The sequence below is a fragment of the Salvelinus alpinus genome, chromosome 31, assembly GCF_045679555.1.
Source record: "Salvelinus alpinus chromosome 31, SLU_Salpinus.1, whole genome shotgun sequence".
Taxonomy (NCBI): Eukaryota; Metazoa; Chordata; class Actinopteri; order Salmoniformes; family Salmonidae; genus Salvelinus; species Salvelinus alpinus.
Window position 1 is genome coordinate 21,076,348 of NC_092116.1, and position 144,179 is coordinate 21,220,526.

The 144,179-nt window shown below is 42.7% G+C and overlaps 5 protein-coding genes across 9 annotated transcripts in view; 3 read left to right on the forward strand and 2 right to left on the reverse strand.

Annotated features, from left to right (window-relative positions):
• Positions 1–5,081: 5,081 nt before the first annotated feature.
• On the reverse strand, positions 5,082–69,193 carry LOC139561406 (protein mono-ADP-ribosyltransferase PARP14-like). Of its 4 annotated transcripts, none has more exons than XM_071378469.1 (7): positions 68,879–69,193; positions 65,876–65,997; positions 63,521–65,407; positions 62,997–63,233; positions 10,297–10,521; positions 10,057–10,123; positions 5,082–8,586 (listed from the first exon to the last, which is right to left on the reverse strand). In XM_071378469.1, the coding sequence occupies exons 1-7, from the start codon at positions 69,048–69,050 to the stop codon at positions 7,826–7,828; spliced, it is 3,471 nt and encodes a 1,156-aa protein (XP_071234570.1). In that variant the 5' UTR covers positions 69,051–69,193; the 3' UTR covers positions 5,082–7,825. The 4 variants fall into 4 exon arrangements, with proteins under 4 accessions (XP_071234570.1, XP_071234569.1, XP_071234571.1 ...); XM_071378468.1 differs by lacking the exons at positions 62,997–63,233; positions 63,521–65,407; positions 65,876–65,997; positions 68,879–69,193 and adding exons at positions 10,598–10,834; positions 11,031–12,920; positions 13,399–13,520; positions 14,529–14,893; XM_071378471.1 differs by lacking the exons at positions 5,082–8,586; positions 10,057–10,123; positions 10,297–10,521 and adding exons at positions 60,005–61,326; positions 61,416–61,481; positions 62,674–62,898 and having other exon boundaries at positions 68,879–69,186.
• On the forward strand, positions 19,818–32,158 carry LOC139561408 (uncharacterized). The gene is made up of 7 exons (XM_071378472.1): positions 19,818–20,542; positions 21,139–21,263; positions 21,605–23,083; positions 23,238–23,474; positions 23,564–23,788; positions 23,966–24,032; positions 24,378–32,158. The coding sequence occupies exons 1-7, from the start codon at positions 20,371–20,373 to the stop codon at positions 25,529–25,531; spliced, it is 3,459 nt and encodes a 1,152-aa protein (XP_071234573.1). The 5' UTR covers positions 19,818–20,370; the 3' UTR covers positions 25,532–32,158.
• A 32,273-nt stretch (positions 69,194–101,466) lies between the features above and the next one.
• Positions 101,467–112,360, forward strand: LOC139561409 (uncharacterized). The gene is made up of 7 exons (XM_071378473.1): positions 101,467–102,143; positions 102,701–102,822; positions 106,469–107,947; positions 108,067–108,303; positions 108,422–108,646; positions 108,817–108,883; positions 108,979–112,360. The coding sequence occupies exons 1-7, from the start codon at positions 101,972–101,974 to the stop codon at positions 110,121–110,123; spliced, it is 3,447 nt and encodes a 1,148-aa protein (XP_071234574.1). The 5' UTR covers positions 101,467–101,971; the 3' UTR covers positions 110,124–112,360.
• An 11,051-nt stretch (positions 112,361–123,411) lies between these two features.
• On the reverse strand, positions 123,412–134,675 carry LOC139561410 (uncharacterized). Its single transcript, XM_071378474.1, has 5 exons — positions 134,321–134,675; positions 129,740–129,864; positions 127,864–129,336; positions 125,143–125,209; positions 123,412–125,053 (listed from the first exon to the last, which is right to left on the reverse strand). Exons 1-5 carry the CDS (start codon positions 134,481–134,483, stop codon positions 123,840–123,842), a joined length of 3,042 nt encoding a protein of 1,013 aa, XP_071234575.1. The 5' UTR covers positions 134,484–134,675; the 3' UTR covers positions 123,412–123,839.
• A 6,121-nt stretch (positions 134,676–140,796) lies between these two features.
• LOC139561411 (protein mono-ADP-ribosyltransferase PARP14-like) overlaps positions 140,797–144,179 on the forward strand; it is an 18,092-nt gene continuing 14,709 nt past the window's right edge. The window contains exon 1 of one of the 2 annotated variants that reach the window (XR_011672125.1): positions 140,797–141,186. Coding sequence is in view for 1 of the 2 variants with exons in the window: in XM_071378476.1 (XP_071234577.1) it covers positions 141,015–141,186 (172 nt within the window). In the remaining variant the exon portion in view is untranslated. The remainder of the gene's footprint in view (positions 141,187–144,179) is intronic. The other variant, XM_071378476.1, reaches the window with a different exon arrangement.

Consider the following 144,179-nt stretch of genomic DNA (forward strand, 5'->3'; position numbering starts at 1 on the left):
CTATCTCTGTCAGTCTTGTTTCAGTAAAGTGTCTTCCTCTCTACAAAGGTCTGTCAGTATGTGATTCTTCAGTCTCTTCATCACTGTACTTTAAGGATGAAGCCAACTTGTCACTTAAGCTTATGTTGCCTTAGCAACATGTAAATCATAGGAGAGCTCTGGTCAAAAGTAGCACACTACATAGGGAATAGGGTGCCATTTTGGAGGCACTTCCTAGTCTGCCATTATATTGCATTATGCCACGTCAGCCTCTATTGTCAATTAAACACAACAGAGACATTTCACTATTCAAAGTACAATATAATGACTTAGTTATCCACTAACTTATCTGGTGCCATACTCATGGTCTACGCCCCAAATGGCTCCCTATTCCCTATTTAGTGACTACTTTTGACCAGGGCCCATAGGGCTATGGTCAAAAGTAGTGCACTATATAGGGAATACGGTGCAATTTCAGAAGGAGCCATAGTGATCGCATTGCTAAAGGAAAAGAGTCCTTCTGAAATAAGGCACTTTTATTCATTCTGATAGAAAATCTTCATATAATGTGTTCAATCTTACATTTTATTAGTGTAAATACATTATCATGATTGTGAAAAGACGTGCAAAATGTACAATGTATTTTAACATAAAATGTAAGAAATAAATACATTGGCATAGACATTTTATTTTACACACTCACAAACTAATTTTCTATGTGAAAATATAAATCGTTCAATAAGGATTGTTTGAAAGGTTTGATTGTTGATTGTCCAGTAAATAAAATACATTCACCCTATTTAAAAATGCATGTATTATCATATCAAGTGCTTTTTCCAAATGAAAAGGTTCAATGGTTTAGAGGTAACACAATAAATGATTCTGATACGGTCCTGATTGAAGGCAGTGATATCTTGGATCAACATAACAGCCATGACTATTCAAATAGCCATGTCCATTATGATACTAACTCTGTGAAGCACCACATTGTCTGCAAAACTCTGAATAAAGTGTATATGGCTGGGATTCAATCAAAGGTGTATGAGCTACAACCACACTGCACTGTCGTCAATGCAGCTTTAAACACAATTTCCCTGACATTCATGGAGATCACATCCATGCTAAACCCTGTGATGTCAGCCTAAGCATCAATTACCTTGAAGGTCAAGTTCAGTGCGCTTCTCAACAATGAGACATTCACTGTCGTCTTGGTAAGCAACTCCAGTGTAGATTTGGCCTTGTGTTTTAGGTTATTGTCCTGCTGAAAGGTTCATTCATCGCCCAGCGTCTGGTGGAAAGCAGACTGAACCAGGTTTTCCTCTAGGATTTTGCCTGTGCTTAGCTCCATTCTTTTATTTCTTTGTTATCCTGAAAAACTCCCCAGTCCCTATCAATTACAAGCATACCCACAACATGATACAGACACCATTATACTTGAAAATATGGAGTGCTACTCATTAATATGTTGTATTGGATTTGCCCCAAACATAACACGTTGTATTCAGGACAAACAGTTAATTGCTTTGCCACATTTTTTGCGGTATTACTTTAGTGCCTTATAGCAAACAGGATGCATATTTCTATTCTGTACAGGCTTCCTTCTTTTCCCTCCGTCAATTAGGTTAGTATTGTGGAGTAACTACAATGTTGTTGATCCATTCTACTATCACAGCCATTAAATTCTGTAACTCTTTTAAAGTCACCATTGGCCTCATGGTGAAATCCCTGAATGGTTTCCTTCCTCTCAGGAAACTAATTTAGGAAAGATGCCTGTATCTTTGTAGTGACTGGGTGAGTTGATACACCATCCAAAGTGTAGTTAATAACTTCACCATGATCAAAGGGATATTCAATGTCTGCTTTTTACATTTTTACCCATCTACCAATAGGTGCCCTTCTTTGCGAGGCATTGGAAAACTTCCCTGGTCTTTGTGGTAGAATCTGTGTTTGAAATGCACTGCTAGACTGAGGTACCTTACAGATAATTGTGTGTGTGGGGTACAGAGATGAGGGAGCCATTGAAAAATCATGTTAAACACGATTAATACACACAGAGTGAGTCCATGCAACTTATGTGACTTGTTAAGCAAATATGTACTCCTGAACTTATTTAGGCTTGCCATAAGAAATGGGTTGAATACTTTTTGACTCAAGACATTTCATCTTTGCATTTTTAATGAATAAAAAAATATAAAAAATGAACAACATACCTCCACTTTGACATTATGAGTATTGTGTGTAGGCCAGTGAGAATAAATACAAATATTATCAATTTTCTATTCATGCTGTAACACAACAAGATCTGTAATAAGTCAAGGGGTGTGAATACTTTCTGAAAGCACTGTACATGTGTATCTAAATGTGTGCTTGTCAACAATGTGCCATTGATTAAATCCCGACCTATGTTATAAGATGTCATATACAGTGCATTCGGAAAGTATTCAGACCCCTTGACTATTTCCACATTTTGTTAGGTTGCAGCCTTATTCTAAAATTGATTAAATCGTTTTTCCCCCTCATCAATCCACACTCAATACCCCATGTGTGTTTAGGGTTGTTGACTTGTTGGAAGGTGAACCTTCGCCCCAGTCTGAGGTCCTAAGCGCTCTGGTGCAGATTTTCATCAAGGATCTCTCTGTACTTTGCTCCATTCATCTTTGCCTCGATCCAGGTGCCAGGTTTCCTCCAGACGTAATGCTTGGAATTCTGGCCAAAAGTTGAATCTTGGTTTCATCAGAACAGAGAATCTTCTTTCTTATGGTTTGATAGTCCTTTAGCTGCTTTTTTGAAAACTCCAAGTGGGCACTCATGTTCCTTTTACTGAGGAATGGCTTCCGTCTGGCCACTCTACCATAAAGGCCTGATTGGTGGAGTGCTGCAGAGATGGCTGTCCTTCTGGAAGGTTCTCTCATCTCCACAATGGAACTCTAGAGTACTAACAGAATGACAATGGTCACCTCCCTGACCAAGGCCCTTCTTCCCCGATTGCTCAGTTTGGCCAGGCGAACAGCCCTAGGAAGAGTCTTGGTGTTTCAAAACTTCTTCCATTTAAGAATGATTGAGGGCACTTTGTTCTTGGGGACCTTCAATGCTGCAGACATTTTTTGGTACCCTTCCCCAGATCTGTGCCTCGACACGATCCTGTCTCGGAGCTCTACGGTCAATTCATTCAACCTCATTGCTTGTCAACTGTCAACTGTGGGACCTTATGTGCCTTTCAAAATCCTGTCCAATCAATTGAATCTACCACAGGTGGACTCCAATCAAGTTGTAGAAACATCTCAAGGATGGTCAATGGAAACAAGATGCACCTGAGCTCAATTTCGAGTCGCATAGCAGTGTCTGAATACTTATGAACTAAATGTGATAATTTTCCTGAAAAGCTAATTCTCCTGAAAAGCTAAGGCTCTCTGGAGCATGGATGTTACAATAGTTGAAATGTCATAACCCTTTATTTAACTAGGCGAGTCAGTTAAGAACAAATTCTTATTTACAATGACGGCCTAGGAACAGTGGGTTAACTGCCTTGTTCAGGGGCAGAACAACAGATGTTCACCTTGTCAGCTCGGGGATTCGATATAGCAACCTTTCGGTTACTGGCCCAAAGCTCTAACCACTAGGCTACTTGCCACCCCAGGACAGCCTTCTAAGGATAGCCTTTCCACTCCCTATTTAATCTTGCTCTTTTGAGCGACTGGGTTGGAATGTCACAAGACAGTGTTAGCCCACTTAGCTAAAGCCTATAGGGATATGTTCAGGTAAAGGAAAACACACTGCTTGCTAAATGAGTACCGCTTACCCCTGATACTGAGACTTGAACTCAGGCCTCGAAAACACACGACTGCCCTCCTGAAGCATTCCAACCCATCATGCTATTAAAAAAGGCCTTCTTCAATTGCGCAATGGGCGACACTTATTTATTTATTTTATTTATTTCACCTTTATTTAACCAGGTAGGCAAATTGAGAACACTTTCTCATTTACAATTGCGACCTGACCTTATTAAGGCTGAGGATTGGGATTCACAGATAACCATCTGCTACACTAAGTCTTCAAGATCCAGCAAGGTGACTTGCGTGGTTTGTTGATCCATGCTTATGTGATGACAGCCTTGCCTGAGACCTTAAGACATGTTAGTTTGCAAATGCCAAATGGGCTTGTCCATTTTAAGCCCAGTGGGCCTGTCTAACTACTTATTTTTTTTCTCACAAAATTATAATTATCTGGCTAATAATGGTTGCCTCAAGGAAAATAATGGTCTGGTGTGTTAGAACAGCCAGGGTTATTTTTGGTCCCAGTCCGCCCCTGGTTTCATGTGACTGACTGGGTTAAGACTGTCCGCCTGTTGAGCTAAAGCTAGGAGTTGGTCTTGTGACTTGGATGGGTCTCTTCAAGGAGGAAGTCAAAGTGTGGGGGGGGGGGCAAAGTGTAACACATGTGGTTCCATGACCACACTCGTGTGATGAGTAAATTGTCTGAGACCTGAAAAGTTGCATTGTCTGGTGCACAGGAGACCTGGGTTAGAACCCCAACAGTTAAACTAGGATGTCTTCATGTCTCAGCCAAGGTTGCTCATCATATAGCCTTCAATTCAATTTCAAATCATGAAGCACAAGTTAAATTGATTAATTCAGTTATTAAATTTGTGCATTAAACATTCAAAAATATTACGTTCAAATTGAATATCCTATAGAGATTTCAAAAAATAAATAATTCAAACACAATTTCTGTTAGCACTTAAATCGCTCCATGTGTATGTGGTTAAGATTTGATGAGTTTGTGGCTGTGCCAGCAAGTGGCTACCCTGCAGAGCTGCCAGAGCTGCCAGTATATCAGTCATCCCAATCAAGTTTAACTATAACTCTGTCATCTGATTTTTACAAAACAGAATAAAAAAACATTTGGGGACAAGAAGCTTTTCCAACGTGGAATATAACTGACTGTGTCTACACAGTTATGAGTCAGATGTTGACACACACGTTGCCATCACTTAATAGTTTCAGGTATATCTCATCTACTTAGAGTTACTGACCATATAACTGACTGTACCTTAGCAAAAGGTTTTCTGCTTTGTAATAAAGACCCTTAGCTTCAAGGTCAAATCAAATCAAATCCAATTTTATTGGTCACATACACATGGTTAGCAGATGTTAATGCGAGTGTAGCGAAATGCTTGTGCTTCTAGTTCCGACCATGCAGTAATATCTAACAAGTAATCTAACAATTTCACAACAACTACCGTAGACACACAAGTGTAAAGGAATGAATAAGAACATGTACAGTGAGGGAAAAAAGTATTTGATCCCCTGCTGATTTTGTACGTTTGCCCACTGACAAAGAAATTATCGGTCTATAATTTTAATGGTAGGTTTATTTGAACAGTGAGAGACAGAATAACAACAAAAATATCCAGAAAAATGCATGTCAAAAATGTTATAAATTGATTTGCATTTTAATGAGGGAAATAAGTATTTGACCCCTTCTCAATCAAAAAGATTTCTGGCTCCCAGGTGTCTTTCATACAGGTAACGAACGGAGATTAGGAGCACACTCTTAAAGGGAGTGCTCCTAATCTCAGTTTCTTACCTGTATAAAAGATACCTGTCCACAGAAGCAATCAATCAATCAGATTCCAAACTCTCCACCATGGCCAAGACCAAAGAGCTCTCCAAGGATGTCAGGGACAAGATTGTAGACCTACACAAGGCTGGAATGGGCTACAAGACCATCGCCAAGCAGCTTGGTGAGAAGGTGACAACAGTTTCTGTGATTATTCGCAAATGGAAGAAACACAAAAGAACTGTCAATCTCCCTCAGCCTGGGGCTCCATGCAAGATCTCACCTCGTGGAGTTGCAATGATCATGAGAACGGTGAGGAATCAGCCCAGAACTACACAGGAGGATCTTGTCAATGATCTCAAGGCAGCTGGGACCATAGTCATCAAGAAAACAATTGGTAACACACTATGCCGTGAAGGACTGAAATCCTGCAGCGCCCGCAAGGTCCCCCTGCTCAAGAAAGCACATATACATGCCCGTCTGAAGTTTGCCAATGAACATCTGAATGATTCAGAGGACAACTGGGTGAACGTGTTGTGGTCAGATGAGACCAACATGGAGTTCTTTGGCATCAACCCAACTTGCCGTGTTTGGAGGAGGAGGAATGCTGCCTATGACCCCAAGAAACCATCCCCACCGTCAAACATGGAGGTGGAAACATTATGCTTTGGGGGTGTTTTTCTGCTAAAGGGACAGGACAACTTCACCGCATCAAAGGGACGATGGACGGGGCCATGTACCGTCAAATCTTGGGTGAAAACCTCCTTCCCTCAGCCAGGGTATTGAAAATGGGTCGTGGATGGGTATTCCAGCATGACAATGACCCAAAACACACGGCCAAGGCAACAAAGGAGTGGCTCAAGAAGAAGCACATTAAGGTCCTGGAGTGGCCTAGCCAGTCTCCAGACCTTAATCCCATAGAAAATCTGTGGAGGGAGCTGAAGGTTCGAGTTGCCAAACGTCAGCCTCGAAACCTTAATGACTTGAAGAAGATCTGCAAAGAGGAGTGGGACAAAATCCCTCCTGAGATGTGTGCAAACCTGGTGGCCAACTACAAGAAACGTCTGACCTCTGTGATTGCCAACAAGGATTTTGCCACCAAGTACTAAGTCATGTTTTGCAGAGGGGTCAAATACTTATTTCCCTCATTAAAATGCAAATCAATTCATAACATTTTTGACATGCGTTTTTCTGGATTTTTTTGTTGATATTCTGTCTCTCACTGTTCAAATAAACCTACCATTAAAATTATAGACTGATCATTTCTTTGTCAGTGGGCAAACGTACAAAATCAGCAGGGGATCAAATACTTTTTTCCCCCACTGTACATATAAATATATGGATGAGCGATGGCCAAACGGCATAGGCAAGATGCAGTACATGGTATAGAGTACAGTATATACATATTTGATGAGTAATGTGGGGTATGTAAACATTATATAAAGTGGCATTGTTTAAAGTGACATTTATTACATCCAATTTTTTATTATTAAAGTGGCTAGAACTCTTCCAAGTCAAGGTAAGCTTTTGGTTTTATAAATGTATTGCCACCGGGCTGGTGTAAATTCTTACTGACTATACACTGTAAAGTTACTGCATGATTGTAGCAGGTCTACTAACGCGTTAGTTATATTAGCTATGCTGACTGACGTTACTTTAGCTAATATGGTGACAACGATGTAGGCTGTGTGAAGCGGTTTGGCTGGAAAAGTTTTTTTCGCCTGGCCACATACAGTTCATGTGTTGTGCACTGAAGTCCACAAGCGAAGGGAAAAGGTGAGAGGAGGAGAGCACATGGATGTTAGGAGGAATACAACGTTGCTGTGTGTTTACGAGTGATCAGGGGTGTATTCATTCCGCCAGTTCTGTTAAATTGTTTCTTAAACGAAAGCAAATGGAACAAAATGGGGATAAACATACGTTAATTTGTCCAACAGAAACTCTCGTTTGCAACTGATGGACTAACGATTACAACCTAGATCAGCTAGATGCAGGCAAGAGTGTGCAAGGTGGTATTCAATGTCACTGTCTGTCACCTCAAATTTGTCTCTCGACCTATGTGCACCTACGTTGTAAACATTCATTCTTAGGCTAGGTTGTAGCAACCTCATGATGGGTATAGGGAAAATGTGAGTATCATGTAGTAGCCTAAACCTATCGCTGTTACATTGAACAGGGTGAATGGAATATGAATGACAGTCATCCAATATGCTCTAATAGAAATAAGGAAATGCTCATGAAAAATAATCGTCCTCCCTCATCTTAAACGGCACTGACCGCCACTGCACTACACCTGTTGGTACAGTATACCTGAGAATTTGATCAGGAGTTTCTTCCACACACTTTCTTTAACATGTTTTCCCATCTCTTCCTCTGACATCTGGCTGTTTAACTCTCTAAGACTCTCTATCTCTGCTTGTATTAATCTCTCTGCCTCTTGGAGCATCTCACTGGTGTAGAACCCTCCTCCGTTCTCTCTCACCATCTTCTCTATGGTGTTGAGTAACTCTGCTACTTGGTACTGGTTGCTGTACTGACCCTGCTGATTGGTGTTCCAGTATTTGTTGTCGATGACGTGACATCGGCCTCCACATTTCTCCACAAGCTTGTTCAGTTCAGCATTCTGTTGGACAAACTTCTCAATGGTCAAACCATTGAGCTGGTCACCATGAGTGAAGAGGACTGTGGCATATTTGAAGGCCTCTGGTGAAAAATAAGTCTCGATTTTCACCACGGCTTCGTTCTCGTAGACTGTGTACCGTTCCACTTTCAGTACGATGAGAAAGGCATGCGGCCCTGGAGCACACTCTGTTATACATTTAACTATTTTAGGTTTCAGCTCCTCTTCAGGGATGTCAGTGTCAAAGAATCCAGGTGTGTCAATCACGGTGATGTTTCTCCCTTTGATGTTCTTGGTATGAGCTTCACATATCTGTGTTGCGGAGATGGAGGAACTGTCTGAGAGGAACACATAATCTGTGCCGAAGATGGTGTTTCCAGCACTGCTTTTACCTCCTCCGGTTTTCCCCAGCAACACAATCCTGATGTCTATAGGGAGGGTTCAGAATTATAACTTAAAATTCAAAAGGCACTCGCACATCTGAGCTATCTTTTTTGCAGGTGCATGGTAACAGTTGAATAAAATAAGAAATCCGCACCCTGCTCCTGATAGTATCACTGCTCTTGAATAAGCTTTACGTATCGGTCTCACGGTCTTCGTCAGAGCTTTTGTGTGTTTTTAAAATTTTTACCCTTATGTAGACATAGCCCCATTGTCACGAACGTCGTCAGGGAAATGACCGGACCAAGGTGCAGCGTGGTGAGCGTACATTTCTTTTTATTTTGAATGTCACCAACAAAAACAAGAAACAACGAAAACGAACATGAAGCTTACTAGGGCTATACAGGCCACTAACAAAGTCAACTACCTACACCTAAGGTGGAAAAACAGGCTGCCTAAGTATGATTCCCAATCAGAGACAACGATAGACAGCTGTCCCTGATTGAGAACCATACCCGGCCAAAACATAGAAACAGAAAACATAGAAATAAAGAAACTAGAATGCCCACCCTAGTCACACCCTGGCCTAACCAAAATAGAGAATAAAAGCCTCTCTATGGCCAGTGCGTGACACCCATCCACATCCGTTCCAAGCATCGAATGGGGTTGGAGTCGAGGGAAAACAAATGAGTGCTACCAAATATAACAATATGCATTTCATAAATATTCAAATAAAGTGTGTACATAAAGCATATTAAACACGTCTGTAAAACCACAATGAGGACATCGACCTACCAAGCAAGTTTTCATAAATCATAGGGTACAGCGCAATAAATTCGTCAAGAGTAATCTGAAATAGGGGCATAATTCATGTTCACATTCACAACATAACATACATAGGCATTTCATCATTAAGACCTTTAGGAAATAATGTCTAGATGGTGAAAATCCCAAAACATTCTCCCAAAACATACCTCATTTTATACCCTAGTGAAAAAGGAAGTGCTGTAATGGCTTAGTATAGTTCCTTAACACTTAGATAAACTTAAATAAGTGGAATTTAATTACTGGATTAATTTTGGTAGATTTTATTTACAATAATATTTAAGGGCGCCTTTAATTGTGAAGCCTTGATTTGTAGGACATTGATTTTTAATTAAATCAAGAAATTATTTTGTTGGGTTCCATTGAAACATGAATAAAGTACAGTATTTTTCACATGTTGGTATTTTGAGTTCTCTATAATTATATTGTTTATATTTTTTAAAGTAATGTTTGTATTGCCAGTCAGGGTTGCCAGTATTTTTGGAGCCCACTGTATATCACCTCCCCTGTCTGATATCTTAACTTTGTCTACGTCACAAAATCTAAAGGTAGAAAGGAAATGTCAAGAGCAGTGATACTATTGAGCAGTGTGCGGGTTTCTACTTTTTTCTCATAATTCTAACTTGAAATGTATCAATCATATAGTAATAATGTATTTGATTTAAAGATGGAGGTTTAGTGTTATAACTCACCTTGCGCTGGTTGAGCGCCGAATACGAACCCTGTGAGCTGCAAAGCATTCTGGGCAGTCTGAAAAGCCTGTAGATTAGAACAAACAATACAACTGCAATGAAGGACTGTAACTGTTACTATTTTTAAAAAATCTGTAATTATGGATGTATGACAGTATTATAAAATGGCTTGGCTGAAATATATTTAAGTTATTGGACATTTTGTTTAATTCTTTGAAACCTTTAAAAGTCTCTCCTCACCTTGGTAGAATCTCTGTCATTGGGATGGACGACAATGCGGACAAGGAAGGGGGTTCTGCTAACTCGGTTCTGTTCATACCTATGGATCTCTTCTAGCAGAACCTGCGTTGCCACGTTGTGAGGGAACTGCAGAACCACACCAGTTCCAACTACAGGGAACGCAATGGAACAGAAGCCCCGGATCTCACAAGAGGTCAGGATTTTCCTCACACCCTGCCTCAGAGCCTGAGAGAGGACCAGAGGTCAAGGGTTAATGGAGGTGCAAAGGTCACAACACACACACACACACAAGCAGACACACCTGTACTGCTGGTCCTTGGGGGTTGTTGTCCCAGTGTGCACATCTGAGGAAGAAGACACGGCCAGAAATGAGACCAGAGAGTCCCTCCACCAGAATGTTGTCACCAGGTGCAGTCCGTCCTCCTGATTTCCTCACAAACGCTGTCATCAGCCCTGGTCCAGCTGCCTCCAACAAGGCATTACCAACACGGGAGGAGAGAGGGTCACTACCAACCATGGGGGACACCAGGGCATCAACCTTCAGAGAGATAGAAACAGAAAAACGGACGGACAGAGAGAGCGGGAAAAAGAGATATAGAAATTAAGTAAAAGGGTAAGAGAAAAAGGAAGAGAAAGTGTAAAAGAGAAATGGAACATTGAGTCAGTAAGTCAACCTAATTCACAGAATGTTGTTGAATCAAGGCTGTTGCCATGTCAGTGTGTCTCTCTCTCACCTGCTGTTTCTCTATGGTTCCCTGGATGATCTCCACCTGGACACAGACCTCTGGAGCGGCTGTTCCCCTGGCGGAGGCAGCAGTGGTGTCTCTCTGAGGAGCATGTGTAGTGGTAGTGGTGGTGCTGGACTCTACCTCCCACCCAGGAAACTCCCTCTTCCCCTGTAACAGCCTATCACAGGCCTCCTGCATGGCTCTCACTGCCTCTCCACTCACATCAATCAGAGTGACCTTGGTAAGGATGTGCTGTTTCCTCCCAAAGTCCCTCACTGCAGAGACTATGGCCTCAGAACACACCTTAAGAGGAACGCCGAATATCCCTGAGCTGATGCAGGGCATGGCCAGGGTCTGGAGCTCCATGGTCTCTGCCAGATCCAGGGCTGCCTTTACTGTCTTCTCCAGCAAAGGGCGCTCATTTCCACTGACGCTGCCACCTACTGGTCCCACTGCATGCAGCAGCATCTTACAAGGCAACTTACCTCCTGTAGTCTCTACCACTGTACCTGTGGGTACTCTCCCTATCTGCCTAACCAGATCCCTGCTGGCCTGCTGTACCTCAGGCCCCCCCGCCTGGCTCAGAGCTGCAGCCACGCCCCCAGCATGATCAAGGTCCTCATTGGCTGCGTTCACCAGTGCGTCTGCCCGTTCCTTGGTGATGTCACCCTGACTAACCACTACCTGCAGCCCCCCCTGGAGGCGATAGCTGGTGGCTGTGACCGTCTCCTCACGTCTTGGTCCGGCGCCTGATTCGACTGCGCCATCATGGTTCTGTTGAGGGTGTCCCAAGACTCTTACACTGGACTGGTTTCTCAGAAAGGCCCCAATCTCCTCCCTCAGCTCCTGAACCTGCTTCAGGTGGCCCAGCAGCTGCACTCTACACCCAGGACCAAACCTGGCTACCACCCTGCGTCTGCTCTGGTTCATCTCCTTCACCTTATTCTCAAGTTTGGACTTCAGTTCAGCCGAGAGGGCACCTTTGAGCACGTCAATCTTCTCCTCCCCAAACTCCCCCAGTAGATCTTTCTCAGCCTGGTCCAGTTCCCCAGAGGAGAGGGAGAACAGACGGAGCTCTGTATCCCCCAGCTCTACCTCCACATGGAGTCCCAACCCCAGCAGACTGCTCAGGGTCCCAGGCCTCCCATACTCCTCCCTCAGGAAGGACAGGAGGTGGAGGGACACCTCAGGCACCACCCGCTCCAGCACCAGAGAGATTTTATCTGTAACCAACTGTCTGGCTGTCCAGACTTCCCTTGCTGAACCCTCCAGCACCAGCTGAGATGAATCACTGTGCGTCACCTTCACCCCTGGAACAGCCTCACCTAGATCCTTTTCTATCACTTTCCCTAGAAGACTGAGCTTGGACTGTCCAAGTTGACAGGTGGTGCTGATCTTCTCCTGCTTCATGGAGCTCAGACCCTGAGACTGGAAGACCTCCAGCTCCTTCAGCTTGGCCTGGACCTTGGCCCCCTCCCCAACCACCACTGCAAACCCTTCCCCTGCCTCGCAGTAAACCCTCACATCCTCCGAACCCAGGGTACTTCTCTGCAGCAGAGTCTGGAGCTTACGTGGGTCTAACTCATAGTGGCATTTGTACCGATCCTGGAGATGTTTGAACAGTTTCTCTACCTGTGCCTTCCATGGATCCACCCCAACCCCGACTCCACATAACCCAGGATGGTCTGAATCTTTGACCACTGCCCTCCTGTCCTCTGGGTAGAGGTGGACAGAGCAGCCCAGAGAGGACAGCTGCTGCTGCAGGTCTCTTCCAGCCCCAGGGCTCTCCTTCAGGTATCTCAGGAGGTAGGAGTCTAGATGGAGTTCATGCTCTAGGCCACCAGGTGGCGATGTCTGGACAGGGAGGGAGGGATGGAATGGGAGGGACTGGTGACTCTAGAGTCAGAGAAAAAAGGTGTAAGTCCTGGGGAATACCACTCTTAATGATTATTATGTCTGTCTTTATCTACATTTATTATTCATTTATTATTGTAGGTTGACTGTACAGCTGCGTCTGGATTATCTGATAAATCTAGCAACTGGTTTGGCATTTGTCCATTTAGTTTAGTAGAGATTTGTTTTGCTAAAATGTATGTTCTTGTCATTCCTCATATTGTAAATTATTGTTACTTATTATAATATCACATAAATCAAACATGCAATAAAATCAGATTATTTTGACGTCATTTGAAGGGATAATAAAGTTCTTACCTGACAGATCCATGATATATGACTAAGCTTTATGTTTACTGGGATGTAAATACAACAACAGTGCATTGACGTCATATTATGGAAAATAAATGTCGTATCTAACAGGTTATGTGACTCAGCCTGTAATCTATACTGTAGTTGTGTCTGTATAGTCTGGCCTCACCTGACTGCTGACTGGGGAGGTTGTTGTGGGTGGAGTCTCCAGGCTGTCTCTCAGAGTGAGGGAGAGAGATCCTCCAGGCATCTCCAACACATGATTAGGTTTCTGAAGTACCCTCTCCTGGACTGGAAGAGTTACAGCATCATAATGAGTTGTTGTTGTCATGTAGTAGTAAGAACAATAACAGCAACAACAATAATAATAATGTATGTTAACTGTATTCATTAAGCCTTTTGAATTCACTCCAGGACTTGAAGAGTTTAATGATAAATAGGCTAGAGGAGTAAATTAATATACTGTATGTACAGTACATCTATAGTTATTAATTCATATTAAAAGTTATTAAAACAACGTCTGTTTTCCTGTTAAGATTGATAAATGACTCTACAGTTGAGGAAATATAAAGTAATGCATGTGTCCATGGCTGTAGCCTGGCTATGTGAAAGTGAAAGTTAAACCCATAACAAATTTATTGCATATGTCAGTCATCACTAGTTACCACAGCCACAAAGTGTTTTTGTGTTTACCTTTATTTAAGAAGGCAAGTCATGTAAGAACAAGTTCTTCTTTTCAATGACAGTTTAGGACCAGTGGATTAACTACCTTGTTCAGGGGCAGAACGACATATTTTTACCTTGTCAGCTCGGGTATTCGGTCTTGCAACCTTTCGGTTAATAGACCTGCCGCCCCTTGGTTAATTCTACAATTTATTTTCTTCATTAAAATCTGATTTTTAAACCTAACCCCAACCTTAACCATAATATTAACATTATGCCCAACCCTAACCTTAAATCAAGCAATGTTTTCATGAATTTTGATGATAGCCAACTTTGACATTTGTGGCTGTGGTAACTAGTGAAAACCGCATATCTAACAAACTTTCTGATTCAACAAATCCTCCTAGAAAGTTTACATATTGTTTAACCAAAATGTAGGTCTATATAAATAATAATCAAATGGGCCATAGAATGAAACATATATTGAAAAAACAAACTTTGATTTATGAACCGACATTGGCACAGTAGGCTATATTGTATATATATATATATATATATATATATATATATATATATATATATATATATATATAAAGGCTCTCAATATCCTGTCAGTTCGTCTTAACATTTTCATACCTGCCCGGTAAATAAAGGCAACCCTGTAAACTTTGTCACCAACTGATTCTACTGGTCCACAATCTCCGCCATCGGATTTACGTCGAATTTCAAAGTACTTTTTTATCTTCGCTTTCTGTGATGGGTCCAGAGTCTGGCACTCGAAGAAAACAGGGTATTTGTAAACGTCCATATTATAAAGTAGCTTAGCTATTAGTCAGTCGATCGAGGAGAATAACTACACTACTGCCACAACATACACCCACGCTTGGGCACGAATTCCTATTCTTTGATCAGATTTACAGAACATGATGAACTATAGAGATCGCCTAGTTGTCTGTGATTGGTTAAAATTTAGTCCGTTCGGCCATTCCTGAAAATCAACTTCTGTGTACACGCGCTGCTCGTTGAGGGGATTCGGTTGATCTGGCGCGATCGCCCAGTTATGCCTCTTTTGCACCGGGTGAAAGCTGATTGCATTCGTTTTGGATCAGGGCTGCCTCCTGGCCCGGTTCAAAGCCTACAGTTATGTCGGCTCAAATCAAAAGTGATGTAATTAAGCATGCGGGAGTAATGAGTAGGATTTTTTGTTTTCACATGAAAAAGTGATTGCTTTTGATACACATAAACACTTTATCTGCCTTTCCGATGGAAACTAGTTTGAAAATTCAAATATATATTGTATGGAAAATAGATTTTCTATGTTTCCGGATGATGCTTTTTGTAGCAATGTTGACAACATGACCAAGTGACAGATTGCTATTCGATTTGAACAACTCCGGTTCATATTGGCTCAGCATAATCGAATCCGCCCAATGGTAAAGGGAAGGGATACATACAGTGAGGTGCTCCACTCCCTCTGTTGGGATGACGTGAGAACCATAAATACATTTTTTTTGTTTCCGTATACAGCAGGGTGTATGTTCAGGCTAAGTGATTAGCTCTTGAGTCCAATGTTTACCATAGCATATACTGTGGGTGTGTATGTAAGCTACAAACACATCATTATTGCTGAATTCAGGGGATTTTCAGAAATCAGACATTTCTGACTTGCGAGTTGATTGAATGCAGCTATTTGAATGAAATAATACACAAAATATTGCTATATTTAAAACGAGCCAGAGAAAGTTGGTTGCAATTTCAGTTTATTCCACCAGAAAACACAGAACAAATAATACAACCAATATTATGTTTAATTCAAATATACTAAACAATATTTTGCGAGTAAAAAATGAGAATGTATAATCTTTGTAAATTATATCAGAAATAGGACTGTTGGAGTTGTCACACATGCAGTTTACAAAAATATATGGAAATGTCTGCTCTACCCAAAGTGGAAGGGGGGAAAAGTAAGGAACTTCTCTGTGGCCCTGCAATAAAGAAAAACAATTGGTTAAAGAAAATAGTGATAAATAAAAAGTATACTAGTTTAATTTAAGGATCAAAAAAGTTACAACTGTGCCATATAGATTGCAAAATAGTTGGGAATAGATTTTCTACGTACTGATTCCGTGGCACATGATTTATGAACTGATACACAAAACAACTCCATAGTCAATCAATCAATAATATAATAATACTTTTAGCAAAAATGTTTATCTTTGATTTACAATCTGTAGAAACTATGAGAAATGAAAGGTTCAGAACTTTTGTGAAGCATCACAGCACTGTAAAAAATACATGGCAAATAGAAACGAGATGGTCTTCAGAGATGGATGAGAGGGGTTGAGTGTAGCTGAAGGATGGGATTAAAACAAACAAAATATATATATATATATATATATTACACACACACACACACACACACACACACACACACACACACACACACACACACACACACACACACACACACACACACACACACACACACACACACACACACACACACACACAACCCTCAGGTAGCCTAGCAGTGTTGGGTCAGTAACTTAAAGGTAGCTGGTTTGAATCCACGACCTAGCAAGGTGGAGAAAAAAAAAATCGACAACTTCCCCTATGACATCGATTAAGGCAGTACCTCTCTGATTCAGATGGGTTGGGTTAAATGCGGGGGGAAAAATGTTGGTTGAATGCATTCAATTGTGCAACAGACTAGGTATCCCCTTTGCCTTCTCTCTCTCAGAGAATGGATATAAATGGCCAATTGATTGTACGTATTCACAAGGGTTATCAATTTTTTATTTTTTTAAATTACAACTGGAAATAAATCCTGGAATGTGTTGTCAAAACAACCACATAGACTACAGTCGGGAAGCCCGCAATTTGATAACCAGGAGAAAAATATAAAATGGAGTGGCTGCAGTTCCGAATTATCTCGAAGCCTCTTCCAGAAATGTGTGAAATTCTCAAGTTAATGCACAGGCCGTGTCCGAAATCTGACTGCCTACTACTTACTTAAACTGCATACTGTGTACTAATCAAGCATACTGTTTAGAATGTACAGTTTAGTCAAAACTAATGCTGTAGGCTAAACGTCTCAGCATGGTAGGCTCAACCTACTGAGAATGAGAATGACCTACTGAGAATGAAGATATAATAGTTGTGATGACTTGTTGAGTAGTTATAGATATCACTGAAAACCCCTTTAGTAATAGGGGCTTTTGTTTGCATGGTGGTATTGTGAAAGTGGGGTGTAATTTGACTTGATCACCCAATGAGGCACTACTCTCAATATTTATTCTTCCTTTTTCTTCAAGGAAGCAGATGTTCTTCTAAGGGACACCCTAGAGGCAGCAAGGTGGTGCAAACGCCAAGCAGATGTTCTTCTAAGGGACACCCTAGAGGCAGCAAGTTGGTGCGAACGCCAAGCAGATGTTCTTCTAAGGGACACCCTAGAGGCAGCAAGGTGGTGCGAACGCCAAGCAGATGTTCTTCTAAGGGACACCTTAGAGGCAGCAAGGTGGTGTGAACGCCAAGCAGATGTTCTTCTATGGGACACCCTAGAGGCAGCAAGGTGGTGTGAACGCCAAGCAGATGTTCTTCTAAGGGACACCCTAGAGGCAGCAAGGTGGTGTGAACGCCAAGCAGATGTTCTTCTATGGGACACCCTAGAGGCAGCAAGGTGGTGTGAACGCCAAGCAGATGTTCTTCTATGGGACACCCTAGAGGCAGCAAGGTGGTGTGAACGCCAAGCAGATGTTCTTCTATGGGACACCCTAGAGGCAGCAAGGTGGTGTGAACGCCAAGCAGATGTTCTTCTATGGGACACCCTAGAGGCAGCAAGGTGGTGTGAACGCCAAGCAGATGTTCTTCTATGGGACACCCTAGAGGCAGCAAGGTGGTGTGAACGCCAAGCAGATGTTCTTCTATGGGACACCCTAGAGGCAGCAAGGTGGTGTGAACGCCAAGCAGATGTTCTTCTATGGGACACCCTAGAGGCAGCAAGGTGGTGTGAACGCCAAGCAGATGTTCTTCTATGGGACACCCTAGAGGCAGCAAGGTGGTGTGAACGCCAAGCAGATGTTCTTCTATGGGACACCCTAGAGGCAGCAAGGTGGTGTGAACGCCAAGCAGATGTTCTTCTAAGGGACACCCTAGAGGCAGCAAGGTTGTGTGAACGCCAAGCAGATGTTCTTCTAAGGGACACCCTAGAGGCAGCAAGGTGGTGTGAACGCCAAGCAGATGTTCTTCTAAGGGACACCCTAGAGGCAGCAAGGTGGTGTGAACGCCAAGCAGATGTTCTTCTAAGGGACACCCTAGAGGCAGCAAGGTGGTGTGAACGCCAAGCAGATGTTCTTCTATGGGACACCCTAGAGGCAGCAAGGTGGTGTGAACGCCAAGCAGATGTTCTTCTAAGGGACACCCTAGAGGCAGCAAGGTGGTGTGAACGCCAAGCAGATGTTCTTCTAAGGGACACCCTAGAGGCAGCAAGGTGGTGCGAACGCCAAGCAGATGTTCTTCTAAGGGACACCCTAGAGGCAGCAAGGTGGTGCGAACGCCAAGCAGATGTTCTTCTAAGGGACACCCTAGAGGCAGCAAGGTGGTGTGAACGCCAAGCAGATGTTCTTCTAAGGGACACCCTAGAGGCAGCAAGGTGGTGTGAACGCCAAGCAGATGTTCTTCTAAGGGACACCCTAGAGGCAGCAAGGTGGTGTGAACGCCAAGCAGATGTTCTTCTATGGGACACCCTAGAGGCAGCAAGGTGGTGTGAACGCCAAGCAGATGTTCTTCTAAGGGACACCCTAGAGGCAGCAAGGTGGTGTGAACTCCAAGCAGATGTTCTTCTAAGGGACACCCTAGAGGCAGCAAGTTGGTGTGAACTCCAAGCAGATGTTCTTCTAAGGGACACCCTAGAGGCAGCAAGGTGGTGCGAACGCCAAACATTTAAAGGTAACCTTTTCCTCCCTAGTGTAATTGGGATGGACGGGGAAGACCACATTACAACCCTTAAAGAACTACGGTTGTATGGTTGTACTACGATGGCCTGGATCAAGAGGAACATATTCTCCTCAAGGAACCATTCATGTTCTCGTTCCAGTTACAGAGAGATTATGATATGTTCTATGTGGAGGCAGTTGACAACAAGAAAATGACTGTCTTTGCCTCTTATGAGGAGCAGGAGTGAAGCCATTTTTGAGGAGTGATCAAACCTTGTTTTTGTCTGCTGTGTTAATTGTTTCAATTGTTAATTGTGTTGTTTAGTAAAGATGACGTAGAAGTCACCCAAGTCTCTGATCTCTTTACTGGAGCTGGTATAACTTAATGTACAAAGCACATTCAGCTTGTCACTATGTCTATATGGTATAGTTTGTCTCCATTCTCATGAGGAAAGTAAATAGCATTATAAATCAGGATAGGTAGTAACTGTGTATATATATATATATGCTCAATTAAATAATATAATTACAAAGTTGTAACATTTATCAACACAATTTTAACAGTACATGACATACATAACAAGTCTGTTGTTCACTGCAACAATATCAGTAGCTTGTCTCAAATATAGCATGAAGCAAAAAGTGTGACAACACATGTGCTGGTACCACTTTACATCATATTTCTTAAGGTCTTCAAAAATGAAATATGTTTGTATTCAACGTGTGCCTTGCACAAACGTGTGTGTTTGTATTCAGTGTGTGACTGTCAAACCTCAGATGGACAAAAAAAAAAAACGGCGGGTGGGGTCAAACGTCTGATTCCGCCCACATTGAGCCCGGCCCGATGTTTGACTACGCCCACATTGAGCCAGCCGAACTGCACACTGCAGTCATGGGTACTTGGACTTTTTTGCGCAGCCCTTGACATTTTTGGGGGGAGAACTGAAACCGGAAGTTGCAATGCAACACTCACGTCTGGGCTCGAGTTACTATCTAACTTCGACCAGCTACTTTTGGTTCATGTCCTTTGCAGATGCCACATTACTGACAAAAGTTTGTACATATAAAAAAGATCTGTAAACGAGTAAAGGTAGACCTAAAGTAAGAATTTAACGTGTAAATGTTCATTCATAGTCGTAACATAGGGTTTGTACGTTTACAGATGTAATTTAACGGTTACGTTTCATGTTTCACGCATCGCTTTTCTTACAATCCTAACAATTTCCGTATGGACAATCTACTTGCACCCGCTGCAAAACACTCCGACCTGGGCGCCCGGGACATATTAATCGAATCCCCTCAAGAGTGCCGTAAATCCACGGATTTGGGGATGATCTGGACGTACAAAATCTGGACCAATAATATACGTCTATTTTTGGGCCACCTCAAGGCCAGGGCGGACCATATCTAAAGTTCAAGCAAATATGATCAAAAGATAGGCGTCAATGCGTGCATGCAGTGTAGTCTACTTATTCTCCTCGATCGACTGATTTGCTCTTTCTATTAGGGTCAACGACAAAATATTAGCCAGGCTACTTTATAATATGGAAGTTTTCAAATACCCTGTTTTCTTCGAGTGCCAGACTCTGGACACGTCACAGAAAAATAAGATAAAAAAGTACTTTGAAGTTCGTCGCAAATCTGGTGGCGGAATTTGTGGACCAGTAGAATCAGTTGGTGACAAAGTCTACAAGATCGCATTTATTGACCAGACAGGTATGAAAATGTTTAGGCCAAGTGATTGAATATGGAGTGTATTTCCACCATGTAACCTAGTCTTGCCAAAGCCGGTTCATAAGTTTGTTTTTCAATATGTTATTCTACTTGTTTAATATGTATTATTTGAATAGGGCTACACTTGGGTAAAACAACAATATTTAAACTTTGTAGTAGGATTTGTTGAATCTGAATGTTTTTCAGACATATACAACAAATAAATATGGTATAGTCTTAAGTTTCACTTTCCCATAGCCAGGCTACGCTTATGCAGACAGGCGCAAATGCATTACTTTGGCTTTTCATTATATTGATTCATTCTACAGTACTTTATCAATCTAAAAAGTAAGAAACTTGTTGTTTTAATAACGTTTAAGATGATTTAATAACTTTATAGATAGATATACATACACATACAGTATATTACTTAATAGATTATAGCACAACTCCTCCAGCCTATGTAGCCTTAAACTCTTCAAGTCCTGGAGTGAATGCAAAAGGCTTAACAAATAGTACAACTTATTATTATTGTTTGTATTGTTATTACTAGTACTACATGACAACAACAACTCATTATGAGTCTGTATCTCTTCCAGTCCAGGAGAGGGTACTTCAGAAACCTAATCATGTGTTGGTGTTGCCTGGGGGACCTCTCTCCCTCACTCTGAGAGACAGCCTGGAGACTCCACCCACAACAAGCTCCCCAGTCAGCAGTCAGGAGGTGAGGCCAGACTAAACAGACACAACAATACAGAGTCACATATCACCATGACCACAATGCACTGTTGTTGTATTTGCACTGTTAGCCCACACTTGGATGTTTGCCAGTTTGTGACGTATAAATGTATGGTTTTGTTATATTGAGGGAATAGTCATTTTAACTAAATAGAACCACGTTAAAGTAAACTGAAAAATACCACTCCGCTAGAATGGAGAATCATCAGATATCCCAGAAGTAGTTGTACGGTTTAACTGCAATAATAAATAGAAAGATAATAAAATATTGTTGTCTTTACCACAGTGAAATTACCCTGCAATGACTCACTTGTTTTCCAAATCTAGAGTCACCACTCCCTCCCGGTCGAAACATCTCCACCTGGTGGTCGAGAACATGTACTCCATCGTCTGAGCACAGGGAAGCAGGGGAAGATCAGCACCACCTGTCATCTGGGACAGGTCCAGCTCCGTCTTCTAGGCGAAGTGATAGAGAAGGATCTAGGTGAGGTTGTTCCAGGGGTGAGGGTGACATGCCTTGACTCAGCTCAGCTGGTGCTGCACGGCTATGCAAATGAAGTCCAGACAGCCAGACAGTTGGTTACAGATAAAATCTCTCTGGTGCTGGAGCGTGTGGTGCCTGAGGTGTCCCTCCACCTCCTGTCCTTCCTGAGGGAGAAGTATGGGAGGCCTGGGAACCTGAGCAGTCTGCTGGGGTTGGGACTCCATGTGGAGGTAGAGCTGGGGGACACAGAGCTCCATCTGTTCTCCCTCTCCTCTGGGGAATTGGACCAGGCTGAGAAAGATCTACTGGGGGAGTTTGGGGAGGAGAAGATTGACGTGCTCAAAGGTGCCCTCTCGGCTGAACTGAAGTCTAAGCTTGAGACGAAGGTGAAGGAGCTGAACCAGAGCAGATGCAGGGTGGTAGCCAGGTACGGTCCTGGGTGTAGAGTGCAGCTGCTGGGCCACGTGAAGGAGGTTCAGGAGCTGAGGGAGGAGATTGGGGCCTTTCTGATGGACAGGTCCAGTGTGAGAGTCGTGAGACACCATCAACAGATTCAGGATGGCGTAGTCAGCGAAGCAGGCACCGGATCAATACAGGAGGAGACGGTCGCAGCCACCAGCTATCGCCTCCGGCTGGGAGTGCAGGTAGTGGTGCGTCAAGGTGACATCACCAAGGAACGGGCGGACGCCCTGGTAAATGCAGCCAATGAGGACCTGGATCATGCTGTGGGCGTGGCTGCAGCTCTGAGCCGAGCGGGGGGGCCTGAGGTACAGCAGGCCAGCAGAGATCTGGTTAGGCAGATAGGGAGAGTACCCACAGGTACAGTGGTAGAGACTACAGGAGGGAATCTGCCTTGTAAGATGCTGCTGCACGCAGTGGGACCAGTAGGGGGCAGCGTAGGTGGGAATGAGCGTCCTCTGCTGGAGAAGACAGTAAAGGCAGCTCTGGATCTGGCAGAGACCATGGAACTCCAGACCTTGGCCATGCCCTGCATCAGCTCGGGGATATTCGGTGTTCCTCTGAAGGTGTGCTCTGAGGCCATAGTCTCTGCAGTGAGGGACTTTGGGAGGGAACAGCGCATCCTTACCAAGGTCACTCTGATTGATATGAGTGGAGAGGCAGTGAGAGCCATGCAGGAGGCCTGTGATAGGCTGTTACAGGGGAAGAGGGAGTTTTCTGGGTGGGAGGTAGAGTCCAGCACCACCACTACCACTACACATGCTCCTCAGAGAGACACCACTGCTGCCTCCGCCAGGGGACCAGCCGCTCCAGAGGTCTGTGTCCAGGTGGAGATCATCCAGGGAACCATAGAGAAACAGCAGGTGAGAGAGACACACTGACATGGCCACAGCCTTGATTCAACATTCTGTGAATTATGTTGACTTCATACTGACCCAATGTTCCCTTTCTCTTTCTTTTCTTTTTTCTTTGTCTCGCTCTCTGTCCGTCCGTCTTTCTGTCTCTATCTCTCTGAAGGTGGATGCCCTGGTGTCCCCCATGGTTGGTAGTGACCCTCTCTCCTCCCGTGTTGGTAATGTCTTGTCTGAGGCAGCTGGACCGGCGCTGATGACAGCATTTCTGAGGAAATCAGGGGGACGGACTGCACCTGGTGACAACGTCCTGGTGGAGAGACTGTCTGGTCTCAGCTCTGGCCGTGTCTTCTTCCTCAGATGTGCACACTGGGACAACAACCCCCAAGGACCAGCAGTACAGGTGTGTGAGTGTGAGTGTGCGTGTGTGTGTGTGTGTGTGTGTGTGTGTTGTGACCTTTGAACCTCCATTAACCCTTGGTCCTCTCTCAGGCTCTGAGGCAGGGTGTGAGGAAAATTCTGACGTCTTGTGAGAACCGGGGCTTCCGTTCTGTTGCCTTCCCTGTAGTTGGAACTGGTGTGGTTCTCCAGTTCCCTGACAACGTGGTAACACAGGTTCTGCTAGAAGAGATCCGTAGGTATGAGCAGAACCGAGCGAGCAGAACCCCTTTCCTTGTCCGCATTGTCGTCCATCCCAATGACAGAGATTCTACCAAGGTGAGCAGAGACTTTTGAAGAAGGTCTCACTCAGTGCGTTGGGAAAAAATCCTTTAACTTCAATATGTTTCAGCCAGCTATTTTATAATACTTCCATACATCCATAATTACAGATTTTTTTCAATATTAACAGTTATAGTCCTTCATTGCAGTTGTATTGTTTGTTCTAATCTACAGGCTTTTCAGACTGCCCAGAATGCTTTGCTTCTCAGAGGGTTCGTATTAGGCACTCGACCAGAGCAAGGTGAATTACAACACTTCACCCCCACCTTTAAATCAAATACATTATTAGTATATGATTGATCCATTTCAAGTTATAATTATGAAGGAAAAAGGAAACCGCACACTGCTCTTGATAGTATCACTGATATTTAATAAGCTTACGTATCGGCCTCACGGTCTTCGTCAGTGCAAAAAGCGTGAGGCCGATACATAAGCTTATTAAATATCAGTGATACTATCAAGAGCAGTGTACGGTTTCCTTTTTCCTTCATCTTGTTCAACTGTTGCTTTGCACCTGCAACAAAGATTGCTCAGATGTGCGAGTGCCTTTTGAATTTTAAGTTATAATTCTGAACCCTCCCTATAGACATCAGGATTGTGCTGCTGGGGAAAACCGGAGGAGGTAAAAGCAGTGCTGGAAACACCATCTTCGGACAAGATGATGTGTTCCTCTCAGACAGTTCCTCCACCTCCGCAACACAGATATGTGAAGCTCATACCAAGAACATCAAAGGCAGAAACATCACCGTGATTGACACACCTGGATTCTTTGACACTGACATCCCTGAAGAGGAGCTGAAACATAAAATAGGTAAATGCATAACAGAGTGTGCTCCAGGACCACATGCCTTTCTCATTGTACTGAAAGTTGAACGGTACACAGTCCACGAGAACGAAGCCGTGGCGAAAATCGAGACTTATTTTTCACCAGAGGCCTTCAAATATGCCACAGTCCTCTTCACTCATGGTGACCAGCTCAATGGTTTGACCATTGAGAAGTTTGTCCAACAGAATGCTGAACTGAACAAGCTTGTGGAGAAATGTGGAGGCCGCTGTCACGTGATCGACAACAAATACTGGAACACCAATCAGCAGGGTCGGTACAGCAACCAGTACCAAGTAGCAGAGTTACTCAACACCATAGAGAAGATGGTGAGAGATAACGGAGGAGGGTTCTACACCAACGAGATGCTCCAAGAGGCAGAGAGATTAATACAAGCAGAGATAGAGAGTCTTAGGAAGGAGTTAAAAGGCCAGATGTCAGAGGAAGAGATGAGAAAACAAGCCAAGGAAAGAGCGAGGAGGAAACTCCTGATCAAATTGTCGGGGATAGCAACAGGTGCAGTGGTAGGAGCTCTACTTGGGGTTGCAATGGGGATAGGGATCCCACTTCCATTCGCTACAAAACCACTGGTTAATTTAGTCAAACGTCAGATGGAAGCTTCAATGACATTAGGGCCAGCAGTCGTGACAAAGGCAGTACTTGCAGCAAAGAATGGGGCGACCATGGGAGTGAATTCAAAAATAGGTGCAGGGGTAGGCATAGCTGCAGGAGTTGTCGTTGGGATGGCCGCAACAGCAGGAGCAGTAGGAGGAGGGATAGTAGGAGCTACTGCAGCAGAGGAGGCAGAGACAGTACAGGAGGCAGCAGAGAAAGCAGCCAGTGCTGTCTACCATGAAGCAACACGTCTTCATGACCAAGCAGGACACCTTCTGCTAAGGTACAGTAACTCTAAGTAGATGAGATATTATTATTATATATATTTTTTACCTTTATTTAACTAGGCAAGTCAGTTAAGAACAAATTCTTATTTTCAAAGACGGCCTAGGAACAGTGGGTTAACGACAGATTTTTACCTTGTCAGTTCGGGGATTCGATCTTGCAACCTTTCGGTTACTTGCCCAACACTCTAACCACTGGGCTACCTGCCGCCCCACTCAGTGAGCTGTACTCAGCCATAAGCGGAGGAAAATGCTCACCCAGAGGCGGCACTCCTAGTGTACAATAGCTGCTTGTCCAATATATGTAGCTGCTTGTCCAAATATATATATATATATATTTCATAGTTTTGTAAAAATCTAGGGATACGGTAGCACATAGGGCTGTGGCAGTCATGAAATGTTGTCAGTCGGTTATTGTCATGCAAAAGACTGCTGGTCTCACTGAAATGTACCATTAATTAACATAAACATGTTTAGCATTTGGATGCCTCCACTCATACCAGCTGCATACAAGCCACTGATGTGCACTTTTGGAACATCTACATTTAAAAAGTTTAAGTCCTATTATCTATTTTAGGAAGGTCTATATAAACATTATGATATGAAGAAAATGTATTGCAGAAAAACAGAATGTTATCTGGCTATATGCTCCATCTGGCTATGCGCCATACCATAGGCTGTAGGCTTGTTCATTTAGCCGACAAGATATGCTTGAATCCCGTTTCAATATTTTAGAACATATGATTTTATATTAAGATTAATATAATTGAACTTAGCCGAATAAAATAGATATGATATTTGTCATATTCTGGAGCGAGTGCGCATATGAAGTGGCTATGTTGAGAAAAAAAGTGATCATTTGAAACAGGTCCTAAAGAGTTATATTGTACAAACCTTAAAAATCAAAGCATATGGGTTGCATGATGCGACTATTGGCCATTGATGATTTGAGAAAGTCGCAAAAAAACTTGCGGCTCCGGTCCTTGCCTGTGGCTGCACAAGCTGTTCTCTCATCAAGTGATCATATTTTTATTTTGTATTCTTTTTTTCACCCTCAGTTTAATCTTGCCCATAATAATATGTCAAAATTAACTTTGATTTAGAATGGGCCATTATCAAATGGGCAGGAACAGAGGCGGGGGGGAAATAGTACGTCATCAGTATGCACTCGAATAGCGAATAGAAGCCGCTTTCCCAAAGGTTTTTATTTTATTTTTTTAACTCATGAGACAGGCTACTCGGTTATTTCACCCCACACATCAACCACTAAACAGTCGAGCTGCGCGACAGGTGATATTCCGCCCAAACTCTGTATGCTATGGGCTCTCCAACCCTGTTCCTGTAGCTAACAAGTGCTTAATTTGGCCAACCAAGTTCATTCTGTTCGGAAAATTGATAGTACCATGTTTTAACAATGAAAGATAATTCATTAAACTGTTGACAGCCTCTCTCAGCGCGCTCCAATAAGGAATGAAGGAGAGATGGAAATGCACGGTGGTGAGATAGTCTGTAGCTAAAGGTAATGTGCCAGCCTATTAGTTATAAAACAAAAGCCCTATTACTAGGCTATTCAAAATCAAGTACAAATGATCTATAATTGTTGGCTCACTGAATTTGTATAGGATAGACCAATTATGTACCAAAGACATCTTAAATCAGTTTTTTATTGTTTTTATTGTTTTTCTGACATGTATACTATGTGGTAGGCTATGTGTTGTATAATGGCACAATCATTATTTAAATGCAGGGTTTTTTTCGGGCTTGGCCTCATATATATGAATGTTGTGTATGCATAAGCACTAATATGTGTGTTTTTGAATGAATCATCACCTTAGGGCTGTCCATTTCATTGTGTTAGGCTTTGAAACGACATCCATGTTCATGTTTTCCACTCAGTTTCAACCTGTCGTTGAACCTCTTTCTTCAAACTGATAAATCAAATCACATTTTATTTGTTACATACACATGGTTAGCAGATGTTAATGCGAGTGTAGCGAAATGCTTGTGCTTCTAGTTCCGACCATGCAGTAATATCTAACAAGTAATCTAACCTAACAATCACAGTGAGATGAGTTTTAAAAGCACATACTGTTTTGATGATTTTTAAAATGTGATTTTCGATTGCATTTGCATTGATGTCAGAGTGGTTAGAGGGACAATAGAGCGATCTGATGGCCGTTAGCGAGTTGTGTACTACCAGACTGCACAAAAAAGGGAGATTACCATGACTCAAAGGTCACATGGAATTTTACTGCGTTCATGACTCATGACAGCCAGTGGCGGTAATATAGTCACCGCAACAGCACTAGAAAATGATTATATCTTTTTTCTGGGCCATGACCATCCATAGGTTTATGGATCACACACCTGGATTATTTTTTTAATTTTTTAAATTTTATTTCACCTTTATTTAACCAGGTAGGCCAGTTGAGAACAAGTTCTCATTTACAACTGCGACCTGGCCAAGATAAAGCAAAGCAGTGCGACACAAACAACAACACAGAGTTACACATGGAATAAACAAACGTACAGTCAATAACGCAATAGGGAAAAAATCTATATACAGTGTGTGCAAACGAGGTAAGATTAGGGCAGTGGCGAAGTAATTACAATTTAGCAATGAAACACTGGAGTGATAGATGTGCAGAAGATGAATGTGCAAGTAGAGATACTGGGGTGCAAAGGAGCAAAAATAAATAAGTAAATAACAATATGGGGTTGAGGTAGTTGGGTGGGCTATTTACAGATGGGCTATGTACAGGTGCAGTGATCTCTGAGCTGCTCTGACAGCTGATGCTTAAAGCTAGTGAGGGAGATATGAGTCTCCAGCTTCAGTAATTTTTGTAATTCATTCCAGTCATTGGCAGCAGAGAACTGAAAGGAAAGGTGGCCAAAGTAGGAATAGGCATTGGGGGTGACCAGTGAAATATACCTGCTGGGGCACGTGCTATGGGTGGGTGCTGCTATGGTGACCAGTGAGCTGAGATAAGGCGGGGCTTTACCTAGCAAAGATTTATAGATGATTAGGGATTAGGATTATGGACACATGTGTTCTTTACTTTTTGACTTCATTGACATTATTATTACATCAAAGCAATAAAATATGACCCAATCATTGGACACAGAGAGTAAATGTTCTTAACATTTATTTTAATTTGCAGTAATGTATTTTCTGTAAAGCATGCATATTTCAATTTGATATATCAGAGAGAATACAGCTGAACACAAACCGTCTAAAGTGATTGATGACCTATTTTATGTGTCACGTGGTTATGCCCGTATGTGTACATCCAGTCCTGACGTTCTCACGCTATCGAGTGAGTGCTTATGTTTAGGGTAAAGCATGTTGTAAATACAGTATATTTGATAATATGTTTAATAATTTTCATGTTGTAAATTACAGTAATTATGTTTGATTAAATATTATTGTTCACTAACATTAAATTATGGTCATGACATGTTTGAGAAGTATTATTGAGAACTTACATTAAATTAGAGTTATATTTTTAGTTATTTACTCTGTCAATTTTTAAGTGTGGTATTTCTATAATTACAATTATGTTTTTGTTGTATTATAATATTTGTATTGTTTTTTTTCTTAAGTAATAATTCATGTGTGTTAAACATTATGGTTGTTGACTGTTTGTTGCATATTTGGTCAATCCAAAAACTAACACATGCATTACATAATTATTTTCTAGAAATGATAGGAGTAATTAAACAGTTGAAGTATATTTAAAATTGTAAAAGTGTATGTCATACCAATGAAATCTCATTCAACATGTTTTTGGTGATTACTACAAATAGTCATGTTTAGAACATGTCAAGAAAAGTTTAAGAAAATCAAAGTTTGTGCAATATTTTTTATTTCTAAATACTTTTTTGTAATATTTCACTTTTTAAAATATAAAATCAATGACTAAACAACCCTAAGTTCTGTCCCTTGTGACTTACATGTACATTAAGCATAGGTGATACTACAATGTAGCTACAACTGTTAACTGTTACTATTTTGACATATTGTAATGCGACCATGATATATACAGTTGAAGTCGGAAGTTTACATATACCTTAGCCAAATACATTTAAACTCAGTTTTTCACAATTCCTGACATTTAATCCAAGTAAAAATGCCCTGTCTTAGGTCAGTTAGGATCACCACTTTATTTTAAGAATGTAAAATGTCAGAATAATAGTAGAGAGAATGATTTATTTCAGTTTTTATTTCTTTCATCACATTCCCAGTGGGTCAGAAGTTTACATACACTCAATTAGTATTTGGTAGCATTGCCTTTAAATAGTTTAACTTGGGTCAAACGTTTCGGGTAGCCTTCCACAAGCTTCCCACAATAAGTTGGGTGAATTTTGGCCCATTCCTCCTGACAGAGTTGGTGTAACTGAGTCTGGTTTGTAGGCTTCCTTGCTCGCACACACTTTTTCATTTCTGCCCACTAATTTTCAGGGCTTTGTGATGGCCACTCCAATACCTTGACTTTGTTGTCCTTAAGCCATTTTGCCACAACTTTGGAAGTATGCTTGGGGTCATTGTCCATTTGTAAGACCCAATTGCGACCAAGCTTTAAGTTCCTGATGGATGTCTTGAGACGTTGCTTCAATATACCCACATCATTTTCCTTGCTCATGATGCCATCTATTTTGTGAAGTGCATCAGTGCCTCCTGCAGAAAAGAACCCCCACAACATGATGCTGCCACCCCCGTGCTTCATGGTTGGGATGGTATTCTTCGGCTTGCAAGCCTCCCCCTTTTTCCTCCAAAAATAATGATGGTCATTATGTCCAAACAGTTCTATTTTTGTTTCATCAGACCAGAGGACATTTCTCCAAAAAGTACGATCTCTGTCTCCATGTGCAGTTGCAAACCGTAGTCTGGCTTTTTTATGGCGGTTTTGGAGCAGTGGCTTCTTCCTTGCCGAGCGGCCTTTCAGGTTATGTCGATATAGGACTCGTTTTACTGTGGATATAGATACTTTTGTACCTGTTTCCTCCAGCATCTTCACACAGTCCTTTGCTGTTGTTCTGGGACTGATTTGCGCTTTTCGCACCAAAGTAGGTTCATCTCTAGGAGACAGAACGCGTCTCCTTCCTGAGCGGTATGACGGCTGCGTGGTCCCATGGTGTTTATACTTGAGTACTATTGTTTGTACAGATGAACGTGGTACCTTCAGGCGTTTGGAAATTGCTCCCAAGGATGAACCAGACTTTTTGAGGTCCACAATTTTTTTTCTGAGGTCTTGGCTGATTTCGTCTGATTTTCCCATGATGTCAAGCAAAGAGCCACTGAGTTTGAAGGTAGGTCTTGAAATACATCCACAGGTACACCTCCAATTGACTCAAATTATGTCAATTAGCCTATCAGAAGCTTCTAAAGCCATGACTTCATTTTCTGGAAAATTCCAAGCTGTTTAACGGCACAGTCAACTTAGTGTATGTCAACTTATGACCCACTGGAATTGTGATACAGTGAATTATATGTGAAATAATCTGTCCGTAAACAATTGTTGGAAGGATTACTTGTGTCATGCACAAAGTAGATGTCCTAACCGACTTGCCAAAACTATAGTTTGTTAACAAGAAATTTGTGGAGTGGTTGAAAAACGAGTTTTAATGACTCCAACCTAAGTATATGTAAACTTCCGACTTCATCTGTATAAGAGTTTTTTTCTTTGTCTCCTTTTCTCTTTTGTTTTAACTGCGATTATATTTTGACATATTGCCATGGGCCTACAGTAGGAAGTCGAAGCTTGAGAAGAAGGTCAAATCAAATGTATTTATAAAGCCCTTCTTACATCAGCTGATATCTCAAAGTGCTGTGCAGAAACCCAGCCTAAAGACTGCTGAACAATTCATCATATGGCTACCCGGACTATTTGCATTGACCCCCACCTTCTTTTTTCTACGCTGCTGCTACTGGCTGTTTATTATCTATGAATAGTCACTTTATCCCTACCTACATGTACATACAGTATTGCCTAAATTACCTTGACTATAACCTCTACCCCTGCACATTGACTCGGTACCGGTACCCCCTGTATATAGCCTCATTATTGTTATTTTATTGTGTTACTTTTTTTTACTTTAGTTTATTTAGTAAATATTTTCTTAACTTTTATTTTCTTAAATCTGCATTGTTGGTTAAGGGCTTGTAAGTAAGCATTTCACGGTAAGGTCTACAGCTGTTGTATTTGGCACATGTGACAAATACAATTTGATTGGAATTCCCAACACCTGGTTGCCTAGGGCTTAATTGAAAGGAAAAAACTAAAGCCTACAGACACTAGGGCCTCCATTGAATGAGTTCGACACCCCTGCTTTCAATGGTTCAATGTAGCAACTTGTTCCTGGGGGAAGCCTGGACTGGAGGCGTGGCTTAGTAGGGGTGTGGCTTTAAGATGTATCTTTTTTGGGGGGCCACCCTTTAGAGAATGTGTCATTCCTGTTCATGTTGTATTTTTTCAAGGTATGTTGAGCATGAGTTCCTCAAAAGCTATGCAAATCCAGAAGTTGGAGTAGATACCACTTTATTAATGTATGTAATGAACAATGTAAAAATTATTGATATTGTGTTACAATACTGTATTGAGTAACTATTAATTTTTAAGGAAATAAAAGTGTGCATTGTACAAAGTTGTATATTTTTTGGGGGGGTTGATTAGCTATAATATTACAGATAAATAAATGGTGGCTTCCATTAATGTAATTGTCTGCATAATTTCCAGTCCCCCATTAATTTTGGGGGTAAATATATTTTCCTTTATTATTTTCCCCTAACCCTACCACCACTCCCCTAATTGGAGGACAACAATATTTAGGCTTCTACAGTTTATACATTCTATATACATTTTACGGACACAATGTACACTGCTCCTGCTGGAGGTCATTTTGCAGGGCTCTGGCAGTGCACCTCCTTGCACAAAGGTGGAGGTAGCGGTCCTGCTGCTGGGTTGTTGCCCTCCTACGGCCTCCTCCACGTCTCCTGATGTACTGGCCTGTCTCCTGGTAGCGCCTCCATGCTCTGGACACTACGCTGACAGACACAGCAAACCTTTTTGCCACAGCTCGCATTGATGTGCCATCCTGGATGAACTGCACTACCTGAGCCACTTGTGTGGGTTGTAGACTCCGTCTCATGCTACCACTAGAGTGAGAGCACCGCCAGCATTCAAAAGTGACCAAAACATCAGCCAGGAAGCATAGGAACTGAGAAGTGGTCTGTGGTCACCACCTGCAGAATCACTCCTTTTTTGGGGGTGTCTTGCTAATTGCCTATAATTTCCACCTTTTGTCTATTCCATTTGCACAACAGCATGTGAAATTTATTGTCAATCAGTGTTGCTTCCTAAGTGGACAGTTTGATTTCACAGAAGTGTGATTGACTTGGAGTTACATTGTGTTGTTTAAGTGTTCCCTTTATTTTTTTGAGCAGTGTATTTTACAATTGTTATATTTTGTGTAACAAATGTTCTCCTCGTCTGAGGAGGAGCAGGGATCGGACCAAAACGCAGCGTTGTATGAAGACAATGATTTATTGAAACAAGACGAACGCGTAACACACTTGAGAAATTACAAAATAACAAAACGACGTAGACCGACCTGAACATGAGAACTTACATAAAACGAAGAATGCACGAACAGGTAAAGACTAGACAAACGAAACAGTCCCTTGTGGTACATACACAGACACGGAAGACAATCACCCACAAACAAACGGTGTGAACAGCCTACCTTAATATGGTTCTCAATCAGAGGAAACGTCAAACACCTGCCCCTAATTGAGAACCATATCAGGCAACACATTGAACCCAACATAGAAACACATAACATAGACTACCCACCCAGCTCACGTCCTGACCAACTAAACAACGTTAAACAAAGGAAAATAAGGTAAGGAATGTGACAATTTTGTTTGTTTTATCCCATCCTTCAGCTACCCTCAACCCCTCCCATCCACCTCTGAAGACCATCAAGTTTCTATTTGCCATATAAACTCAGCAAAAAAACAAAAGTCCCCTTTTCAGGACCCTGTCTTTCAAAGATAATTCATAAAAATCCAAATAACTTCACAGATCTTCATTGTAAAAGGTTTAAACACTGTTTCCCATGCTTGTTCAATGAACCATAAATAATTAATGAACATGCACCTGTGGAACGGTTGTTAAGACACTAACAGCAATTAAGGTCAGTTATGAAAACTAAGGACACTAAAGAGGCCTTTCTACTGACTCTGAAAAATACCAAAAGGAAGATGCCCAGGGTTCTCGCTCATCTGTGTGAACGTGCCTTAGGCATGCTGCAAGGAGGCATGAGGACTGCAGATGTGGCCAGGGCAATAAATTGCAACGTCCGTACTGTGAGATGCCTAAGACAGCGCTACAAGGAGACAGGACGGACAGCTGATCGTCCTCGCAGTGGCAGATCACGTGTAACAACACCCGCACAGGATCGGTACATCCGAACATCACACCTGCGGGACAAGTACAGGATGGCAACAACAACTGCCCGAGTTAGACCAGGAATGCACAATCCCTCCATCAGTGCTCAGACTGTCCGCAATAGGCTGAGAGAGGCTGGACTGAGGTCTTGTAAGCCTGTTGTAAGTGTAACCGATGTGAAATGGCTAGCTAGTTAGCGGTGGTGCGCGCTAATAGCGTTTCAATCGGTGACGTCACTCGCTTTGAGACCTTGAAGTAGTGGTTCCCCTTGCTGTGCAAGGGCCGCGGCTTTTGTGGAGCGATGGGTAACGATGCTTCGTGGGTGACTGTTGTTGATGTGTGCAGAGGGTCCCTGGTTCTCGCCCAGGTCGGGGCGACGGACTAAATTTATACTGTTATATTGATGCTGTTGACCCGGATCACTGGTTGCTGCGGAAAAGAAGGAGGTCGAAAGGGGGGTGAGTGTAACCGATGTGAAATGGCTGGCTAGTTAGCGGTGGTGTGCGCTAATAGCGTTTCAATCGGTGACGTCACTCGCTTTGAGACCTTGAAGTAGTGGTTCCCCTTGCTCTGCAAGGGCCGTGGCTTTTGTGGAGCGATGGGTAACGATGCTTCGTGGGTGACTGTTGTTGATGTGTGCAGAGGGTCCCTGGTTCGAGCCCGGGTCGGGGCGAGGGGATGGACTAAAGTTATTCTGTTACATAAGGCAGGTCCTCACCAGACGTCACCGGCAAAGACGTCGCCTATGGGCACAAACCAAACGTCGCTGGACCAGACAGGACTGGCCAAATGTGCTCTGAGTCGCGGTTTTGTCTCACCAGGGGTGATGGTCGGATTCGCGTTTATCGACGAAGGAATGAGCGTTACACGTACTCTTGAGCTGGATCGATTTGGAGATGGAAGGTCCATCATGGTCTGGGGCGGTGTGTCACAGCATCATCGGACTGAGCTTGTTGTCATTGCAGGCAATCTCAACGCTGTGTTTTACAGGGAAGACATCGCCCTCCCTCATGTTGTACCCTTTCTGCAGGCTCATCCTGAAATGACCCACCAGCATGACAATGCCACCAGCCATACTGCTCATTCTGTGCATGATTTCATGCAAGACAGGAATGTCAGTGTTCTGCCATGGTCAGCGAAGAGCCCGGATCTCAATCCCATTGAGCACGTCTGGGACCTGTTGGATCGGAGGGTGAGGGCTAGGGCCATTCCCCCCAGAAATGTCTAGGAACTTGCAGGTGCCTTGGTGGAAGAGTGGGGTAACATCTCACAGCAAGACCTGGCAAATCTGGTGCAGTCCATGAGGAGAAGATGCACTGCAGTACTTAATGCAGCTGGTGGCCACACCAGATACTGACTGTTAATTTTGATTTTGACTCCCCCTTTGTTCAGGGACACATTATTCTATTTCTGCTAGTCACATGTCTGTGGAATTTGTTCAGTTTATGTCTCAGTTGTTGAATCTTGTTATGTTCATACAAATATTTACACAAGTTTATTTTTTACTGTGCTGTGACATTTCACAAAGGTTCTGAACCTTTTTATTCTTATAGTTTCTACAGATTGTAAATCAAAGACACATTTTTTTGCTAAAAGTAATTTTATATTATTGATTGATTGACTATGGAGTTGTTTTGTGTATCAGTTCATAAATCATGTGCCACGGAATCGGTACATCGAAAATCTATTCCCAACTATTTTGCAATCTATATGGCACAGCTGTAACTTTTTTAGTCGTTAATGGTTCTTCAAAGAACCCCTCAACTAACCGAATGTGCAAATGTGAACTATTTACTAGCAGTAAATCAGGAGGAGAATGCCTGTAGAAAATTCAGTGATAACATTTACAAGATCGCATTTATTGACCAGGCAGGTATGGACATGGAAATTATTATATAATACAGCACTTGGGTAAAACTAAGACAAGTAGCCTATATGTTAAAATGTTTTCCTGTCATCTGAAGCTGCACGTTTCACTTTCACATAATTTACATGCATATACACACAGGGCCATTGGCCTAGCTGATTGTTGAGTTGCGGCAGTCAGTGAAAAGCATATAAAATTTAGATATCGAAATTCTTACCTCCCAAAATGGGGAGAACAGTAGGCCTAGCCTAGGCAGAGAGCATCGTACATATTCTCGGCGAGTGCTCATTCACAGTCTTTATCATTGGGTGAGTCAGCGCCACTGGAAAGTAGATTTTTCCTCCAGGCCAGATTGACATATTGTACAGTAGGTGTCTCCCCTTTTCATAGGCCTAGATTAGATTGTTGCATTCAGATGAGGTCATTTCTATTGGTATTTGTCAGTGTCAGCAGAGTATTATTTGTGTGATGTTGAAGTAACTTTCCATTGAAAACTCACTTTTAAAAGTTAATATAACTAACTCATAGCCAAATAATGTTGTTGACTCATCCTATATTCATGTGGCATGCGTCACCAGGATGTGATTGCCTCCAGGTGCGTCTCATTGTTGGGGGGTGGGGTTTGCCTTTTAAAATGTCAGTGTTTCCGTGTGCCAGCAGATATATTTAGACGTGTACAGGTTGGCGTACCTGGGGAGGATGAGACTGGTGAATGTTTCTTCAGTCCAAATTCCAGTGTGGCAACCAGGTTGCCTAATCCTAAGTATGTGTTGTTCAGCTGATCGGCTCTCCTTCTCCCTGTAGCACACCTCCCGCAACAATGCACTTTGTTAGTATGCTCTTATTATATCAAGCTAATAATGACTCTGCGAGTGACAGAGCTGAAGATTGTGTTATATTTATATGCAGACCATACAATTCTATTGAATCTACGAACTAAAACTATGCTTCTGCAGTTAAAAAGGGTGTTTATTTACAACTTTATTCTCTATTTCCTATTTTCCACTTTCCACCCCTTTTGGTAAAGAACCTGTGATATTATAAATTGTTGATATAGTGTTTGGTATTTATTAGAGGACCTCACCTCTATAAAACAGTTAGTATAGATCGGCTACTTACTCAGTGCTACACTCGTATTTTGTGGCCAAAGCATAAATTGGAGAAAAACACATCGAACTCCACCACATACTTGTATCTTGAACAGACCGTTCTATAGTATGTTAACAATCTGAAATAAGGAAACATGTAGATTTAATATATTTTAAAATTAATTAACCACTTTACAGTTGTACATAGTTTACTTTATATATTACTACCACTCCGCTAGCCTCTCTATGCCTGTAACCTTTCCAGTCCAGGAGAGGGTAGTTCAGAACCACAATCATGTATTTCTCTGAGAGGAAGCCTGGATTCTCCACCACAACAACCTCCACAGTCAGCAGTGAGCCCAGAATACACAGACACAACTTTACATTTAGCTCTTGTCCAGAGCAACTAGGGTTTAACTGCCTTGCTCAAAAGCACATTCACAGACTGATCACCTAGTCGGCTCAGGGATTCAAACACGTTACTGGCCCAATGCGCTTAACCACTAGGATACCTGCCACTATTGTGAATTTTTCAGTACATATGTGCCAATTATTTATTTCAGAAGGAGCCAGAAAAACTAGTGTATGTGTATGTGCTCTTGGTCATTAGACACCATTAGACATGCACGTGGTTATTCTTGTAACTGTTATGGCCAACTATGGTTAGACCTCTTGGGGTTTTTCCAGAACAGGGGTTCCCCTTTCAGTGTAGAGTGCCAAGGTCTGTTGCTATGGTCCTACATGCATGAAACTACTTCTGTGACTCTACAGGTTGCATGTCCTAATATGAAGGCAATATGATAACGGTGGCTAAAAGCGAGAGGTGATGAGTCATTAAGAGGAGTTACTATGACGTAAGGAGGACAAATATATAAGTAGTCTGTGCCAAGACTGGAAGGAAGTTGTATTCATGATCCAGCTCGGCTTTTATTATGAAGTATTACAAAATCTATTTGAACTCACATGTTCCTGTATTTGTGAAATATGATTGACCAAATATTTCCACGACACTGCCTGTAAACTATACTGAACAAAAATATAAACACAATATGTGACAATTTCAACGATTTTGCTGAGTTGCAGTTCATATAAGAATATCAGTCAACAGGGATGTAGACAAATGTGTGCACGAAACGTGAGATAACAAGCTTTTTGTGCGTATCGAAACTTCTCTGGGATCTATATTTCAGCTCATGAAATCTAGACATGGGATCAACACTTTACATGTTGCGTTTATATTTTTGTTTAGTGTAGTTGCTGAGTCACAGTTCAGGCAGTACATGCTGAGTCACATAACCTGTTAGATAAGACTTTTATTTTCCATAACATGAGGTCTAAACACACAGACGTCAATGCACTGTTGTTGTAGTTACATCCCAGTAAACATAAAGCTTAGTCATATATCATGGATCTGTCAGGTAATAACTTTATTATCCCTTCAAATGAGTCAAAATATTCTGATTATAATAATAATAATAAGTATCCTAACATAAAAATGTACAATATGAGGAATGACAAGAACATAAATTCAAATTAAAAACAGCTGTACTGAAGAAAATAGACAAATGCTAAACGGCAGGTAGCCTAGTGGTTAGAGCATTGGGCCAATAACTGAAAGGTTGCTGGATCGAATCCCCGAGCTGACAAGGTGAACATCTGTTGTTCTACCCCTGAACAAGGTAGTTAACCCACTGTTCCCCGGTAGGCTGTCATTGTAAATAAGACTTTGTTCTTAACTGACTTGCCTAGTTAAATAAAGGTCAATAAAAATACTAAATTTTTTCAGATAATCCAGACGCAGCTATATGGTCGACTTGCAATAATAAACGTAGATAAGTGGTTTTCTAGTGACATTTATTTGGACACATCCATATGGAGCTAATGAGGCGCGATTTCGCCTGGCATAGAAAATGTGCTCTCTTGTCAGGACACTGTTGTTCAGAGGAGCTAGCCAACAACACAGCTAAAACAATCACTTCAAACTGAAGCTGGAAAGACTGCTAACTAGCTGCACTTAGTTTCGTTTGACCTTTTTTCAATTTACATTTCTTTGTATATATCCATAAAAATGATACCAGCCAATGCATGATTTCAACTGGCTGAGAAACACTGCCTGCCTGCCTCATCCTGACTCCCGACATGTTCATTACTATGGGACAGCTGGAGATCGAATTTGAATATTGAAACAATGTTACAAATGTCGGAGATACAGACAGCATCAGGGAGGTTTTCCAATGCTTCGCAAAGATGGGTACCTATAGGTAGATTGGTAAAAAAATCTAAATAAATGTTTTATCCCTTTGGGTATGGTGAAGTTATTAATTACACTTTGGATGATGTATCAATACACCCAGTCACTTCAAAGATACAGACGTCCTTCCTAATTCAGTTTCCGGAGAGGAAGGAAACAGCTCAGGGATTTCATCATGAGGCTAATGGGGTCTTTAAAACAGTTACAGAATTTAATGGCTGTGATAGGAGAAAGCTGATGATGGATCAACAACATTGTAGTTACTCCACAATATAACCTAATTGACAAAGTGAAAAGAAGGATGCCTGTACATAATACAAATATGCATCCTGTTTGCTATAAGGCATTGAAGTAATACTGCAAAAAAATTGTCAAAGCAATTAACTTTTTGTCCTGAATAGAAATTGTTATGTTTGGGGCAAATCCAATACAACATAAATTATTACTGAGTACCACTCTCCATATTTTCATGTATAGTGGTGGCTGCATCATGTTATGGGCATGGATGCAATTGAAATGGACTGGGGAGTTTTTCAGGATAAAAAATAAATAGGAATGGAGCCAAGCACATGCAAAATCCTAAAGGAAAACCTGGTTCAGTCTGCTTTCCACCAGACACTGGGAGATTAATTAACCTTTCAGCAGGACAATAACTTAAAACACAAGACCACATTTTCACTGGAGTTGCTTACCAAGAAGAAAGTGAATGTTCCTGAGTGGCTGAGTTACAGTTTTTACTTAAATCTAATTGAAAATCTATTTCAAGACCAGAAAATTGTTGTCTAGCAATGATCAACAACCAATTTGACAGAGTTTTAAGAATTTTAGAAAATAATAATGGGCAAATGATGCACAATCTGCATGTGAAAAGCTCTTAGAGACTTACCCAGAAAGACTCACAGCTGTAATCACATCAAAAGGTGCTTCTACAAAGTATTGACTCAGGGATGTGAATACTTACAGTGGGGCAAAAAAGTATTTAGTCAGCCACCAATTGTGCAAGTTCTCCCACTTAAAAAGATGAGAGAGGCCTGTAATTTTCATCATATGTACACTTCAACTATGACAGACAAAATGAGAAAAAAAAATCCAGAAAATCACATTGTAGGATTTTTAATTAATTAATTTGCAAATTATGGTGGAAAATAAGTATTTGGTCACCTACAAACAAGCAAGATTTCTGGCTCTCACAGACCTGTAACTTCTTCTTTAAGAGGCTCCTCTGTCCTCCACTCATTACCTGTATTAATGGCACCTGTTTGAACTTGTTATCAGTATAAAAGACACCTGTCCACAACCTCAAACAGTCACACTCCAAACTCCACTATGGCCAATACCAAAGAGCTGTCAAAGGACACCAGAAACAAAATTGTAGACCTGCACCAGGCTGGGAAGACTGAATCTGCAATAGGTAAGCAGCTTGGTTTGAAGAAATCAACTGTGGGAGCAATTATTAGGAAATGGAAGACATACAAGACCACTGATAATCTCCCTCGATCTGGGGCTCCACGCAAGATCTTACCCCGTGGGGTCAAAATGAGCACAAGAACGGTGAGCAAAAATCCCAGAACCACACGGGGGGACCTAGTGAATGACATGCAGAGTGCTGGGACCAAAGTAACAAAGCCTACCATCAGTAACACACTACGCCGCCAGGGACTCAAATCCTGCAGTGCCAGACGTGTCCCCCTGCTTAAGCCAGTACATGTCCAGGCCCGTCTGAAGTTTGCTAGAGAGCATTTGGATGATCCAGAAGAAGATTGGGAGAATGTCATATGGTCAGATGAAACCAAAATATAACTTTTTGGTTAAAAACTCAACTCGTCGTGTTTGGAGGACAAAGAATGCTGAGTTGCATCCAAAGAACACCATACCTACTGTGAAGCATGGGGGTGGAAACATCATGCTTTGGGGCTGTTTTTCTGCAAAGGGACCAGGACGACTGATCTGTGTAAAGGAAAGAATGAATGGGGCCATGTATCGTGAGATTTTGAGTGAAAACCTCCTTCCATCAGCAAGGGCATTGAAGATGAAACGTGGCTGGGTCTTTCAGCATGACAATGATCCCAAACACACCGCACGGGCAACGAAGGAGTGGCTTCGTAAGAAGCATTTCAAGGTCCTGGAGTGGCCTAGCCAGTCTCCAGATCTCAACCCCATAGAAAATCTTTGGAGGGAGTTGAAAGTCCGTGTTGCCCAGCAACAGCCCCAAAACATCACTGCTCTAGAGGAGATCTGCATGGAGGAATGGGCCAAAATACCAGCAACAGTGTGTGAAAACCTTGTGAAGACTTACAGAAAACGTTTGACCTCTGTCATTGCCAACAAAGGGTATATAACAAAGCATTGAGATAAACTTTTGTTATTGACCAAATAATTATTTTCCACCATAATTTGCAAATAAATTCATAAAAAATCCTACAATGTGATTTTCTGGATTTTTCTTCTCATTTTGTCTGTCATAGTTGAAGTGTACCTATGATGAAAATTACAGGCCTCTCTCATCTTTTTAAGTGGGAGAACTTGCACAATTGGTGGCTGACTAAATACTTTTTTGCCTCACTGTATGTAAATTAGATATTTCTGTATTGAATTTTCAATAAATTTGCAAACATTTCTAAAAACATGTCATTATGTGGTATTGTGTGTAGATGGGTGAATAAAAACATATATTTAATCCATTTTGAATTCAGGCAGTAACAACAAAATGTGGAATAAGTCAAGGGGTATGAATACTTTCTGAAGGCACTGTATATGAAATCTTCTAGCACTGAACTTGACTTTAATGAACTTTTTTTATAATTAAAAAAAAATGTATACCTTTATTTCAACAAAGAACGCAGACTGAGACCAAGGTCTCTTTTACAGCTTGGCCCTGCGTATACATGTTTACACATACAGTTTAGGTACAATGAATTGACGCTTGGGCCGACATCACAGGGTTTAGCATGGATGTGATCTCCATGAATGTCAGGGAAATTGTGTTGAAAGCTGCATTGACGACAGTGCAGTGTGGTTGTGGATCATACACCTTTGATTGAATCCCAGCCATATACACTTTATTCAGAGTTTTGCAGACAATGTGGTGCTTCACAGAGTTAGTATCATAATGGACATGGCTATTTGAATAGTCATGGCTGTTATGTTGATCCAAGATATCACTGCCTTCAATCAGGACCGTATCAGAATCATTTATTGTGTTACCTCTAAACCATTGAACCTTTTCATTTGGAAAAAGCGCTTGATATGATAATACATGCATATTTAAATAGGGTGAATGTATTCTATTCACTGGACAATCAACAATCAAACCTTTCAAACATTCCTTATTGAATGATTTATATTTTTCACATAGAAAATGAGTTATGCCAATGTATTTATCGCTTAAATTTTATTTTCACATACTTTACGTATTTTGTACATGTCTGTTCACAATCATGATTATGTATTTACACTAATCAAACATAAGATAGAACATCTTCATATAATATGTTCAATCAGAATAAATAAAAGGAACTTATTTCAAAATGACTACGGCTCTTTCCCTTTAACAATGAGATCACCACGTCTGCGTCACATTGCACCGTATTCCCTATATAGTACATTACTTTTTAACATAACTCTATGGGCCCTGGTCAAAAGTAGTCACTAAATAGGGAATAGGGTACAATTTGGGGCGTAGACCATTAGTATGGCACCAGATAAGTTAGTGGATAACTGTCATTATAGTGTACTTAGAATAGTGAAATGTCTCTGTTGTGTTTAATGGGTAAAAGAGGCTGACGTACCGTAATGCAATGTGATGGCAGACTAGGAAGTGCCTCCAAAATTGCACCATGTTCCCTATGATTTACATGTTGCTAAGGCAACATAAACTGAAGTGACGAGTAGGGTTCATCCATAAAGTAAACAGAAGAAGAAGAGACTGAAGAGACACACACAGGCCGACTTTGGAGAGAGGAAGACACTTCACTGAAACAAGACAAGACTGTGTAAATGCATCTTGCTTCATACTCCATGTATTAGGATGCTGGATGGAAGGGTGTGTGTGTGTGCATGCACGTGCATGTTGGTTTGGGTTTTTATGTGTACACATGTGGGTGTAGGTTTGTATGCGTGTGTGTCAAATCAATTCAAATTGAATTTGTCACATGCTTCGTAAACAGGTGTAGACTAACAGTGAAATGCTTACTTACGTGCCCTTCCCTACAATGTAGAGAGAGAAAAATAGAGAAATAATTGAAAAGTAATAACACATTATAATAGTAAGAATTAACACGCAATGAGTAAAGATAACTTGGCTATATACACGGGTACCAGTACCGAGTTGCAGGGGTATGAGGTAATCGAGGTAGATACAGTATGTACATATAACCAAGAATAACGAGACTAAACAGTAGCAGCATAGTCAAAGTAGCAAAAAAGGGTCACTGCAGATAGTAGCTATTTGGTTAATTATTTAACTAACTATTGATCAGTCTTATGGCTTGGGGGGTAGAAGCTGTTCAGGGTCCTGTTGGTTCCAGACTTGGTGCATCTGTACCCCTTGCGGTGCGGTAGCAGAGAGAACAGTCTATGACTTTCTGTAGTGACTATCTTTAGAGTACACCAAATCTTCATTTAACATAATAATACAAAACATTACAGGAAACGCAAAGGTGGTCTTACCTGTTAGGGTACTGTCTATCTGGGTTAGTAGCAGGCTTATAACTCCTATTACTACCTGTTAGGGTACTGTCTATCTGGGTTAGTAGCAGGCTTATAACTCCTATTACTACCTGTTAGGGTACTGTCTATCTGGGTTAGTAGCAGGCTTATAACTCCTATTACTACCTGTTAGGGTACTGTCTATCTGGGTTAGGAGCAGGCTTATAACTCCTATTACTACCTGTTAGGGTACTGTCTATCTGGGTTAGGAGCAGGCTTATAACTCCTATTACTACCTGTTAGGGTACTGTCTATCTGGGTTAGTAGCAGGCTTATAACTCCTATTACTACCTGTTAGGGTACTGTCTATCTGGGTTAGTAGCAGGCTTATAACTCCTATTACTACCTGTTAGGGTACTGTCTATCTGGGTTAGTAGCAGGCTTATAACTCCTATTACTACCTGTTAGGGTACTGTCTATCTGGGTTAGTAGCAGGCTTATAACTCCTATTACTACCTGTTAGGGTACTGTCTATCTGGGTTAGTAGCAGGCTTATAACTCCTATTACTACCTGTTAGGGTACTGTCTATCTGGGTTAGTAGCAGGCTTATAACTCCTATTACTACCTGTTAGGGTACTGTCTATCTGGGTTAGTAGCAGGCTTATAACTCCTATTACTACCTGTTAGGGTACTGTCTATCTGGGTTAGTAGCAGGCTTATAACTCCTATTACTACCTGTTAGGGTACTGTCTATCTGGGTTAGTAGCAGGCTTATAACTCCTATTACTACCTGTTAGGATACTGTCTATCTGGGTTAGGAGCAGGCTTATAACTCCTATTACTACCTGTTAGGGTACTGTCTATCTGGGTTAGTAGCAGGCTTATAACTCCTATTACTACCTGTTAGGGTACTGTCTATCTGGGTTAGTAGCAGGCTTATAACTCCTATTACTACCTGTTAGGGTACTGTCTATCTGGGTTAGTAGCAGGCTTATAACTCCTATTACTACCTGTTAGGGTACTGTCTATCTGGGTTAGTAGCAGGCTTATAACTCCTATTACTACCTGTTAGGGTACTGTCTATCTGGGTTAGTAGCAGGCTTATAACTCCTATTACTACCTGTTAGGGTACTGTCTATCTGGGTTAGGAGCAGGCTTATAACTCCTATTACTACCTGTTAGGGTACTGTCTATCTGGGTTAGGAGCAGGCTTATAACTCCTATTACTACCTGTTAGGGTACTGTCTATCTGGGTTAGTAGCAGGCTTATAACTCCTATTACTACCTGTTAGGGTACTGTCTATCTGGGTTAGTAGCAGGCTTATAACTCCTATTACTACCTGTTAGGGTACTGTCTATCTGGGTTAGGAGCAGGCTTATAACTCCTATTACTACCTGTTAGGGTACTGTCTATCTGGGTTAGTAGCAGGCTTATAACTCCTATTACTACCTGTTAGGGTACTGTCTATCTGGGTTAGTAGCAGGCTTATAACTCCTATTACTACCTGTTAGGGTACTGTCTATCTGGGTTAGTAGCAGGCTTATAACTCCTATTACTACCTGTTAGGGTACTGTCTATCTGGGTTAGTAGCAGGCTTATAACTCCTATTACTACCTGTTAGGGTACTGTCTATCTGGGTTAGGAGCAGGCTTATAACTCCTATTACTACCTGTTAGGGTACTGTCTATCTGGGTTAGTAGCAGGCTTACAACTCCTATTACTACCTGTTAGGGTACTGTCTATCTGGGTTAGGAGCAGGCTTATAACTCCTATTACTACCTGTTAGGGTACTGTCTATCTGGGTTAGTAGCAGGCTTACAACTCCTATTACTACCTGTTAGGGTACTGTCTATCTGGGTTAGTAGCAGGCTTATAACTCCTATTACTACCTGTTAGGGTACTGTCTATCTGGGTTAGTAGCAGGCTTATAACTCCTATTACTACCTGTTAGGGTACTGTCTATCTGGGTTAGTAGCAGGCTTATAACTCCTATTACTACCTGTTAGGGTACTGTCTATCTGGGTTAGTAGCAGGCTTATAACTCCTATTACTACCTGTTAGGGTACTGTCTATCTGGGTTAGGAGCAGGCTTATAACTCCTATTACTACCTGTTAGGGTACTGTCTATCTGGGTTAGGAGCAGGCTTATAACTCCTATTACTACCTGTTAGGGTACTGTCTATCTGGGTTAGTAGCAGGCTTATAACTCCTATTACTACCTGTTAGGGTACTGTCTATCTGGGTTAGTAGCAGGCTTATAACTCCTATTACTACCTGTTAGGGTACTGTCTATCTGGGTTAGGAGCAGGCTTATAACTCCTATTACTACCTGTTAGGGTACTGTCTATCTGGGTTAGTAGCAGGCTTATAACTCCTATTACTACCTGTTAGGGTACTGTCTATCTGGGTTAGGAGCAGGCTTATAACTCCTATTACTACCTGTTAGGGTACTGTCTATCTGGGTTAGTAGCAGGCTTATAACTCCTATTACTACCTGTTAGGGTACTGTCTATCTGGGTTAGTAGCAGGCTTATAACTCCTATTACTACCTGTTAGGGTACTGTCTATCTGGGTTAGTAGCAGGCTTATAACTCCTATTACTACCTGTTAGGGTACTGTCTATCTGGGTTAGTAGCAGGCTTATAACTCCTATTACTACCTGTTAGGGTACTGTCTATCTGGGTTAGTAGCAGGCTTATAACTCCTATTACTACCTGTTAGGGTACTGTCTATCTGGGTTAGGAGCAGGCTTACAACTCCTATTACTACCTGTTAGGGTACTGTCTATCTGGGTTAGTAGCAGGCTTATAACTCCTATTACTACCTGTTAGGGTACTGTCTATCTGGGTTAGTAGCAGGCTTATAACTCCTATTACTACCTGTTAGGGTACTGTCTATCTGGGTTAGTAGCAGGCTTATAACTCCTATTACTACCTGTTAGGGTACTGTCTATCTGGGTTAGGAGCAGGCTTATAACTCCTATTACTACCTGTTAGGGTACTGTCTATCTGGGTTAGGAGCAGGCTTATAACTCCTATTACTACCTGTTAGGGTACTGTCTATCTGGATTAGTAGCAGGCTTATAACTCCTATTACTACCTGTTAGGGTACTGTCTATCTGGGTTAGGAGCAGGCTTATAACTCCTATTACTACCTGTTAGGGTACTGTCTATCTGGGTTAGGAGCAGGCTTATAACTCCTATTACTACCTGTTAGGGTACTGTCTATCTGGGTTAGGAGCAGGCTTATAACTCCTATTACTACCTGTTAGGGTACTGTCTATCTGGATTAGTAGCAGGCTTATAACTCCTATTACTACCTGTTAGGGTACTGTCTATCTGGGTTAGGAGCAGGCTTATAACTCCTATTACTACCTGTTAGGGTACTGTCTATCTGGGTTAGGAGCAGGCTTATAACTCCTATTACTACCTGTTAGGGTACTGTCTATCTGGGTTAGGAGCAGGCTTATAACTCCTATTACTACCTGTTAGGGTACTGTCTATCTGGGTTAGGAGCAGGCTTATAACTCCTATTACTACCTGTTAGGGTACTGTCTATCTGGGTTAGTAGCAGGCTTATAACTCCTATTACTACCTGTTAGGGTACTGTCTATCTGGGTTAGGAGCAGGCTTATAACTCCTATTACTACCTGTTAGGGTACTGTCTATCTGGGTTAGGAGCAGGCTTATAACTCCTATTACTACCTGTTAGGGTACTGTCTATCTGGGTTAGGAGCAGGCTTATAACTCCTATTACTACCTGTTAGGGTACTGTCTATCTGGGTTAGGAGCAGGCTTATAACTCCTATTACTACCTGTTAGGGTACTGTCTATCTGGGTTAGGAGCAGGCTTATAACTCCTATTACTACCTGTTAGGGTACTGTCTATCTGGGTTAGGAGCAGGCTTATAACTCCTATTACTACCTGTTAGGGTACTGTCTATCTGGGTTAGGAGCAGGCTTATAACTCCTATTACTACCTGTTAGGGTACTGTCTATCTGGGTTAGGAGCAGGCTTATAACTCCTATTACTACCTGTTAGGGTACTGTCTATCTGGGTTAGGAGCAGGCTTATAACTCCTATTACTACCTGTTAGGGTACTGTCTATCTGGGTTAGGAGCAGGCTTATAACTCCTATTACTACCTGTTAGGGTACTGTCTATCTGGGTTAGGAGCAGGCTTATAACTCCTATTACTACCTGTTAGGGTACTGTCTATCTGGGTTAGGAGCAGGCTTATAACTCCTATTACTACCTGTTAGGGTACTGTCTATCTGGGTTAGGAGCAGGCTTATAACTCCTATTACTACCTGTTAGGGTACTGTCTATCTGGGTTAGGAGCAGGCTTATAACTCCTATTACTACCTGTTAGGGTACTGTCTATCTGGGTTAGGAGCAGGCTTATAACTCCTATTACTACCTGTTAGGGTACTGTCTATCTGGGTTAGGAGCAGGCTTATAACTCCTATTACTACCTGTTAGGGTACTGTCTATCTGGGTTAGGAGCAGGCTTATAACTCCTATTACTACCTGTTAGGGTACTGTCTATCTGGGTTAGGAGCAGGCTTATAACTCCTATTACTACCTGTTAGGGTACTGTCTATCTGGGTTAGGAGCAGGCTTATAACTCCTATTACTACCTGTTAGGGTACTGTCTATCTGGGTTAGGAGCAGGCTTACAACTCCTATTACTACCTGTTAGGGTACTGTCTATCTGGGTTAGTAGCAGGCTTACAACTCCTATTACTACCTGTTAGGGTACTGTCTATCTGGGTTAGGAGCAGGCTTATAACTCCTATTACTACCTGTTAGGGTACTGTCTATCTGGGTTAGGAGCAGGCTTATAACTCCTATTACTACCTGTTAGGGTACTGTCTATCTGGGTTAGGAGCAGGCTTACAACTCCTATTACTACCTGTTAGGGTACTGTCTATCTGGGTTAGTAGCAGGCTTACAACTCCTATTACTACCTGTTAGGGTACTGTCTATCTGGGTTAGTAGCAGGCTTACAACTCCTATTACTACCTGTTAGGGTACTGTCTATCTGGGTTAGTAGCAGGCTTACAACTCCTATTACTACCTGTTAGGGTACTGTCTATCTGGGTTAGGAGCAGGCTTATAACTCCTATTACTACCTGTTAGGGTACTGTCTATCTGGGTTAGGAGCAGGCTTATAACTCCTATTACTACCTGTTAGGGTACTGTCTATCTGGGTTAGGAGCAGGCTTATAACTCCTATTACTACCTGTTAGGGTACTGTCTATCTGGGTTAGTAGCAGGCTTACAACTCCTATTACTACCTGTTAGGGTACTGTCTATCTGGGTTAGTAGCAGGCTTACAACTCCTATTACTACCTGTTAGGGTACTGTCTATCTGGGTTAGGAGCAGGCTTATAACTCCTATTACTACCTGTTAGGGTACTGTCTATCTGGGTTAGGAGCAGGCTTATAACTCCTATTACTACCTGTTAGGGTACTGTCTATCTGGGTTAGTAGCAGGCTTACAACTCCTATTACTACCTGTTAGGGTACTGTCTATCTGGGTTAGTAGCAGGCTTACAACTCCTATTACTACCTGTTAGGGTACTGTCTATCTGGGTTAGTAGCAGGCTTACAACTCCTATTACTACCTGTTAGGGTACTGTCTATCTGGGTTAGTAGCAGGCTTACAACTCCTATTACTACCTGTTAGGGTACTGTCTATCTGGGTTAGGAGCAGGCTTATAACTCCTATTACTACCTGTTAGGGTACTGTCTATCTGGGTTAGTAGCAGGCTTATAACTCCTATTACTACCTGTTAGGGTACTGTCTATCTGGGTTAGTAGCAGGCTTACAACTCCTATTACTACCTGTTAGGGTACTGTCTATCTGGGTTAGGAGCAGGCTTATAACTCCTATTACTACCTGTTAGGGTACTGTCTATCTGGGTTAGTAGCAGGCTTATAACTCCTATTACTACCTGTTAGGGTACTGTCTATCTGGGTTAGTAGCAGGCTTACAACTCCTATTACTACCTGTTAGGGTACTGTCTATCTGGGTTAGTAGCAGGCTTACAACTCCTATTACTACCTGTTAGGGTACTGTCTATCTGGGTTAGTAGCAGGCTTACAACTCCTATTACTACCTGTTAGGGTACTGTCTATCTGGGTTAGTAGCAGGCTTACAACTCCTATTACTACCTGTTAGGGTACTGTCTATCTGGGTTAGTAGCAGGCTTACAACTCCTATTACTACCTGTTAGGGTACTGTCTATCTGGGTTAGTAGCAGGCTTACAACTCCTATTACTACCTGTTAGGGTACTGTCTATCTGGGTTAGTAGCAGGCTTACAACTCCTATTACTACCTGTTAGGGTACTGTCTATCTGGGTTAGGAGCAGGCTTACAACTCCTATTACTACCTGTTAGGGTACTGTCTATCTGGGTTAGTAGCAGGCTTACAACTCCTATTACTACCTGTTAGGGTACTGTCTATCTGGGTTAGGAGCAGGCTTACAACTCCTATTACTACCTGTTAGGGTACTGTCTATCTGGGTTAGGAGCAGGCTTACAACTCCTATTACTACCTGTTAGGGTACTGTCTATCTGGGTTAGGAGCAGGCTTACAACTCCTATTACTACCTGTTAGGGTACTGTCTATCTGGGTTAGGAGCAGGCTTACAACTCCTATTACTACCTGTTAGGGTACTGTCTATCTGGGTTAGGAGCAGGCTTACAACTCCTATTACTACCTGTTAGGGTACTGTCTATCTGGGTTAGGAGCAGGCTTACAACTCCTATTACTACCTGTTAGGGTACTGTCTATCTGGGTTAGGAGCAGGCTTACAACTCCTATTACTACCTGTTAGGGTACTGTCTATCTGGGTTAGGAGCAGGCTTACAACTCCTATTACTACCTGTTAGGGTACTGTCTATCTGGGTTAGGAGCAGGCTTACAACTCCTATTACTACCTGTTAGGGTACTGTCTATCTGGGTTAGGAGCAGGCTTACAACTCCTATTACTACCTGTTAGGGTACTGTCTATCTGGGTTAGGAGCAGGCTTACAACTCCTATTACTACCTGTTAGGGTACTGTCTATCTGGGTTAGGAGCAGGCTTACAACTCCTATTACTACCTGTTAGGGTACTGTCTATCTGGGTTAGGAGCAGGCTTACAACTCCTATTACTACCTGTTAGGGTACTGTCTATCTGGGTTAGGAGCAGGCTTACAACTCCTATTACTACCTGTTAGGGTACTGTCTATCTGGGTTAGGAGCAGGCTTACAACTCCTATTACTACCTGTTAGGGTACTGTCTATCTGGGTTAGGAGCAGGCTTACAACTCCTATTACTACCTGTTAGGGTACTGTCTATCTGGGTTAGGAGCAGGCTTACAACTCCTATTACTACCTGTTAGGGTACTGTCTATCTGGGTTAGGAGCAGGCTTACAACTCCTATTACTACCTGTTAGGGTACTGTCTATCTGGGTTAGGAGCAGGCTTACAACTCCTATTACTACCTGTTAGGGTACTGTCTATCTGGGTTAGGAGCAGGCTTACAACTCCTATTACTACCTGTTAGGGTACTGTCTATCTGGGTTAGGAGCAGGCTTACAACTCCTATTACTACCTGTTAGGGTACTGTCTATCTGGGTTAGGAGCAGGCTTACAACTCCTATTACAATGAATGAATTCCTGAGGTACTATAGTGAAACAGTGGTAGTATGAGAAAACCTCCCTGATCTTTGTGGTTGATTTGTTTGAAATTCACTTCTCGACTGAGGGACCTTACAGATAAACGTATATGTGGGGTACAGAGGTGAGGTAGTCATTCAAAAATAATGTTTAACAATATTATTGCACACAAAGTGAGACCATGCAACGTATTATGTGACTTGTTAAGCAACATTTTTACTACTGAACTTATTTAGGTTTTTCTTTCGGGGCTGTTGGTAGCCTTGTGGTAAGAGCATTGGGCCAGCAACTGAAAGGTTGTTAGATCAAATCCCTGTGCTGACATTTTTATTAATGATAAAAAAATACTAAAATATACCTGGACTTTGAGATTGTGGGGTATTGTGTGTAGTCCAGTGAAAATAAATCTAAATTTAATACATTTTCAATTCAGGCTGTAACAACAAAATCTGGAATAAGTCAACCGGTGTGATTACTTTCTGAAAGTATTCAAAATGTGTATCTAAATGTACGCTTCTCAACAAATGTGCCGTTGATGAAGTCTCGACCTATGTAATAAGATGTCATATACAGTGCATTCGGAAAGTATTCAGACCCATTCCACACTTTGTTACATTACAGACTTATTCTAAAATGTATTAAAGCAAAAATGTCCTCATCAATCTACACACAATACCCATAATGAAAAAGCAGAAACAGGTTTTTAGAAATGTTTGCTAATTATTAAAAAAAATAAAACAGAAATACCTTATTTACATAAATTCAGACCCTTTGCTATGACACTCAAAATTGAGCAGAGATGCATCCTGTTTCTATTGATCATCTTTGAGATGTTTCTACAACTTGATTGGAGTCCACCTGTGGTAAGTTAAATTGATTGGACATGATTTGGAAAGGCACACACCTGTCTATATAAGGTCCCACAGTTGACAGTACATATCAGAGCAAAAACCAAGCCATGAGGTCGAAGGAATTATCCGTAGAGCTTCGAGACAGGATTGTGTCGAGGCACAGATCTGGAGGGGTACCAGAAAATTTCTGCAGCATTGAAGGTCCCTAAGAACACAGTGGCCTCCATCATTCTTAAATGGAAGTTTGGAACCACCAAGACTCTTCCTAGAGCTGGCCGCCCAGCCAAACGGAGCAATCGGGGTAGAAAGGCCTTGGTCAGGGAGTTTGACCAAGAACCCAATGGTCACTCTCACAGAGCTCCAGAGTTCCTCTGTGGAGATGGGAGAACCTTCCAGAAGGACAACCATCTCTGCAACACTCCACCAATCAGGCCTTTATGGTAGAGTGGCCAGACGGAAGCTACTCCTCAGTAAAAGGCACATGAATTCCTGCTTGGAGTTTGCCAAAAGGCACCTAAAGACCATGAAAAACAAGATTATCTGGTCTGATGAAACCAAGATTGAACTCTTTGGACTGAATGCCAAGCATCACGTCTGAAGGAAACCTGGCACCATCCCAACGGTGAAGCATGGTGGTGGCAGCATCATGCTTTGGGGATGTTTTTCAGCGGCATGGACTGGGAGACTAGTCAGGATCGAGGGAAAGATGAACGGAGCAAAGTACAGAGAGATCCTTGATGAAAACCTGCTCCAGAGTGCTCAGGACCTCAGAATGGGGTGAGGGTTCACCTTCCAACAAGACAATGCAGGAGTGGCTTCAGGACAAGTCTCTGAATATCCTTGAGTGGACCAGCCAGAGCCTGGACTTGAATATGTCAAACATCTCTGGAGAGACCTGCAAGTAGCTGTGCTACGCTGCCCATCCAACCTGACAGAGCTTGAGAGGATCTGCAGAGAACAATGGGAGAAACTCCCCAAATACAGGTGTGCCAAGCTTGTAGCCTCATACCCAAGAAGGCTCGAGGCTGTAATTGTTGCCAAAGGTGCTTCAAAAAAGTACTGAGTAAAGGGTCTGAATACTTATGTAAAGGTGATATTTCAGTTTTGTATTTTGAATAAATGTGCAAACATTTATAAAAAACAGTTTTTGCTTTGTCATTATGGGGTATTGTGTGTAGATTGATGAGGGGGAAAAACTATTTAATCCATTTTAGAATAAGGCTGTAATGTAACAAAATGTGGAAAAAGGCAAGGGGTCTGAATACTTTCCGGAGGCACTGTACATGTGTATCTTAATGTGTGTGATCTGATACACGACACCTCAGTGCAGTGCTTCTCTAACCACTCCCAGACATTTCACTATTTTGTTGTAGCACTGAACTATTGATTTGAAACTGAATTGAATGAATATTGCATTCCGTTTTAAAATAAAATTTATATTTAATGAAAAACATTCAATATTTATATATTCAACCATCTGTTGTTTACCTATATGCATAGGCCCGCTCCCCATGCCTTACCAGAGGCTGCTGTTCTATCCTGCTGATACAGTGTTTAACCCGCCAGCTGTATGTTCTTAATGTCGTCGTTCAGCCACGACTCGGTGAAGCATAAGATATTACAGTTTTTAATGTCCCGTTGGTAGGATATGCGTGCTTTCAGTTCGTCCCATTTATTTTCCAGCGATTGAACGTTAGCTAGCAGGACGGAAAGCAAAGGCATATTAGCCACTCGTCGCCTGATCCTCACAAGGCACCCGATCTCTTTCCGCAAAACCTATGTTTCCTTCTCCAGCGAAGGACGGGGATCTGGGCCTTGTCGGATGTCTGTGGTATATCCCTTCCGTCCGACTCATTAAAGAAAAACTCTTCGTCTAATCTGAGGTCAGTAATCACAGTTATGATGTCCAGAAGCTCTTTTCGGTCATAAGAGACGGTAGCAGCAACATTATCTTCAAAAGTTCCAAACAACGCGAAAAAACGCACAAAATAACACAGTTGGTTAGGAGCCGATAAGACAGCAGCCATGAGAACATCTTAGTGACATTCTAACATCATCCTCACCCTTGCAGAAAAAAACACATGAATTTCACATGATTACATGTGATCTGATGTGAAGTTTGTGAAAATATGTGTCAACATGTAAAGCAACATGATAACATGAAAGTACACGTGACAACATTTTAGCATGTAAAAACGTGTTTTTGGAACACTTCACGTGGAATTTCTCATGTGAAAACGTGTTTTTGGAACACATCACATGTGAAATTTGTTCTACCAGTCGTCAGGACATCACAAATGTTTTACCTTTAAACTCGGACAAAACAGAGATACTAGTTCTAGGTCTCAAGAAACAAAGAGATCTTCTGTTGGATCTGACAATTAATCTTGATGGTTGTACAGTCGTCTCAAATACAACTGTGAAGGACCTCTGCTTTACTTTGGACCCTGATCTCTCTTTTGACGAACATCTCAAGAATATTTCAAGGACAGCTTTTTTCCATCTTCGTAACATTGCAAAAATCTAAAACTTTGTCCAAAAATGATGCAGAAAAGTTCATCCATGCTTTTGTCACTTCTAGATTAGACTACTGCAATGCTCTACTTTCCGGCTACCCGGATAAAGCACCAAATAAACTTCAGCTGGTGCTAAACACGGCTACTAGAATCTTGCCGAAAACCCCAAAATCTGATCATATTACTCCAGTGCTAGCCTCTCTACACTGGCTTCCTGTTAAGGCTAGGGCTGATTTCAAGATTTTGCTGCTAACCTACAAAGCATTACATGGGCTTGCTCTTACCTATCTTTCCGATTTGGTCCTGCCATACATACCTACACGTACGCTATGGTCACAAGACGCAGGCCTCCTTATTGTGCCTAGAATTTCTAAGCAAACAGCTGGAGGCAAGGCTTTCTCCTATAGAGCTCCATTTTTATGGAATGGTCTGCCTACCCATGTGAGAGATGCAGACTCGGTCTCGACCTTTAACTCTTTATTGAAGACTCATCTCTTCAGTAGCTCCTATGATTGTGTGTAATCTGGCCCAGGGGTGGGAAGGTGAACGGAAAGGCACTGGAATGACAAACCGCCCTTGCTGTCTCTGCCTGGCCGGTTCCCCTCTCTCCACTGGGATTTTCTGCCTCTAACCCTATTACGGGGGCTGAGTCACTGGCTTACTGGTGCTCTTCCATGCCTTCCTAAGGAGGGGTGTGTCACTTGAGTGGGTTGCGTCCAGGTTGGCGCCCCCCTCGGGTTCGTGCCGTGGGGGAGATCTTTGTGGGCTATACTCAGCCTTGTCTCAGGGTAGTACATTGGTGGTCTGTTGATATCCCTCTAGTGGTGTGGGGGCTGTGCTTTGGCAAAGTGGGTGGGGTTATATCCTGCCTGGTTGGCCCTGTCCGGGGTTATTGTCGGACGGGGCCACAGTGTCTCCCGACCCCTCCAGTCTCAGCCTGCAGTATTTATGCTGCAATAGTTTATGTGTCAGGAGGCTAGGGTCCGTTTTTTTAATATCTGGGGTATTTCTACCTGGTCTGGTGACTCCTTGCTGTCCCCAGTCCACCTGGGTTGTTCTTCTGCTCCGGTTTCAACTGTTCTGCCTGCGGCTATGGAACCCTGACCTGTTCACCAGACGTGCTACCTTGTCCCGGACCTGCTGTTTTCAACTATCTCTCTCTACCACACCTGCTGTCTCTAACTCTGAATGCTATGAAAAGCCAACTGACATTTACTCCTGAGGTGCTGACTTGCTACACCCTCGACAACTACTGTGATTATTATTATTTGACCCTGCTCGTAATCTATGAACGTTTTACATCTTGCCACGTACCGTTATAATCTCCACCCGGAACAGCCAGAAGAAGACTGGCCACCCCTCAGAGCCTGGTTCCTCTCAAGGTTTCTTCCTAGGTTCCTGCCTTTCTAGGGAGTTTGTCCTAGCCACCGTGCTTCTACATCTGCATTGCTTGCTGTTTGGGGTTTTAGGCTTCGAACACACTGACTGCTTCATTGCATCACTGCTGTTTAACATTTTGCGCAACTAGGCAACTATACTGATGCAGGTATCTTTTGCAGATGGTCGCAGTTAGACACATGGAGGAGAGAATCATTTTCGCAGTATCCTCAAAACCGTGTCTTTTTGACACAACTGCTGACAGCTACAGGGACATAAACACACAAAATGCTGCTTGGAGACAAGTGTCCACGATAGTAGGATTGCCAGGTCAGTTTAGTAGTGAGCTTGTGCTAGATGTGGCTAGTTAAAGTTAGCTAGCTAGCTAACCTAGCCATTGAGGTGTGTGTGTGTGTGTGAAAGAAAGTCATATAAATTATGCTAGTTACTACCTCTGATAACTTTCCCAAATAATCATGTTTGAAAGAGTGTGAGTGTGTATGCTAGATAAATAGTAATAGAAATGGTAGATACTACTGTACCCCTGAAAATTTGGTCAGATAACCGTGTGTGTGTGTCTGTGTGTACAGTAGCTGACATGTCCATGATAGCTAGCTAATAACTATAGTTATGCTAGGTAATGGTTTGGCTTATCATGTTCATGTCTATGTAGAAGAAGACTGTAGGAGGAAGTGGAGAGGACTTAGGGACAGGTATCAGAGAGAGAGAAGGGCAGAGAAAGAGAAGAAGAGGTCTGGGTCAGCAGCTTCAGGCCAGCAGCCTTGGCGTTTCTGCCACATTCTTTCTTTTCTGGATCCATTTATTGTGCCTAGGGCAACGAGTGGCAATTTTACAGCCAGGCCCTCTATTACGTCATTCACAAGTGTTGTCGCCACCGGTGCATCAAGACCCTCAACCTCACCTACAAGTGCGAACATCGCCTCCACCGGTGCAGCGAGACCCTCTACAACATCTACATCATCAGCCATGGAAGATGATGAAATGGAGGAAGCACCTCTGGATATGGGACCACCTGAGATTATTATGAACCTCACGGAAGTGACCACTGAGGACCTCGTTGAACAGGATGTGGCCGTGGAGAGAAACAGAGAGAGAAACGAAGAGGAACAACGTCACACCAGGCGCCATCGGAGGTACCAGCCCCCAGATCCACTCAACTCATTTCAGCAGAGGCTCCTCCAAGCCGTCGAGAGGGATGCAGCCCAACCTGATGCTCACAGGAAGGAGCATGAAGAGACCCTCTTTGCCATGAGCCTGGTGCCAACACTGAAGAGTCTGCCTCAGCAAAGAAAAGCAGCAGTCAAGGTTAAAATGTATCAGCTGCTTTTCCAAGCCGAGTTCAATGGTACATTTTTTTTTCTCCACACAGGTAGTGTCATAAGTGTTGCGACAGTGAAGTAAAGTAGGTCATTTTTACAGTATACTCATGTAGGTTAATTGGTATTTCAGATCAAATTATTAATATGAGGCAAATGTATAGCTTTTGTTTCTGGGTTAGAAAATATCCTAAATCAACAGTTTGCTGTCGAAATATCTGCCTGTCATATTCATCTTTTGATCTGAAATACAAATTCCATGAGTAAACAGCAAGTATTACCAACTTTACCACACTGTTCCTATATATATGCCACTAACTACACTATACAAGCAGTATTTAGTTAACATAAATCTCACCTTTTATGGTGTCATATTATGTTAAGCTTGTATGTGTTGTCTTTCTCTTCCCTTCCAGAGATGGAGTCAATTTAGCCGACCAGCTCACAGGAAGGACAGGAAGAGGACAGGAAGGACAGGAAGAGGAGTTGTCTAGGTGTTGTTTTGACCTCCCTCATTGTACCTTTCTTTTCACACACATCAGTTACGTTTAAATTCAGTTAATTCATAAAGTAATTTGTTTATAAAGTCTTAGGATAGCATTCATTATTAGTGTTACATAGATTTCTTAATTGACAGAATTGAAACTCATACACCGGAGAATTCAGATGCTCTTGTAGGTATCTTACGAGACTAAATGTGAATATTTTTCTTTCATTTAAAACCACTTGAAAACCAGGGTGTGAAACTTTTTGTGAAGTTATGTTCCATCGACTGGTCCATGACGTCCAGGGGCCATTTGTTTGTTTAGCTGTGTTATGGCTACACATTATTTTATTTTTTTCAGAGACAGACACACACACACCTCTCCTCTCTGTACCTCACATCTCCAGTGCCCTGCCCTCTCTCTCTTTATGGCCATGTCTGAAGATCCCCTACTACGTCTAGGCTTTATGAGTAGTGCCTGTATCTGTCTGCAGTTGTGCCAAAAATACATGCTCTTGTTCTCTTACAGATTACAGGCTACATATTCATTTATTTTTATTTTTACACGCACACACACACACCTCTTTCAATAGTTTCATTTTTGTAAAAAAAAAATTAAACACACATACCTGTCATGTTCTTTCCTGTACTTGAATACTTATTCAATTATGTTTTCATAGTCAGTTGTTTATTAATATCTCATTTAGACTTAATCTGCTTATTTCTTCCCTACACCTTTGCTGATCTAAGACAAGATGAAAGTAAAAACACATTCTCTTCCTAATTTGTTTTTTTCCAATTGTATTTTGTCAGGCCAGTGAACATGGTGGTAAACTGTACTATTTGTATGGACACTAGGTTACCCTTTCCCTTTGTTATCATACTAACTGTATGTCGTATGACCTTAATTAGTGCTCCTGCTCACCTGATGTACCATGCCAGGTGTGTATAATACTGACGTTAATGGGAGAGGGAAGGGGTTAACCACCTCTGGACCCACAGAGACCTGCGTTTTCGGCGGGGCTGGTCCCGGCCCAACAGCGCGATCAAGACCACCTTCCTCAACGTTGGTCGAATTATTGAAAGAGCCGACTCTGCTATCTTGACTATATATTATTGCATTTCGCTCCAAAACTGCATTTTGGGGGGAAATTATATTATGGGCTCTCACAATTAAATTTGTGGATGTCATTGAATAATAAAAAATTAAAAAATAAATTCTACAGTCAAACTGTTTTTATTATGTAATCCCACATTTTTTTACTGGATATGTGTGCAACAAAAATTCAACATTCACATTTTGCTACTTTCTGTCAAGTATATGCATACAATTCGATAAAACCAATGTATGCACCACACAGAACGCACTGCAACTGCCTCTGCAACGCAATGCTGCAAGGCAAACGCAGCGTTCCATCGGAAATGAATGTACTTCTGGTGTTCAAAACGAAAGACACAGGCGGTGTGTTCGAAGCGTTAGGCTAGGTTTCTAGATAACACTTTGTGACATCGGCTGACGTAAAAAGGACGTTATAAATATATTTGATTGCTTGATTGATGTTCTGAATTCTGTCGCTGTACATTTCAAAAGTGCTGAAAAAATTGTTATATTGACTACGTCCGTCCTAGTTCGCTCATTAATGTTTTAATCGAAATTACGGATTGCCTCTTATCCGCCCGTCGTTCCCTTATGCCATAGTTTGTACATCCCAATTGTCAGTAAAAACCACATTTGTTTAAGCAAGTCAGCCATTTCAGCTATGTTCAGCTGATAGCCAGGTGAAGTGTTAGTAACGATTCACTCCGTGGTGCTGAAAAGAAAGCTCTGTTGTTGTGACAGCTTTTATGTACCCCTCAACAGTTTGTGGGCACCGTTATAGTGCTATGAATGTATTGTTTAGTGTGGTGTTGTGTAGTGGCTTTGCTGACATGCATCTAAAAAAAAAATGGTTTGTTTGCCCTACCAAGATTGCCATTCTAAAAACGGCACTGATTTAGAGAACTGAACTTGAAAACGGAATCTAAACGCATCTGTGAAGTTGAATATATTAAACTTTGATTAAATTGAAATTATGGTTTATAAACTTGATACACAATGAATGCAATAATTACCAGATTGAAACTGAAAATATAAATATTGAACTTGAATGTTCAATTAATTGACATTTTGAACTGAATGACATATTTATTCAATACAGTTTCAAATCATTAAACACACAGGTTCAAATTATGATTTCAATTATTCTATTTGTACATTAAACATAAAAAAAATATTCAAATTGAATATTTTAATATTCATTCAGTTTAACCATAACCCTGTCATCTGCTTTTAACAAAACAGAAAGAAAAAGAAATGGAACAAAAAGCTATTCCACAGTTGAATTTAACTGACTGGTGTCTACATAGTTTGTAAGATGTTGAATCACACATTTCCATCATTTTATTAAATGATTCCAGGTTAATCTGTTACTGTTTTCTTCTTGCACATTCAGAACCTTAGTTTAAAGCCTCCAGTACTGTCTCTGCCTCCTCTGCTGCAGTAACTCCGACTGACCCTCCTCTAACTGCTCCTGTTGTTGTGGACGTCCCAAAGACAAGTCCTGCAGCTATGCCTACCAACACCTGTTAGTGTCCCTGAGAGTTTGATCAGGAGTTTCTTCCTCACTATTTCTTTAGCCTGTTTTCCCATCTCTTTCTCTGACATCTGGCCCGTTGACTCCTTCCTAAGACTCTTTATCTCTGCTTGTATTAATCTCTCTGCCTCTTGGAGCATCTCGTTGGTGTAGAACCCTCCTCCGTTATCTCTCACCATCTTCTCTATGGTGTTGAGTGACAGCGGCCTCCACATTTCTCCACAAGCTTGTTCAGTTCAGAATTATGTTGGTCACCATGAGTGAAGAGGACTGTGGCATATTTGGAGGCCTCTGGTGAAAAATATGTCTCGATTTTCGCTATAGCGTCATTCTTGTGGACTGTGTACCGTTCCACTTTCAGTACAATGAGAAAGGCATGTGGTCCTGGAGCACACTCTGTTATACATTTAACTATTTTAGGTTTCAGCTCCTCTTCAGGGATGTCAGTGTCAAAGAATCCAGGTGTGTCAATCAGGGTGATGTTTCTGCCTTCGATGTTCTTGTTATGAGCTTTACATATCTGTGTTGCGGAGATGGAGGAACTGTCTGAGAGGAACACATCATCTTGTCCGAAGATGGTGTTTCCAGCACTGCTTTAACCTCCTCCGGTTATACCAAGCAGCACAATCCTGATGTCTATAGGGAGGGTTTAGAACTTGAAATGGATCAATCATATACTAATAATGTATTTGATTTAAAGGTGGGGGTGAAGTGTTGTAACTCACCTTGCTCTGGTCGAGCGCCATATATGAACCCTCTGAGATGCAAAGCATTCTGGGTAGTTTGAAAAGCTGCAATGTAATTGTTATTATTAAAAAATCTGTCATTATGGATGTATTACACAGTATTATATTACGACTTCAGATAATCTGCAATGTGATTCGCTTAAACATATTGAAGTTAATGGACATTTTGTTTAACTTCTCTAGGGTAGGGGGCAGCATTCGGAATTTTGGATGAAAAGCATGCCCAAATTAAACTGCCTGCTACTTGGGCCCAGAAGAAAAAAATCTATAACTGGTAGATTTGGATGGAAAACACTCTAAAGTTTCCAAAACTGTTAAAATAGTGTCTGTGAGTATAACATAACTGATTTGGCAGGCGAAAACCTGAGAAAAATCCATTCAGGAAGTTTTTCTATTTTTATTTTTCTATTCAATGCCATTACAGTATCCATTGACTTAGGACTCAAATTGCAGTTTCTATGCCTTCCACTAGATGTCAACAGTCTTTAGAAATTGTTTCAGGCTTGTATTCTGAAAAATTAGGAAGTAAGAGCAGTCGGAATGAGTGGACCCTAAAGTGTCACAGAGCTTTTTCATGCGCACGACCGAGAGAGTACCTTTCTTGTTTACCTTTTATATTTACGACGTTATTGTCCTGTTGAAATATTATCGATTATTTAGGCAAAAAACAATCTGAGGATTGAATATAAACATCGTTTGACATGTTTCTATGAACTTTATGGATACAATTTGGATTTTTTGTCTTCCTGTTTTGACTGCGTTTGAGCCTGTGGATTACTGAAGAAAACGTGCGAACAAAACTGAGGTTTTTGGATATAAAGAGACTTTATCGAACAAAAGGAACATTTATTGAGTAAATGAATGTCTGCTGAGTGCAACCATTTGAAGATCATCAAAGGTAAGGGATTCATTTTATCTCTATTTCTGACTTGTGTAACTCTTCTACTTGGCTGGTTACTGTTTGTAATGATTTGTCTGCTGGGCTATGTTCTCAAATAATCGTAAGGTATGCTTTCGCCGTAAAGCATTTTTTAAATCTGACACCGTGGTTGGATTCACAAGAAGTTCATCTTTAAACCTATGTAAAATTTGTTTTCTTTCTGAATTTTTATAATGAGTATTCTGTATTTGAATTTGGCGCCCTGCAGTTTCACTGGCTGTTGAAGAGGTGGGACGCTACCGTCTCACGTACCCTAGAGAAGTGAATTCTTTGAGACCTTTAAAAGTCTCTGCTCACCTTGGTAGAATCTCTGTCATTGGGATGGACGACAATGCGGACAAGGAAGGGGGTTCTGCTCGCTCGGTTCTGTTCATACCTACGGACCTCTTCTAGCAGAACCTGCGTTGCCACATTGTGAGGGAACTGGAGAACCTCACCAGTTCCAACTACAGGTAACGCAATGGAACAGAAGCCCCGGATCTCACAAGCAGTCAGAATTTTCCTCACACCTTGCCTCAGAGCCTGAGAGAGGACCAGAGGTCAAGGGTTAATGGAGGTTCAAAGGTCATAACACACACACACACATACAGATATACACACACACACACAAGGGGACACACCTGTACAGCTGGTCCTTGGGGGTTGTTGTCCCAGTGTGCACAGCTGAGGAAGAAGACACGGCCAGAGCTGAGACCAGACAGTCTCTCCACCAGGACGTTGTCACCAGGTGCAGTCTGTCCCCCTGATTCCCTCAGAAATGCTGTCATCAGCGCCGGTCCAGCTGCCTCAGACAAGACATTACCAATACGGGAGGAGAGAGGGTCGCTACCAACCATGGGGGACACCAGGGCATCCACCTTCAGAGAGACAGACACAGACAGACAGAAAATACAGAAAGACAGAGGGACAGACAGACAGACAGACAGACAGACAGACAGACAGACAGACAGACAGACAGACAGACAGACAGACAGACAGACAGACAGACGGGGGGGAAATACAAATAAATAAAGTAAAAGGGGAAGAGAAAAAGGAAAAGAAAGTGTAAAAGAGAAAGGGAACATTGGGTCAGTATGAAGTCAACCTAATTCACAGAATGTTGTTGAATCAAGGCTGTGGCCATGTCAGTGTGTCTCTCTCTTACCTCCTGTTTCTCTATGGTTCCATGGATGATCTCCACCTGGACACAGACCTCTGGAGCGGCTGTTCCCCTGGTGGAGGCAGCAGTGGTGTCTCTCTGAGGAGCATGTGTAGTGGTAGTGGTGGTGCTGGACTCTACCTCCCACCCAGGAAACTCCCTCTTCCCCTGTAACAGCCTATCACAGGCCTCCTGCATGGCTCTCACTGCCTCTCCACTCATATCAATCAGAGTGACCTTGGTAAGGATGTGCTGTTTCCTCCCAAAGTCCCTCACTGCAGAGACTATGGCCTCAGAACACACCTTAAGAGGAACGCCGAATATCCCTGAGCTGATGCAGGGCATGGCCAGGGTCTGGAGCTCCAGGGTCTCTGCCAGATCCAGGGCTGCCTTTACTGTCTTCTCCAGCAGAGGGCGCTCATTCCCACCTACGCTGCCCCCTACTGGTCCCACTGCATGCAGCAGCATCTTACAAGGCAGATTCCCTCCTGTAGTCTCTACCACTGTACCTGTGGGTACTCTCCCTATCTGCCTAACCAGATCCCTGCTGGCCCGCTGTACCTCAGGCCCCCCTGCCCGGCTCAGAGCTGCAGCCACGCCCACAGCGTGATCCAGATTCTCATCGGCTGCGTTCACCAGTGCGTCTGCCCGTTCCTTGGTGATGTCACCCTGACAAACAACTACATGCAGCCCCCCCTGGAGGTGATAGCTGGTGGCTGCGACCGTCTCGTTAGGTCTTGGTCCGGCGCCTGCTTCACCGACTGCGCCACCATGGTTCTGTTGAGGACGTCCCACAACTCTAACACTGGACTGGTCTTTCAGAAAGGCCCCAATTTCCTCCCTCAGCTCCTGAACCTGCTTCAGGTGGCCAAGCAGCTGCACTCTACACCCAGGACCAAACCTGGCTACCACCTGGCATCTGCTCTGGTTCATCTCCTTCACCTTTGTCTCAAGTTTGGACTTCAGTTCAACCAGGAGGGCACCGTTGGGCATGTCAATCTTATCCTCCCCAAACTCCACTAGGAGATCCTTCTCAGCTTGGTCCAGTTTCCCGGAGGAGAGGGAGAACAGACGGAGCTCTGTATCCCCCAGCTCTACCTCCACATGGTGTCCCAACCCCAGCAAACTGCTCAGGTTCCCAGGCCTCCCATACTGCTCTCTCAGGAAGGACAGGAGGTGGAGGGACACCTCAGGCACCACCCGCTCCAGCACCAGAGAGATCTTATCTGTAACCAACTTTCTGGCTGTCCAGACTTCACTTGCTGAACCCATCAGCTCCAGCTGGCCGGAGTCACCGCGTGTCATCTTCACCCCTGGAACAACCTCACCTAGATCTTTCTCTATCACTTTCCCTAGAAGACGGAGCTTGGACTGTCCAAGTTGACAGGTGGTGCTGGTCTTCTCCTGCTTCCAGGAGCTCAGACCCTGAGACTGGAAGGCCTCAAGCTCCTTCAGCTTGGCCTGGACCTCGGGCCCCTCCCCAACCACCACCGCAAACCCTTCCCCTGCTTCGCAGTAAACCCTCACATCCTCCGAACCCAGGGTACTGCTCTGCAGCAGAGTCTGGAGCTTACGTGGGTCTACCTCAAAGTGGCATTTGTACCGCTCCTGGAGCTGTTTGAACAGTCTCTCTACCTGTGCCTTCCATGGTTCCACCCCATCTCCACATGACCCAGCTTGGCCTGAGCCTCTGACCACTGCCCTCCCGTCCTCTGGGTAGAGGTGGACAGAGCAGCCCAGAGAGGACAGCTGCTGCTGCAGGTCTCTTCCAGCCCCAGGGCTCTCCTTCAGGTATCTCAGGAGGTAGGAGTCTAGATGGAGTTCATGCTCTAGGCCACCGGGTGGCGATGTCTGGACAGGGAGGGAGGGATGGAATGGGAGGGACTGGTGACTCTAGAGTCAGAGAAAAAAGGTGTAAGTCCTGGGGAATACCACTCTTAATGATTATTATGTCTGTCTTTATCTACATTTATTATTCATTTATTATTGTAGGTTGACTGTACAGCTGTGTCTGGATTATCTGATAAATCTAGCAACTGGTTTGGTATTGTCCATTTAGTTTAGTACAGATTCGTTTGGCTAAAATGTATGTTCTTGTCATTTCTCATATTGTAAATTTATTTTTTACTCATCATAACATCACATCAATCAAACATGCAATAAATTCAATGCAGACTATTTTGACCTCATTTGAAGGGATAATAAAGTCATTACCTGACAGACAGATCCACAATATGTGTTTACTGGGATGCAATTACAATGTGTATTTTGACCTCATATAATGTAAGATAAATGTTTTATCTAACAAGTTATGTGACTAAGCATGCACTATATAGGTGCAGCTGTATAGTCTGGCCTCACCTGACTGCTGACTGGGGAGGTTGTTGTGGGTGGAGTCTCCAGGCTGTCTCTCAGAGTGAGGGAGAGAGGTCCTCCAGGCATCTCCAACACATGATTAGGTTTCTGAAGTACCCTCTCCTGGACTGGAAGAGTTACAGCATCATAATGAGTTGTTGTTGTCATGTAGTAGTAAGAACAATAACAGCAACAACAATAATAATATATGTTAACTGTATTCATTAAGCCTTTTGAATTCACTCCAGGACTTGAGGAGTTAAATGATAAATAGGCTAGAGGAGTAAATTAATATAGAGTTACAGCATCATAATAAGTTATTGTTATTATAGTAGGGACAGCTGCTGCTGATAATAGAAATAACAACCTTAAAAGTGCCAACATATTTTTATCTTAAAAGCGCCAAATGCGGTCATTTTTTTACCACAAATGTGTAATCATTGTAAAGAGACACTGTCAAGCAGTAACATATTTCATTAAACTTTTGTAATTCAAGGAAATTGTTTTATTTCCCCAAAATAAGTATAATATTTTTCCCCCACACATTTATAGTTAAATTTGATGTTCAAAAATATACGCTTTTGTATGTTGTTCATGTTTTGAACAGATATTTTGATACATTTCATACATAGCAACATAAACATTGTTCTGTTATTCATATTAAAAAAGTGTGTCTGTGATACTCAACGGGCTGAGAAATTAGCGTTTGAGCTAATTTGATTTACGGGTACAACCTACAGTAAGAACGGCCGGCGATATGGGAAACGGTGCCATCAGACTTTTGGCTCTAACATTGTAATGCTAGGCTATCAACTCAATTCCAATTGAATCTGAAAGATGAGAGTGAACTTGGTACAGAGACAGACTGGAATCTAAATGTATCACAAAGTGCACTACAGAGTCAACATTACTATTATTCCAAATAAATAATTTTTCATGGCTCCATAATAACACAGACATCACAGTAAATCGTTTTTTTTTGTTGGTAACTAGTTGCTTGACAAAGCCCCAAAATCTCAAAATGTTCAAAGGGTGAAAAGAATTGACCCTTTAATGAATAATCTTTTTTTCACTTTTGAATGCATTCATTTGTTTTGACAACACATCGTATTATTATTTCCAATAGACCCATGGAAAATGAATGATATACTGTATACAGCATGTGCAAATGAGGTAGGATAAGAGAGGTAAGGCAATAAATAGGCCATGGTGGAAAAGTAATTAGAATAGAGCAATTAAACACTGGAATGGTAGGATGTGCAGAAGATGAATGTGCAAGTGGAGATACTGGGGTGCAAAGGAGCAAGATAAATAAATAAATACAGTATGAGGATGAGGTAGATTGGATGGGCTATTTACAGATGAGCTATGTACAGGTGCAGTGATCTGTGAGCTGCTCTGACAGCTGGTGCTTAAAGCTAGTGAGGGAGGTAAGAGACTCCAGCTTCAGAGATTTTTGCAGTTCGTTCCAGTCATTGGCAGCAGAGAACTGGAAGGAGAGGCGGCCAAAGGAAGAATTATCTCACTGGGGGTGACCAGTGAGATATACCTGCTGGAGCTCGTGCTACGAGTGGGTGCTGCTATGGTTACCAGTGAGCTGAGATAAGGCGGGGCTTTACCTAGCAGAGATTTGTAGATTATCTGGAGCCAGTGGGTTTGGCGACGAGTATGAAGCGAGGGCCAGCCAATGAGATCATACAGGTCGCAGTGGTGGGTAGTATATGGGGCTTTGGTGACAAAACGGATGGCACTGTGATAGACTGCATTCAATTTGTTGAGTAGAGTGTTGGAGGCTATTTTGTAAATGACATCGGCGAAGTCGAGGATCGGTAGGATGGTCAGTTTTACGAAGGTATGTTTGGCAGCATGAGTGAAGGATGCTTTGTTGCGAAATAGGAAGCCGATTCTAGATTTTATTTTGGATTGGAGCTGCTTAATGTGAGTCTGGAAGGAGAGTTTACAGTCTAACCAGATTCCTAGGTATTTGTAGTTGTCCACATATTCTAAGTCAGAACCGTCCAGAGTAGTGATATTGGACGGGCGGGCAGGTGCAGGCAGCGATCGGTTGAAGAGCATGCATTTAGTTTTACTTGCATTTAAGAGCAGTTGGAGGCCACGGAAGGAGAGTTGTATGGCATTGAAGCTCATCTGGAGGTTAGTTAACACAGTATCCAACGAAGGGCCAGAGGTATACAGAATGGTGTCGACTTCACTAATTATTTTGCGGCTGAATGGAACAAAGTCCCTACAGCAAAGTTCCAACATCTAGTGGAAAACCTTCCCAGAAGAGTGGAGGCAACTCTATATTAATGCCCATGGTTTTGGAATGAGATGTTTGACACACAGTTGTCCACATACTTTTGGTCATGTAGTGTACCTTGTCCATACCCTGTTTACTGGGTAAGGAAATCAATAAGTACATTTTTAATTTGGGTGAACTACCATTTAAATTCTATAAGTTATGTTCTCACAGAGACAAGGGTGAAGTGAGCCAGGTGTGTTATGTGCATGCACAGCATGCAGCCTAATTTAAAGCGGCAATATGTAACGTTTTGGGGGACACAACCAAATTCACATAGAAATGTGAGTTATAGATCTATCATTGCGTTTGAAAGCAAGTTTAAGAAGAGGTTGATCTGTTCTATTTGTGCTATTTCTATGCGTCTCATTCTTTCGTGTAGTTTTTGCTTCTTTTACTTTCAGTTTGGTGCACTAGCTTCAAACAGATGGAAATAAAATATTTTTGTTTATGGAAAACATATTTCACGGTGATTTAGATGGTACAAAGATTCTCTACACTATTCATGTTTGTTTTGTCACAAACTGAAATTAGGCTAACTATTAGAACTTTAACAAAAAAACGGTGGAGCGATTTCTGCGTGGTCCAGCTTTAAATATGAAAGTGAAACTGTTACACAATTATCGACAGGAAAACATGTAAATATACTTTTTTACGTTTCACCTTTAGTTTCAAGTACAGTTCAAATAGTAAACTCAATATTTCTATACCTGTCCGGTCAATAAATGCGATCTTGTAAACGTTGTCACCAACATTGTGTATCCGTCCGCAGTCTCCACCACCAGATTTACGGCGAACCTGAAAGTACTTTTCTATCTTCTCTTTCTGTGCTGGATCCAGACTGTGAACCTCGAAGAAAACGGGGTATTTGTAAACTGCCATATTGTAATCCAAAGTAGCCTAATCACTTTCTTATAATAGCTACTGTACAAGCGCTCAAATCAGTTTGATTCGAACAGCACCAACTGCTGTGAACTTGTCGACCTACGCACCTGACAGATGACGCGCGCGACCACCCCTTCTTGCAAATGGAATATATATTTTTTTGTATTGTACTTGGGACCATAGACCTTGGACGCGATCAAGCGGATCACTTTTGTCAATTCACCGCCTTTCAAAGTGTCCCTTACAAAAAAAGATTGCAACTGCAGTAAAAGTGCATTAACAGTCGACTGAGGTATTTTGGACGCAGTAATTGCGGAATAACTGAAGTGTACTCCACTCGAACTGCAGTTATACTCCACTCGAACTGCAGTTACACTGCAAAATTATTGCAGTAAAAAAAAGTGTTTAATACTACACTCATCGCCTGCATTGTGGGGCTCTATTGCAGGGGTCTCCAACCCAGTTCCTGGAGAGCTAACCTCCTGTAGGTTTTCACTCCAACCCCAGGTGTAGCTAACCGGGTTAAAACTAATTTCTCATCAATCTACACACAATACCCCATAATGTCAAAGCGAAAACAGGGTTTTAGATAAGATACAATAAAATATAAAATAAACCTTAATTACATAAGTATTCAGACCCTTTGCTATGAGACTCACAATTGCGCTCAGGTGCATCCTGTTTCCATTGATCATCCTTGACATGTTTCTACAACTTGCTTGGAGTACACCTGTGGTCAATTCAATTGATTAGACATTATTTGGAAAAGCACACACCTGTCTATATAAGGTCTCACAGTTGACAGTGCATGAACAAACCAAGCCGTGAGGTCAAAGATGTTAAGATGGTGCCGAAGAAGAAGGCTGACGTTTTACGTGTGCCTATCAAATTGTGTTTTTTCGTTCGTTTCTTTGCGTTGTTTGTAACTTATTTTTTACTTATTTTGTACATAATGTTGCTGCACCGTCTCTTATGACCGAAAATAACTTCTGGTCATCAGAATTGCGATTACTCTCCACGATCTGGCAGAATCCTGTTTTTTCCTTTAACGAGCTTTCCCGGGAACAGGCCCAGATCCCCGTCATTTGCGTGAAGAGAAGGCAGAGAAAAAGGGTCCGGAGGGCGGGCTGACTTCTGAGAATTTGTAGGCAATCGAATAAACCCCCACTGCCTTCCATTCTGCTTGCAAACGTACAATCTGTGAAAAATAAAATCGATGACCTACGTGGAAGATGAAACTACCAACGGGACATTCAAAACTGTAATATCTTATGCTTCCCGGAGTCGTGACTAAATGGCGACATTATCAACAAACAGCTGGCTGGTTATACACTGTATCGGCAGGATAGAACAGCGGCGTCTGGTAAGACAAGGGGGGCTGACTATGTATTTTTGTAAATAACAGCTGGTGCACGATATCTAAGGAAGTCTCGAGGTTTTGCTCACCTGAGGTAGAGTTTCTCATGATAAGCTGTAGACCACACTATCTAACTAGAGAGTTTTCATCTGTATTTTTTGTAGCTGTCTACATACCACCACAGACTGAGGCTGGCACTAAGACCGCACTCAATGAGCTGTACTCCGCCATAAGCAAACAGGAAAACGCTCACCCAGAGGAGGCGCTCCTAGTGGCAGGGTACTTTAATGCAGGGAAACTTAAATCGGTCTTACGAAATTTCTATCAGCATGTTAAATGTGAAACCAGAGGGAAAAAACTCTGTACCACCTTTACTCCACACACAGAGATGCATAGAAAGCTCTCCCTCGCCCTCCATTTGGCAAATCTGACCATAATTTTATCCTCCTGAATCCTTTTTACAAGCAAAAATGAAAGCAGGAAGCACCAGTGACTTAATCAATAAAAAAGTGGTCAGATGAAGCAGATTCTAAGCTACAGGACTGTTTTGCTAGCACAGACTGGAATATGTTCCGGGATTCCTCCGATGGCATTGATAAGTACACCACATCAGTCATTGGCTTCATCAATAAGTGCATCGATGACGTCCTCCCCACAATAACTGTACATACATACCCCACCCAGAAACCATGGATTACAGGCAACATCCGCACTGAACTAAAGGCTAGAGCTGCCGCTTTCAAGGAGTGGAACTCTAACCCTGTAGCTTATAAGAAATCCCGCTATGCCCTCCGACGAACCATCAAACAGGCAAAGCGTCAATACAGGACTAAGATCGAATCATACTACACCGGCTCTGATGCTCGTCGGATGTGACAGGGCTTGCAAACCATTACAGACTACAAAGGGAAACATAGCTGAGAGCTGCCCAGTGACACAAGCCTACCAGACCGAGCTAAACTACTTCTATGCTCCCTTCAAGGCAAATAACACTGAAACATGAATGAGAGCACCAGCTGTTCCGGAAGACTATGAGGAATATTTTTGGACCCTTGTCTTCCCTGAAAACAGGTACTGACAGGAGTAGCAATATGAGTCTGTCAGATGTCGTCACGTTGATGGAGATGGTGATGGAGGTGGTGATGGAGGCTTTGGTGGTCCACACAACGAAGAAGCAGGTGTCCCTTCCAGTGATGTGGAGCTGACCTTGGACCTGGTGCCAGTAAGGATGATCTTCACGGAGGCTGTAAGACCCTCCCTCCTTGATATATAAACTCTTCGACTTCACTGCCTCTTCAATGGTAAGGTCTCTTGCTCCATGGGGACACTTGACCACCACTGCTGTGGTCCCGTGTGGCTCAGTTGGTAGAGCATGGCGCTTGCAACGCCAGGGTTGTGGGTTCATTCCCCACGGGGGGACCAGGATGAATATGTATGAACTTTCCAATTTGTAAGTCGCTCTGGATAAGAGCGTCAGCTAAATGACTTAAATGTAAATGTAAATGTGCCCACCAGGCCATTCGATGAGGCACCCAGGATCCCAGACCCCGTGACCGAAAGCTCTGACTCCTGCATATCCAGGCTCCTGCTGCTCCACCGACAGAGCCATGCCAGCCAGGATGCCTGCATGCCCCAGGTGCCCTTGTTTTTTAATAATGTCCGCTACAGACAGGGATGACGGGGAGAGTAGTGGTTGTTCTGGCTCAGGTTCAAGTAGACATGCCATTTCACTGAATCTGAAGATCCTCCTCTGTGGGCTTTCGGGACAGACGGTTGTAGTCTTCAGCCGGGTACAGGTCCTCCACTGACTGCACCTGGTTTGGCATGGCTGACTTCCTCCACTCGTATTCCACATCTGTACAGCCAATATTGTGAACCTCCAAAATAGGCTGCATGGCTACACTAATGAGCTCCACGGAGGCATTCACATGTGGTAGAGAGAATCCTCTGATCACCTATTGAGACTTGCAAAGAGGAACGATGTTAAGTGGCACATGCCCTTAAATGCATGACTTTGAACACCTTGAAATACATTTGTTGTTAGAAATGTGCTATATAAATAAAGTTTGATTGGATTGATGACATTACAGCTGTAGAATATTTAATAAACTGTCATTTTCACATGAAGTGCAGTTTTCCATAAAATTCCAAGTTATCAATTCAAAGTTCATCACTTGACATATCATTCATATAGGGGGAAGGATCCCATAAATCAAGACTGTGAATAAATAAATAGTGTGCCTTTGAAGATGTCCCTGGTCATTAATCTACAACACAGGCTGGATGTCTAAACAAAGTACATTCTGAATATCAATAGATATTTAGATTCATTCTACTAAATTACAACATTCTAGAACTGAGTTATCGAAGTCTGGTATCCGGAGTAATCTGGTTAATGATTATATCATTTAGTAATTGTCTTTTTCATTGTAGAATGTTGACAGCTGTATAGAACACATCGTATAGCTAAGATGCTCAAACCTAACTTAATAGCTACACTCATCGACACAGGAGAAACTTTATCCCTCATGCTGGCCCTGACCAAACCGGTAAGTTGCCCTTCACTATAGCTGCTCTTCTCCACATGGCCAGACTTAGTGGTCTTCGCTCCTTTTAATGACAGGTAAAGTAGGTTGTATTAAACATTCAACAGATATTTGCCATTAAATCTCCTGTTCGCAATAACTTTTTCATTGATTGTCATAGAAACATCAAAACAAGTGTTAATTATTCTAAAAACATCTGGGAAAGACAGTCAAAGAAGAGACTGATACTGTAATTGGAGAAAGAGGAAGGATTAACATCAAGAAGAGGACAACAGACTGCAGAGAATATTTAAAACATTTCATGATTAATCCTATCATCGTGGCTTCACCCTATAATTATGTAGAAAGACCTTGTCTCCTTAAAAGTGTCAACCTAAGTTAGTTTTAGTTCTGTAAACCATTTATCAACAGTATCTACTGGATATTAATTGCTTAAACAGTAGGCTGCATTAAATCTGCATTAGGCTGTACACTCACACAGTTAATTATCAAAGCTTTGTGAAATAATAAGAGCACACCAGTGGGACTTTTGACAATGTGCATCACAGTCCACAACATTAGTTTAGATATACAGCTGAGGGATGGGGCCGGGGAAATGTCACCCCTTTTCCAGTGAATGAATGTTGAATGTCAACACTTCATTTTATAATCCACCGACAGGGCAGTTTCTCAAACATTTAAAACATGTATTTTTCTATATTTTCAATAAACCACTAACTCAAGTTGAACTGAAAGAGGTGGCTGACTGGAAAAGGTGGCTGACTGGAAGAGGTGGCTGACTGGAAGAGGTGGCTGTCTGGAAGAGGTGGCTGACTGGAAGAGGTGGCTGACTGGAAGAGGTGGCTGACTGGAAGAGATAGCTGACTGGAAGAGGTGGCTGTCTGGAAGAGATAGCTGACTGGAAGAGGTGGCTGACTGGAAGAGGTGGCTGACTGGAAGAGGTGGCTGACTGGAAGAGGTGGCTGACTGGAAGAGGTGGCTGACTGGAAGAGGTGGCTGACTGGAAGAGGTGGCTGACTGGAAGAGTTGGCTGACTGGAAGAGATGGCTGACTGGAAGAGGTGGCTGACTGGAAGAGGTGGCTGACTGGAAGAGTTGGCTGACTGGAAGAGGTGGCTGACTGGAAGAGGTGGCTGTCTGGAAGAGGTGGCTGACTGGAAGAGGTGGCTGACTGGAAGAGGTGGCTGACTGGAAGAGGTGGCTGACTGGAAGAGGTGGCTGACTGGAAGAGGTGGCTGACTGGAAGAGGTGGCTGACTGGAAGAGTTGGCTGACTGGAAGAGATGGCTGACTGGAAGAGGTGGCTGACTGGAAGAGGTGGCTGACTGGAAGAGTTGGCTGACTGGAAGAGGTGGCTGACTGGAAGAGGTGGCTGTCTGGAAGAGGTGGCTGACTGGAAGAGGTGGCTGACTGGAAGAGGTGGCTGACTGGAAGAGGTGGCTGACTGGAAGAGGTGGCTGACTGGAAGAGGTGGCTGACTGGAAGAGGTGGCTGACTGGAAAAGGTGGCTGCAGCTATGATCCATGTTGTGTCTAAAACCGTTTCCAGAATCCCAGTGAAGGGTCCTGGCTGACCCACCCTCCAATTTTCCTGGTAGCCTAATGCAGAATAAGAACAATGCATCTCCCACTAGTGGCTAAGACATGAAAAGCAGAAAAGTCCGATGAGTTCGCCGGTGGGATTTAGACATATTTAGAGGAAACGGAGGGCCGAACGGAGAAGGGCCGGACAAGACGGGGCTGTACTGGAGCGGGTCGAGAGCTTCAAGTTCCTCAGTGTCCACATCTCTAAGGACCTGTCATGGTCCAAACACACCAACACAGTCGGGAAGAGGGCACGACAATACCTCGCATGGGCCCACAGATCCTCAAAAAGTTCAATAGCAGCACCATTAAAAGCATCTGGACTGGCTGCAGCACCGCTTGGTATGGCAACTGCTCAGCATTCGACCGCAAGGCGTTACAGAACTCTCTGCCATCCAGGACCTCTATACCAGGTGGTGTCAGAAGAAGGCCCAAAAAATTGCCAAGGACTCTGGCCACCCTAGTCATAGACTGTTCTCTCTACTTCCGCATGACAAGCAGTACCAGTCACGATGCTCTCGATTGTGCAGCTGTATAACTTTTTGAAGATCTGGGGACCCATGACAAATCTTTTCAGTCTCCTGAAGGGGAATAGGCGTTGACGTGCCCTCTTCACGACTGTCTTGGTGTGTTTGGACCATGACAGTTTGTTGTTGATGTGGACACTAAGGAACTTGAAGCTCTCAACCTGATCCACTACAGCCCCCGTCGATGAGAATGAGTGCGTGCTCGGTCCTCCTTTCTCTGTCGTCCACAATCATCTCCTTTGTCTTGATCATGTTTACACCTGATGTTTACAAAGGATGTGACAATTATAGTTGGATTTTGATTTGATGATCAAATGAAATTGTATTTCGTGCCTATCCATATGTAACATATTTTTTTGTGAAAGATGTCTAGACTAGCTATTAGTGGAACTAGATGTTTGTGCTGGTTAACCACTGACTTGAACTATAGACTGAAAGGAACATGAGACATATTTCCAGTTCAATAGTGTTAATCAGTCATACGTTGCATTACGTCTGTTGGCAGGGGTTACAAAGATACAGCAGTGGCAATTATCACAAAAAAATACATAATAAGGGAGAATAACAAGATCTCATGACAAACATAAGAGTTAACAGTTGCAATGTTATCAAACACTAAAATGTTTAATTACTCTTTTTTATAGGGCAGGAATACGACGCTTCATTTGAAAAGATAGTCAATGTCCGTGTGAAAAAATTATATTAGCATAACCATAAAATCCCCATCAAAATCTGTCGGTTTATAATAGAGATATCATTTTTTTTGCATGGGCTAAGTCTCAATCCTTGCATCCGCCGATGTCGGCCTTCCGCATCTGCGGTGAAAGGTGGCAGAGCTACAGCGGTGTTTGTCAGACCAGGAGACATTATGAAATGTGGTCTTCTCACGAAAATGTCTCTCGCGTCCGAACGGTTTGGGCTACAAACTATTATGACCCCTCTATGGAGAGATGAGACACTCACAAGCACAATATACAGTATATATACACACAATATAGATAGGACAGATACTTCAAAACAAACTTCCTTTTGATTTCTTTTTTGACTATCTTTTTTCCATGCATGAATCTGTTATTCAATGTGTTTCTATGGGAAAATAGCAGTATACTTCATCCCAAAAACGTTAAAATCTTTTTTTATACCTACAGGGTCGTAAATCTAATGGCTAAATGATCCTCGGTATTACCAAATAATTCAATATGTTAGATTAGTAGAAACCCAGCCCCGGCCCTTAGACTCTAGGGGGCTAATGTTCCTCATCAACCTAACAAACTAAATCCCATGATAGATACCCTGGTCCAGGTAAACTTGTAGCATGTGGGATACAGCATTTATGTTTGTGGAGTTATTTTGGCAGGAACAGGTCACTCAGTGTTGTCTCCATAAGTACATTGAAACAAAACAGTGGTCAGGGCCCTGGTCAGACAAAGGAACCTATACATTATGTATTTATGTACATCACTAATTGCACACCATTGTACTCAGTAATTACACAGCATTTGAAAGAACGACAAGGCTCTCAGTAATTTGCTGGTCTGTGACCCACTAGCACCGCCCCCGGTCAGAGGAGATGGGGAATGATTCAACCTCAGAGTTAAACACAGGGAAACTTTATTGACATACATAGGCAGACATGGAAAGTAGAATGGTAGTGGTTCTGTAACAGAGGCAATGAATATACACTTTATTTTATTTTAACTAGGCAAGTCAGTTAAGAACAAATTATTTTTACAATGACAGCCTACCCCGGCCAAACCCGGACGACGCTGGGCCAATTGTGCGCCGCCCTTTGAACTCCCAATCACGGCCGGATGTGATACAGCCTGGAATAAAACCAGGGACTGTAGTGACGCCTCTTGCACTGAGATGCAGTGCCTTAGACCGCTGCGCCACTCGGGAGCCCCCATACCAAATGAATACACCAGGGCAAGAATGCACAGATACAGAACCTTACAGAATAGAGCAGCTCTCCTCACAAATGGTTTACTTCTTTGTAAAACAATGTTTGGAAGTTAATCGAATACGTCGGAAGCCTACAGCAGACATATTTGTTTTCTCTTTTCAGCAGCAGCCATTTCAAATCAAATCAAACTTTATTTGTCACATGGGCCGAATACAACAAGTGTAGACTTCACTGTGAAATGCTTACTTACAAGCCCTTAACCAACAGTGCAATTCAAGAAGAAGAAAATATTTACCAAGTAGTCTAAAATAAAAAGTAATAATAAAAAGTAACACAATGAGAATAACAATAACGAGGCTATATACAAGGGGCACCGGTACCGAGTAAGTGTGCAGGGGTACAGGCTAGTTGAGGTAATCTGTACATGTAGGTGGGGGCGAAGTGACTATGCATAGGTAACAAACAAACAGCGAGTAGCAGCAGTATACAAAAGGGAGGGGGGGGGGGTCAATGTAAATTGTCCGGTGGCGATTTTATGAATTGTTCAGCAGTCTTATGGCTTGGGGGTAGAAGCTGTTGAGGAGCCTTTCGGTACTAGAGAGAAAACAGTCTATAACTTGGGTGACTGGCATCTCTGACAATTTTATGGGCTTTCCTCTGACACCGCCTATTATATAAGTCCTGGATGGCAGGAAGCTTGGCCCCAGTGTACTGGGCCGTTTGCAGTACCCGCTGTTGCGCCTTACGGTCAGATTCTGAGCAGTTGCCATACCAGGCGGTGATGCAACCAGTCAGGATGCTCTCGGTGGTGCAGCTGTATAACCTTTTGAGGATCTGTGGACCCATGACAAATCTTTTCAGTCTCCTGAGGGGGAAAAGGTTTTATCGTGCCCTCTTCACGACTGTCTTGGTATGTTTGGACCATGATAGTTCGTTGGTGATGTAGACACCAAGGAACTTGAAACTCTCAACCCTCTCCACTAAAGCCCCGTCAATGTTAATTGGGGTCCTGTTTGGCCCGCATTTTTCCTGTAGTCCAGGATCAGCTCCTTGGTCTTGCTCACATTGAGGGAGAGGTTGTTGTCCTGGCACCACACTGCCAGTTCTCTGACCTCCTCCCTATAGGCCGTCTCATCGTTGTCGGTGATCAGGCCTACCACTGTTGTGTCATCAGAAAACTTCATGATGGTGTTGGAGTCGTGTTTGGCCATGCAGTCGTGGGTGAGCAGGGAATACAGGAGGGGACTAAGTACACGCCCCTGAGGGGCTCCAGTGTTTAGGATCAGCGTAGCAGACGTGTTGTTGCCTACTCTTACCACCTGGGGGCGGCCCGTCAGGAAGTCCAGGATCCAGTTTCAGAGGGAGGTGTTTAGTCCCAGAGTCCTTAGCTTAGTGATGAGCTTCGTGGCACTATGATGTTGAACGCTGACCTGTAGTCAATGAACAGCATTCTCACATAGGTGTTCCTTTTGTCCAGGTGAGAAAGGGCAGTTTGGAGTGCGATTGAGATTGCGTTATCTGTGGATCTGTTGGGGTGGTATGCGAATTCTAGTGGGTCTAGGGTGTCCGGGAGGATGCTGTTGATGTGAGCCATGACCAGCCTTTCAAAGCACTTCATGACTACAGACGTGAGTGCCACGTGGCGGTAATCATTTAAGCAGGTAACCTTCGCTTCCTTGGGCACAGGGACTATGGTCGTCTGCTTGAAACGTAGGTATTACAGACTCGGTCAGGGAGAGGTTGAAAATGTCAGTGAAGACACTTCACTGTTGGTCCACGCATGCTTTGAGTACACGTCCTGGTAATCCGTCTGGCCCAGCGGCTTTGTGAATGTTGACTTGTTTAAAGGTTTTGTTCACATTGGCTACCGAGAGCGTTATCACACAGTCATCCAGAACAGCTGGTGCTCTCATGCATGCTTCAGTGTTGCTTGCCTCGAAGCGAGCATAAAATGCATTTAGCTCGTCTGGTAGTCTCACGTCACTGGGCAGCTCGCGTTTGGGTTTCCCTTTGTAGTCCGTAATAGTTTTCAAGCCCTGCCACATCCAACGAGCATCAGAGCCAGTGTAGTAGGATTCAATCTTAATCCTGTATTGACTCTTTGCTTGTTTGATGGTTCGCTTTAGGGCATAGCGGGATTAGTTATAAGCGTCCGGATTAATCTCCTGCTCATTGAAAGCGGCAGCTCTAGCCTTTAGCTCGATGCGGATGTTGCCTGTAATCCATGGCGTCTGGTTGGGTTATGTATGTACAGTCACTGTGGGGATGACGTCATCGATGCACTTATTGATGAAGCCAATGACTGATGTGGTGTACTCCTCAATGCCATTGGATGAATCCCGGAACATATTCCAGTCTGTGCTACCAAAACAGTCCTGTAGTGTAGCATCCGTGTCATCTGACCACATCCGTATTGAGCGAGTCACTGGTACTTCCTGCTTTAGTTTTTGCTTGTAAGCAAGAATCCGGAGGATAGAATTATGGTCAAATTTGCCAAATGGAGGGCGGGTGAGAGCTTTGTATGCATCTCTGTGTGTGGAGTTAAGGTGGTCTAGGATTTGTTTTTCCCTGATTGCACATATGACATGCTGGTAAAAATTTGGTAAAACTGATTTAAGTTTGCCTGTATTAAAGTCCCCGGCCACTAGCAGTGCCGCTTCTGGGTGAGCATTTTCTTCTTTGCTTATGGCCTTATAGACTTGGTTCGCTTTGTGGGTAAATAGACAGCTACGAATAATACAGATGATAACTCTCTTGGTAGATAGTGTGGTCTATCAAGATGGCGTATGTCACATCCGTTGTAATGAGGAGACCAAGGCGCAGCGTGATATGAATACATTCTTCTTTTAATGAAGAAAGAACACAAAACAAACTAGCAAAGTAACAAAACGAACGTGAAGCTATATAAAACGAGTGCTGACAGGCAACTACGCATAGACAATAACCCACCAAAAAAGGGAAAATGACAACCTAAATAGGATCCCCAATCAGAGACAACGATAAACAGCTGCCTCTGATTGGGAACCAATTCAGGTCACCATAGACCTACCATAGACCTAATAATAGACCTAGACTTACAAAAAACCCTAGATCTAAAAAAAAACTTGTCTACTGCCTACTGCCTTGTCTACTGCTGTCTTGGCTAGTTCTTACTGTTTTATTTCACTGTAGAGCCCTAAGTCCCGCTCAAAACTCCTTAGATAGCTCTTTTGTCTCACCCCACACACATGCGGAGACCTCACCTGGCTTAACTGGTGCCTCCAGAGACGAAACCTCTCTCATCGTCACTCAACGCAAGGGTTTTCCTCCACTGTACTCACATCCTACTGTTAGTAAAACGTTTACTGGAGACAGGAGATCAAGTGGAGACATAGGACGAGGTGGATAATTATATAATAAGGCCGTTTATTCACATGTAAAGATATCTTAGTAAATCGTGCAGCACGGCTCCTTCTGTCTGACTCGTATGGAATCGTCGGAAGAGAGAGCTCTAAACAGTTCATACAGATTATATAGGCAACAAGCAAAGTAGGTTGATCTTGTAGTCTGGCCTTCCGATTGGTCGATCTGGGTCGTGGGTAGTCCTGTCCGGGCCTGATGTCGACATTCCATTGGCTTTTCACACAGTTCTTTGTCCTAGTCTCATCCAAAGGCATCCTGCATGTGCGTTTGTTTTCACAGGGCCCTATTCATGGGGGAGGGGAGTGTGTGTGTGGGTCTGACAAAGTAGTGGGGATGGGTGCATGTTGTGTCAAGTATAGCTTGTGCTGAGAAGTGGTTAAAACAAGTTACCAGTATCTAATACAATTTCTTACAATCCCCCTCTTCACGTCTTATAGACGTGAATAAACTAGTTAAAATTTGTCAGAAGACAAATTTTTGATTCCCCCTCTTCACGTCTCACAAGAGACGTGACATAAAAGTAAAAAGGACAAAGCTATGGGATAAAATTTGTCAGAAGACAAATTTTTGATTCCCCCTCTTCACGTCTCACAAGAGACGTGACATAAAAGTTTCTTAGTCCTCAAATAGATAGACAGGTCCAGCTTCCCCATCATCAAGCAATGGGAACATTTGGGCCCTTTCCTGATTAGGGTCTATGGCGGCAGTGATAACACGGCTAGCAAGCGTCCGCGCACATGGAATGCAACAGCATCCACAAAGTACAAGAATGCCTGCAAAAACGGAAATAGATACTAGGATAGAGGAAACCAGCGTCTTATATTTACCAAAAGCATCCATCCATGAGTCCCACATAGAAGTGTCCACTCCAGAATGCTGTTTCATCTTACCATTAAGGGTACGAAGTCCCTCCAATGCTACAGTCAGACTCCCATCCGTAGCTGTGTTGTTGGGAATGAAAGTACAACACTGTTCCCCAAACATGGCACAGACCCCCCCCCGTTCTGCCAATAACATATCAACCGCGATTCTATTTTGAAATGCCATCAGGGATGTAGCTGCCAATTGTCCATGGACCGCCTCAAAGCCTTGTTGAGTCCAAAATCCCACATTATTAACCAAAAAACGAGAAAATGTTAAACCCTCAGGTCCATCCCTCTATACAACCTGTACCAGGTGGGCTCGTCGCCACCCAGGAACTTCAAACCTTCACAACAGGGAGGACAAACATCACTTTTTATTCATTCGACAACCTCCACTACAGCAAACCAAGGGTCCTCCTCTGTCAGGCCCACTCTCCTGCGAAAGCTTGATTCCGTATCAGCCTCCTTGCCACATCTGTAACAGACTTCTTCAAACAAGGTATGATACAGGCAGCACAGCACATGAGCATAAGAAAATCAACAACTAGAGTCAGAAATCCAGTAACCATCATTGTAGTGTACTTACCAAACCAACCACCCAGCCAGAGAACAGTCCACTCTCCTCCACACCTGCAAGACCCTTCATCTCCACTGATAACCTTGCCAACCCACTCAGAGCTTTTGAAATGCTCCCATCCGGACTAGTATTGTTAGGATCAAACGTGCAACACTGTTCTCCAATCATTTTACATACACCTCCCTGGTTGGCCAGAATCATGTCCAGTTCTAGTCTATTTTGTCTACTGGTTTGAGAGGTAGCATCCAATCGTTCAGCCATCCCCGTAAGTACTGTGTGGGTGTAGTTAACAAATCATTGTTGATTATAGTAGATATAATTGATCCAGGCATTCTGCTTAGCATCAACAATAGCTGGGCCAAAAATGGGCAATAAATGCCACAGGCCATCATTCCTGTTTGATGTCTGGTATTCGTGGGGGACCCCTATTGGGACCCCAACAGGTTGGTGTGCATGTTATCTGTACCCTCGGACCAAGGAGCGTCACGGTTCTGCCGTCTCCTGGGTTGGTACCGAGTCTCTGTGTCATGTGCAGCTCCCAGAAGTTGGTTAGCTATAACCTCAATAATAGGCAATGGTGGTATCAGACTGGCCAAAACACATGTGCAACGACAATTTCCTTTCAAAATGGGGTCAACCGCCTGGCAGGTCCACACATCCACCATACATCAGCAACACCTCTAGTTAATAGTGGCATTAGTGATGCAGGTAGTAGTAGGGAGCCTCCCATAGTCTATACCCCTACCTGTACCAGTGATACAGCTGTAATATCCTCCATATGCCTTAACTCCCCACGGTACCTTCTGGGGAGGGACTTCTGGGAAGACAAAACTCAGAGTTTTACACAAGGTTGAATTTGGCTTAAACTTTCCAATATACACATCCAACCTTCCCCATTACTTAGGGCAAATGGGTGAGCAGCCAGAATAGGTCTGGCATGTCCACATACGACACAGTCCTTTCTATTAAGTGTTTTGTAGGCCAACCACATATTCTCCCTTTCCTCATAACCAGTTTCAGTCCCCAATTGTTCACTATCTGAGATGTCTTTTATATTTATTATCTGTACCAGATTGGAGAGCTTAGGTGATGGCGTGGGACTTGGTCTTGAAGTGGTGGAGGAGGCCGGCTGAACCCTGGTCCGTTGGAATTGGTGTTGGTTCTGGCAGCACTGTGATGGTAACATCCCCATCGTATCCTAATCAGACAGCTCAGGACTACAAGCAGTCCTGTAAAACCCCACCCTCTCCCAGAGAACACATCATCAGCCAGAGGTCAAACAACACTTTCACTTCTATGAACGTACACAGTGTTGAGAGGTCGGGGTCAGGGATTCTTCGTTAAGGAGTTGATCCCCGAGCTCTATTAGCAACGGTTCTTCTCCTTAACTCTGTGATCATTCGGCAGTGTCAGTGTGTCTCACCCTCCAAGTGCGATATGCCCCCAGGTTGAGTGATTCACCTTCTCCTTTAATTCACCTGCAACGCATAGAATCCTGGACATACAGGCTTGGCTAACAAACAGTTTCTCATTTGTTCTATCTGATTATATATTTAACTTCTATACCCATTTGTTAGCCAGTAACTTGTAATTTTTAATTTTTAATTAGTTTATTATCCAATAGGCCCCAATCCTATCCTAGACCACAATGTACCCCTCTCCCGTTTGATACCTGGCTCTGGCCAGGTATCAACCTTACCTACTCTTAATAATGACTTAGGTAAGATTAGCAAAAGGAATAACAGCCCATTCAAAACCGTCATAGCCAATGTTTAAAAACAGAAACCTGACTCCTCTGTGGTTAATTGCAATTATGGTCAAGAGTTATAAACTCTATTATAATCAATTTACCTCAAAATTAGTATTCCAAATGACCACGATTTCATTATCCTCACTACATTCCCCTGTGGGTGATCAAACCACATGAAAATGCAATTCAGACAGGTCAAGAGGTTACATCCCCTCCTTACATTCGTTTTTCATACTATATCTAGACATACTAAAAGAACCCTTTATCTTAAAAAATCCCTTGTCTAAATAAAACTCAGAAAATAATCCTCCTAATATATATATATAAGTGTACTCCTTTAAGATATCTTATCTCTGGGAACACGGAAACCCTTAACCTAAATGTTTACTACAAAAACAAAATTATGTCACCAGCACTCAACCAGGCTCCCCGTCGGCTGGGAGACCGTTGAGTGCTGCAATACTGCCATCTTCTGTCCATTCTCTGCACAGCTCTCCAATCGTTCTTATTCAACCTTCTCAATTTGAGCCATATTAGTTTCTTATTTTAACTGTTGTTTTATAATTTTTGATTTTTTGATTTTTTAATCTGTTATTACCTAGTTAGACTAGAGTGTCCGTGACATACATCCATGGGGATCCGGTTATAATTATTCTATTAACCATGTGAAAGTGCCCAGGGACACCCCAAATATCAGTAGGAATATCACAAATAAGGGGCCAGATATCCCTAGCCTTGCCCAGGGAGGGAGAAATGTCCCTCTAACTGGGCGAGGTTCCTTTTTCAGGGGAGGCGGAGTTTGATGCCGCATCCCCTGAGTCAGGAATGTCTTCATTTGGAATCGAATTTAAGCTGTTTAAATCAGCTCTGACTTCTGTCAGTGTTCTAGAAGGGATTGGGGCTGGAGTGCAATGTGTGAGGTGGTGCCAAGGTGCGCCTGATTTACCTTTGACCTGGACTGAGTGTGAAGTAACCTCCCTCACTTCGTACGGTCCAGTCCACCTGGGTTCTAGCCACTTTCTCTTGTGGACTTTAACCCAGCCCAGTCACCAATTTTTACCTTCCGTGGTGCCGGATCTCTCGTCAGCTCCCCTTCTTGGACCTTGTGAATCTGTTTGGAGAGAGCTGCAGAAAGTTCCGTCAATTATCAGACATTACAATTTGTTGTACATCAAGGGCGGGCATGTGACCTCCCTCCCTCGGTGGACCAAGCATGACTCTACCAGTCATTATCCCATGAGGAGAGAGATGGGTGCCTGCACCTGGCGAGGCTCTCATGGCCACCAATGCCAGGGGCAGGGCTTCAACCCAAATCAACTTCAAACCTGCACATACATTTGATTGGCGCGTTTCACGAGTCTTTTGAGATTGTGGCCTGTACACTAACCCAAACTTGTGCACAATACCCAATCTTTCCTCCACCTGTTTCAGGTGTTGGTTACTGAAATGGGACCCGTTTGTCGGATCGGATTTGCCTTGGAACTCCATACCTTGGTATGAGTTCAGTCTGCAGCCACTTAATGACTGACCTGGCATCCTCACGTGCTGTTGGTATTGCCTCGACCCATTTGGAAAACCTGTCTACCTTTACCAAAAGGTTATTTTTATCTTATTTTATTTTATTATTATTTTATTTTATTTATTTTTTAACAGTGCTGAACGTGAATTCTTTGCACATCAGATATACTGCAACTCCATGGTGGGTGTGGATTTCCAATGGATGGCACATTACCAGATTAGCTGTTTTTTCCAATAGCTTTTGCCACTGCAGCCACATACCTGGAGCATGTGGTTTGTCCTACTTCAATGTGGTCCAGTTTGGAGGAGTGATACATCAACACTCTACTCTCCCCCTCTTGGTTCTGGAAAAGGATGGATGATGTAAATCCTTCTTTTTCAGAAACATCCAGATGGAACTTGTTGTTTTTAGTCAGGTGCTGTTAAGGCTGCTGCCACTTAATGATCTGTTTTCAAGAGTGCAAAAGCCTTTGATGCTTCAGTAGTTCAGGTAAATGATGAGTGTAGGTTAGTGGTGGCCAGCTTCAGGGCCATGGGGCATATTCGTCAGACATGCCCTGGAAGGGAGGAGGTGGCTGCTGATTTGGGTCTGGATTCGGGTGGTTGTATGCGGGTTGAAGGGCTGCACGTGGTTGGTACATCATTGGTCGGACTCCTCCCCTCGGCCTCGGGGCGTATCCTCGTCCCCTATTCACCATCCACTGGTTTTGGGCCATATGTCCTGTCTGCTTACAATTGTAACGATTCCCCCAGGGTCCAGTGTTCCTTGGTTGTTGTCCCCATGTAGACGGATAGCCTGGTTGTGGTGGGTAATAGTATGGTTGTGCGGCCATCGGGACAGGTTGTTCCATCCCGGGTGCTGGCATGGGAGGTCCCTGTGGTGCCATGGGTGGTTGTTGTTGCTGTATCATTTGTGAAACCGTTTTTTCAATGATTTGTGAGATGTCTTGTTGATCTTCAGCCACCATTTGTTTCTTCGGTTTATCTCCTTTCTGGGCCTCTTTCAATTGTAGTTTCAAAAGTTGTACCTGTAGAGACTGGACTTGTGTTTCAGCCCCTCCCTTATCCTTGTTGTATTGGGTGATGTGGTGATGCACATGGGAGTTGAACTGATCCTGGGGAAGTGCCATTAACCCCACAGTGCCCCTGAGATGGGTTGGGGCCGATGGGGCTGCTGGGGTGGTAGGTGGGGCGTCATTATTGTTGGACATGCCCTCTTTGGTGTCAGTTGGGGCTCCAGTGACCACCCCCATCATGTCAGGTTTCCTGTAAGGGAGTGGTCTTCTGATTTCTTCAATTGCCCACATGCCTATTTTTAGTTCTGCCTCTGCTTTCTCCCTATGTTTTGTACCTTCCTTTGTGAATAAGTGGTTCTTATTCCTTTCAACTTCACTTTCTATCCCTTCCTTCACTACTTCCTCTAATTCTTTCTCCATAGTGAGGAGTTGCCCTTTTGATGGGGCCGCCCCACTAAGGTAACCTGCCTGCGTCCATTTTAGCCTCACTTCTTCCCACACTTTTTTAACTATTTTATACTGTATTTTCCCCCCTGCTCTGTCTTTCATTCTCTGATCTAAGTATTAATTGAATTTGTGTTTGGGGACGGTGGTCGTGGCCATTTTGTAATTAAGCTATATCTGGATCTATTCAAAAAAAATATATATATTTTTTTCCAACACTATTTCAGCTTTATCCTTTTGGAACCATATATTAGTATATTCAAGCGCTCCTAAAATAATTGGAATAAAGATTTTAGGAACAATTTCCCAAAAGTTATTATTGGTTTTCACTTTTTCGATTAATTAAATACTTTGCCAAAGTATTTCGGCAATATCCTTTTGGAACAATATGTTAGTAAATTCAAGCGTTTCTAGAATAATTATTTAATTAATTCTAGGACTCATTTTTCTCAAAAAATATTATTATCACAATATTCAACTAATTATTAAATACTTTCCCAAAGTATTTCAAACGTGTCCTTTTGGGACAATATATTAGTGTATCCTAGCGCTTCTAGAATAATTATTTAATTAATTCTAGTCCTTAAGGCAAACCCAGCAGCACGAGAGGGAAAAAATCAAGTCAACTTATTAGCACAAAATAGCTTCACAACAGCCCACCCATTTTGACTCGGCGGTCACTTCCACACAGCCTCAATTTAGCATATGGCTAATCAGTAGCAATCGGCCTCGTGGAACGTTCAATCACCCACATTGATTTGGAGAGTTTCAGGTTTAACTTCTTGAGAATACAGGGGGTGCTATTTTCCCATTAGCATAATTTGCTCTACAGATTAAACTGCCTCTTATTCAATTATTGCTCTTACTATATGCATATAAATAATACCATTGGAAAGAAAACAATCTCTAGTTTCTAAAACCGTTTCAATTTTGTCTCTGAGTGATACAGAAGTCATTTGACAGCACTTTCCATGACCAAGAAGAAAAAAGCAAGATGTGTATGCCAGCTTCAACGCTCTGCCTATATATGGTCGTGCCCCCTATGACCCGAAACACACCTCATTGGCCTTCCTCTGGGTGTCAAGAGGACGTCAGAGGAAAAATATCTTGTTTATCTGGGACTGACGTGAAATGAGAGCTAATTCTTTGGCGTGACCGACAACTTCCGGTTCTCTAAATCGTGCGACTTGTAGCTGCGATTGTCTTCTGTTGTGCGGCCATTATGGATGAAAACTATCTCCGTCTCGAAGTTTGTTTGATACATGTGACCAGATCATCGTAATGTATGTTTTTTCAATATAGTTTAATCAGATTATTTGAATTTTTTCGGGAGTTTTGTGGTGTTCCGTTGTCTGATTTTATTTACGTTTGAGAGATCCGTGCCACTCGACCAGTACCTGTGCTAAATGGAGTGGGAAAGGAACAATTCTGAACGGAACCAACGACTCATCTTGACAAAGGACACTTTGATCAACATTCTGATGAAAGATCAGCCATAGTAAGACCCAATTTACGATGTTATATCATATCTGTTGTGCATGTGAACTGGCCGTGGGCGCCTAGCCGAATCTGCCTGGTATAGCTATGCTAATTTAGCGCTACATTTTGTTTTCGTTATAAAACATTTAATAAATCTGAAATATTGTTTGGATTCACCAGATGTTGGGCTTTCAATATCTGTACGCTGTGTATTTTTCTGAAATGTTTTAAGATGAGTAATTCGTTATATGACGTTGGTCTCTGTAATTGTTCTGGCTGGGTCAGCACTATTTCAGATTGCAGCTGCAATGTAGAACTGTGATTTATACCTGAAAAATGCAAATTTTTCCCAAAAAAAACTATGCTATACCATAAATATCAGACTGTCATCTTATGAAGTTGTTTCTTGGTTAGTGGCTATATATATTTTTATTTAGTCGAATTAGTGATAGCTACTGACGCAGGAAAAAACTATTGGGAGTAAAAAAATCGTGTCCTTTGCTAACGTGGTTAGCTAATAGATTTACATATTGTGTCTTCCCTGTAAAACATTTTAAAAATCTGAAATGGTGGCTTTATTCACAAGACCTGTATCTTTCATCTGGTGTCTTGGACTTGTGATTTAATGATATTTAGATGCTACAAGTTACTTGTGACGCTATGCTAGTTATGCTACTCAGTGGGGGGGGGGGGGGGGGGGGGGGGGTGCTACCGGATCAGGGTTGGTGACTCGTGAGAAGTTAATACCTTCTACCATTAATTTTGCTAACACAACTTGAACATACAATATCACATTAGATTCCTCACGGTAACACCTAGCTGATTGCCAATTCAACTACTGCGCGACTATTTGGATCTCATCTTTTAATTATGGATTCCTCACGGTAACCCCTAGCTGATCACTTATCAGTTATGGCCCGACTATATGAATCGTTATAAAGCTCATTCCTCACTGTACATCTAGTCGATCAAAATTATGGATTCTTCACGGTAACCCCTAGCTGATCACTTATCAGTTATGGCCCGACTATATGAATCGTTATAAAGCTTATTCCTCACTGTACATCTAGTCGATCAAAATTATGGATTCTTCACGGTAACACCTAGCTGATCACTTATCAGTTATGGCCCGACTATATGAATCGTTATAAAGCTTATTCCTCACTGTACATCCAGTCGATCAACATATCGACTAGTGCCAGGCTATGTGAACAAGTCTTTGACCTATTATTACTTAGATATCTTTACACAATGCCTTAGATTCTAAACAATTTCACATAAATTAAACCGTAATTCATACTCACTCCAGTACTCCTGATCTCAATTTAGATATTGACTATAATACAATATACAGAATTTGATTAAACAGGCTTCTGCTTACCTTAAAGTTTCGAGCTCTCTGATCAGTTTCCTGGGTGATTTGAATCGCGATATCTCCTGGACAGGTCACCCCTCCTTCTAGAATCTTTCTCCCACTCGCCTCCTGTCTCTTCAACTTTATATGGACCGAATTCAAAGGTTTTAACAACCATCCTCTGCTTACCAAGTTTTGTTAGTAAAACGTTTACTGGAGACAGGAGATCAAGTGGAGACATAGGACGAGGTGGATAATTATATAATAAGGCCGTTTATTCACATGTAAAGATATCTTAGTAAATCGTGCAGCACGGCTCCTTCTGTCTGACTCGTATGGAATCGCCGGAAGAGAGAGCTCTAAACAGTTCATACAGATTATATAGGCAACAAGCAAAGTAGGTTGATCTTGTAGTCTGGCCTTCCGATTGGTCGATCTGGGTCGTGGGTAGTCCTGTCCGGGCCTGATGTCGACATTCCATTGGCTTTTCACACAGTTCTTTGTCCTAGTCTCATCCAAAGGCATCCTGCATGTGCGTTTGTTTTCACAGGGCCCTATTCATGGGGGAGGGGAGTGTGTGTGTGGGTCTGACAAAGTAGTGGGGATGGGTGCATGTTGTGTCAAGTATAGCTTGTGCTGAGAAGTGGTTAAAACAAGTTACCAGTATCTAATACAATTTCTTACACTACCATACCATTGTCTGTACATTATGCTCTGAAACTATTCTACCATGCCCAGAAATCTGCTCCTTTTATTCTCTGTCCCCAACGCACTAGATGACCAGTTCTTATAGCATTTTGCCGTACCGTTATCCTACTCCTCCTCTGTTCCTCTGGTGATGTAGAGGTTAACCCAGGCCCTGTAGCTCGCAGTTTCATTCCTATTCCCCAGTCGCTATCTTTTGTTGACTTCTAAAACTGTAAATGCCTTGGTTTCAAAAAGGTTAACATCAGAAGCCTCCTCCCTAAGTTTGTTTTATTCACTGCTTTAGCACACTACGCCAACCCTGATGTCCTAGCCGTGTCTGAATCCTGGCTTAGGAAGGCCACCAAAAATGATGAAATTTCCATCCCCAACTACAACATTTTCCGCCAAGATAGAACTGCCAAAGGGGGTGGAGTTGTAATCTACTGCAGAGATAGCCTGCAGAATTCTGTCATACTATCCAGGTCTGAGCCCAAACAGTTCGAGCTTCCACTTTTAAAAATCCACCTTTCCAGAAATAAGTCTCTCATTGTTGCCGCTTGTTATAGACTACCGTCAGCCCTCAGCTGTGCCCTGGACACCATATGTGAATTAATTTCCCCCCATTTATCTTCAGAGTTTGTACTGTTAGGTGACCTAAACTAGGATATGCTTAACACCCCGGCCATCCTACAATCTAAGCTAGATGCCCTCAATCTGACACATATTATCAAGGAATCTACCAGGTACAACCCTAAATCCGTAAACATGGCACCCTCATAGATATCATCCTGACCAACCTGCCCTCTAAATACACCTCTGCTGTCTTCAACCAGGATCTCAGCGCTCACTGCCTCATTGGCTGCATCCGTAATGGGTCCGCGGTCAAACGACCACCCCTCATCTCATTTAAACGCTCCCTAAAACACTTCAGCGAGCACGCCTTTCTAATCGACCTGGCATGGGTATCCTGGAAGGATATTGACCTCATTCCATCAGTAGAGGATGCTTGGTTATTCTTTAAAAGTGCTTTCCTCACCATCCTAAATAAGCATTCCCTGTTCAAAAAATGTTGAACTAAGAACAGATATAGCCCTTTGTTCACTCCGGACTTGACTGCCCTTAACCAGCACAAAAACATCCTGTGGCGTACTGCATTAGCATCGAATAGCCCCCGCGATATGCAACTTTTCAGGGAAGTTAGGAACCAATATACACAGGCAGTTAGGAAGGCAAAGGCTAGCTTTTACAAACAGAAATTTGCATCCTGTAGCACAAACTCCAAAAAGTTCTGGGACACTGTAAAGTCCATGGAGAAAAATCTGGAACCCTACAAATCAGCTGGGCTAGACAATCTGGACCCTCTCTTTCTAAAATTATCCGCCGCAATTGCTGCAACCCTTATTACTAGCCTGTTCAACCTCTCTTTTGTATCGTCTGAGATCCCTAAAGATTGGAAAGCTGCCGCGGTCATCCCCCTCTTCAAAGGGGGAGACACTCTAGACCCAAACTGTTCCAGACCTATATCTATCCTACCCTGCCCAAGTTAACAAACAGATCACCGACCATTTCAAATCCCACCGTACCTTCTCCACTATGCAATCTGGTTTCCGAGCGGGTCATGGGTGCACCTCAGCCACGTTCAAGGTCCTAAACGATATCATAGCTGCCATCATTAAAAGACAATACTGTGCAGCCGTCTTCATCGACCTAGCCAAGGCTTTCGACTCTGTCAATCACTGCATTCCTATCGGCAGACTCAACAGCCTTGGTTTCTCAAATGACTGCCTCGCCTGGTTCACCAAATACTTCTCAGATAGAGTTCCGTGTGTCAAATTGGAGGGCCTGTTGTCCGGGCCTCTGGCAGTCTCTATGTCTCATAGCTGCACCCACCCGTAGCACGCGCCCCAGCAGGTATATTTCACTGGTCATCCCCAAAGCCAACTCCTCCTGTCCCACTTTTCCTTCCAGTTCTCTGCTGCCAATGACTGGAACGAATTGCAAAAATCACAGAAAGGGGAGTCTTATATCTTCCTCACTAACTTCAAGCATCAGCTGTCAGAGCAGCTTACCGATCTTTGCACCTGTACACAGCCCATCTGTAAATAGCCCACCCAACTACCTCATCCCCATATTGTTATTTACTTTTTTTTGCTCCTTTGCATCCCAGTATCTCTACTTGCAGATTCATCTTCTGCACATCTATCCCTCCCGTGTTTAATTGCTAAATTGTAATTATTTCGCCACTATGGCCTATTTGTTGCCTTACCTCCCTAATCTTACTACATTTGCATACTGTGTATAGATTTTTCAATTGTGTTATTGACTGTATGTTTGTTTATCCCATGTATAACTCTGTGTTGTTTGTGTCGCACTGCTTTGCTTTATCTTGGCCAGGTCGAAGTTGTAAATGAGAACTTGTTCTCAACTGGCCTGCCTGGTTAAATAAAAGTGAAATAAAACAAAAATTTAAAAATAATACCTTGCGACGTCTTTAATATTAGACATCGCGCAACAGCTGTTATTGACAAAAAGACACACACCCCCACCCCTCGTCTTACCAGGTAGTGTCTCTGTTCTACCGGTGCATGGAAAATCTCGCTAGCTATATATTGTCTATATCTTCGTTTAGCCACGTCTCGGTGAAACATAAGATGTTAGTTTTTAATGTCCCGTTGGTAGGATAATCTTAATTGTTGGTCATCAATTTCATTTTCCAATGATTACACGTTAGCTAGAAGAATGGAAGGCCATGGGAGTTTACTCGCTCGCCTCCGGATTCTCAGAAGGATGCCTGATCTGTGGCCTCTTTTCCGGCGTATTTTCTTCACGCAAAAGGCGTGGATCTGGGCCTGTTCCAGTGAAAGCAGTATATCTTTTTCTTTGGACTCGTTAAAGGAAAAGGTTTCTTCCAGTCCGCGGTGAATAATTGCTTTTCTGATGTCCAGAAGTTATTTTCGGTCATAAGAGACGGTAGCAGCAACATTATGTACACAAGAAGAAACAAAATAGCACAATTGGTTGGGAGAATGTAAAACGTCAGCCATGTTCTTCGGCGCCATCTTTTAGAATTTGCTTTCCAACCTGTGTTTTCCCGCAATTGTATTTTAAGTATTGTGAAAGGCCTGTTATGTCTGCATGCTGGTAACTGACAAATTTACCACATGTTCCCGACTGCAGGCTAAGCTTACGGCCCATGTACACTAGGGGTGGCACCTCTAGGTGAAACACAGCTTCCCATTCATTAGCAATGGAAGGAAAGCGGTGAGAAGTGGAGTGGGTGGGGTCGGTTGGGCTGCGTGAACATGGCGTGGGAGGTGGTGACAAAGTTCAGCATTTCCAAACTTTATGCAAATCACCAGCTGCGAACGCTGGGCGTTTACCAATCATATTGAGTAGTTCCCATGACAAATTTGACGCTCTGCGACCAAACGCTGGAGACTTTCTTGAGCAAAGATGGCTGACAAAATTACTAGGATGGAAGCAAATGTAAGTAATTTTAGCCCCATAGCGAATCATGCAAAAAAAATTACAGTTAATAGGAATATGTTAGTTAAAACCTCTCTGGGATAGCGGGACGCTAGCGTCCCAACAGCAAATCTATAAAATCAAACTTTATTAAATTACACATATAAGATACCAAATTAAAGCTACACTCGTTGTGAATCCAGCCAACATGTCAGATTTCAAAAAGGCTTTTCGGCGAAAGCATAAGATGCTATTATCTGATGATAGTACAGAAGCTACACTCTCTTTTTTGACAATTTCAACCATGCCGGCGCTACTCAAAACGCAGAAATAAAATATAAAACATGCATTACCTTTGACGAGATTCTTTTGTTGGCACTCCAATATGTCCCATAAACATCACAAATGGTCCTTTAGTTCGATTAATTCCGTCCATATATATCCAAATTGTCCATTTATTTGGCGCCGTTGTACCAGGAAAAACAGCGTTCAATTTGCGCAAAATCACGACAAAATATCTAAAAGATTACCTCTAAACTTTGCCAAAACATTTCAAAGTACTTTTGTAATACAACTTAAGTTATTTGTAAACGTTAATAATCGATCAAATTGAAGACTGGTCAATCTGTTTTCAATACAGGATATCAACAAACTCACGGTACTTTTCAAGTCTTGCTCAACTCTCAAACATAAACAAACGACGTCACTCCACTTCCGGGTCAATATCTTTCTCTGTTAACTAAGGAAAAACCTTAACCTTTTTCCATACAATGGCAACATCCAGTGGAAGCAGTAGGAACTACGTGTATACTGATTAGAATTCTGGTTTGCCCATAACAAACCATTGAACATACAGGAACTTAAAAATAAAAAAGTTAGTCCTCAGGGTTTTGACTGCTATATAAGTTCTGTTATACTTACAGATATGATTCAAACAGTTTTAGAAACTTCAGAGTGTTTCCTATCCAAATCTACTAATAGATGTAAAGGATCTAGCTAGCTAAAGCATTTACTGCAAATTGAATGTACAATTTTGTATGTTTGCCTTGCTGATATTTGACATGCAATGCAGCTGAAGGTAAGTAGCTAGCTAACTATCTTCTTGCTTATTGTGCAGTGGAGGATACATATACCTGTATGCCTATGGATGCCGATCTGTGTATGGACCTTAAAAAGCATGGCATAAATATTAGTTCAGAACAGTGGTTTTAATTAATTCCACTAGTTAAACATGAATCCCTAGAAATACACACATGACTGTACATATCAATATTATAATGTCAATATTAGCTAGCTATCTATGAACTTCAGCTATCATAGCTAGTTGTACTGACTTCAGACACTCTGAATATCATCAATGAATCCGATTGATTGAGTAGAATATAGTTAAAGGCTAATTTTGTAATTCATACAGGACCAGAATGTAAAACAGTACACTACACGTCCTATGCATCATGTAAATACTCTAAAACAGGTTCATCTCACCATCTCATTTCCTTCATCTGCACTGATCTGAGGACACAGGATAGGTGTAGTATTTCATCAAATGAGACTTAATTTCAACCAGTAGAGAATGTGAACCAATTCCAGTAGAGAATAACATTATCCAAGTGTTATAAATACATAATACATGCATTAAGTATTATAATATTATAAATACAAGGTCAATCTGCACAACAATGCACATCTGGTGTGCATTATAATAACAGTGAGGAAGAAAAAGGAGGTCCCAGAGAGTCTCAAAAGACAGGAAGGGAAAGATATAAGAACAGAGGAGCATGGAAGACAGCATATGATTCATGATTTACTGTGCTACTAAACTTTGTATTCTCTCAGTTTATCACAATTACATAATAGGGTCTCTAGCGGTTTCTCCTAACCAGCCTTGGGCCCCCAGTGAGGTGGAGACAGGGTGTTGGCATCTTCTCTCACAACAAAACATACCTACAGACAGATGGAGAGAGAGATGGCATGATAAAGCCTGGTGTCTTTTTAATTCTGACACTATGGCAGTCATCATAGTGGTGAAATACAAAACTGACCTTGGATCATTAACTCTGGGACTACATCTCTATTTCAATGGAAAGCATCTCTTTAATAATATTTCATGCTGACCATACCAAGTGACCTCACTTCTGATCGTGCTGTGCACTCTGTGTCAGGCAGTTCAGAAGCGGGAGGGGTTCATAGACACAGCTGATATACAGTGCATTTGGAAAGTATTCAGACCCCTTGACTTTTTCCCCCAAAAAATTACGTTACAGCCTTATTCAAAAATGGATTAAATAGTTTTTTCCCCCCTCATCAATCTACACACAATTCTCCATAATGACAAAGCAAAAGCAGAGTTTTAGAGAAAAAAAACGGAAATATCACATTTACATAAGATTACAGCCGCAAGTGTTCTTAGGTATGAAGCTACAAGCTTGGCACGCCTGCATTTGGGGAGTTATCCCATTCTTCTCTGCAGATCCTCTCAAGCTCTGTCAGGTTGGATAGGGAACGCCGCTGCACAGCTATTTTCAGGTCTTTCCATGTTCGATTGGGTTCAAGTCCGGGCTCTGGCTGGACCACTGAAGGAGATTCAGAGACTTGTCCCGAAGCCACTCCTGCGTTGTCTTGGCTTAGGGTCATTGGGTTCGCCATCATACTGAGGTCCTGAGCGCTCTGGAGCAGGTTTTCATCAAGGATCTCTCTGTACTTTGCTCTGGTCTTGGCTTAGGGTCATTGGGTTCGCCATCATACTGAGGTCCTGAGCGCTCTGGAGCAGGTTTTCATCAAGGATCTCTCTGTACTTTGCTCTGTTCATCTTTCCCTCGATCCTGACTAGTCTCCCAGTACCTGCTGCTGAAAAACATCCCCACAGCATGATGCTGCCACCACCACCATGCCACCACCATGCCACCGTAGGGACGCTATTGGCCAGGTGATGAGTGGTGCCTCGTTTCCTTCAGACGTGATGCTTGGCATTCAGGCCATAGAGTTCAATCTTGGTTTCATCAATCCAGAGAATCGTGTTTCTCATGGTCTGAGAGTCCTTTAGGTGCCTTTTGGCAAACTCCAAGTGGGCAGTCGTGCCTTTTACTGAGGAGTAGCTTCCATCTGGCCACACTACCATAAAGGCCTGATTGGTGGAGTGCTGCAGAGATGGTTGTCCTTCTGGAAGGTTCTCCTATCTCCACAGAGGAACTCTGGAGCTCTGTCTGAGTGACCATCGGGTTCTTGGTCACCTCCCATACCAAGGCCTTACTCCCCCGATTGCTCAGTTTGGCTGGGTGGCTATCTCTAGGAAGAGTCTTGGTGGTTCCGTGCTTCTTCCATTTAAGAATGATGGAGGCAACTGTGTTCTTGGGGACCTTCAATGCTGCAGACATTTTTTGGTACCCTTCCCAAGATCTGATCCTTGACACAATCCTGTCTCGGCGCTCCACGGATAATTCCTTCGACCTCATGGCTTGGTTTTTGCTCTGACGTGGACTGTCAACTGTGGGACCTTATATAGACGTGTGTGCCTTTCCAAATCATGTCCAATCAATTGAATTTACCACTGGTGGACTCCAATCAAGTTGGAAAAACATCTGAAGGATGATCAATGGAAACAAGGTGCACCTGAGCTCAATTTCGAGTCTCATAGCAAAGGGTCTCAATACTTATGTAAATAAAGTACAGTTGAAGTCGGAAGTTTACATACACTTAGGTTGGAGTCATTAAAACTAGTTTTTCAACCACTCCACAAATTTCAAGTAAACAAACTATAGTTTTGGCAAGTCGGTTAGGACATCTACTTTGTGCATGACACAAGTAATTTTTCCAACAATTGTTTACAGACAGATTATTTCACTAATAATTCACTGTATCACATTTCTAATGGGTTAGAAGTTTACATACACTAAGTTGACTGTGCCTTTAAACCGCTTGTAAAATTGGCTTTAGAAGCTTCTGATAGGCTAATTGACATAATTTGAGTCAATTGGAGGTGTACCTGTGGATGTATTTCAAGGCCTACCTTCAAAACTCAGTGCCTCTTTGATTGACATCATGGGAAAATCAAAAGAAATCAGCCAAGACCTCAGAAAACAATTGTAGACCTCCACAAGTCTGGTCCATCCTTGGGAGCAATTTCCAAACGGCTGAAGGTACCACGTTCATCTGTACAAACAATAGTACGCAAGTATAAACACCATGGGACCACGCAGCCGTCATACCGCTCAGAAAGGAGACGCGTTCTGTCTCCTAGAGATGAACATACTTTGGTGCGAAAAGTGCAAATCAATCCCAGAACAACAGCAAATGACCTTGTGAAGATGCTGGAGGAAACAGGTACAAAAGTATCTATATCCACAGTAAAACGAGTCCTATATCGACATAAGCTGAAAGGCCGCTCAGCAAGGAGAAGCCACTGCTCCAAAATCGCCATAAAAAAGCCAGACTACGGTTTACAACTGCATATGGGGACAAAGATCGTACTTTTTGGAGAAGTGTCCTCTGGTCTGATGAAACAAAGATATAACTGTTTGGCCATAATGACCATCGTTATGTTTGGAGGAAAAAGGGGGAGGCTTGCAAGCCGAAGAACACCATCCCAACGACCACGGGGTGGCAGCATCATGTTGTGGTGGTGGTTTGCTGCAGGAGGGACTGGTGCACTTCACAAAATAGATGGCATAATGAAGTAGGAAAATTATGTGGATATATTGAAGCAACATCTCAAGACATCAGTCAGGAAGTTAAAGCTTGGTCGCAAATGGGTCTTCCAAATGGACAATGACCCCAAGCATATTTCCAAAGTTGTGGCAAAATGGCTTAAGGACAACAAAGTCAAGGTATTGGAGTGGCCATCACAAAGCCCTGACCTCAATCCTATAGAAAATTTGTGGGCAGAACTGAAAAAGCGTGTGCGAGCAAGAAGGCCTACAAACCTGACTCAGTTACACCAGCTCTGTCAGGGGGAATGGGCCAAAATTCACCCAACTTATTGTGGGAAGCTTGTGGAAGGCTACCCGAAACGTTTGACCCAAGCTAAACAATTTAAAGGCAATGCTACCAAATACTAATTGAGTGTTTGTAAACTTCTGACCCACTGGGAATGTGATGGAAAAAAATTAAAGCTGAATAAATAATTCTCTCTACTATTATTCTGACATTTCACATTCTTAAAATAAAGTGGTGATCCTAACTGACCTAAAACAGGGAATTTCTACTTGGATTAAATGTCAGGAATTGTGAGAAACTGAGTTTAAATGTATTTGGCTAGGGTGTATGTAAACTTCTGACTTCAACTATATGTCACATATGTATTATTGGCACTGTCAGCTAAACTTACAAACACTAAATAGACACTTAACTATACATGTCAAAATTCCAGATGTAACAAAGCACAAACTTCTGGCAATTTATCCGCTCACTTTACCAGCATTGCTTTCAGTAGATTTGAAGTGTTTATGCTCAAGGCTCATCTGTTTTCTGTCATTCACTGCCATGTATTCTAATTCCAGTGTATACACGCTCGTTCACGTGTGTAAATTACATGTTTTGTTTGATTTGGGCTTAACCCGTTCAAAGAATCTCATCTTTTACTGTATGTTGTAGGATCTCAGCCGTTAGCATGTTCCTTGGCCGTCATTGTAAATAAGAATTTGTTCTTAACTGACTTGCCTAGTTAAATAAAGGTTCAATAAAAAATAAAAAGCCTAAACATACACACAACAGTATATGGTCATACATTTAGTGGTAAAAGTATATGGTCATAAATGGTTCTCACATCAGCCCATCAGAGTGAGTGGAGTATGGAGCCAGTTAGCTTCCAAAAGGTTGAACGTACATATCATTAGGATCGTAAGAAATCCATACATCATTTGTTAGGATCGTAAGAAAAGCCATGCGTGAAACATGGATGAAATTTAATCTGTGAACATACAAACACCATGTTATGATTACGGACTAACATTTTAGGCTTGAACTAATTTGTGTTGCAATTCTGACTTACAATAATACCTTTCAGAGTTATGGCAGTTTCATCTCACCAACAAAAAAAACAACAAAAAAAACACCAAACTGCCTGTGAGGAGAGCTACGTGGACACGTATAACACAGTATAAAAAAACGGAAGTATGGGAATCCGGAAAGAGGTAAGTTGCACGTTTTCAAGTTAAAAGTCTTCATTCTCTATAACTCCTCAGTAGAGTTTACTTCACATTTAGGAAGCTAATGTCATGGATTTGTTTGCCAGCCCAAGTCTAGATAGCACTAGTTGTATTATGCCTGTACTAAGTTTCAGTTCGCTAGGTGTCTCTCTGGGTAAACGGGACATCCCCATGAAACACAAAAAATAATAGATGTTTGGTGAATCTATGAACTATGTATGACCACTGGAATCTTTGCCACTCAAAATACATTTTTATAGAATATTTAGAAATGTATTTCATCACTCAAAATCATACCAAGGCATATTCTGTAGGAGGGGTTAATCATTTGACATGATTTATATGAATCGGGTCATGAACATATGGACTTTGAAATGAACAAGGGAGAGGTTAAACGTAGGCTAAGTCTGGCAAAAGCTTATTCCCACACTTTACAATAACTCTGTTAAAGTGGTGTTAGGTCTCCACATAGACTATTCCCTCCATGGTCACACTGCTGCCCAGTTGAAGAGCTTGTGATCTCCATGCATCACCACAGCACCATGCGCCTTCGGAAAAGAACCCCTCAGCATCAGAAGATATTCTTCTAGAGGCATGAAGCCATAGAGTCATTATACCTTAATGTAGGACTATTTGCCTACTGGCCAAATAAAGTGCAGAGCATGCAACTCATCATTCCAAAATATTTGAACATTTAATTCATCCTTCATTCAGTTCAGTCAGTAAGTATATCATCCATTCTGTCATGTGTCTGAGTTGCAATAGGAGAATAGAACAGTGTTATCTGTTTATTGAAATCTTAGTCTTATTTGTTTATTGAAATCCATGTGTGTACTCAAAATTATCTAAATTCTCCGACGTTCTTTAGTCTATCACTTTAATAATTCAATGTTTTATTTTAGGCCTGTCCAGGTAAAGAAAATAGGCCTTCAACTTGTAGATATGACAATTTAGGATATCATTTTGTGTACTGGTGTGTTGCAGAATAATTTTAGAATTCTATTTGTGTTTAAAAACGGTTTTTATTATAGACCTTCCCTTAAAAAGAGACCCAAGCTTACAGGCCTCTAAATATGGTCTCTAAACAAATTTCAACAAAATAGTTGAAGAAGCACATGCAATGGCTGATAGGGAAAACAGATCTGGCAGTAAGAATAGCCTATAAATAGTCTTGACCATTTGGGACCCCTTGACTATTTAGCTCAGGGCAGGTTATAGCCAAGAATTAATCAATATTTTGTTTTGTCTCATTTGTTGATATGGATACGGCCTCTGCGTGATGGGGTCGTGCAACGCAAATGACTATAACAAGCCTACACACAGAGTGGAATTCACAAATACAATAGTCAAAATGCCTAATATAAGGCCTACAGTCCGTGCTCCAAAATACTGGAAAAAGTGTGATTCATTAGGTTACATAATCACCACATTAGCCCCATGCGGCTATGAAAATAAATTATGCAATTATATGGCCATTAGATAACACGCAGAATGGCATATTTATGAAGTGGAATAAGCCTAAATCATATATACTTTCTATTTTGCAGCTCAATCGGTTATTCTATCGAATGTTCTTCTGTCTTTATAGCATCATTCTCACATAAGTCATTTGCTGAAGGCCCAAGCCTATAATACGATATCTACTGGTATAACGTCGTTATCGAATGCCGTTGTAAAACGAGCTCTAGACTTTTATTTTGGAAATTAAACCGGAAGTTGCAAAGCAACTCTAACGCCGAGAGTTGCTTGAGTGGCTAGCTAACTTCGACTAGCTACTTTCGTGGCATCTGTCCTTTGCAGATGCCACATTCCTGACTATAAAAAATATCTGTAACCGAGTAAAGGGAGATGTAAAGTAAGAATTTAAATTGTAAATGTTAATTCTTAGTCGTAACATATGGTTTGTACGTTTACGGATCTAATTTAAGGGTTACGTTTCATGTTTCACCCATGGCGACCTAACAATTTACGTATGGACAATCAACTTGCACCGGCTGAAAATACGCATACCTGGGCGCCCGGGACATATTAATCGAATCCTCTCAATAGTGCTGCACGTCCACAGAAATTGCTTTGGGGATGGTCTGGACGGACTTAATCTGAACCAATAATAGACGTCTATTTGTCGGCCAACTCAAGGCCAGGGCGGACCATATCTAAAATTCATCAAGTAAATCTGATTTTTTTAAATAGGAATCGGTGCGTGCATGGGGATATGTTGGCAGCAGTGTAGTCTATATTCTACTCGATCGACTAACTTGCTCTTTCTATTAGGGTCAACGACAAGTAATAGGCTACTTTAAAATATGGACGTTTTCAAATACCCTGTTTTCTTCGAGTGCCAGACTCTGGACCCATCACAGAAAAATAAGATTAAAAAGTACTTTGGAATTAAACGTAAATCCTGTGGCGGAGATTGTGGACCAGTAGAATCAGTTGGTGACAAAGTCTACAAGATCGCATTTATTGACCAGACAGGTATGAAAATGTTTAGGCTAAGTGATTGAATATGGAGTGTCTTTCCACCATGTAACCTAGTCTTGCCAAAGTCGTTTCATAACTGAAAGTTTGTTTTTCAATATCAATATCCGCTTATGCAGACAGGCGCAAATGCATTACTTTGGCTTTTCATTATATTGATTCATTCTGCAGTACTTTGTCAATCTAAAAAAGAAGAAACTTGTTGTTTTAATAACTTTTAAGATTCATTAAGAACTTTATAGATGTACATACAGTATATTACTTAATAGATTATAGCACAACTCCGCTAGCCTATGTAGCCAATGCCTTTAACTCCAAGTCCTGGACTAAATGCTAAATGCTTACTTTTATATATTTTTTATTTAACCTTTATTTAACTAGGCAAGTCAGTTAAGAACAAATTCTTCAGTTAAGAACAAATTCTTATTTACAATGACAGCCTACACTACACTTACTAAATAGTAAAACGTGTTGTTATTATTGTTGTTGGTATTGTTATTACTACTACTACTACATGACAACAACAACTCATTATGATGCTGTAACTCTTCCAGTCCAGAAGAGGGTACTTCAGAAAGCTCATCATGTGTTGGAGGTGCCTGGAGGACCTCTCTCCCTCACTCTGAGAGACAGCCTGGAGACTCCACCCACAACAACCTCCCCAGTCAGCAGTCAGGTGAGGCCAGACTATACAGACACACCTATACAGTGAGTCACATATCACCATGACCACAATGCACTGTTGTTGTATTTGCACTGCTTGCCCACACTTGGATGTTTGCCAGTTTGTGAGGTATAAATGTGTGGTTTTGTAATATTGAGGGAAGACTCATTTTAACTAAATAAAACCATGTTAAAGTAAACTGAAAAATACCAACCTAGTCGTTAAAATGTAGAATCATCAGATATCCCAGAATCAGCTGGACGGATGACCTTTTTAATAATATATCCATAAAACCTACTTAAGTAGAAAAGTAATAAAGTATTGTAATCATTATCACAGTGTAATGACCCTGCATTTACTTACTTGTAAGTAATTGCAGGTGTCCCCATGGAAAGAGGTCTGGGAATATGGCTGAATATAAACAGTGTAGTTATTCCCTCCGTTATTCCCTCCGCAATCAAACAAGCGAAATGCCGGTACAGGGACAAAGTGGAGTCGCAATTCAACGGCTCAGACACGAGACGTATGTGGCAGCGTCTACAGGAAATCACGGACTACAAAAAGAACACCAATGTCACGCTTCCAGACAAACTAAACACCTACTTTGCCCGATTTGAGGATAATACAGTGCCACCGTCGCAGCCCGCTAACAAGAACTGCGCCCCCATCCTTCTCCGTGGCTGACGTGAGTAAAATCATTTAAATGTGTTAACCCTCGCAAGGCTGCTGGCCCAGACGGCATCCCTAGCCCCGTCCTCAGAGTGTCAACAGTGGGTGTAGCTGGTGCATGGAAGTCAGGCGCAGGAGAGCAGAGATGAGTGGACAAAGCACTTTACTAAGGCAATCATAATACAGAACGCAACCGCGTCACAAAACAAATGCCCAAAAAACAAGTGAGGCAGCACAAAGTACAAAACCCAAGTACAATGTACCGGCTGCCACAAAGCACGGGTATAAAACAAAACCTGGCGCAAACCAGCCGGAAGTGTGCCAACCTTGACAATTAACAATACCCCACACAGACATGGAGGGAACAGAGGGCTAACTACACATAGTAATTAGTAGGAGATGCAAACCAGGTGTGCAGGAAGACAAGACAAAACAAATGGAAAATGAAAGGTGGATCGGCGATGGCTAGAAGACTGGTGAAGTCGACCGCCGAAAGCCGCCCGAACAAGGAGAGGAACCGACATCGGCGGAAGTCGTGACACAGAGCATGTGCAGACCGAGCTGGCTGGTGTGTTTACGGACATATTCAATCGTTTCCTATCCCAGTCTGCTGTCCCCACATGCTTCAAGATGGCCACCATTGTTCCTGTACCCAAGAAAGCAAAGACTACCGCCCCGTAGCATTCACTTCTGTCATCATGAAGTGCTTTGAGAGACTAGTCAAGGATCATATCACCTCCACCTTACCGGCCACCCTAGACCCACTTCAGTTTGTATACCACCCTAACATGTCCACAGATGATGCTATCGCCATCACACTGCCCTATCCCATCTGGACAAGAGGAATACCTATGTAAGAATGCTGTTCATTGACTACAGCTCAGCATTCAACACCATAGTACCCTCCAAGCTCATCATCAAGCTGGGCCTCAACCCCGTCCTGTGCAATTGGGTCCTGGACTTTCTGACGGGCTGCCCCCAGGTGGTGAAGGTAGGAAACAACATCTCCACCTCACTGACCCTCAACACTGGGGCCCCACAAGGGTGCATTTTCAGCCCCCTCCTGTACTCCCTGTTCACCCACGACTGCGTGGCCATGCATGCCTCCAACTCAATCATCAAGTGTGCAGACGACACAACAGTAGTGGGCTTGATTACCAACAACGACGAGACAGCCTACAGGGAGGAGGTGAGTGCACTCTGAGTGTGGTGTTAGGAAAACAACCTCTCACTCAACGTCAACAAAACAAAGGAGATGATTGTGGACCCACACAGGAAACAGCAGAGGGAGCACCCCCTTATCCACGTCGAAGGGACAGCAGTGGAAAACGTGTAAAGTTTTAAGTTCCTCTGCGTACACATCACTGAAACACTGAAATGGTCCACCCACACAGACAGTGTGGTGAAGAAGGCGCAACAGCACCTCTTCAACCTCAGGAGGCTGAAGACATTTGTCTTATCACCCAAAACCCTGACTAACTTTTACAGATCCACAATCGAGAGCATCCTGTCGGGCTGTATCACAGCCTGGTACGGCAACCGCTCCGCCTGTCACGCCCTGATCTGTTTCACCTGTCCTTGCGCTTGTCTCCACCCCCCTTCAGGTGTCACCCATCTTCCCCATTATCCCCTGGGTACTTATACCTGTGTTATCTGTTTGTCTGGTGCCAGTTCGTCTTGTTTGTTCAAGTCCACCAGAGTTTTGTCTCTGCTCCTGCTTTTTCCCAGTCTCTCTTTTTCTCGCCCTCCTGGTTTTGCCCTTGCTTCTCCTGACCCTGAGCCTGCCTGTCGTACCGTACCTTTGCCCCACTACTTTGGATTATCGACCCCTGCCTGCTTTGACCTGTCTTTTGCCTGCCCCTGTTGCTGTAATAAACATTGTTACTTCAACACAGTCTGTATTTGGGTCTTACCTGATACCGCCCTCAACCTCATGGCTCTCCAGAGGGTGGTGCGGTCTGCACAACGCATCACCAGGGGCAAACTACCTGCCCTCCAGGACAGCAACAGCACCCGATGTCACAGGAAGGCAAAAAAGATAATCAAAGACAATAACCACCCGAGCCACTGTGTCACGCTCTGACCTTAGATATCTCTGTTTTCTTTATATTTTGGTTAGGTCAGGGTGTGACGAGGGTGGGTATGCAAGTTTTTGTATTATCTAGGGTTTTTGTATGTCTAGGGGTTTTGTAGGTCTAGGTATTTGTTTGTCTATGGTGGCCTGATATGGTTCCCAATCAGAGGCAGCTGTTTATCGTTGTCTCTGATTGGGGATCATATTTAGGTAGCCATTTCCCTTTTGTGTTCGTGGGTACTTGTCTATGTGTAGTTGCCTGTCAGCACTCATTTGTATAGCTTCACGGTTCGTTTTGTTATTTTGTTAGTTTTGTTCAGTGTTTCATTCTTATAATAAAGAATGTACGCATACCACGCTGCGCCTTGGTCTCCTCCTTTTGACGGCAGTGACACACTGCCTGTTCACACCGCTACCATCCAGAAGGCGAAGTCAGTACAGGTGCATCAAAGCTTGGGCCGAAAGACTGAAGAACAGCTTCTATCTCAAGGCCATCAGACTGCTAAACAGCAATCACTAACTCAGAGAGGCTACATGGAGACCCAGTCACTGACCACTTTAACAAATGGATCACTAGTCAGTTTAAACAATGCCACTTTGAGTAATGCCACTTTAATAATGTTTACATATCTTACATTACTCATATCATAAGTATATACTGTATTTTATTCCATCTATTGCACCTTGACTATGCTGCTCAGCCATCGCTCATCCATATATTTATGTACATATTCTCATTCGCACCTTTTAGATTTGTGTGTATTAGGTAGTTGTTGGGGAATTGTTAGATTACTTGTTAGATATTACTGCACTGTCGGAAGAAGTAGCACAAGCATTTCGCTACACTCGCATTACCATCTGCTAACCATGTGTATGTGACCAATAACATTTTATTTGATTGTTTTCCAAATCTAGAGTCACCACTCCCTCCCGGTCGAGACATCTCCACCTGGTGGTCGAGAACATGTACTCCATCGTCTGAGCACAGGGAAGCAGGGGAAGATCAGCACCACCTGTCATCTGGGACAGGTCCAGCTCCGTCTTCTAGGCGAAGTGATAGAGAAGGATCTAGGTGAGGTTGTTCCAGGGGTGAGGGTGACACGCGGTGACTCAGCTCAGCTGGTGCTGCACGGCTATGCAAATGAAGTCCAGACAGCCAGACAGTTGGTTACAGATAAAATCTCTCTGGTGCTGGAGCGTGTGGTGCCTGAGGTGTCCCTCCACCTCCTGTCCTTCCTGAGGGAGGAGTATGGGAGGCCTGGGAACCTGAGCAGTCTGCTGGGGTTGGGACTCCATGTGGAGGTAGAGCTGGGGGACACAGAGCTCCGTCTGTTCTCCCTCTCCTCTGGGGAATTGGACCAGGCTGAGAAAGATCTACTGGGGGAGTTTGGGGAGGAGAAGATTGACGTGCCCAAAGGTGCCCTCTCGGCTGAACTGAAGTCTAAGCTTGAGACGAAGGTGAAGGAGATGAACCAGAGCAGACGCAGGGTGGTAGGCAGGTACGGTCCTGGGTGTAGAGTGCAGCTGCTGGGCCACGTGAAGGAGGTTCAGGAGCTGAGGGAGGAGATTGGGGCCTTTCTGATGGACAGGTCCAGTGTGAGAGTCGTGAGACACCATCAACAGATTCAGGATGGCGTAGTCAGCGAAGCAGGCACCGGATCAATACGGGAGGAGACGGTCGCAGCCACCAGCTATCGCCTCCGGCTGGGGCTGCAGGTAGTTGTTTGTCAGGGTGACATCACCAAGGAACGGGCGGACGCCCTGGTGAATGCAGCCAATGAGGACCTGGATCATGCTGTGGGCGTGGCTGCAGCTCTGAGCCGAGCGGGGGGGCCTGAGGTACAGCGGGCCAGCAGGGATCTGGTTAGGCAGATAGGGAGAGTACCCACAGGTACAGTGGTAGAGACTACAGGAGGGAATCTGCCTTGTAAGATGCTGCTGCACGCAGTGGGACCAGTAGGGGGCAGCGTAGGTGGGAATGAGCGCCCTCTGCTGGAGAAGACAGTGAAGGCAGCCCTGGATCTGGCAGAGACCCTGGAGCTCCAGACCTTGGCCATGCCCTGCATCAGCTCAGGGCTATTCGGTGTTCCTCTGAAGGTGTGCTCTGAGGCCATAGTCTCTGCTGTGAGGGACTTTGGGAGGAAACAGCACATCCTTACCAAGGTCACTCTGATTGATGTGAGTGGAGAGGCAGTGAGAGCCATGCAGGAGGCCTGTGATAGGCTGTTACAGGGGAAGAGGGAGTGTCCTGGGTGGGAGGTAGAGTCCAGCACCACCACTACCACTACACATGCTCCTCAGAGAGACACCACTGCTGCCTCCGCCAGGGGACCAGCTGCTCCAGAGGTCTGTGTCCAGGTGGAGATCATCCAGGGAACCATAGAGAAGCAGCAGGTGAGAGAGGGACACACTGACATGGCCAAGGCCTTTATTCAACAATAATCTGTGAATTAGGTTGATTTCCTACTGACTCAATGTTCTCTTTCTTTTTCTCTTTCCATCTCTCTCTGAAGGTGGATGCCCTGGTGTCCCCCATGGTTGGTAGCGACCCTCTCTCCTCCCGTGTTGGTAATGCCTTGTCGTTGGTAGCTGGACCGGCACTGATGACAGCGTTTCTGAGGGAATCAGGGGGACGGACTGCACCTGGTGACAACGTCCTGGTGGAGGGACTGTCTGGTCTCAGCTCTGGCCGTGTCTTCTTCCTCAGATGTGCACGCTGGGACAACAACCCCCAAGGACCAGCAGTACAGGTGTGTATGTGTGTGTGTGTGTGTGTGTGTGTGTGTGTGTGTGTGTGTGTGTGTGTGTGTGTGTGTGTGTGGTGACCTTTGAACCTCCATTAACCCTTGACCTCTGGTCCTCTCTCAGGCTCTGAGGCAGGGTGTGAGGAAAATCCTGACGTCTTGTGAGAAACGGGGCTTCCGTTCTGTTGCCTTCCCTGTAGTTGGAACTGGTGTGGTTCTCCAGTTCCCTGACAACGTGGTAACACAGGTTCTGCTAGAAGAGATCCGTAGGTATGAGCAGAACCGAGCGAGCAGAACCCCCTTCCTTGTCCGCATCATTGTCCATCCAAATGACAGAGATTCTACCAAGGTGAGCAGAGACTTTTGAAGAAGGTCTCACTCAGTGCGTTGGGAAAAAATCCTTTAACTTCAATGTTTCAGCCATTTTATAATACTGTCATACATCCATAATTACAGATTCTTTCAATAATAACAGTTACAGTCCTTCATTGCAGTTGTATTGTTTGTTCTAATCTACAGGCTTTTCAGACTGCCCAGAATGCTTTGCATCTCAGAGGGTTTGTATTAGGCAGTCGACCAGAGCAAGGTGAGTTACAACACTTCACCCCCACCTTTAAATCAAATACATTATTAGTATATGATTGATCCATTTCAAGTTCTAATTATGAACCCTCCCTATAGACATCAGGATTGTGCTGCTGGGGAAAACCGGAGGAGGTAAAAGCAGTGCTGGAAACACCATCTTCGGACAAGATGATGTGTTCCTCTCAGACAGTTCCTCCACCTCCTCAACACAGATATGTGAAGCTCATACCAAGAACATCAAAGGGAGAAACATCACCCTGATTGACACACCTGGATTATTTGACACTGACATCCCTGAAGAGGAGCTGAAACCTAAAATAGTTAAATGCATAACAGAGTGTGCTCCAGGACCACATGCCTTTCTCATCGTGCTGAAAGTGGAACGGTACACAGTCCACGAGAACGAAGCCGTAGCGAAAATCGAGACATATTTTTCACCAGAGGCCTTCAAATATGCCACAGTCCTCTTCACACATGGTGACCAGCTCAATGGTTTGACCATTGAGAAGTTTGTCCAACAGAATGCTGAACTGAACAAGCTTGTGGAGAAATGTGGAGGCCGATGTCACGTGATCGACAACAAATACTGGAACACCAATCAGCAGGGTCGGTACAACAACCAGTACCAAGTAGCAGAGTTACTCAACACCATAGAGAAGATGGTGAGAGATAACGGAGGAGGGTTCTACACCAACGAGATGCTCCAAGAGGCAGAGAGATTAATACAAGCAGAGATAGAGAGTCTTAGGAAGGAGTTAAAAGGCCAGATGTCAGAGGAAGAGATGAGAAAACAAGCCAAGGAAAGAGCGAGGAGGAAACTCCTGATCAAATTGTCGGGGATAGCAACAGGTGCAGTGGTAGGAGCTCTACTTGGGGTAACACTGGTAATAATGATTCCACTCACACTCGCTACACAACCATTGATCAATTTAATCAAAAGTCATATAGCAGCTTCAATGACAATAGGGCCAGCATCCGTGGCAGAGGTAGCAGGACCAGTACTTACAGTAGAGTCAGGGGTGGGAGTAGGTGCAGGGGTAGGCATAGCTGCAGGAGTTGTCGTTGGGATGGCCGCAACAGCAGGAGCAGTAGGAGGAGGGATAGTAGGAGCTACTGCAGCAGAGGAGGCAGAGACAGTACAGGAGGCAGCAGAGAAAGCAGCCAATGCTGTCTACCATGAAGCTAAGGGTATTTATGACCAAGCAGGACACCTTTGGAAAGGTTATAGTAACTTTAAGTAGATGAGATATACCTGAAACCATTGAGTGATGGCAACGTGTGTTTCTGACTAATAACTATGTGGACACCAGTCAGTTCTATACCACTGTAGAATAGCTGCTTGTCCAAAATATGTAGCTGCTTGTCCAAATGTTTAAAAAAAAGTATTTTGCATATATTTTTCATTTTTATAGTTTTGTAAAAATCAAGGGATATTTATTGCAAATAGTACTGTGTCAGTTATGAAAATGTGTCAGCTGGTTATTGACATGCAAAAGTCGGATTTTATAGTTCGAAGAATATAATTGAATTTAATGGGATGTTTTTTCCATGTCGGATCGTGTTCGCATATGAAGTGGCTATATGTTGGGAGTAAAAGTGAAAATTTCAAACAATACCTATAGAGTTCTATGGTTAGAACCTTAGAGTTGTCTTAGAAATCAAAACGTATATGGGCTGCATGATGCGACTATAGGCAATTGATGATTTGAGAAAGTCGCAAAAAAACTTAGCGCTTTGTTCCTTGCCTGATCACATTTTCTCCCATCAGACTAATCTCAGTTTAATCTTGTCTTTACCCAAATGTAAAATGACTTTAGATTTAGAATAGCCCTTTATCAATTGGGCAGGAACAGCAACAGGGGCAGGGGGAAATAAATGTAATCTGTATGCACTCGAATAGCGAATAGGGGCCACTTCCCGCTATTCCGGTTATTTCACTCCGCACAACAACCACTGTTAGAGGGGCATGCATCCTCTTGCTGCGCGACAGGTGATATTCTGCCCAAACTCTGACTACTATGGGCTCTCCAACCCTTTTCCTACAGCTACCCAGTGCTTCATTTGGGGAACCAAGCTAAATCTGTTTAGAACATTGATAGTAACATGTTTTAACAACGAAATATATTTAATTAAACTGTTTACAGCCCCTCTCTGCGCGCTCAAGAACGGAATGATGGAGAGAGGGGAAGAGACGGAAACGCACGGTGGTGGGATATTCTGTTGCTAATCGTAATGCGTAAGCCTATTAATTATGAAGAAAGAAAAAAAACGATTACTAGGATATACAAAAGCCTTTACACATTCCCTTTAATTGTTGGATAACTCTGAATTCGAATAGGATAGACCAATTATGTACCAAAGACATCTTATAACGGTTTTAAAATGTTATTCTGCCATGCATAATGTGGTAGGCTATGTATAACGACAAAATCATTATTTTAATTCAGTTTTTTTTTCAGGCTTGGGCTCAGATATAGGCTTATATGTATGCATAAGGTTCTTTTTAATTATCACCACCTTAGATAGCGCTGTCCATTTCATTGTGTTAGGCTTTGAAACAACATCCATGTTTTCCATTCAGTTTGAACCTGTCGTTGAACTTCTTTCTTCAAAGTCATCAATCACAGTGAGATGAGTTTTAAAACCACATACTCTTTTGATGATGTGTTTGGTGTGATTTTTTAAATTGTATTTGATGTCAGAGTGATTAGAGGAACAGTAGAGCATCTGATGATTGTTAGCGAGTTGGGTACTACCAACGCATTTCCAGAGTGCATAAAAGGATATTACAATGACTCAAAGGTCACATGGAATTTTACTGCGGTCATGACTCGTGATATGGTAACATGGTCACTTCAACATTCCTAGAAGATGATTATGATTAAACTGCATAGTATTTATTTCTGGGCCATGACCATCCATAGGCTTATGGTTTAAACAGCTGGAGCAGAGACACAGGGGTTTTATACTCTTTGACTTCATTGTAATGATTATTACACCAAAGCAAATCAAATATGACCCATTCATTGGACACAGAGAGTAAATGTTCTGAACATTTAATTTAATTTGCAGTAATGTATTTTCTGTAGAACATGCATATTTCAATTAGATATATTGATTGTTTGAACTGAAACGATGTCATGTTCTGAATGTGAGAGCTTCTGCAAATAATGCCAGTTCATGTCATCTATATTTTGAATTTTGAGCTTTGAAAATACTAAAAGGGGGAAAAAATGTGCTTATAACCAACTGGATAGCAGTGAGTGAGTGAGTGTGTGTATATATATAAGCAACATGGTCTCATTACAATATGTCAAAATAGTAACAGTTAACAGTTGTAGTCACATTGTGGTATCACCTATGCTTAATGTACATGTAAGTCACAAGGGACAGAATTTAGGGTTGTTTAGTCATTGATTTTATATTTTAAAAAGTGAAATATTACAAAATTATTTAGAAATAAAAAATATTGCACAAACATTGATTTCCTTAAAATGTTCTTGACCTTCTCTCAATATTTTCTAAACATGACTATTTGTAGTAATTATTAAAAACGGGAAACATGCATATTAACCCCTATTTGTAGTAATTATTAAAAACGGGAAACATGCATATTAACCATAAATATAATCAGAACAACAGTTTTCAGCTGTGCTATCATAATTGCAAAAGGGTTTTCTAATGATCAATTAGTCTTTTAAAATGATAAACTTGGATTAGCTAACACAACATGCCATTGGAACACAGGAGTGATGGTTGCTGATAATGGGCCTCTGTAGGCCTATGTACAAATTCCATAAAGCGACAATAGTCATGTACAACATTAACAATGTCTACACTGTATTTCTGATCAATTTGATGTTATTTTAATGGACAAAAAATAGCTTTTCTTTCAAAAACCAGGACATTTCTAAGTGACCCCAAACTTTTGAACGGTAGTGTATATGAAACTGAATGCCTAGAATCAGACATATATTTGAAATTCATCAGGATGGTACGTTCCAGGGGCCTCATTTATCAATCATGTGTACACTTTAAAAAGAAAAGGTTCCTGGAGTATCCTTTAGGGGTTCTTCAAATAATTCCTTTTAATGGATCCTCGAAGAACCCATAAGCCGAAATCTGTATGTAAACCATGCATGGGATCATTTCCACCTAAAGTGTGAGATTTATCGATATGAACGTTTGCTTGAGAGTGTGCGTAAATGTCCGCATAATCACAGTGCCAAGTGGTGGAATGTTAGATGCACTATTGTAAAGTGGTTGTTCCACTGGATATCATATAAGGTGAATGCACCAATTTGTAAGTCGCTCTGGATAAGAGCGTCTGCTAAATGACTTAAATGTAATGTAAATGAATAGGAAACAGCTTGTCAAGTGTAGAATGGGGAAAATATACACTGAGTGTACAAAACATTAGGAACACCTTCCTAATATTGAGTTGCATCCCCTTTTGCCCTCAGAACAGTCTTAATTGGTCGGGGCATGGACTCTACAAGGTGTCCCAAGCGTTCCACAGGGATGGTGGCCTATGTTGATTCCAATGTTTAACACAGTTGTGTCAAAAGGGTTGAATGTCCTTTGGGTGGTGGACCATTGTTGATACAAACGCAGTGGCAACCCACAGTGTCGATTTTAGCTTGTAAATCTTGGTGGTCCAAAAAAAAGTGTCATGCATGCCAGCAAAGCCACAACACTAAACAATACCTTAATTGCACTATAACGGTGACAAACGGTGCCCACAAACTGTTAGGGCCTACAAAAAGCTGTCCCAACAGCAGAGTCCCATCAGCAGTCTCAACACCTTACCACTGCTACACCTGGCTATCAGCGGAGGCTTGTATATCAGCGAAACAGTTCATTCAGCCTCATTTACTGCCTTTAAAAAAACAAAGCTGATATGGCTGACTTGCTAAACAAATGTGGTTTCTACAGACAGTTGAGATGTACAAACTGTGGCATAAGGGGACAACAAGCGGATAAGAGGCAATCCATATTTTCGATTAAGACATTAATGAGCGAGCGTTAGTCAATATAACTATTTGTTTAGCACTTTTGAAATGTACAGCGACAGAATTCAGAACATGTGCCATTCTTACAGTGTTCTCCCTGTACACCAAGTTAGAACCGTAGGATAATTAAAGGGGGCATAAAGCAGACAATGAAAACTCTCACAATATTCGATGATTACATTTCTCTAAAACAGGTTATAGGCTACAGTAGAACAGTCAGAACAGTAGGCAAAATGAAGAGGGGTAAATAGACTAAATTATTAGGATGAGGCACATGGGCTACTAACATTGTACTACACACCATAAAATTAGTATTACTTTCTTAGCTACAGTATACATATCTCCCTGGCATATTACATCATTTATGAAGCAGCATACAAAAAAATGTTGGACTCACATTGTTGTGCTCGGCTCACTTGAACAGAAAGGTGGCACAGCAGACCTCCGAGTAAACAGTTGTTTTGAGCGTGGCACAAGACATGCTTCATTGACAGCATGAAACTTGGAAAAGAGCCCCTTACTCCCAGATTTGGGACCACACAGCCACTGTCACTGATTCCTTCCAAACCACTCATTGAATTTGCGATTTCCAACTTGTTGTGTAATGTTTATGTCCAATGGCCGATGAGCACCGATATGTTTTATCTATAATTTCTGTTCATTATTTCTCTTCAAATGACAAGGATTAAAAAGTATTTGCCAGTAGATTGTCGACTTGATTCATGATGATGACTGCTAGCTAAGATTGTAAAAGTATGATGTTGACATGATCAGTCCAATCAAAGCTACTGTACATATAACGTGATTTGACGTCATTTTATCTGTGACCAATTACCTTGAGCCTTGGATGGGCACATCTATGGCAGCAGCCAAAGGGCTAGAATTTTCAATGTCTCTTCTTACACTTGGCAGTGACGTAAAGTCCCCATAATTGATAGAACACTGAGCCAATCACAGCGCAATGCTCCCTATTTTCTGCTGGCATGCCCAACCACCACAGAAAGCACTGAGCTAGGCTACAACACCTGCATTTTGGAGCTGCCTTACTCAAGAAAACCGATTTATTAACTCAATGATATACACTGCTCAAAAAAATAAAGGGAACACTTAAACAACACAATGTAACTCCAAGTCAATCACACTTCTGTGAAATCAAACTGTCCACTTAGGAAGCAACACTGATTGACAATAAATGTCACATGCTGTTGTGCAAATGGAATAGACAAAAGGTGGAAATTATAGGCAATTAGCAAGACACCCCCAATAAAGGAGTGGTTCTGCAGGTGGTGACCACAGACCACTTCTCAGTTCCTATGCTTCCTGGCTGATGTTTTGGTCACTTTTGAATGCTGGCGGTGCTTTCACTCTAGTGGTAGCATGAGACGGAGTCTACAACCCACACAAGTGGCTCAGGTAGTGCAGCTCATCCAGGATGGCACATCAATGCGAGCTGTGGCAAGAAGGTTTGCTGTGTCTGTCAGCGTAGTGTCCAGAGCATGGAGGCGCAACCAGGAGACAGGCCAGTACATCAGGAGACATGGAGGAGGCCGTAGGAGGGCAACAACCCAGCAGCAGGACCGCTACCTCCGCCTTTGTGCAAGGAGGAACACTGCCAGAGCGCTGCAAAATGACCTTGTCTCAGGATGGTAAGTTGGTGGTTGAAGATATCCCTCTAGTGGTGTGGGGGCTGTGCTTTGGCAAAGTGGGTGGGGTTATATCATTCTTGTTTGGCCCTGTCCGGGGGTGTCATCGGATGGGGCCACAGTGTCTCTTGACCCCTCCTGTCTCAGCCTCCAGTATTTATGCTGCAGTAGTTTATGTGTCTGGGGGCTAGGGTCAGTTTGTTATATCTGGAGTACTTCTCCTGTCTTATCCGGTGTCCTGTGTGAATTTAAGTATGCTCTCTCTACTTCTCTCTTTCTTTCTCTCTCTCGGAGGACCTGAGCCCTAGGACCATGCCTCAGGACTACCTGGCATGATGACTCCTTGCTGTCCCCAGTCCACCTGGCCGTGCTGCTGCTCCAGTTTCAACTGTTCTGCCTGCGGCTATGGAACCCTGACCTGTTCACCGGATGTGCTACCTGTCCCAGACCTGCTGTTTTCAACTCTCTAGAGACCGCAGGAGCGGTAGAGATACTCTTAATGATCGGCTATGAAAAGCCAACTGACATTTACTCCTGAGGTGCTGACTTGCTGCACCCTCGACAACTACTGTGATTATTATTATTTGACCATACTGGTCATTTATGAACATTTGAACATCTTGGCCATGTTCTGTTATAATCTCCACCCGGCACAGCCAGAAGAGGACTCCCCTCATAGCCTGGTTCCTCTCTGGGTTTCTTCCTAGGTTTTGGCCTTTCTAGGGAGTTTTTCCTAGCCACCGTGCTTCTACACCTGCATTGCTTGCTGTTTGAGGTTTTAGGCTGGGTTTCTGTACAGCACTTTGAGATATCAGCTGATGTACGAAGGGCTATATAAATACATTTGATTTGATTTGTTTCACCGCGTGGCACCGCTTGCTAGTGAACACGGGGCATAAGGCTGGTGATCTGAGCTATCATATTGGCCAGCGGTAGGCCTATAGGTGAACTTGATTGGCTCTCTGGGCTTGCTTTCTACATTCAGACACATGAAAAGGTAAAAAATGGGAACACTCTGCCTTCCCGGCGCTAGGGCTGCTGAATCAAGTGCACCTAATGCCAACACTGTGAAACGAATAAAAACATAGCAACGCAAGGCTTTATTGTAGTTTTTGTAACATAAATGTTAGGTGATCAACTAGGAACGCCTTGGAGATCGACCGGTTGGTGACCACTGCTTTAGATGTTTGGGGCTGCTGGTGAACCATGATGTGCAGGCAATCAAAGGGACATTGGACTATCACACTTGCCTAGTGTCCCCTGTGCTCAGAGTAGAAGTTGGAGTCACCAGTAGTACCAGGACCACCTTCAGTTGCAAAACGTTCTTGAATGTCGCAGATAGAAATTCCATGAAAAGAGCCTGCAATATGCTTTATGAATGTAAAATGCGGCAATGCACGAAATAAATAAAAAAACATAGCTCCGGTATTATAGGTGATAGAATCACAACGTTTTCCCAGAGGAAAAGAGGGAGACTTGGCTAGTTCTTTGGCTGTAGAACCTGGCTATGAAAAGCAGTGGGGAAAGTGCAAAGGTTGTTAGAGACTACAAATTCAAAATTGTTTCTACACTCAATGGAGAGAAACATAGCTAGACTGTTGTTTTACTATTAAACTTAATGCTACTATTATTTTTTATTTGGTAAAGCGGCTTGTGTTTCTTAACCAGGCTGCTGTTGACTGGTTAGCTACGGGGAAGCAAGAGAGTCGCCTTCGCGCTGTGTATAATCAGAGGCCTGTCTGCTCACTCTCATCACTTGCTCCCCCGCAGCTCACCAGCTGATGTAAGTAGGCTGTGTGTGCCGGGTGTGGCGCGTTCTTCCCACTGCTGAACAGTGCACATCTGAGCTTTTAATTTGAATTATGCTTATCACTGAAAAGCTCTCAATCTCTCCAAAAACTATTGTCCAGTCCACTCAGTAGTTAGGTTTTAGTCACAGAGATAATTTTGTTTCCTCCAGTTTCAGTCAACTGAATGGTAAATTCATTTTAGTTTAGTTATAGGTTATTATGGGTATATTAATGCTGTTATAGTCTTGTCAATTGGCACAAAAAAATAGGTGTTTAGCGTTTTTGAAATGAACACTGCCCATGGACCTGGGCATAGCCATATGACACACCATCATCCTGGGCATGGGGATGCCATACAATACTATTAGAATGAAGGGGGGAAAGCATTGGTTACAAACATAAAGGCACAGAACACATTTATGGATAACAATTTTACACACGCAGCAGAGCTGGAAAACGGCAGTTCGCAGTTACTTATTTTGTGCAGGGTTAGAGAGAAGAGGTGGGGGAGAAGTAGAGGATAGGGTAGGAGAAAGGAGAGATGGAGCGGGGGAGTGAGGTAGAGATTAGGGTGGGGGAGAGGAGAAAGAGAGGGGATGGACATGGAGTAAGGGAGAGGTAGAGGGTAGGATGGGGGAGAGAGAGAGGTTTAGATGGTGGAGTGGTGGAGAGGAGGGTCGATGATGGGATGGGGGTACCTACTAAATGAATCAAATCACACTACATAGCTGAAATGCATTAGAAGTGTTGGCACAGTTTCTGTTCAGTTGGAGCGTCATGGCAGTCTTGCCTGTACGTGGTGGCACATTCCCTTAATGCATCTGACCAAGGCCTGCACAGTGTAAAGATTATAGCCAGTGTACTTTGCATGCTTGAGACTGAAGCTCAGCTGGTTCTCAACAGGCTGTTGACCAGGTCACTAAGCGCTCTGTGTCCTGTGAGCTCTGAGAGAGTGAGAGAGAGAGGGAGAGAGGGAGAGAGAGAGAGAGAGAGAGAGAGAGAGAGAGAGAGAGAGAGAGAGACACAGACAGACACACAGACAGACAGACAGACAGACAGACAGACAGACAGACAGACAGACAGACAGACAGACAGACAGACAGACAGACAGACAGACAGGGGAGAAGAGGAATTAAAGGGTTTGGAGTGAAACACGTGGACCGTAACTAAAGAATACCGGTAGTTGTCTTGCAAATAAGTTAGTACCGTAACAGTGTCCTTTGGGGCACTCCATTTAGAACATTGACATTAAACGATAGAGCTGGATGGGATGTCTGCCGTTTTACGTGATCCTGACTAATTGTGTTATTTTGTGTGGGTTTTTTTGCGTTAATTTTAACAATTTTTGTACATGTAATGTTTCCGCTATCGTTTCCTTTGACTGAAAATAACTTCTGGACATCAGAACAGCGAGTAATCGACTCAATCTGGAAGAGGAATTTTTCTTCAATGAGTCTGATGCAAAGGATATACTGCTCTTCTGGGACCAGGCCCAAATCCCCGTCATTCGTAAGAAGAGGTCAGCGAGCGGGATACCTGACAAGTGGATAATCCGCCTTTACCCGCCGTTCTACTGGCAAACGTGCAATCACTGGAGAATAAACTGGATGAACTCCATTCGAGACTATCCAATCAACGGGACATAAAAAATTGTAATATCTTATGTTTCACTGAGTCATGGCTGAACAAGAACATGGATAATATACAGTTAGCTGGGTTTCCGTGCATCAGCAAGACAGAGCAGCTACCTCCGGTAAGATCGGGGGGTGGGGTGTGTCTCTGTATACAGCAGCTGGTGCCTGATATTAAGGAAGTCTCAAGGTTTTGCTCGCTTGACATAGAGTACCTCATTGTAAGCTGTTGACCACACTATTTACCGAAAGTGAGTTTTCATCTATATTAGCTGCCTATTTACCACCACAAACCGATGCTGTCACTAAGAATGCACTCAACGAGCTGTATAGGGCCCTAAGCAAACAAGAACATGCTCCTAGCGGCTTGGGATTTTAAATCAAGAAAAGTGATATCTGTTTTATCTCATTTCTACCCGTGTGAAACTTGAAGACAACTCCAGATCACCTTTACACAGAGACTCATACAAAGCTCCATTTGGCAAATCTGACCATAACTATATCCTCCTGATTCCTGCTTATCAGAAAAAACTTAAACAGGAAGCACCAGTGACGCGCTCAATACAGAAGTGGTCAGATGAAGCCAATGCTAAGCTACTGGACTGTTTCACTAGCACAGACTGGAACACACACAAATGCATATGTTTTGGGATTCATCCGATGTCATTGAGTAGTTTAACACATCAGTCACTGGCTTCATCAACAAGTGCATTGACGACATTGTCCCCACAGTGACCGTACGTGCATATCCCAACCAGAAGTCCAGCCGCAAGGCAACATATGTACTGAGCTAAAAGGCTAGAGCTGCCGCTGTTAAGGAGTATGACTCTAACCCGGAAGCTAATAAGAAATCCTACTATACCCTCCAATGAACCATCAAACCGCAAAGCGTCAATACAGGACTAAGATTGAATCCTACTACTCAGGCTCTGACGCTCGTCAGATGTGGCAGGGCTTGCAAACTATCATGGATTACAAAGGGAAACCCAGTCGTGAGCTGCCCAGTGACGCGAGCCTACCAAACGAGCCAAATGCCTTCTATGCTCACTTCGAGGCAAGTAACACAGCACCAGCTGTTCCGTACGACTGTGTAATCACGCTCTCCGTAGCCGATGTGAGTAAGACAGGTTAACATTCACAAGACTGCAGGGCCAGACGGATTACCAGGATGTGTACTCAAAGCATGCGCTAACCAGCTGACAAGTGTCTTCACTGACATTTTCAACGTCTCCCTGACCCAGTCTGTTTGAAACCTACATGTTTCAAACAGACCACCATAGTCCCTGTGTTCAAGAACGCCAAGGTAACCTGCCTAAATGCCTACCATCCAATAGTACTCACATCTGTAGCCATGAAATGCTTTGAAAGGCTGGTCATGGATCACATCAACAACATCATCCCAGAAAACATGAACCACTCCTATTCACATACCACCCCAACAGATCCACAGATGATCTCACATACACAAATCTACTACAGAGTACGCCCATGCCAAAGACGACCTTCTAACCCTGGACCATACCATCCTGAGCATCTTCTAAACCTGGACTGCACTATCCCAAAGATGACTTTCTAACCCTGGACCACACCATCCTGATATCCTTCTAACACTGGACTGTACCATTCTGACCACCTTCTAACCCTGGACCACATCATCCTGATATCCTTCTAACACTGGACTGTACCATTCTGACCACCTTCTAACCCTGGACCACATCATCCTGATATCCTTCTAACACTGGACTGTACCATTCTGACCACCTTCTAACCCTGGACCACATCATCCTGATATCCTTCTAACACTGGACTGTACCATTCTGACCACCTTCTAACCCTGGACCACATCATCCTGATATCCTTCTAACACTGGACTGTACCATTCTGACCACATTCTAACCCTGGACCACATCATCCTGATATCCTTCTAACACTGGACTGTACCATTCTGACCACCTTCTAACCCTGGACCACATCATCCTGATATCCTTCTAACACTGGACTGTACCATTCTGACCACCTTCTAACCCTGGACCACATCATCCTGATATCCTTCTAACACTGGACTGTACCATTCTGACCACCTTCTAACCCTGGACCACATCATCCTGATATCCTTCTAACACTGGACTGTACCATTCTGACCACCTTCTAACCCTGGACCACATCATCCTGATATCCTTCTAACACTGGACTGTACCATTCTGACCACCTTCTAACCCTGGACCACATCATCCTGATATCCTTCTAACACTGGACTGTACCATTCTGACCACATTCTAACCCTGGACCACATCATCCTGATATCCTTCTAACACTGGACTGTACCATTCTGACCACCTTCTAACCCTGGACCACATCATCCTGATATCCTTCTAACACTGGACTGTACCATTCTGACCACCTTCTAACCCTGGACCGTACTATCCTGACCACCTTCTAACCCTGGACCACACCATCCTGATATCCTTCTAACACTGGACTGTACCATTCTGACCACCTTCTAACCCTGGACCACACCATCCTGATATCCTTCTAACACTGGACTGTACCATTCTGACCACCTTCTAACCCTGGACCACACCATCCTGATATCCTTCTAACACTGGACTGTACCATTCTGACCACCTTCTAACCCTGGACCACACCATCCTGATATCCTTCTAACACTGGACCGTACTATCCTGACCACCTTCTAACCCTGGACCGTACCATCTTGTCATCATACGGTGCAACAGTCTTTGAGTATACAAATTATATAGTAATATATGTATAACACATCAAGTCTCACTCTACTTTTAAAATCCAAACACTTAACTCTGTTGTAAATGGATGATTTTGATAAATATGGTTTATCATGTGGTAAATTACAGTAATTATATGTATTAATTGGGTCAGTCTTTAAGTCTGGTAATTCGACAACTACAATTATGATGTTAGTGTTGATCTTTGTATGTATTAAAATTCTGTCTTTTTTACAATGTTTTTTTCTGTAAGTAATAATTAATGTGTATTGATCGTTATGTTGGTTGTTTGTTTGTTGATTTTGTAAATCAAATAACTAACACATGCATTACATAATTATTGTGTATGTTATACCAATAAAATCTCACTTAACCTTACTTTCTTCATTTTATTAAATAGATCAACATCCTAATGACACATTTGACATATTACACGTTTTCCATTTTTATAAATAGGAATGTAAAGAAAACGTAGTTTTTTTCTTTTTCAAATGTTTACTTGTAATATTTTTAAAAATTACAACACCAAGGACTAAACAACCCTAACTTCTTTCCCTCCGTACTCTTAGATGACATACACTGAGTCTACAAAACATTAAGAACACCTGCTCTTTCTGTGACATAGACTGACTGGGTGAATCTAGGTGAAAGCTATGATCCCTTATTGATGTCACTTGTTAAATCCATTTCCATCAGTGTAGATGAAGGGGAGGAGACGGTTTAAAGAAGGATTTTTAAGCCTTGAGACAAGTGAGACATGGATTGTGTATGCGTGCCATTTTGCGAGTGAATGGGCAAGACAAAATATTGAAGGACCTTTGAACTGGGTATTGTAGTAGGTGCCAGACACACTGGTTTGTGTCAAGAACTGCAACGCTGCTCAGTTTTTCACGCTCAGCAGAATGGTCCACCACCCAAAGGACATCCAGTCAACTTGACACAACTGTGGGAAGCTATGGAGTCAACATGGGCCAGGATTCCTGTGGAATGCTTTAAACACCTTGTAGAGTCCATGCCTCGACGAATTGAGGGATGCAACTCAATATTAGGAACGTGTGCCTAATGTTTGATATACTCAGTGTACATGTACAGTAATATTATGAGCATAGGTGATACTACATTGTAACTACAATGATTAAATGTCACTATTTTGACGTATTGTAATGAGACTATGTTGCTTAGATATACCACTCACTGTTACCCAGTTTGCCATAAGCAAGATTTTTTCCCCCCTTTATCATTTTCAAAGCTCAAAATGAAAGATATAGAGTACATTTGCCTTTTGCAGGTTTAAAGATACATACATTGGAATTCTTTGCAGAAGCTCGAGCACATTCAGTGCATTACATCGTTTCAGGTCAAACAATCAGCACATCTCATTTAAAACGGCATGCATGTTCTGGAGAAAAGACAATGCTGCCAATTATAATAAATGTTAAGAACATTACTCTCTGTGTCCAATGATTGCTTTGTTGTAATAATCATCAATGAAGTCAACAAGTAAAAAACCCATGTTGCTCGATGCAGGTTGACATTTATGGTATGAATCTTGGCCTCGAAGCATTGCTGAGGGGTCTCCGCTAGATGGGCCAGCCGCAAAATTAAAACTGGCTATATTGTAATACATTTAAGGTTAGGGTTAAAGTTAAACTTAGGGTTAGGTTTAAAATCCGATTTTATTACTTCGTGCCTTATACAAATAAAAAATGATCAAATTCAAATACATTTCCTGTTGACACTGAAATCTCTCCATGTGTATGTGGTTAAGGGTATAGTTAATCTTAGGGTTAGGTTTAAAATTCAACATGATGACTTTGTGGCTGTGCCAGCAAGTGACAAACCTGCAAATCTGCCTCCAGTACGTGAGTCATCCCAATAAATGGTAACCTGCTCCCTCAACCGCATGTGTGAACCATAAGCCTATGGATGGTCATGGTCCAGAACCCCAATGCAGTTTAATACCAGACAAAAGTTTGAACACACCTACGTATGTAAAACCCTGAATGTATAACCCAGTCATCTGCTTTATACAAAACAGAAAGAAAAATAAATGGGACAAAAAGCTATTCAAAAGTGGAATATAACTGACTGATGTCTACATAGTTAGTCAGATGTTGAAACATACTTTGCCATCACTCTTTCAATTATTCCACGTATGATTCTTATGCATGAATCCAGTTGTATCTGATCTGTTACTGTAGCCTTTCAAAAGGTGTCCTGCTTGGTCATAAATACCCTTAGCTTCATGGTAGACAGCATTGGCTGCTTTCTCTGCTGCCTCCTGTACTGTCTCTGCCTCCTCTGCTGCAGTAGCTCCTACTATCCCTCCTCTTAATGCTCCTGCTGTAGCAGCGGTCCCAGCAACAACTCCTGCAGCTATGCCTACTACCCCTGCACCTATGCCTATCTCTGAACCCACTCCAATGAGCGCCACTGTCTCTCCTGCAATGACTGGTCCTTCTGCATTCGCCATGACTGTTGGCACTGTTTTCATTGAAGCTGCCATCTGACGTTTGACTAAATGAATCAGTGGTTTTGTAGCGAGTGTGAGTGGGATCCCTGTCACCAGTGCCACCCCAAGAAAAGCTCCTACCACAACACCTGTTGTAATCCCTGAGAGTTTGATCAGGCTTTTCTTCCACACTATTTCTTTAGCCTGTTTTCTCATCTCTTCCTGTGTCATCTTTCCCGTTGACTCCTTCCTAAGACTCTCTATCTCTGCTTGTATTAATCTCTCTGCCTCTTGGAGCATCTCGTTGGTGTAGCACCCTCCTCCGTTCTCTCTCACCATCTTCTCTATGGTGTTGAGTAACTCTGTTACTTGGTACTGGTTGCTGTACTGACCCTGCTGATTGGTGTTCCAGTATTTGTTGTCGATCACGTGACAGCGGCCTCCACATTTCTCCACAAGCTTGTTCAGTTCATCATTCTGTTGGACAAACTTCTCAATGGTCAAACCATTGAGCTGGTCACCATGTGTGAAGAGGACTGTGGCATATTTGAAGGCCTCTGGTGAAAAGTACGTCTCGATTTTCGCTACGGCTTCGTTCTCGTGGACTGTGTACCGTTCCACTTTCAGTACAATGAGAAAGGCATGTGGTCCTGGAGCACACTCTGTTATACATTTAACTATTTTAGGTTTCAGCTCCTCTTCAGGGATGTCAGTGTCAAAGAATCCAGGTGTGTCAATCAGGGTGATTTTTCTCCCTTTGATGTTGTTTGTATGAGCTTCACATATCTGTGTTGCGGAGATGGAGGAACTGTCTGAGAGGAACACATCATCTTGTCCGAAGATGGTGTTTCCAGCACTGCTTTTACCTCCTCCGGTTTTCCCCAGCAGCACAATCCTGATGTCTATAGGGAGGGTTCATAATTATAACTTGAAATGGATCAATCACATAGTAATAATGTATTTGATTTAAAGGTGAAGTGTTGTAACTCACCTTGCTCTGGTCGACTGCCCAATTCGAACCCTCTGATATGCATAGCATTCTGGGCAGTCTGAAAAACCTGTAGATTAGAACAAACAATACAACTGCAATGAAGGACTGTAATTGATATTATTAAACAAATCTGTAATTATGCATGTATTACACAGTATTATATAACGGCTTCAGAGAATCTGCAATGTGATTGCCTGAAACATATTGAAGTAGTGTTGTCACGATACCAACATTTGTCAAATGATACGATACCAGGCCAAGTATCAGTGGCCTAGGATTCTGTTCACCCAGTCCCCCGGACACTTGTTCACATTTTCTAAACGTTCATCAAAAACCTGTCACTGAAATTCACACTCTACTCAATACAACCCATTAAATGTAACTTCACACTGTTCAGTGTATAATAGAATACTGCATAGAATGACTGATTTGCTCACATTTGCCGAGGCCTAGCTGTGATTTGGCTGGAGGAATGGCACGAACATGCACATGCTGTCACGCCCTGACCTTAGTTATCTCTGTTTTCTTTATTATTTTGGTCAGGTCAGGGTGTGATGAGGGTGGGTATGCTTGTTTTGTATTGTCTAGGGTTTTTTGTATGTCTAGGGGTTTTGGTAGTCTAGGTATATGTATGTCTATGGTGGCCTGAATTGGTTCCCAATCAGAGGCAGCTGTTTATCGTTGTCTCTGATTGGGGATCATATTTAGGTTGCCATTTTCCCTTTTGGTTTTGTGGGTTCTTATTCTATGTTTAGTTGCCTGTCTGCACTAGCCATATTAGCTTCACGGTTCGTTTTGTTATTTTGTTTGTTTTGTTCAGTATTCAATCTTTAAATAAAAAAGAATGTACGCTTATCACGCTGCGCCTTGGTCTCCACCCTACGACGGCCGTGACACATGCATAACGATCTGTCATTATATCAGTAAGGGGAAAACACTGCATGAAACCTTCTTTACTCTTCAGTTTACACAGACACACACACTCCCACCCTTCCTTACACTCTCTCGGTCTACCTCACTCTCAGAAACACACACACACTCTCCCACCCTTCCTTACACTCTCTCGGTCTACCTCACTCTCAGAAACACACACACACTCTCCCACCCTTCCTTACACTCTCTCGGTCTACCTCACTCTCAGAAACACACACACACTCTCCCACCCTTCCTTACACTCTCTCGGTCTACCTCACTCTCAGAAACACACACACACTCTCCCACCCTTCCTTACACTCTCTCGGTCTACCTCACTCTCAGAAACACACACACACTCTCCCACCCTTCCTTACACTCTCTCGGTCTACCTCACTCTCAGAAACACACACACACACTCTCTCTCTCTCTCCCACACATACACACACTGCTCCCAACTTTTACAACGTTATGCAACAAACAGAATTTAACGGAGAAGGTTGTTTGCTAGCTAGGTAACATGACTGAACAACTTTGTTTGTTATCAAACCAATAATTAGCGACCTGGGATTAGTTTAAAATGGCCCACATGTTTTTTTTTAATATTATATAAAATCCTTGCGAAATACGATAGAAAGAAAAAAGTAATCTCTGGTAATATGGGTCATATTTTCTTTAACCGCTTAGGCTAGAGACAAGCCATTTTATTTGCTGTAAAGCTGCAAGCATGCCTGTCGTGAAGCGGGGCTCCATTTTCCCTCTCTGACACTTGCAAAGTCTACTCAGACTGGTCTCTGCTCTTGGTTATAACAGGCAATGAAATTATACAATGTAACAACAATGCTCGCTTTGCACGCTGCTCCAATGTAATAAGTGTACAAATCTAACAACAGAAGACTCATCTGGGTCTGGATCCCCGCTCGCGGTCACGGCTAAATGATATATTTTTTAAACTGACGGAGGAATAGATGCGCAAGAAGTGTGGATGGAGAGAAGCAGGTGGTTGAGGGCTGGTAGGGGATGCTGAGAGAAGCAGGTGAGTGAGGGCTGGTAGGGGATGCTGAGAGAAGCAGGTGAGTGAGGGCTGGTAGGGGATGCTGAGAGAAGCAGGTGGTTGAGGGCTGGTAGGGGATGCTGAGAGAAGCAGGTGAGTGAGGGCTGGTAGGGGATGCTGAGAGAAGCAGGTGAGTGAGGGCTGGTAGGGGATGCTGAGAGAAGCAGGTGAGTGAGGGCTGGTAGGGGATGCTGAGAAAAGCAGGTGAGTGAGGGCTGGTAGGGGATGCTGAGAAAAGCAGGTGAGTGAGGGCTGGTAGGGGATGAGGCTGGCTGATTACAGCTAACACAGTGATATGCGCATGAAAGTGAAATGGAGATAATTGGACCAGCACATATAAGAGACTAGAGGCTGTTGCTTCAATTGTACTGAATGTATAAACAAAACAGACTTTATAAACATTTTATAACAGGCGCCAGCAGGTTCTTTAGATCGGTAGGGCTGGAAAAAGTCAGTAGTATCCTATGAAACAGTACTAAGGTCTTCTAAAACATTGGAATCATAAGAATCATGACAGAGGGAGACCGACAGACAGAGAAGGGGAGAGAGAGAGACAGAGAGGGGGAGAGAGAGAGACAGAGAGGGGAGAGAGAGAGACAGAGAGGGGGAAAGAAAGAGATAAAGAAAGAAAGAAAAAGGGTAAGAGAAAAAGGAAGAGAAAGTGTAAAAGAGAAAGAGAACATTGAGTCAGTAAGTCAACCTAATTCACAGAATGTTGAATCAAGGCTGTGGCCATGTCAGTGTGTCTCTCTCACCTGCTGTTTCTCTATGGTTCCCTGGATGATCTCCACCTGGACACAGACCTCTGGAGCGGCTGTTCCCCTGGCGGAGGCAGCAGTGGTGTCTCTCTGAGGAGCATGTGTAGTGGTAGTGGTGGTGCTGGACTCTACCTCCCACCCAGGAAACTCCCTCTTCCCCTGTAACAGCCTATCACAGGCCTCCTGCATGGCTCTCACTGCCTCTCCACTCACATCAATCAGAGTGACCTTGGTAAGGATGTGCTGTTCCCTCCCAAAGTCCCTCACTGCAGAGACTATGGCCTCAGAGCACACCTTCAGAGGAACACCGAATATCCCCGAGCTGATGCAGGGCATGGCCAGGGTCTGGAGCTCCAGGGTCTCTGCCAGATCCAGGGCTGCCTTTACTGTCTTCTCCAGCAGAGGGCGCTCATTCCCACCTACGCTGCCGCCTACTGGTCCCACTGCGTGCAGCAGCATCTTACAAGGCAGATTCCCTCCTGTAGTCTCTACCACTGTACCTGTGGGTACTCTCCCTATCTGCCTAACCAGATCCCTGCTGGCCTGCTGTACCTCAGGCCCCCCTGCCCGGCTCAGCGCTGCAGCCACGCCTCCAGCGTGATCCAGATTCTCATTGGCTGCGTTCACCAGTGCGTCTGCCCGTTCCTTGGTAATGTCACCCTGACAAACAACTACCTGCAGCCCCCCCTGGAGGTGATAGCTGGTGGCTGTGACCGTCTCCTCACGTCTTGGTCCGGCGCCTGATTCGACTGCGCCATCATGGTTCTGTTGAGGGTGTCCCAAGACTCTTACACTGGACTGGTCTCTCAGAAAGGCCCCAATCTCCTCCCTCAGCTCCTGAACCTGCTTCAGGTGGCCCAGCAGCTGCACTCTACACCCAGGACCAAACCTGCCTACCACCCTGCGTCTGCTCTGGTTCATCTCCTTCACCTTCGTCTCAAGCTTAGACTTCAGTTCAGCCGAGAGGGCACCTTTGGGCACGTCAATCTTCTCCTCCCCAAACTCCCCCAGTAGATCCTTCTCAGCTTGGTGCAGTTTCCCAGAGGAGAGGGAGAACAGACGGAGCTCTGTGTCCCCCAGCTCTACCTCCACATGGAGTCCCAACCCCAGCAGACTGCTCAGGTTCCCAAGCCTCCCATACTCCTCTCTCAGGAAGGACAGGAGGTGGAGGGACACCTCAGGCACCACCCGCTCCAGCACCTGAGAGATTTTATCTGTAACCAACTGTCTGGCTGTCAGGACTTCACTTGCTGAACCCTCCAGCACCAGCTGAGATGAGTCACCGTGCGTCACCTTCACCCCTGGAACAGCCTCACCTAGATCCTTCTCTATCACTTTCCCTAGAAGACGGAGCTTGGCCTCTCCCAGACGACAGATGGTGCTGATCTTCTGCTTCCCTAAGCTCAGACAATGAAGTACATGTTCTTGACCACAAGGTGGTAATGTTTTCACCTGTAGCGAGTGGCGAATCTAGAGTTAGAAAACAATTGCAGGGTATTTGCAGGGTAATTCCACTGTAATACTGATTACAATACTTTATTATTTTTCTACTTAAATATGTTCATGGATTTATTATTGCATCCAGCTGCTTTCTGGGAAATCTGATGTTTTTCCAATTTAGTGACTAGGGTGGTATTTTTCATTTTACTTTAACATGATTTTATTTGGTTAAAATGACTTTTTCGTCAATATTACAAAACCACACATTTATAACTCACAAACTGGCAAACGTTCAAGTGTGGGCTAACAGTGCAAACTCAACAACAGTGCATTGACATCTGTGTATTTTGACCTCTTGTTATGGTAGATAAAAGTCATATCTACTAGGATTTTGGACTCAGCGTATAGGTGTGTCTGTATAGTCTGGCCTCACCGACTGACTGCTGACTGGGGAGGTTGTTGTGGGTGGAGTCTCCAGGCTGTCTCTCAGAGTGAGGGAGAGAGGTCCTCCAGGCATCTCCAACACATGATTAGGTTTCTGAAGTACCCTCTCCTGGACTGGAAGAGTTACACAGTCACAATGAGTTGTTGTTGTTTTTGTTGTTAATGTAATGTAGTAGTAGTAGTAGTAATAACAACAACAATAATAATAATGATATGTTTTACTGTATTTATTAATCATTTTGCATTAAGTCCATGTCTTGAAGAGTTAGAGGCATAGGCCATAGGCACCTGAGCAATGGCGATAACGGGGGGCAAACATATGTTTTTGCACCCCCACTTTCTTAACAGAAAAGTATTATGATCCATTGGGTAATTTGTCCTTTTCAATGATTAGTCATGGTTTGAGCTAGTCTGTATTAAACGATATACAGTACCAGTCAAAGGTTTGAACACCTACTCATTCAAGGGTTTTTCTTTATTTTTACTATTTTCTACATTGTAGAACTACAGTGAAGACATCAAAACTATGAAATAACACATATGGAATATTTTAGATTCTTCAAAGCAGCCACACTTTGCCTTGATGACAGCCTTGCACACACAGGCTTAGGAGATCTTATACATTTTTCATCAGCTAATGTCACTTTTTGTGAATCTTGAAGCATTTATGTAATAAAAAAAGCTAATAAAGAACAATAAAGGCTTAACAATTCATGAAGGTCATGTTAACTGACTGTTATTATCTCAAACTATAGAACAAAACTTATTAGGTATCTTAAGCCTGTGTTTTAGACATTTATCCCAAAACCATATTCTTTCCCCATTTATTTTCTCTGTATGAATGGCTGAAAGAACCAGAGGTAAGTCATTTCCGGGTTTTGGGAATACAATCTGTTGAGCTCTATAAGAAGCTATCACGTAGATAATGAGAAATAATCAGTAGGCTTAGCCTTAATATACAGTGCATTTGGAAAGTATTCAGACCCTTTAACTTTTCACACATTTTGCCACGTTACAGCCTTATTCTAAAATGGATTAAACAATAATAATAATTCCTCATCAATCTACACACAGTACCCCATAATAACAAAGTAAAAGTAGGTTTTTTGAAATTTTAGCTAATCTATTACAAATTAAAAACAGAAATAAAAGTCACATCCCAGCCCCTTGGAGTTTGTCAAAAGGCACCTTAAGGACTCTCAGACCATGAGAAACAAGATTCTCTGGTCTGAGGTAACCAATATGGAACTCTTTGTTTTGAATGCCAAGAGTCACGACTGGAGGAGACCTAGCACCATCCCTACAGTGAAGCATGGTTGTGGCAGCATCATGCTGTGGGGATGTTTTTCAGCGTCAGGGAGACTAGTCAGGATCGAGGGAAAGATGAACGGCTCAAAGCAGAGAAAGATCCTTGATGACAACCTTCTCCAGAACACTCAGGATCTGAGACTGGGGCGACGGTTTACCTTCCAACAGGACAATGACCCTATGCACACAGCGAACACAACGCAGGAGTGGCTTCGGGACAAGTCTCTGAATGTCCTTGAGTGACCCAGCCAGAGCCCAGACTTGAACCCAATCTAACATCTCTGGAGAGACCTGAAAATAGCTGTGCAGTGACGCTCCCATCCAACCTGACAGTGCTTGAGAGGATCTGCAGAGAAGAATGGGAGAAACTCTCCAAATACAGGTGTGCCATGCTTGTAGCGTCATACTCAAGAATACTTGAAGTTGTAATCGCAGCCAGTGCTTCAACAAAGTACTGAGTAAAGGGTCTGAATACTTATGTAAATGTATTTCAGTTTTGTATTTTTAATACATTTGCAAAATTTTCCAAAAACATGTTTTTGCTTTGTCATTTTGGGGTTTTGTGTGTAGATTGATGAAAGAAAGAAACGATTAAATACATTTTAGAATAAGGCTGTAACATAACAAAATGTGGGAAAAGTTCTGGGTCTGAATACTTTCCGAATGCACTGTACATGATTAAATCTGTGTAATATTTTTCTCACCAAGCTGCTTACAAGCATTTAACACCATTCCGCATGTTTTTCCTTATATGTTTTCATTCAGTAAGAAAACTAACAATCCTGGCTGAGCCCCAGATGTCAGTTTACTGTGGCCGCTTCACGGTTACAATGTAGCCAAGCTGTGTCTGTATGCGCTTATGCGCAAAAGGAAAAAGAACAGGGTATTTGTACCTTTGTTAAACAGTTCTGCTTTGCTTGGTAATTAATAGTTTTAAAAATGTTCATGGTGAAACTGTGACAGTGTTTCAAACAATGGTGCCAAAAAACAGTAAATGTTGGAGGACAAGCAGAGGCTGAAGTAAAGTGTGTGTGAGAGAGAGAGAGAGAAAGAGAGAGAGAGAGAGAGAGAGAGAGAGAGAGAGAGAGAGAGAGAGAGAGAGAGAGAGAGAGAGAGAGAGAGCGCGAGAGAGAGAGAGGACAGGAGAGAGAGAGAGAGAGAGCGAGAGAGAGAAAGAGAGAGAGAGAAAGAGGACAGGAGAGAGAGAGAGAGAGAGAGAGAGAGAAAGTTGGGAATGTGTAGCTCATAAAACATTTTCAATAATTCATGGGTCCTGTGTGTGTGTGTGTGTGTGTGTGTGTGTGTGTGTGTGTGTGTGTGTGTGTGTGTGTGTGTGTGTGTGTGTCACGCAGGTTACCTGCAGTTTGTGTGTGCTATTGAAAGTGTGTTGATATTACTTGAAAATGTATTGGCTGGAACAGATTATGATGATGACTATTTCCTTGATAGTCAGCAAATCTGCAGAGAAAACCTTTTAAAGTTCCTACAAATTTTTGTGAGATGAATATAACTCTGTTTTAATGTTATTGCTGGGGCTTCAACAGTATGAAAAAGTTAATGAGGTATTTAAGAAATAATTAGTAGTAGGCTGTATCAATATAAATACAGGAACTGCCTTTTACCACACATTAAAAACATGTTTAATAAAAAAATATATTTTCTGGTTTCAGAATTTCTATGGATAACTGACCGCAGTGATACAGTTCTATAAGGATCATGGTGTGGCCCCAAGGAAGAAATGTGGTCGTTGTTTCGCCAGCGAACGGGTGCTATCCTACGGGGACATTCAGCGAAATTGCCACTATGTCAACAACTCCTCTGATCTCCATACGATGTCGTTCCCAGGATCCTAGATTTAAGAGGGCAGACTGACATTTGAGAACAAGGTCCCCTGTGTGGCTTAACAACAAAACTATAATGCACGATCATGTTGTTTTTCCCTAAATCTTGATAATTATATTTGTATCAAATTATTCCAGTTTAGATGTTTTGCATATGCCATTGTGCAATGCTCCAATAAACAAACTGTGATCATGTTGTCTGATATTGATATATTTATCTTTCATCACTGTTTCAGATCAATGTAGTACTGGCAACAGCATCTCCAGCATCTGGACGCAACTGCTCCCAAACATCGTAATTGGAAAACCAATGACCGACCTCTACTGGTACCTGCCAGCAAAACAACAACGCCATCTACCACAGCTCCAACCCTTCCTGACCATGTACAATCTGAGAAGCTGCGAATGCAGGAAGAACATCTGCTTTTTATCAAATAAAATATATATATTTTTTATTGGGCAAAACGATATTGTTCCTCAAATGTTCGATTTCATTTACTCATTGGCATGGGTTATTCTGGCCACATTCTTAACAGTTTGGCCCGTCAATTGATGACTGTGGCTGGGATTGTCAGGGGAGAAGCAGGGTATTTGCTAGTTACAGAATTGGTAACTACAAATTGATAAAGTACTGTAGAATGAATCAATATAGCCTAATGAAAAGCCTAAGCAATGCATCGTACATGTCTGTCTGCATGTGTAACCTGTCTGTCACGAATACTACCGAAGGTGACTCCCCTTCCCGTTCGGGTGGCGCTCGGCGGTCGTCGTCGCCGGTCTACTAGCTGCCACCGATCCCTTTTTCCTTTTCGTTTATGTCTGTCTAATTGTTTTCACCTGTTCCTTATTGGGGTTTTGGGAGGTGTACTATTTAGGTTAGTTTCGCGCGCTAGTGTTTGTGCGGGCTTATTGTGTGTTCATGTTACGTCAGGAGTGGATTATTTGATTGTGGGTTTTTCGCTGTCCAGTTTATTTTAAACAGTTGGTCTGTGGGTTGTGTTTGCGCCTGTGTTTTGGCGTCACCCCTTTTGTACCTGTTCCTGTTTTCACTGTGGACATTAAAGCGTTTTGTTCCCGTAAACCTCTGCTCTCTCTGCGCCTGACTCTACACCCATCATTCTCCTGGCGTTACACTGTCTATGTGAAAGTGAAACTTAAGACTATACCATATATATTTGTTTTGTATGTTTGACAAACATTCTGATTTAACAAATCCTCCTAGAAAGTTTAAATATTATTGTTTTATGCAAGTGTAGGGCTATTCAAATAATACATATTAATCAAATAGGCCATAGAATAAATCATGTATTTATGAAATGCACTTGTGAACTGGCTTTCACTTATCAACCAACTTTCGAGTAAGCTATATGGTAAAAAAAAGGCACACAATATCCGATCACTGCAACGAAACATTTGCATACCTTTCTGGTCAATAAATGCGATCTTGTAAACGTTGTCACCAACTGATTCTACTGGTCCACAATCTGCGCCACCGGATTTACGGCGAATTTCAAAGTACTTTTTAATCTTCTCTTTCTGTGATGTGTCCAGAGTCTGGCACTCGAAGAAAACATGGTATTCCATATTATAAAGTAGCCTGACTATTACTTGTCGTTTAGAAAGAGTAAATCAGTCGATCAAGGAGGGAAACTATTTTTTTTTTTAAATAGGGGAGCGTTGTCAAACGTATTTTATTGCTTTGGGCGGGTTGTGTGTTTTTCTTTCCTGGACACGGGTGGTTTTAGTCAGTGGAGTTTTTCCCAGGTTTACATGCAGTCTAACTTTCTATCCTGCCCTCTATCCATATATACAATAGGCTAATTGTCATGGGTTACATAGACCAGAAAGGTGTAAACATTTTTAGGCCAAGTGATCAGATATTGCGTGCCTTTTCTTTTTACCATATTTCCTACTCGGTTCATATGTGGAAGTTGGTTCATAAGTGAAAGTCAGCTCATAATTGAAAGTTGCTGTTTCAATATATGTTTTAATTCTATGGCCTATTTGATTAATATTTATTATTTGAATAGGCCTACACTTGGATGATACAATAATATTTCAACTTTCTAAGAGGATTGTTAAATCAGAATGTATGTCAGACATATGCAACACATAAATATGGTATAGGCTTAAGTTTCACTTTCACATAGCCAGGCTGGGTATTCAGACGGTTATGAACGAATGCATTCCTTAGGCTTTTCATTATATTAATTAATTCTACAGTACTTTGTCAATCTAAACATTATGAAACGTTGTTTTATGATAGGCTAACTAGCAATCATACCACACATAAAAGCATTCAAAGCTGCATCCATTTTTTATATGAATAAGCGGAAAGGGGGTTACCTAACGTAAACCTCATTCCATTCCAGTTACCTCACCCCATTCCGTACAAATGTGCGCAACCGAGACATTCAAACGAGGCTGCAAAGAAAACTAATGGGACTGTAGCGACTGTGTTGACTTCAAAATCTGGGGTGTGAACTACGTTTATATTCAAGCGTTGATCGACATGGTAATGGGTCTATAGTATTGGAGAAAAGTTGAGAACTGACCCTCGTGACGTGTCATGCCATAACGTACAGCAAGCATAAAGCAACTATTTCGCATAAAGCACTTCTCTCATCGTTTAAAAACAAGAAATGGACAGTGACGGGGGTAAGGGGGGATACCTAGTCATTTTTTGCATCATCACTGCAAGCATTCATGACTCTCAAAGCCACTGTTTACTTCTGAAGATCACTTTAGCACCGCCCTAAAAACCCGATTCAAATTTGACACCAACCTTCAAATAGGTATGTAATGACACATTATATAAACTTTTTATAGTGTTTATTTACATTTACATTTTACATTTAAGTCATTTAGCAGATGCTCTTATCCAGAGCGACTTACAAATTGGTGCATTCACCTTATGATATCCAGTGGAACAACCACTTTACAATAGTGCATCTAAATCTTTTAAGGGGGGGGGGGGGGGGGGGGGTTAGAAGGATTACTTTATCCTATCCTATGTATTCCTTAAAGAGGTGGGGTTTCAGGTGTCTCCTGAAACCTCCTCTCCTCCTGATTTCCTCCTGAAATCTCCTCTCCCCATTTTAGAGGTGATAAGTTGGAATTTGGAAGTTGCCCCCCGTTACTCAGTAACCAAAGTCTTATCTACGTTCACGTGCCATATCTATGATCATAATCAACTTTCTACAGAAAGGGAATATTTTCAACACATTGGCCCAACACGTGAAAAATCATGAGACTGTCACTTGTATGTTTCAGGATTGCTCATACAAAACCGACCTTTATGAGAACTTCAAAACTCATAAATATAGAACGCCAATGCAGTGAATTACTTTAAATCTGGCATTGTAGAAACAAAGACCCTTATTCATACTGACAAATGATCTTTTATCAGTGTTCCTGCTGACACTTTTGATGGGAAGGATATATCATGTAATGAAGTGAATTTCGATACTGGATTTGACAAAGAAGGCTCCGAGTCCTCGGTCCTTGTTAAGTTAGAATATTTTTTTATTGTATATAGTGCAGCTGTTGATGAGCTCCTGCAGGAGTTTCAGTATTTGATCAGTTCTGTATCTTTGCCTATTACACAAAATACTATAACCCAAATGTTACCAGATCACAGTTGTCAAGTTGACAAATCGGTTGTTCAAGAGCTAGCCAATGCACTCTGCAAGTCAACCCCCATTGAATTAACAATAGGTGACAGAGGTCCACTCTACTGCTTGGAAAAGGGTACTATAAGAGCCTCTTAAATGCTTGTTTTTTCCATTGCAACATGTTTTGTTATGGTGTGAGCTCTAATGAACACAGCCCACCTTCAATAAAGAACATGCTCAAATCAAATCAGGACAGCATTAAGAGGATTGAGTTCAGGTGGATGACAATGTACACATTGAACATAGTAGTAGGTCTAATGTTACAAATAGAGATAATATGATTAATTGCTAGACCTACTGTACTTGTCAGAGAGACACATAAGATAATATCTAGAGAATTCATTCACTTTTGACAATGTTGTTCTCTACAGAACACAGCCCAGGCTCACACACTTTACAATAACAGACAGGTGAGTGACTACACCTAGATAGAACAAGAGATAACCAAACCAGTTTATCCTAATCACTTTGTGTGCGTGTTTGTGTACGGACAATGGAAGTATATACAGAGCATTCGGAAAGTATTCAGACCCCTACTATTTTTCCCCATTTTGTTACGTTACAGAAAAAGTCAAGGGGTCTGAATACTTTCCAAATGCACTCTAGGTTTTTTTCTATGAGATAATATCAGTACGTTAACCTGACCTTTATGAATTATGAAGCCTTTATGCGTGTTATGTTTTTGTTTTATCACATAAATGCTTCAATATTCACAGAAAGTTACATTACCTAATGAACATCATTGTCACGTTCCTGACCTGTTTTCTGTTGTTTGGTATGTGTTTATTGGTCAGGGCGTGAGTTTGGGTGGGTAGTCTATGTTATGTGTTTTCTATGTTGGGTTAATGGGTTGCCTGGTATGGCTCTCAATTAGAGGCAGGTGGTTTTCATTTCCTCTAATTGAGAGCCATATTTAGGTAGGTGTTTTCACATTGATTGTGGTGGGTGGTTGTTTCCTGTGTCAGTGTTTGTTGCACCATACGGGACTGTATCGTGAGTTCGTTTTGTTTGTAGTCAGTACTTGTTCGTTCGTTCTTCGTTACGTGTAAGTTCGTAGTCCAGGTCTGTCTACTTCGTTTGTTGTTTTGTAATTTGTTCAAGAGTTTTCCGTCTTCGTCTGGTTCTTGTAAATAAATATTATGTCTAACTCCAACGCTGCATTTTGGTCTAATCCTTGCTACTCCTCTTCGGATGAGGAGAAGGAGGAAGCCCGTTACAATCATCTCATAGAACAAAACGTATAAGATCTCCTAAGCCTGTGTTTACAACAGATCTTATTTTCTGTGTTTATCCAAAAACCCTACAAAAACAAACATTTTCCATAGGCTTTGTCCAACCAACCATGGCGGAGTTAGTGCCTACAAAAAGACGCCATTACTATTGCCCTCTTTTGAAGCATTTATGTAACACGCTGAACAAAAATATAAATGCAACATGTAAAGTGTTGGTTCCACTTTCATGAAATTTTCCAATGCGCACAAAAAGCGTATTTTTTACTCACATTTTGTGCCCAAATTTGTTTACATCCCCGCTAGTGAGCATTTCTCCTTTGCCAAGATAATCCATCCACCTGACAGATGTAGCATATCAAGAACATGATCAAACAGCATGAGCATTACACAGGTGCACCTTGTGCTGGGAACAATAAAAGGCCACTTTAAAAAGTGCAGTTTTGTCACACAACACAATGACACAAATGTCTCAAGTTTTGAGGGAGTGTGCAGTTGGTATGCTGACTGCAGGAATGTCCTGCCCAGTCATGTGAAATCGATAGTTTAGGGCCTAATTTATTTATTTCAAGTGACTGATTTTCTTATATGAACTGTAACTCAGTAAAATCTTTGCAATTGTTTCATGTTGCGTTGACATTTTTTTTCAGTCTAATAAAAAACACATAAAGGCTTCATAATTCATAAAGGTCATTTTTGTTATTTATTATCTCATAGAACAAAACGTATAAGATCTCGTAAGCCTGTGTTAACCTCAGACCTTATTTTTTGTGTTTATTCCAAAACCCCATTCATTCCACATACATTTTTTGAATAGGGATGGCTGAACGAAGCAGAAGTAACTCATTTCCAGGTTTTAGGACTACAAGCTGGCAAGCTCTATATGGCGTGCTTAAAACTCTAAATACGTCCGGCTCCATAGGAATACGAGGATGATGTCAGCGCTATCACTATCTACCTGTTTTAATGGGCGCGTTTGAGTGGTAAGGCTAAAGCAACCTACTGTAGATGAAAGTTAAGGAGGGTGACTGAGACGCCCGCCATTTGGTGCAACACAGACCTGGTGGAAAAGAGAAAACACTGTATGTACTACTGAGTTTTGATGTAGAGTTATTACCAGATAAAGTCAAGTTAAGAGGTCAGTTATCCCATGAAATCTTTTGTCCTGAACTCATTACAGTGTTTTAGGTGTCAAGCGTATGGTCATGTGGCAGCACTGTGTAGGTGAGAGATTCCTAGATGCGAGAAATATGCAGGAGGACATGAGACAAAGGAATGTGCAGCATCGATGGGAAAAAGTGTGTGTAAACTGTAGGGGTACCCAGGGTGCTGGAGATCAGAGGTGTCCAGTGAGAGAAAAGCAGGTTGAGGTTGCCAGGATCAGAGTAGTGCATAAGGTGTCTTATACTGAGGCAGTGAAGAGAGTGGTAGAAGAAGATGGGTCCAGGGTGAGGGATGCTAAAAGGATCCTTGTCAGTAGACCAAGGTCAATAGAGAGTGCAGGGCCGGTTCCAGGCATAAGCGACATAAGCAATCACTTACTTAGGTGCAATTTCGAAATTTGGTAATGCATCAGCAGTTTTTCTCTTGTTATGTCAAGTCTCTGACAGTCACTCAATTAACCATGTCAGCTAACAGTTTTTAGATTGGTAGTTAGTCTAGCCAGCTATCTAAACTTGTAAATTTTTCTCTCCACCCCATCACAAAATGGGTAGAATTGCACACAATTAGCTGTAAAACAGCAACAAATGATCTGTACCCATGGCAAAATGTGTAGAATTGCAGGAAATTGACTCAAATTATTCTCTCAGGCTGGTGGGAGGAGCTATAGGAGGACGGGCTCATTGTAATGGCTGGAATGGAGAAAACATGTGCTTTCCAGATGTTTGATGTGTTTGATGCCGTCCCATTTATTCCATTCCAGCCATTACAATGAGCCCGTCCTCCTATAGCTCCTCCCACCAGCCTCCAATGTGATGCACAGCCAATACATTAGGTGGCGGCATGCACCTACAACATTTGTTTGCCGACCGCCATAATACCAAAGAAGAAGAAGAAAGTCGAGGAGTGAAGTTAGGGGAGGTGCATCTGTGACAGCCGGACACAAATGTGATTTTCCAACAGCAAATCTCAGATCAACATGACAGTGTTGCCATTGTTTATACAAGTTTTTCTTTATAATGTTGACCCCCATATCACACCCTCACAAACTGAAATCATATGTGCTTAGAAGAAATTATATATCAAACAAAGTGATGAGGCTGTTTGTATGTGGCTGCCGCTGCTATGCAAGTGAACTTGAACTATATGTGCAGGTGATCAGGGGTGTATTCCTTCTGCCGATTCTGTTGAAAAATATTTCTTAAACGGAAGGAAACGAAACAGGGTGAATTGCATTCAGTACCTGCTGAATTTGTCCAATAGAAATTTAGATCAGATGGATGCAGGCAAGAGTGTGCAAGGCAGTACTGAATGTGTCACTGTCTGTCATCTTGATTACTCCAATTTGTCTCTCCACATATGCACCTACATTCAAAGCATTAATTTGTAGGCTAGTTTGTAGCAACCTCGTAATGGGTATAGGGAAAATGTGAGTATCATGTAGTAGCCTAAACCTATCAATGATACATGGAGCTGGGTGAATGGAATATGAATGAGTCATCCAATATACTGTGATATTATGTCCACTGAATACATGAAGAGTGGCATAGTTGGTTCCTATATAAGTCAAGTTTTTGGTCACGTTCGCGTGGGTCAAACAAAAACACCCTAATACAATAGAGCTATACACAATGCAGGTGATGGCTGGTAAAGAGCAACTGCAGAAACTTGCAGTCGACTGCAGTCAAAACTACATTACCTATGATCACATGATTTTTGTAAAGTTCATGCTGTCCACATTAGGCGCAAGTCTGACCATTTTTATCCCCATAATGCAACACACTTTGAAAGGCGGTGACCACTTGACAAAACTGATCCGCGTGAACGTGCCCGATGTCTATGTTGCCAAGTAGAATACAAAAAGGTGTGTTCCTTTTGCGAGAAGTGTGCTCGCGCGCTTCAGCCTACATTGATTGGCAAGTTCACCGGCAACAATAAACTGACGGTAGGCCTGATGATCGGTGAATGGTTGTCCTGTTCGAATGAAACTGATTTGAGATCATGTACAGTAGCTAATATAAGAAAGCGAATAGGCTACTTTAAGTTACAATATGGCAGTTTACAAATACCCCGTTTTCTTCGAGGTTCACAGTCTGGATCCAGCACAGAAAGAGAAGATAGAAAAGTACTTTCAGGTTCGCCGTAAATCTGGTGGTGGAGACTGCGGACTGATACACAATGTTGGTGACAACGTTTACAAGATCGCATTTATTGACCAAGCAGGTATGAAAATGTTGAAATTAGTATTTGAACTGTACTTGAAACTAAAGGTGAAACGTAAAAAAGTATCTTAAAATGTTTTCCTGTGGATAATTCTGGAACAGTTTCACTTTCACATTTAAATTGGCTACATCACAGACTCTGCTCACCCCATACATCTCTGTCATATCATAACCAATAGAAGTTAAAGGGATAGTTCACTCAAATTACAAATGTACATATTGGTTTCCATACCCTGTAAGCAGTCTATGGACAAGGTATGACCGCAATCCATGCTTTGGTTTAGTTTTCCTGGCACGGTATCCATAATGTTTTAGTATTTGTGGCACAAATCCCATTCAGGTCATGGGACCGATATTAACCAGTTGGTTTTATATTCACACATTCAGACATTCAACAGACATTAAACAGATATTCGCCAAAAGCCATTTAAAATTGTAAAAATCAATAACTCATTCATTGATTGTCACAGAAACATAAGAATAGATATGGTTAATTCTATAAATGTCTAGTATACTTATACCACATTTGCTTTGAATAAAAAATCCTGTTTTGATTTGATGGAAATACATAATCTTAAAAATGCAGTTTAAAGCTATATAAATCAATAACTAATTCAGCCTTTGTCACAGAATCATCAAACTAGATATGATTTATTCTATAAAAGTCTAGCACACTTTTACGACCTTTGTTTTGAATACAAATTCCAGTTTTGATTTGATAGAAATATATCAAATATATAAGATGCCATTAAAAGTGGTATAAATCAATAACTAATTCACCGTTTGTCACAAACATCAAACTAGGTATGATTGATTCTATAAATGTCTAGCATACTTTTATAACCTTTGTTTTGAGGAAAACTCCAGTATAATTAATAAAGTTTTCAAAGCGCTGGCAGTGCATTCAGACTTCTATCACCCGAAGCATGCACACAAGATGAAAATACATGCAAGCCATGCATGAAGTACTTGAAGAGTTTGTGCACCTGTATACATGGTTCTGTTCCTGCTTCAGGTGAGTCTGATGGCACCACCACCCATATAGCCTATAATGCCCATCTTAGGGTGTACCGGTACTTCAGATTAGCTCCATGACCATTTACTTATCCTCTGAGTATCACAGAAACTGCCATTTAGACGAAGGGAGTAGGAACCAGGTGCAGTTAGTGAGTTTAATAACAATGAACGATAACAAAACAAGAGAAGCATCTGACATGGAAACAAAAAAATACTACCTAATGACAAGAGTGCTATATAAAGGGTAAGTAATCAAGGGAGTAATGAAGTCCAGGTGTGACTGATAATGAGATGCAGGTGTGCGTTGCCAGGACCGGTGGTTAGTAGACCGGCGACATCGAGTGCTGGAGAGGGGGAGCAGGAGTAGATGTGGCAGTTCCCCCCGACACTCGGCTCCAGCCGCAGGACGACGCCGACCAGGAGGACAGCCCCGAGGGAGAGGAGCAGCCTGGTCTGGACACAAAGGTGGAATTCTCGGATGATGTTGGGATCTAGAATGTCGTCCATTGGAACCTAACACCACTCCTCTGGATTGTACCCCTCCCAGTCCACCAGGTACTGGAGCCGACCCCCATCCTAAGTCTAGGATGGATCTGACGGCATAGGCAGGGCTTCCCTCAATGTCTGGGGGGATGGGGGGGTCGTGGGGGACGGCATCAGCCAGGGGACCAGGAACCACTGGTCTGAGAAGGGTAACATGATTGTGAGTGCCTGAAGTTAGTGGGGAGTTGTAATCTGTAAATTACATTGTTGACCCTCCGGAGGACCTTGAACGGCCCCACAAACCAGGAACTCAGCTCCTTACAGGCCAGGTGGAGCGGGAGGATCCTGGCGGAGAGCCAGACGCGATCACCAGGATGGAACACGGTAGCCTCACTGCAGTGGCCATCCTCCTGCTCTTTCTGATGATGCGCTGGAGTCTCATGTGAGCATTGTTCCATACCTCTTCTGCGCGCCTGAACCACTTGTTTACCACAGGAGCTTCGGTCTGGCTCGGAGTCCATGGAGCCAGGGCTGGCTGATAACCCAGAACACACTGGAAGGGATTCAGCCCGGTGGAGGAGTGTCGCAATAAACTCTGGGTATATTCAGCCCAAGGAAGGAATCGGGCCAAATCCCCCTGCCGGTCCTGGCAGTGGCTCCTCAGGAACCTCCCCAGCCCCTGGTTCATCCTCTCCACCTGCTCGTTAGACTGACGCCGGTACCCAGAAGTGAGGCTGACCGTGACCCCCAGCTTCTCCATGAAAGCCTTCCATACACGTGATGTGAATTGGGGGCCACGATCTGAGACGATATCCTCCGGAAGGCCATATTGCCGGAAGACCTGCTGAAACAGTGCCTCAGCGACCTGGAGAGCATTAGGGCGACAAGAGAGAAGGATGAAATGGCATGATTTAGAGAATCTGTCCACTATCACCAACTTGGTGGTGAAACTATCAGAAGAGGGGAGATCAGTGACAAAGTCAATGGACAGATGAGACCAGGGACGCTGAGGCACGGGAAGGAGTTTCCCTACTGGAGCGTTCCAGGGGGATTTGGATTGGGCACATACAAAACAGGAGTTAACATAATGAGTTACGTCCTGCGCCAAGGTAAGCCACCAGTACTTTCCAGAGATGGACTGAATGGTGTGGGTGATACCTGGATGTCCAGCGACGACAGCTGTGTGCGCCCAGGTCAATAGCTGATCCCTTATCCCTGTGGGAACGAAGGTGCGCTCAGGAGGACAGGTGGCACATGGATATAATTTCTGTGGATTACCTTGACATTGGGACAGAACAGCCCACAACCTACTTCTGAGGTGTCCACCTACACCACAAAGGGCAGTGTAGAATCTGGATGTTTAAGCAACGGGGCGGAGGTGAAACAACCCTTCAGCAGGCGAAGGACAGCCAGACAGTGAAATTTATACTAGGAAAGGTTTGGCAGAAAGCGATGAGGATGGAATGCTCATGCCAAACCCAGGAGACGGATGAT

Bases quoted from the DNA above. Each gene is read 5' to 3' on its own strand.
- LOC139561406 (XM_071378468.1), bottom strand. From the start codon at position 14,700: ATGGACGTTTACAAATACCCTGTTTTCTTCGAGTGCCAGACTCTGGAC. The intron at 13,521-14,528 runs GTATGAAAATGT...TAACTCTTCCAG, and splicing joins TGCCTTTATTTACCGGGCAG to TCCAGGAGAGGGTACTTCAG. The intron at 12,921-13,398 runs GTGAGGCCAGAC...CTCTGACTCTAG, and splicing joins CCTCCCCAGTCAGCAGTCAG to AGTCACCAGTCCCTCCCATT.
- LOC139561408 (XM_071378472.1), top strand. From the start codon at position 20,371: ATGGAAGTTTTCAAATACCCTGTTTTCTTCGAGTGCCAGACTCTGGAC. The intron at 20,543-21,138 runs GTATGAAAATGT...TATCTCTTCCAG, and splicing joins CGCATTTATTGACCAGACAG to TCCAGGAGAGGGTACTTCAG. The intron at 21,264-21,604 runs GTGAGGCCAGAC...TTCCAAATCTAG, and splicing joins CCCCAGTCAGCAGTCAGGAG to AGTCACCACTCCCTCCCGGT.
- LOC139561409 (XM_071378473.1), top strand. From the start codon at position 101,972: ATGGACGTTTTCAAATACCCTGTTTTCTTCGAGTGCCAGACTCTGGAC. The intron at 108,647-108,816 runs GTGAGCAGAGAC...TCTAATCTACAG, and splicing joins ATGACAGAGATTCTACCAAG to GCTTTTCAGACTGCCCAGAA. The intron at 108,884-108,978 runs GTGAGTTACAAC...CCCTCCCTATAG, and splicing joins AGGCAGTCGACCAGAGCAAG to ACATCAGGATTGTGCTGCTG.
- LOC139561410 (XM_071378474.1), bottom strand. From the start codon at position 134,483: ATGGAATACCATGTTTTCTTCGAGTGCCAGACTCTGGACACATCACAG. The intron at 129,865-134,320 runs GTATGCAAATGT...TAACTCTTCCAG, and splicing joins CGCATTTATTGACCAGAAAG to TCCAGGAGAGGGTACTTCAG. The intron at 125,054-125,142 runs GTGAGTTACAAC...CCCTCCCTATAG, and splicing joins GGGCAGTCGACCAGAGCAAG to ACATCAGGATTGTGCTGCTG.